This window comes from Lonchura striata, chromosome 13, assembly GCF_050655825.1.
Source record: "Lonchura striata isolate lonStrDom1 chromosome 13, ASM5065582v1, whole genome shotgun sequence".
NCBI lineage: Eukaryota > Metazoa > Chordata > Aves > Passeriformes > Estrildidae > Lonchura > Lonchura striata.
Genome location: NC_140715.1, coordinates 8,613,087 through 8,757,265, shown reverse-complemented (window position 1 = coordinate 8,757,265; position 144,179 = coordinate 8,613,087). Strand labels below are relative to the sequence as shown.

Genomic DNA, 144,179 nt, shown 5'->3' with positions numbered 1-144,179 from the left:
GCTGGTATTAACAGTATTGTGTGGATAAATTCTCTGTTGATATCAGAGACACCAGGCATTACAGATTTTCCTCCCTTTGAAAAGCATTTTCTACCTACTTTATGCCACCATAATGCCTTTGTGTGTGTCTATTAGTTGCCTTCTTATGATCCTGTTAGCTTTTTCAAATAGCAATATAAATCCTAAAGCTAATAACTTCCTCATGATTTACTAAAATAGGTAAGCAGGTAGAGGAGAGAAAATGCTCAAATTTCCTTTCCAAAGGCTGAAATACAAGAAAACTCCTTCCCAAGCACAAAAGTATCTGCATTGACATCAGACAAGAGGAGTGCCTGATACATTGAAAAATTTAAACAGATGCTTTCATTTTATTAGACATCAGAGAGTCGTGTAAGATACAAGGTAACAGAGGCATTGAAAAACAAGTTTCATTTTGCAGAACAACTTGTTTTTTAAAAAGGATGTGAAAACCAAAAGATTTTCCTTAAATGAGATTGAAACACAGCGTGTGTCTTCCCCAAGGAACTGTATCATTCAATCAACCTGTACAATTCACTGAAGTCAATCAGAGCTTGTTGCATCATTCCAGTGAGTCAAGCCTCAGCAAGAACTCAGTTCAGCATGGAAACAAGGCAGCAATGAAGCACCACAGCTGCAGAGGATGTGAAAATTAAGAGCACCAGGAACTGATATCAATAAAGATCTAATACTTTACAAAGATGAAAAGCAGTAGTAGTTCAATCATCATTGCAATTAAAAAGAAATACAAGAATAACAGATACCTTCAGGACCAACTTTAGATATCTTTGTGTTTTGCAGCATTCCATCCTATGTTTTCAGTGAATAACTTCTGTACATTTTCACATCCTTCAGTGATGGAGACAGGCTGCAGGTTTTCTACTGAGATAGATTCAATTTTTAAGCAATTTTCAAAAAATCTCAACAAACTTTTGACAACTTCTTCAGTTTTAAATGTGTCATTTTAGGGCAGCAGACAGACTGGAAATGACAATCCTATGAAAGGGAGCAGCCTCAGCTCTGCTCTCCGCTTTGCAAAAACATCAGTGCTGAACATTGTGTCACTTTTAGCATCTCAGGCTGCATTTTTTTAAACTGCCTTCTGAAATGCAACTCATTTTGAGAAATAAAGAGTTTAGAAAAGAATACTAATGCCTGAGAGTCCAGAGAGGGGCATGTAGAGCACCTCTGATTATCTGCATTAAAAATGAAATTAGATTAGAAGGATTAGAAACAGCAATTCTTTTAATTGCTTCTTATACAAGAATAAGTAAACCAGGAAATTACTGGTATAACTGAAACACCTAAATGCCCACTGTTCTGTAATAAAATCTATAGTATAAAACCTATGTAAACCTATATTTCAAGATAAAATCACCCCTGTAATTTTCTTATTGATTCACTCTCATATTGATAGTGACAAGGATTCCAGTATGCCAGTTCTATGTCAAAGAGCAATGTTTCAATGTGCCCTTTTGACCTTGGTGGCCTTTTTGTCTATCTGAAAATTCATTCAAGTCCAGTTAATTTGAAGAGAGGAGAATTTGTAGTTTCCAGCTGATCTCAACTTTTCCCTCCGAACATGTGCCAAGGGTTGGGCTGCTGCAGGCAGGGGCCACCCAGGGGTGTTGCCTCATCAGCAGGGCTCCTTTTACTCTGCAATGTGCAACTGAGATGAAGGGATTGATTATTTTTCACTTATTTCAGTCTCTCATTTTCTATAGGAAGTATGTGAACAGGAAGCTCTTCTGTAGAGCTACAAAGGCAGAATCATGGGAAGAAATGAAGGGAAGAAGAAACTGAAAGCTCCATCCTCTTGTTTAATAGAGTGAACACAGTTTCTGCAGCCATCTGAGCACTTGGCTAAGGTTCACATTTACAAAATAAGTTATTTAGGAATAGGCAGAAAAATTTCAAGTGTCTGTTTTGAGGTAGAAATTGCTCTTTTATAGTACTGAAGTGGACAGCATATTCCAGTAAAGTTTATCCTGAAATTTCAAACATATTTGCAACTGACTATTTTTCTTAGTTTCTGTTAGGAGAATAATTTCCTTGACTTCAAAAAGTTACTTGAGAAAGAATAAAGCAATATGTGGTTATTCATTTGACAGACTTTACTAGTGTTGACCTTAAACTTTTAAATCAACAAGTTTTATTTTTCTATTTATGGTTTAGACTGATACATAAGCAAAAATGTTGTAAAAATATCTAAATACACACTATAAATAAAATCTTAACATTTTCTTTTCTATGATCTTTTTTAAGAACAAACTTGACATATTTTCCAGTAAGTTAGTGACACAGGATAAAGGTCTCTTATAAGAATGTTGATATTTTTAAATGGATTAAGGTAACCCAACAACTTCCAGTAAATCTAAGATTTTACAAGAATTCTCAGAGTCAAACTGTAAGTTCCAACAGCAACTTATAATGTGTGAGTGCACTATTCATCAAAACCACTCTACATGTCTGGGAGATGCTGATATTGTCAAACTTGGCTGACAGCAAACTCTGAGTTGTGTGAGGTGCCCTTTGGTGTGCCCTGGGGAAAATCCTGCCCCTGCACACACAGGGGAGTGAGCACAGGGTGGGATATGGGGGGAAGGGAACAGCTCAGCACGAGCTACAGCTTCAAACACAGATGCTCTGCTGCTCCTGCTAACGCACTGTGGAAGAGATGTGCCTTGAACCAAGGGAGCTGGGAGCAGCTTGTCAGGTATAATGACAGGAGAATAACTCCACAGGGCAGAAAAAAGAGAGACAAGACCTACTTCAGAAAGAGAAAAGGTGTTTCACTATCTGGAAGTATTACAGCGAAAGGACAGAAAAGACAGATTTATACATTACGCTTCAAGAAGGGTGTTATTTATCCAGACCCCAAGCTTGTCTGTAGGGAGCTGGATCCTGTTTGTATTCAGAAACCTCTGTTTTAACACAAATTACATTCTGGAATGTGGCCCCATTTTCCCTTCCTCTCCACAGATGATAACAAAAATGAGAATGACAGAAATACTAGAAAGGTTTGCGTGCTAAGAAGCTTGAGCTGATCTAATGAAAACCTCACAGGTCTGACAAAAAAAAATGAATCTATTGTTAGAACAGCACAAGCAACAGGACAGGCAATTCAACAATTACACTAAACTATAAGGTTTCTTTGAGCATTGAATTAAAAAGAACATTTGGATGGCTTTTGTTAAAGGAATATAATACGGGAAAGGGAAATATTTTGATGACTAGAAAAAGAAGAGGCTTGTAGCACCTAAAAGAGAAGGAGCTCTTAATTGCATCTAGGTACCAGCTGAATCTAAGTCTCTAAAACATTACTGGAAACATGCTTGACAAGCAGTGAAATATGGCAGTGATGCATTTATCCAGATAGCTGTCCTCATTGAAGCCTTCACCATAGCACTGGCACAGAAAGACACAAGATGGTGCCATATTTTATTGCCAATCCTCAACAAGGAGTGATTGCAATACTTGTGAACAAGATTCGATTTTTATCATCTGTTTTACTCCTGTCACTTGTACAGTCCTTTCTGTTTGATTTTGCTGATATTTATAACTGTGCAAACTGTTCCAAATCCCCACTGTGCTGGCCAAGTTTCTTCAAATTCTCTTTGCAACAGGAGGATTCCAAGATTTAATAGGCTTTTCATGACCATTGCTTTCCGTAGTGACTCCATGAGGGTCATATTCTACAGGGGGAACGGCATGCTTTGAGAAAGGGGGCACAAAAGGTAGAGAAGGAAAGAGTGAAAATGTAATATTTGGAATTGCTGCCCACTGGTCTCTAACTGAAAGCAAAAAAAGCTGGGTGTGAGAGATCCCTTGAGAGTTTGCACATTTGGGTTTTTTTCTGTTTTAAATTCTCATTCACCATCCATGTTTTTGTGTGGACTACACTGCACCCAGTGTCAATAAGCTTATTACCTTTGCTTTAGCACTGTAAAGTCACAGCATGCTCTAGAAAATGCAGGAAGAAAATACATTAATAAGAAGTTCCATCTCTTACCTAAGAATGGTCTTGCCAGGTATTTATTGATTCTTGCTCCAGCTTTATGCTCACTAATCTGTCTTACTTCCTTTTATTCAAAATATCTTATGTCCCTTTTCCATACCCTGTCCCATTATATTAGAATAAGTGTGTCCAGCATGTAAATTTGTAAATGGTTTATGTGCTTATACCTGGAGACATTCTTGGATGTTGCTCACACATACAATTTAAAAGCAATTCTCAAGTGGTGATAATAGCATACACAGAGGTATATATGTCAATGGGAATGCAGGCAAGCAAAGAGATGTATACATGCATATCAGAGACAAAATCAAGAAGTCGTCATCTCATGTTAAAAAAAAAAACAAAAAAAACCCAAAAAAACAAAACATCTACCAAAGCTATTCTACTGCTAGAAGGGGAAGGAGGGGCTGAGGTTCCCCTGCTGCCTCCCAGTGCTCAGCGCCCTGTAAATATATGTGAGATAGAAGAGTGCTTGCTTTCTTAGGAAGGATATGGTAAATCCCTTCTATAAAAATATATTTAGCAGATTAATAAATAATTGAAAAATTTTAGCCTGTCTCAATAATAATTATTCATCTCTCATTCCTTTACACAAAAATGACCACAAATAAACAAATAAAGGAGTGATATGACTTTCAAGTGAATGGCAAGTTCTCAGTTGTCAAACTTTCTAGGAAATATCACACCTTTTTTATACATCAAGATATAAAACTGTTTCTATTAGTACAAAATCTAATACATCAGAAACAATTTACTATCTCTATTAAAAGAGACTAATAATCTTGCTTATATTTATGTTATTATCTGCTGCTTCAAAGCAAATCTAGACTTTGCTAACTCCTAACTGATAGTGAACTCCTAACTGGATTGGTCAAGTGGTAATAAATTTACAAGGTTCACATTTACACTTTGGACCAGCAGAGGTTCAAAACCTACAGTCAGAAAATCATTAGAACTTAATGATATCTTCTCCACAAAACTGTTCTAAGCTATGCATGAGTTGTCCATTTGAGTTGTGCTGAAGCTAAAGGGTTCAGTGGAGTTAGGATTAAATAGCTCTCAAGATCTAGAGAAACCATAAACTTATTAGCTTTTCCTACAACACTGGGGATAGATTAAAGCATAAACCCACCTACCACGTGGCTCCATGTGCCAGTTGCCCAGGATCTTAAATGCTATTTTCATAACTGTCTTGGCCAGCTGGTAATGTTGCTTCCTGGGAAGAAATCTCTGAACAGACATAGGTAGGCTTGCAAGGGAACACTGCCAAAACGTTTGCTATTCCCATTATTCAAATAGTCTTTTTTCCCAAGTACATTATCTTTCATTAGCAAAATCATCCCCTTTGCACTCACATGGTCAGTGCATCTGTCTCATTCTATTTCTGCCTCATTGAGAAAAATCCTCAAATTTTGGTGTTTTGCCAAACAAAGGAAAAAAAATAGAAATAAAAAAGTATAGGAAAATACTAACAAAACCAAGACAATTAATCCCTGTTGGCACTTAACGTATATTTACTTTTATAAGACTACACTGTGTTCTCTGACATAGGGTAGGAGGTTTGAAAAGGAAAAAAATGGCTTTTTCTCAAAGTGAACATTATTTGTGCAATTTTTATAGTTTTTATAAGGATTAAGAGTCCACAAAGCAGATACAACATGGGGGTGTAATCAGTTGCAATATGGAATCTCACAAAGTGTAGGCTTTTATTTACGCAGAATTTCACTTTGTACAAGGGATCCTCCTGCAACCCATATTCACTATGAGCAAACATACACCAGCACTGAGGATTCAGATCATGACAGCAAAGCACAACTGAACTCACATCCTGTCTCTTACAGATTTACTAAATACTGTGACAAAAATAAATTAACCATTGGGTTGACAACACAATGATATCTCCTTTTTCACAGACTGAAATTGGAATCTCTTCAATATCAGTCTTTCAAGCCCATGTTTGTATGATGCTTAATATACTGCCTGCCCTGACCCAGGCAAACCCTCTGGGGTGTAATGTATGTATTGCTTGGAAAGTATTATTATGAAACCACAAATGGGAACATTGGGAAAAAGTATTGATTGCAGTTTTCATGTCTTCTCAAAACCATTTCAATGTGTTTAGCATAGGCCAAGCTAAATACATAAAGCACTTTACAAAATCCACATGATGGTGCTTGAACAGACTCATTGGCAATTAACTTAGAGCTGCACTTCTTTTTCATGGATTCTACAGCATTTTAGCTCCAGATACGAGACTGAACGACATTATGGAGTCACATTTTAATGACTGAGTCAAAATTTCAGGGTGAAAAAATTTCCTTCTACACATTTTCCAGAGCTGCAGTATTTGAACTTGTGTGTCCTTTGCCTTCACGTGTTGCTGCAAGAGCTTTGTGCATTGAGCTGTCACTTCAGCTGACTACAACATACAATTGGCAGGAGGAAACCATGTTGTTCACAATTTAACAAAATCTGAGCTTATATCTGCTATCACCAAAAAAATTTTTACCCTAAAGGTGACAGCTATCCCAAGTAGGATACTGTCCTAACAACTGCCCTCTCACTTCAAATAGGAGTGGCTGAGGCTTATGCAGCAAGGGCCAGAATGAGTGACATGCACAGTGCAGGTGGCCTAAAAAGACATAGTTTTACCCATCTTAACCCATTCTAAATAAAAAGTCTGAGGAGGGACCTTTTCACTTTACAAGTTCTTGAAAGCAAAACTAAGTCACAAGCTTTTAAAGATATCTGACCTTTTTCTAGCATTTTTGTAACTGCTTTGTTACACTTTCCCTTATTTTTCACATGAGGGAAACATACTAATCTCCCTACTGCCTCTTATCCTCAAGGAAAAAAATCTCCATTTACTCATTAATTTGGTAAAGAAATTAATTTCCTGTGCCAAGAAATTAATCTTGTAAACCTACTATGGCTATTTCTGCAAAATCACAAGGCAGCAAAACCAACCAACCAGAGGAAAATAATTTTGCATCATCAAATATTGATTAAGCTAATGAAAACTTTGACAAACAGCCATATGATAGCATGAGATTAACTGCCTTGTGTGTTTTTACTAGATATTTTTCTTTTGTAATTAAGAGTAAGTTTATATGTCACAAAAAATTATATCAAGAAATGAAGTGGAATTAAATTAATTTTACATTACAGTTGAAAATGCAAATGATACTCTTTTGATATAAATTATAGTCTTTTTCCAGGACCACCCTTGGTACTTCAGAAGGAAAATTTAATTAGAATTTTACAGGGGATTCTAATAGACCATTTATTGGTATTATTTATGAAGACAGTAGCTGTAGTACTAGACAAAAATTGAGTGTCTTATTGTTCTTCAGAAAATCTCCCTTATACTTCATATACATGCTCAGATCAAGAGGATTTTAGAACCATCAAAACAAACTGGCACAAAACTGCACCAATAGTGTTAATAAGAACAATATTGTGACAATGAGAACTGTTCTTACAATAAATTTCTTTTTCCCTTTTTCTCAAAAGTTACCACTCCCTCAAGAAATTACAAGGATTTACACTGATCAAAAAGATGAATTCACAGTGTGAAATTCCAGCAATGAAGAAGACCTACAGGTTAGTAAGCAATTATCTGCCAGGTATGTTTGCAAATCGAGGAGCTTAGCACAAAGGGAAAGTGGAGAAATGCACTTTTGTGGGATCTAGTTTCAGACATATTCCCATGGGAAGTCCTGGACTCCTAAAACATTTCCTTATACTCATTCTCCAACATATGGTTTGTGAGCATTCAGAAGAAAACAGCATGACCTGTAAATAAATGCCATTTTTAAGAAGGACCATGTGTGCAATTAGGAGATTCCCCAAAGAGCTAAGTGGGGTTTAAAAGCTACTCCAGTGCCTTTGGGCTGCAAAGCTTGGCACAGATTGAACCAGAAGATTATTTTGATTAACAGTGCCTGGGAAGCAGAAAGAGAGAGAGAGGGAGAGCACTGGTGCTCAGCAGCACTGCTGCCAGGCATCCTGGCCAAGGCCCCACAGCAGACTGAGCTACACTCTGCTTCTACGTGTGACAATATTTCTGCCTGTAACAGCCTGATTATGTACAAGGACTTCAGTTCTTGCTGCCCTCAGTGCTGTTGGGAAAATATTCTGGAACTGCCTGGTTCATAGTAGGTTCTGTCACAATTACTAGAGTTAAGAACACTTGTGGTACCTGTGCAGCACCTTCCATCATTCCCGTCCCCAGTCCTCAGTATCACTACTTGGACGATTGCATGACTAAAGACATGGCAGGAGAAAGATCATTTACAGACATTCTCAATAGAACTACAACAATACCATCTAGAGAACAATAAATCACTTTATAACTCATTCTAATCCAATATAAAACAAATTTTATTGTTTGAGTTAGTCTTTTTTATTACAAGGTAGAAAAAAGTCCAAATACTGTTACTGGTTTCTATTCCATGCAACCTTTTACTTCTTTGCCTAAGATTCAAATACCCACAGGAGACCTTACCCATCTATAACCTTTTTTTTTACCTTATTCCTAAAGGGAGAGAAAAAAATCTGAATTCAGTCCAGAAATGAGTTTTACTGTTTTATATGATATTTCTCCCTCCTTCCAAAGACAGTTCCTCAAGGAAAGTATGACTCCAGCTGCCATCAGCCTAGGCAGTACGTGGTGCTGTTTGCTGTGCACTGTCCCCCTTCCTCTCATGTAGCTCACCCAGTACAGTGAATTCACAGTCCCTGTGAACAACTTTGCAAAGTATTTATGCCAGGACTGGTTTCAGCATACCTGAAGGATGATAACCTGTACATAACCTCTTCCCAGCTGAAAGAACATTTCAGTCTCTATATTCGATCATTTGGGTTTTTTACACTGTGCAGAAAATCTGTCATATGACTATTACCCTTATAGCAGATAATTTCTGTGATGGTTATTTGTCCGCTGAAACTAGATCAATTCACTTATTTAGAAAGTGCATCAGAGTATCAGAATTCTGAGAAAGCCCAGGCAACCCTGACTTGGACTCACAGTGAATGAGAACAAGACATGACAGCCCCATATTCACTGCAATGAATGAATTTTTGAGTATTATTATACCCCTCACTTTTAATGTCTTCAAGTAGCTCAGTGAATACCCAGAAAAAATGACATTCAAGCTTTCAAAAAGGCTTACTTTACTCCAAAACAGACTTTGTGAATATGTCACTGGAGATACACATTTATTCTGGTTCCCTGATTCAGTTATCAAATTTACCCAAGTGAGAGCTGAAATAAATGCTTTTGCTTTTTCCTCTAAATGCCAGTCAGGAGATGACAGATTGTAATCACAATCTGAATTATTTGTCTGTGCAATTTTGTGACAATTGCTGTTGTATGGTCAGCTTTAGGCCTGATTTTGAAAAGAATTTTTAAAGAATCAGAGTAGCACTTCAGCATATGTCTAATTTGAAAGCTATCCCCCTCTCTCCTTAATTCAGTCAGGTTTAAGCATATGATTCAAGTGGCTCTTGCTGAAATTTCTCCTTGATCTCCTTAAAGAAACAGTTCCAAATGCAAAATCTACTTATAGTTCTTCTAGAGTATACTCTTTATTACTTTTTTATTACTTTTAATTACCATTTAATTATTAAATTAATCACATCTTGTGATGGTGTTATACTGGAAATATGTTGTGGTTTGATATTGGTCAAAGGCCAGGCACCCACAAGAGTCATTTGCTTACCCTCTTCTGCTAGAGCTGGGCAGAGGAGAGGGGAAAAAAAGAATTACCAAAGGGTTCATGAGCTAAGATAAGGACTAGGAGGAAAACACTCTATAAGTGTTATAAGTTTTATAAGGACTAGGCAAAACAGGTTTAAATTTAAAAGTATAAAGTAAATTTATTATTAACAAAATCAGAGGAGGATAACGAGAAGTAAAATAAGCCTTTAAAACACCATTTTTCTTCCAAGCCCCTCCCTCTTTCTCACCAACAGCACAGGGAGACAGGGCATGGAAGTTTTAGCCTGTTCATCATCAAGATTTTCTGTTTGCTCAGGGAGTGAAGTCTGTTCTCTGCTATGCTGTGAGTCCCTCCCATGGACAAACAAGTGTTCCCAAACAGTTGTGGCATGGGTCACTTGTCCCCGGGGTGCAGTCCTCTAAGGACGGGCTGCTCTGGTTTGGAAGCGAGGCCCCTCTCTCTGTCTCTGGCAGCAGGAGCCCTCGCTCCATTCGGGGCTTTCTCTGCCATCCTCCCACTCTGCCCTGAGCACTTTCCCCATGGGCTGTGGGTGGGTCTCTGCATCCGCCATGGACTTCCTGCATTACAGGGGGACAGTTTGCTCCATCACAGGCTTCACCACGGCCTCCAACACCTGGAGCGCCTCCTCCCCTCTTTGTTTTGGCATTGACCTTGGTGCTGCCACGTTGTTTTCCCTCACACATCCTCACTTCCTCCTTTCTCTGACTAGAAGAAAAGCTGCTGTTCATAGGTACCATCGCAAACAAGTTCCAGTAATTCAAAGATTGCTGCAGGATCCCGCAGCACTGAGAGGTCGATTTTGTCTCGGTTCCTCTCTGGGGAGTCGCTGGCCACGCTCCCACCCCCGGCCGGGCCCTGCCGCCATGGAGCAGCAGTGGTGGCCGCGGCGCCTCGTCCCTGCAGGGCACGGGGAAGAGAAGCGCTGCTGCCCTGCCCCTCTGCCCGCAGCGTGGCGGGCAGGCGTGGCGGGCAGGCAGGGAAGGCTCACCACGGGCGATGGTGGCAGCCACAGCTGCGTCTCGCCACAGCGACACACTGGCATGGTGGTGCCTGTGGCAATGGGGGCAGCGCCCCACCACCCTGGGGAGAAAACTGCATGTGTGCTGTTTGATTTTTCTCTTTAAACATGTCGTCACACAGGTGTTACCAACCTCTCTATTTGGGCCAGCAGCATGTCCATCTTCAGAGCCAGCAGGGCCCTGTTGCACATGGTGGAAGCTTTTAGCAGCTTCTCACAGAAGCCACCTCTGTGGACCATCTCTACTACCAAAAAATCAGGCCATGACAAATCAACACAAACTACTAGAAGCTCTCATCAAATTTACCTAAAGTAAAAAACAAACAGTATGAAGTCTTTCACATAAATTGAATTTAAAACAACATCCCAACATTCTCAATGAATTTTCCAAAGTGTTTTTCTTTGCTTCCTCAACAATACACTGTCAATTTCTTTTTATAATCCAGAAAAGAATTATGCTCTAGATAAACCTGGAGAGTCTCTAATAAATAAACTTTTAAATATTTTTACAGCACTTCATTATCAGCATTTTCTATGCAAAGAACCACTGTTCTGTTTAATTTTGAAGCTTCAGTGCATAAAACCATTCCCCTAACACAGCCTCACACACCCACACAGCACTCCCTGAAAGCTCATCTCCTACCTTCTTGCAGCTGCTGCCCTTATCACTGAGTCACTGACAAAATGTATCATGGTAAATTGAGTTTTTATCATATTTAATTTAATTCGGAGGAATCTTTTTGGAAGCAAACATTGCCCACATCTTGCTAAAGCATGTCTTCTGCAGACTAGAACTCCTATACTGTACCTCAGACTGACTGCATCCAAAAGCCTTGGGCTTGCTTAAAATACTACATTCAAAGTGCACAGCAAAATGTTACTTTAGCAAAATTTCATATTCCACATTATAATGATTGTCATTTTTATACAAAGCAAACCATTAGCCACATACAGATTAAAGGTATCATATGCCTTCCACAGGAAAAAAGATTTATTTTCGTATACAGGAAGTGATAGCATTTTTCTAACCTGGACAATTGCTAGTCTTGTATGTGCTGCACAGCTCTCCTCCTGATTTGCTCTGCTACCACCCCCAGGTGAGAAAAATTTGTCAGCTCTCAATTACTGCTTTTGGGAGGATAGAAGGAGACACATTAGGCTCATGACATTACTACAAGTAAATGGGAAAAATAAATTAAATTGTCTCTCATTATGATACACCACAAAATATGCCCACTTTAGTCAAGTGCAAAATAGAAAGAACTAAACCTCTTCTTTGGGGAAATGTGATAAAACTGCTCAATGCTTTAACTTCCTTCAGTAATTACAAAGTCTTAACTCCTAAGTAGACCCACTCCCTACTTTTCAGCTCATTAAAATGGTTTTAGAAGAAAATTTATTTGGAAAATAGTTGCAGTTGAGTGGCTTATGGTATGGAAAAAATGTCAATGATCTTCCTGAGTCAAATAGAAATACAATGAACATACGTGGGCAAGGTATTCCTCTGCTTAGGGGGCGAGGTGAGAAAGCTCCTTCCTATGCCTCAGGTGAAGCACCATGGCTTAGAAAATGGCTGAAGGGTTAAAGAGTATGTCAAATGGAAATAATTATCTGGGAAATTAAAATAATGGTTTCAAAGTCTGTAATTATTCCAAACTGACTTCTAACACTGGAGAAGACTGGGGAGAACCATTTTGTGAAAAGAGGAGACTGCCATACAGTCAGAAGCCCCCTGAACATGGACTATCAATGTTCAACCCCTGCCTCCCCCAACTAGTATTCCTGGTATCTAAATCTGCTCCTAACCAAATTTTTGTAGATTTTTTTTTTTTTCCGTACAGAAAAGGATCACAGAAGCTCTTTCTCAAAACTAAAATTTTACTCCTGAGGAAAATACAGCTCCCATTAGAAATAAGGAAACATGTAAAGATTTCAACAAGGTCTCACAACTACAGTTGGATACTAGATTTGATCTCAGGTTGAGTTCATGAGGCTTTAAGAGGAACCCAAGCTGACAAAGTCATGATGTAAAAACAGAATCACAAAATGGTTGAGGTTGGGGTGATCTCTGGAGGTACCCTATACCCCCTGCTCAAGCAGGAGCAGCAGCACACCAGCTGGATTTCAATATCTCCATGGACTCTGTAACCTCTCAAGGGCAAACCCATTCAAAACCAGCCAGAGCTGCCAGTGACCTCAGTTACATGAATTAGGGAGAATTATAGGAACTAAGAGGGTATTATAGCATGGAGATGACTAACTGAACTTATTGTGATCAGCAAAGAGAGAAAATGTAATATGGAAATTATAGCAGGAGAGTACATACACACCATCAGATTATTGTTTGACAAAGTGACTTTTCTCTCCCAAGAGACATTTTATCTATTTATGTAATCAGGGAACAGTCTGCCTGAGACTTGAAAAAAAAAAATATTTCTGCATTGAGAAGGAGGTTGGACATTTCTCTCACTGAATGTAATTATGCAGCAATGAAATAAACATGACTGTTTTTAAAGAAAGTGACATGACATAACATAAAATGTGTATTGTGAACCTTTGCCTATGTCCCAACACATAATCCCCACACAAGTGCAATCATTCCCATTATGTCAGTACTCTGAAAGCAGGGCTAAGGTAGGGACAGGTGTCTCTGTTTATTTCTGATACTCTACTAGCTCCTAAATCACTGACACAGTCTGCTAAGGAAAATTATATATTTGACACTACTGAGTTGCATGACAGGTCACTACAGAATTTACTCCCCACACAATCAGTACTTGCTGCTGAAGACACCTTTACTTTTCTTTGCCAAGTCTATTAAGACGAAGGGTTAGTGTCCTGACATGAGGCAATGATACTACATGGGTATTAAATGTTAAATTAAATGTTACATTGCATTACATCATCTGAAATGACATGTCCTGCTTCTGTCTTAAAAAGCATCTTATTTTGTAAAGTATGGCTCTGCTGAGTAGTTACTTTATAAAACTGGTATCAGGTTGCCACATGACATTGTGATGACTGACTTGTATCATATTTCTCAAACTACAGATAATTTTTTCCCTAAATTTCCACCTTCATTTTAACTGACAGTACAGAAATTTTTTCATGAATATAAGACTCAGGCAGATCTGCCAAGCCCTCACCCCTCACCACCCTTCCACAGCTCGGCCAGGCAAGCCCTTGCTGCAGGTCCACAGCTACAGCTTAAATAACTGGTCCTGAACAGAAGCAATTTAACAGCAATTTAGAAAATTATTTGTAAAAACAGCCTAGTGAATCTGTGAATCTTCCTTAATCCACCAAGCACCCTCACTGCATGTTTCAGTACAGACTTCTGCTTTCATTCACAACTCCACAGACTCTTTGGTCATTGAGGAAGCTGAAGGCAATTTGAGAAATTTGCTTTTTAGAGAGAAAGGGGTTTTCAAACTCTGCTACCTAATGACCATTTCTGTTTGTAATCCCCAAGCCAGATACATCACAAGCATCCATGTGAAACCTACATTCAGAGGTTTGAATGTGCATATGGAAATATTTTATTAAATGTTAGAATATTTTTAGAGATTAGAATCATACACCACTTCAGCTCATGAGTATATGAGTATCCATTTACCAGTAGCAGGAATACACTCAGATTCTGTTATGATCCCATAGATGAATTGGATCAGTATTTTCAGCAGTAAAATTATAGCTCTGCCAGTTGCCTCTCTGCCATGACTCAGAACAGGATCAAAGCCTGACAGTACAATCCTCTTAGAAGATACAGCTGCATGCAATTTTAATTTTGGAATTGTTTTTATTAGTAATGTCTTCCTCAGATTTCACTCTGATCTCTGTAAATCAATGAAACTCAGCTGGATTGAAAGCGTTAAAAGAGTGTTAGACCAATAAAGCAGTTAGTCAAAAATCCCTCACAAACTCCACGTCAGTTTTGACATCCTACCATAAATACATTACCATGTTAATATTCTAAATAAAAATTTGACCTTGTCAAGTCCCATAACTAAATGAAGTCTGGGCTATAGATTAATTGATAGATATACAACTGCTCTTCTACACAAGCTTTTGCATTTTTTGTTGCACACAGAAGACGAGTTTGTAATTGATTAAACAATAATCAAACAGCAGAGGGAGGCCAAACAGGACAGACAGTATTAAAAGAATCCAACAGGCTGTGAATGGATTTTTAAGCATACTGAAACCATGAGGTGAATGGCAAATTAACACACCTTTAATTTCATTTCTGACCTGGAAAAATCAGAAAGAGGAGAAGAACACCAGAGAACATCATATTTTCTGTGTTGTTGGTGGGGTTTTATACTTTTGGGGTAGTTAAGAAGGTTTATTTAATTTAGTTATAAGGTGAAGTTAATACTTTTGGTTTTCTATGCATTTGAGATTTTAATGATTCAATTTAGAGTCAGTTTTATATATTTTTTCAAATACTGTTTTATATGAAAAGTTGGGTGTTTATACATTAGATTCTTCATGAGATCATTTTTTTTAACTTTGGATTTTTCTGGAGTTAATATTTTGTACTGGTTTAATATTTTATTTTATACTGTCTATACAGTTGTTTTTTATATTTTTAAATTTTTCCTATGGTTGAATATTGTTAGACTTTTGTATTTTTTATGTGGCTTATTTTAAAACTTTTGTAAGTTAAATAGTTTTTTTCCTACACTTAATTTGTTTTAATTTAGTAGGGGTATTATATAAGGCAGCTTATTAAAAAATGTCTTTTTTTTACAGTGGTTGTTATGGCAGTCTATCTTTTTAACAGGGTTGGGGTTTTAAATACTTTGTTTACTACATTTTGGCTTTCAAATACAGTTGGGCATTTCTACCTTGGTTGTTTATTGCAGCTGATCACTTTTATACGGTTGGTAATTGGTTTTGTTGGCTTTTGATGTAGTTAGGCTGTAATATAATTGGGTTTTGGCATCCAGTTGTGTTTCTACCACTAGTGTGTTCTATACTTTTGGGGTTTATGCAATTGGTTTTTGGTTGGCCTTCTTTGTAGAGATGGTTCATTATGCTTTGGCTGTTTAATGTGTTTGGTTATTTATGCTTTCATTTTATAATACACTTCATTTTTATACTGTTAGTTTTTCATACAGCTGCTTTTTCATATGGTTGGGCTTCTGTATTATCAGGTTTTATATTTGGAATTTACACAATTGTTTTTAACACAGCGGTTTTTACTACAGTTGGTTTTCTACCCAGCTGGTTTTTGCACATTTGGTTTTAAGAAAGTTGGTTTTTGCAAGCTTTTTTGAAAGTCTGGTTTAATACAGTTGGGGTTGGTATAGCTGGATTTTTACATGGATGGATTTAGATTATTTTTTGGCCCCAGTTTTTTGCCCTTTTTTTCCCGCCTCACTATTGGCTTTTGCACATTTGATTAAAATATGTTTGGCTTCTATAAAGTTGTTTCTAAACCTGTTAGTTTTAATAGAAACTTTTACAGTGTGTTTTTTACATGGATGTTTTTAATAATATGGGTGCTATTTGGTATGGTTAGTTTTTATATTGTTGGTGATTTATGCCCTGGTTTTATATTACATTTGGGTTTTTATATTGTTGGATTTTTATACCATTTGCTTTTATAGGGTTGCATTTTTATATGACTGGGCTTTACAGAATGGACTTTTTACCTTCTTGTGTTTTATATAAATTATTTTTTAAACTCTGATTTACATTACAGTTGAATTTTTTAATGGATATTTTCAATACGGTTGGTTTTTAGTGCTGTGGGGTTGCTTTAGTGCAGTTAAATTTGATTTGGTTGGTTGCTTATTCAGTAGGGGGTTTATTTTCTCTTTCGATTTTTGCTTTTTCTACAATTTATTTATATATATATATTTATATGTATATGTATATATACATGTATATATTTTATGTATTTCTGGTTTAGTTTGAAAGATAGATGTATGTCAAGGAAGGTGGGAGCCCTGCCTGGAAAACATGAATGCCATCCCATTCTGGCACACCAGTGCCATGTCCAGTGGCCATCCCATGTGGGCACACCAGTGCCAACACCCAGTGGCAATCCCAAGCTGGCACACCAGTGCCAACACCCAGTGGCAATCCCAAGCTGGCACACCAGTGCCAGCACCCAGTGGCAATCCCAAGCTGGCACACCAGTGCCAGCACCCAGTGGCAATCCCAAGCTGGCACACCAGTGCCATGGCCTTCTGCACCTCTTGCTGCTGCCCACAGGCACAGTGCTGGGGGGGCAGGTGGGTATTTGTGGCCACTCTCAGCAGGACGGGCTCAGCCACAATTTGGTCAGCAGCTCATCACACTTCCAAGTCCCACCTTGGCCAGATTTCACTTGGAGAGGGGAATTGCTAGGCCATCTCTTGGAAAAAACTGTTGCTTAAAGGGATAATTTTGGCAGTTTGGGATGACTTGGTGACCACAAGCCACAGGCCCGAGCACAAACAGCAGCCCTTTTCCCTGGGAAAGAAAACTCACCAGCCCAGGTTCCTGATGTCAGTTTGTAGGGCTCCCTTGGGACTGTCAGGGCAGCACAAGTTTGAGGTGGGAGCAGCTGGGGTCTGGGACACATCCTTCGCCATTCAGATTTTTTTGCAGTTATCTTTTATTCAGGGCCAGGAAGTGCTGAGTACAAACTCCGGTCCTTTTCCCTGGGAAAGTAAAGTCAAAGACACAGCTGCCCTGACAGTCCCAAGGGAGCCCTACAAACTGACATCAGGAACCTGGACTGGTAAGTTTTCTTTCCCAGGGAAAAGGGCCACTGCTGTTAAATTCTCTCAGTGTCAGTGGTCAGACACCAGCCCTATGCAAGTCGAGTGTTGTGAGCTCCTGTTTTTCTTCCTTCTCCCTCTGGAGGGAAGTGGAAGGCAACTCATCCCCTGCCCTTGCTCAGGAATTGCAGCCTCCTCCAGCTTTGAAAGGACATTTTGACACCCTGGTACAGTTGGGTACATTTATGGCCAAACAGGCAGCTGGAACCTAGTCAGTGTTTCACTTTTCAAGATTTAATGACAAACTTATTGAGATTCCTCTAACCTTCCCATTTAATTGTTTTTCCTTCTTCTTCAAGCTCACATGCATACTGAAATTTTCTTGTCAAAATTACAGAGTACCTTCTCATTAAAAGTTGAGATAATATAGGGATCCATTCATTTGGAATCAAAGAGCAGTGTTACATTTTGCAGTAAAGCTTATTAAAAAATTTAAATGGGAAAAGAAAATCTTGCATTCTGCTCATGGGAAGTGAGAAGAGCAATGATTTTTAAAATGTAGATTTTTGATTACTGAATTAAATGATGTAGAACAAAACTGTCATGTTTAAAGAACAGGAAATTTTGTTTTAAAATACAATCCTCATTTTAAGTTGTTATTGGCACATTTGAGACCCACTGAAAGCTGTTGCAATATCCCTAATTAATAAGCCATATATATTTGAACATCTGTATTTCACTCTTCATTTATTTTCTTGCTCATCCACTTGGAGGAAAAACACTTTAAAATATTTAAATGAACAGCAAATCTGTAGATAAAATCACAGTTGTCTGGTAAAATTGTCTGGTCTGATCACTTATTATTTGTCTGGTTTGCAGCTGAATGACCTTCTGACAACACCTACTTTGTCATCTATGCCATGAGCTCATAAATACAATATGGTTTACATTCCGAGCTATGTAACATTCAGTTGAGCTGCCTCAGAGTGGGAGAACTACTGACTTTGTTCAAATGCTGCCCCTAGGAGATGCTCTGGTTACTGCAAACTATACACTGGGTGAAACAACATTCATTGCTATTGAGCAGGAGACAGCAGCAGGCTTTTCCCGGCAGTCTTTCTCCTCTAGACCAAAGACCCTTTCTTAAAGAAATGCAATTTTTAACAATAATGCATATAATGGCTTCCAGGTTGTTTGCTGGGGTTTTATTTTTCTGTTTTCCCCACTGACTGCAGTTTCTGCATCCTTTTTCAGAGTCACTGAACATAAACAACAGTTTGCAATCTGGCTGGAGATAGATCCTCACACAGTCACATTGCCAAACTCAGTCCCTTACCTCAGTCTCTGCCTCACTGACATTTAAAATGCAGTAAAGAAGGGCTGAAATTTTGCCAGATATCTCCTGGAAATATGAGAAATGCTTACAGATAAATAAAATTAGGCATCATGATAGTATCAACCAGGAGAACAAAGCAGTTTTCCTGATATTGAATAGAATTTTACAATGCCAAACCAAAAATGCATTAGGAGAGGAAATTTAACTGAGTCACTTTTTACAAGCAAATAATCCTGACCTCTATGTTTAACAGTGTGTATGACAGTCTGGCTATCAGGAATGCAGTGCCATACACGAATAGACTTAAAGACCATGAAACAAACATCAAAACAGGCTATTTCACTTTGACTTGGGTAAATTTCCATACTTACTAAATTCAGTAGGCTCATGCATATTTTACATGTCTCAATGAAAGCCTGACATTTTTCATTTAATTTCTTCTAAGCCTACAGTAATGAAATGAGTCTTCTGCCAGAATTTTTCAGTCACTGGGTGACTGAATTGTAATACCACAGAAGTTTGGAAAATAACTACCAAGAGAATTTTCTTAGTTATCTAACAGCTACACAAGAAATGAACAGACTAATCAAAAAACGTGCTGCATGAAGCATCCAAGGGAGAATATTTTTGCTTTTTGCACGAGAAAACAAAATGTTATGGAGTGCTTGAGAAGGGTGAATACACTGGGCACCAACTCAAACCATTCTGCATCACCACATCCCAGGGTGTCAGGTGTTTGCTCTTGTTTCCCTGCTAGAGACATCACAGGCATGGCAACTTAGAGCAGACCATTTCAATGCTTTTCCATAATCCAAAGTACTCCATCCATTTAAAAGTATTCGCTCATGCAAATTTATATTGAAGGCTTAAATATGCTCAATAGATAACAAAAATTAAAGAAGAATCATGTAGTTTTCAACTCAGAAACATTGTCTTGGAGTATTCACCTTAAATATAAGTTAATAAAAAAATTTATATGAGCTCTGTTTCTCAGGAAATAAAAGAATCCTTAAATTTTTCATCTGCCTTGATTTTCAATTACCTATCTTAGTCACATTTGATGGTAAAAGGACAGTGATGTGTCCAGATCATTCCCTGTTCACAACAATCCATCTCATGCAGTTTTTTGCAGTATGGAGAGTTGTGAAAATACAGCTTAGAAAACCACAGAGCTAATATGAAACCTCTCATGGGAGGCTGAGGAAATGAAGAAGATTTAGGAATTAATATACACTGCTTCATTTCAGTCCCATTCTGTCATATCAGTTGTTTCCAGAGATATAGGAAAACCATTCAGCTGTAAACTAGCAGAGCAAATTGACTTTCTAGGCACTGCTCACTAGCACACAGAGCTCTGTATGATCACCTGTGTCAGTGCACACCTAATCTCACCACAGCCAAAATGCAACACCATCATATTTAAAGAAAATTCCTTCTGCTGTGACAGCCACATGGAGTGACAGCATACAGACAAAAAGATTTTGATAAAGAAAACCTTTTTGTAAAAGGTTCTTACAGCTTTTACAGTTCTCACTGATTTTATTTTGCCAAAAAGCAATTCTGAAATAAAACAATCTCACCTATCATCTAAAGAATTGAGAAGAAGGATCAATTACACAGCCTATGGAATAATTCTGGTAGCTATCAGAAACATAGACCTAATACAGATTTTCCAGCAGATCAAAGAGTCACTCTCAAAGTGTCTTATTTCAAACTGTGAACTTTGAAAAATATTTTCATATTACTTCTGCAAGTGTTTAATAAACTGATTGTTCACAATGAATATGTAGGAATAGAAAAATAAGTATTCTATAAATTAATCTTATTTATTTTTTTGACCTGCAGGGAGTAGCCAAGACTGACAAGTTTAAATAAAACACAAGAGCACTTGTGAGATGGAGTTTCTAGAAACAGGAATCAATGTCAACTTTTGACAGAGGCAGAAGTTGTTACTGAACCTCTGTTCATTTTATAGAGAAAATTTTGAGATAGAAATAAATGAACAATACAGGGGACTCTACTGACAGTCTCCAATTCCAAACACTTTTCAGCTGCTGTACCAAGCATTTCAGATATTTGGCAATATTCCAGCAGGGCTCACCTGCTGAAGACATAGTTTGAATGATTTCCCCAGAGTTAAGCAGTAACCCCACATTCTACTCAAGTCACACCGTGATGTGACATAAAATCAACATGTCAGGGTTCTGGCACCATTAATAACACACAACAAAACACAACAACAATGAAACAAAATGAAAAAAACAAAAACCCATAGAAAGTAAGATACAGTTCTAAAAAACAGGATTGTGCTAGTAGCAAGATTCTTGCATTTTAAGTGCTCTCAGGCAAATAAAGTTAAAAAAATTCCATGCTACTTCTCTGGTGTGTTCACTCTGATAGTATTGGGGACCCTAAGTCTCTGAAAGTACAGTACATATTACTTCTTTTGTTTTATCTACAGGAGCTCAATGATATGACAAAGGATTCCTTTCTTTTGTTAGGCTCTTTGGTTTGGATTCTATTTAGCCTTCTTTTATTTCAGCTTTCCTCTTGCAGTGCAATTATCTGTGTCCCTCCTGGATCCTGGTGATGATGGAGCATAGTTCTAGTATTACAAGGTAACTTTAATACTATTTGAGACAAAAATTTTTCATTTTTTCGTTCATTTTCTTTCTGTTTCTAAGAATAAATGACAACTCATATTGTGCGTAGGTTCCAGCTCATGACAGTCCAGGCTGCTAACAGATTGCTAATCTGATAACTGGGCTATTAAAAGATCTTGAGGAGACAATTTCCTCTTGCCTTCCAACTACAATCTGGGAAACTTATTTCCCTGTATTGAATCATTAACAGTATGAATTACTGTCATGGTTCTTAAAAAGATAACGTTCCTTAAAACAGTTCCACACATTCAAAAAGTGCTCAATCTGCTTCCTCACAACCCTGCCAAGGGGGGAAACACGCTGTGTTATCATACAGGGATGGTCTCCTGGAGCAGGGAGCCTTCTGTGGGAGAGGGAACCAAAGCACACCAAGTTATGGTCAAAAGAAGTAAACATGAGCCAGGAAGCTGAGACATGAACACAATATGGCACTGGCAAATCTTCCTGTCTACTGGACATATATTTAGTGTCATATTTTCTAGAGTTACAGATACAGACAGAGGAGCCCCTACAGACACAGCAGCTGCAGATAGGAAAAACACTAAGAAATCAATAATTATCCATTAGTTTAATACTAAAGCGGTATTATTATATTCAGTTTGTATTGTAAAGCATATTATCAGTTCTACAAGGCATAAAAACTTCTAAGCCATTCCAACAGTTATCTTTTTTATATGATCATAGAGAGAAGTTACTTTCACAACAACAAAAAGTAATTATTCCTCAGTGTTGAAAGAGGCTACCACACACTGCCTTCTCATGCAAGGCAGATGGGTTTGGTAATAAAGCCATCTTAGCAAGCCTGGAAAACAGGTGTATTGTTATATTCTAATAGATGCATTATTATATTCTTGTTCTAAGATAATTCTTAGGGTCCCAGGAATGGGGTAGGATGCTTCTGTACAAGGTACTGTAGAAAAAGAAGATCCAGAAAACGTTTTCTTTGCTAAAGCTGTACTGAACTGCCAGCCCATGGGATAAATATAGGATGGCATGACATCTCTTGGAACAAGGCAGTAAAGTAAGCTACTTCTGTCAGGCACTGTTAGGCTGCTGGGGTCCCTTAGATGGAGCTGACAGCACTTGGTAACTGAGCTCTTCTTGCTCCCTCTGATTGTCTGCTGTGTCCTCAGAGGGAAACAGGCTTGCTTGCTTGAGCCACTCAGCTGCAACAAGAGCTAAAGGTCTCTTCTCTTATCCAGTTTCTCCACCAGCATGAAAATTACGTATTTTCTGCCTCTCACTGTAAAACAAGTGCACACCTATGCAGCAGACAGGAGAAGACAACTCTCCTCCAAAATTTCTGTGGCAGAATAGGTTGGGGGTAATCAACCAGAGTATGCATAGATGCCTCTTCAACCAGAGTTGATATTTAAAGTGGAGAGTAGCCCCAGAAATGTGAACAAAACAGAAGTCAAATCCCTCTTACTTTGTAAAGTCCCCTCCTGAAATAAAACCAGTAAATCAAAAACTCACAGCTTTCATTCTAAACATATTTTGAGGAAGGTACATTTACAATGCTTAGAAAGTTAATTAACATAATGAACCAGGATAAGACATGCAGTTTGACTACTGAGTGCTTGTGAGGCAGCTACTTCAATTAAGCAAAGATATCCATGTTAATAACTCACCGACTCTCCCCTCATCAAAAAAAAAATCCCAACTAGTATTACAAAATTCAAATTCTTCACTATTCCAGTCTATTTCTCCATTGGCTGATTCAACTGTGGCCAATTAGATTTTTTGAACACCAAAGTAGTTTTTAACATGTATTAAGGTAGAACAACTTATGTTTATTCTAGCCAATATTAGATCTGTAAGATTTTTTTTATAAAATGCATGAATTGCTGAAATGTCAACATTTCTCTATGTGCTTTTGGTATTCTAAACCAAGCTATACTGCAGCAAGGAAGAAAACATTTTTTATTAACTGCTCCTCTAAAGATGATAACACAGCAAGTAAATCTAAGGAAGTGAACTAATAGACTGTCAAATGCTTTCATGAATAAGAAATGGAGACAAGACAACCAGAAACTGACAGTGACTCAATGGCAATGCTTGGACAAAAAAAAGGTGAATTGGACAGGAGCACGCAACAAAATCTGTGCTGGGATTCTGTGTGACAGATCATTATCTAAGAATAAAAACTGTCTCATTCCATATCAAAGCATTTACAGACTGAAGGGCTATTTTGTGAGCTGCATGAAGCTGTGGGTTTTGAAATTAAAATAAATTCAAAACAGTTACTTTTCAGACAACTATCTGGAGATGGAACTATAAAATACTACGAAAAGACAAAAGAACAAGAAAAAGATGCTACACAAGAAAAGCAACCAACTGTCATCAGGTCATTTTGCTATCCTGAGTCATGTTAACTGATAATTTAGCTTAACTAGACTGAACGAGACAGCATTAATGGGTAAGAGAGCATTCATAGCAAGGTTATCAGAACACAGATAGGGTTGCAGATGTTGAATACAGAAATTTTCTGAGAAACAGACAAGGTATGGGTGAAATCTAGAAGAAGAGGAGTCAGTTTCTGACCAAATCCCACTAAAAATCAATGAAAAGCTTCACACTGACTTTAATGAACTCTATCAAAACTAAATTATCTAATCAAAGGAACGTCTTTTAAAGTGTGTACTTGAGAGTTCATCCAGCATGGGAGAATAACATTCAAAGAGCACAATGGAAAATAAAGAAGACTGCCTAAAGCATGTAGCATCTCCCATCTGGTTGGGTTACCATCCTGTGACTGATGACACACTTTGGACTGTAGGCTATGAACTGAATTTTGTCAAACTAAATGAGACACAGGAGAATTTGAGCAAAGACCTTTAGAACCAAGAGCATGAAGTATTATCTTCTCAGATAAAGCTGTATTGTTATGTAAGCAACAAAAACAACATAGCAGAAAGGTTAGCAGAAAGGTTAATCTTAGTGGAGCAAAAAAAAGAACAAATTTAGAGCACAAACACCACCACATATATACAAAATCCATAGCTGCATCTATGCTACATTTTTAGTTTGACCCAGGAACACACTTCTAAAACAAAAACTCCTGGTTCCTGCAACCCAGCATGCTTTGGTGCGCATTGCAGAGTGCTCTCAGCTAGTACAAACCAGATTTCTTTAGAAGAAAAGTAAATGGGAGAAAATCCAACACTTGCTAGCACACATGCAGTTCATGGCATAGAGGAGACTCAGGTCAAGCGAAGATCCCCAAACACTCACGATGCCACATAGGTGCTCAACACCACTATCAAACCATGCTCCCTGAGATGTTACCCACAGCCCACACATGTATATTTGTGTCTGAAGAATCTACCCAACACAAAAGAATCAGATTTGGATGCAGCAGAACAAAGTGAGGCATCTGTTGAAACAGTAGGAAAAAGAACAATCAAAGCTTCAACCTGAGTTTAGTAGAAAGAATACAAGCAGAAATGCAACCAAAATAACCCTATTGTAAAGTGTAATACTAAAAATTAAACTCTCAGTCTGAAACAAAGGGACAATGTAACTACATGTAATATCTCAAGAGTTAAACACATGTATCTGAGCTAGGCTTTTCCTTCATTCTGTTTCTAAGTTTAGGAACTGGGCAGTTAATTCTTAACACTAGCATAACTGATTTATAGGTAAAAGCTATTTTCCTTGGTCTATATTAAATGGTGTTTACTTGAGAAGGTCAATAAACTGCACTGAGAGAAAACTGAAATATGAAAGAGATTTTTTCATTGTGAAAAACAACCAGATATCATTGGCAGTAATTTGCCCACTTATTGACTATTTCGACCCAAAGGATAAATGAACAAAGGATCATTTAACTGCAGTGAAACTCATATACTTCACACATATGGTCCTGTATTAATCTGTTGGAGTCAAAAGGTCAACAATATGTGAAAGGGAAATGGCTAAGTTGCTCTAAGGTAGCAAGGGAAAATATTTTGGTTTTGCCTTTTGCTTTTTGTTAATTACTCTGATTATAACTCAGAAATTAACACTATTTTAAGCTTTGTCAATAACCACCAGAAATTAATTTAGGTAAAGAGATAATATAGAAAATAACATCACTGATTTCCGATATTTTTCTCCCAGAAATACTGACTTATTTTCATTTCACTGTACTGTTCAACACATCCAATAAGTTTAAAGACTTCACACATCATTTGTACCATATTAAAACCCTAAAAATTATTTTAAACTATCTGAAATGTCTTACTACATCAGTTCATTCCTTAATTAAGTTGGTATTATATGTATTATATTCTCAGTAGACTTTACTCTTGGAAGTAATGTCACTGTAGTTCAGATTTCTTACTTTATTTGGTAAATTCTTATTGCTTTGATTAGAAATTGGAGCTAGAGACATTAAAAGTGGAGATGGTGTAAATTGTTTAAAGTCAAAATGCACCTGATCACACACATCTGATTGGAAGGATGTCCAAATCCCTACAACAGTGAACACCTGTGAGAGGAAAAAAAGAAAAAGTAACTGAAATATAATAGCTAAAATCTGTTACAGATTAATTGATCGTATGGCTATGCCTTTGGTCTATTTTTATACCTCAACTTCATCTGCAATATAGCCATTTTTAAAAGAAATATACAAGTTCCTGTTGCAAAATGTCAGACCATGTCTTCTTTTTGAGATGGCTCAATACTGAAAAACATTGTTTGGAAACAATCCCGTAACATTTGTGGGATTTTCTCTGTGGCAGGTTGCCACAAAGAGTTTGTCATGGGTCCCAACCCTATGGAAGTTCAGCACAGTCGTTGCTGCATCCCCTAGCACACCAAGAGCTTGCAATGGAAATTTTCTTGGGCTTCTTAAGAAGGGAATATTTTGAAAATATCCATGCTCTGAAAAACCTCTTGATTAGGACTATTTTCATTTTGGGAGAGAGGGGACTTCAACTTTTTTTAAGTATTGCTATCAGTCTTCTTCTATATAAAGCATACACTTAAAAACAACCAATTGTGCTTCATACTGTATTGGGTATGAAACATTGGGAAATTTAAGATCATTTCCCAAGGAAATTTTGAACAGAAAAATCATAATGTAACACTGAATATTGTTCTCACTGGACAGTTGCTCAGATGTATTAACCTAGACCTTACAGGAATGACCTTGCTGCATACTGTAGACAGACTGCAACAGTGACTATTGCCTAATTACTGCTATAGCATAATGACACGTTTCTGGGTTGCTTCTGTCCTTCAAACATATACTGGGAGACACAATAAAGATCTGCAGTTAGTCTATGCCAAAGGCATTTTGAAACCTGTATGAAACTCTTCAGGGATGAGTGTTTAGACAGCACTCTTAAGCTGGTTTGTATTTCTAGTCCATTTTATGTCCTGATGCTCTTTATAGGAACAATTTAGCTGATACAATCAAGGAAAAGAGTTACGAAACTGCTGACAACACAATGCTAAGCAGCAATTCAAATAATTTAAGATGACACAGGAAGGATTAGGAGGGACTTAGCCATTGAAAATTACTGAGTGTTTGTTGGCATTCAGTGTAGATGGCTACAAAATTAGCTGAGGCATTTGAAACAGCAGTTGAAGGACAGAGATTTTGGTAAATATCCAGTTAGAAGCTAACTTTTCACAGTAATTGACTGTTACTGGGGAGCTATGTAGGCTAGTACTCTTTTTCTGTATGAAAAAAAATAGCCAAAAAACTGACAAATGAAACAAACCAAAAAAATCAGAAGATGTATGCAATTTTTAGATGGTTTATGACTCTATTCAATGGTATGGATAAAATATTAAGAATGATAGAATACTTAAACAGGGGAAAAAGCAAAAGCAAGAACAAAATCCATGATTGGAAATGCATTAATGATTTGAGGGTTTGCTTTGTTTTTCATTAGAGTTGTGAGAAATGGTAATTCTAATGCAAAGTGACATTTCAAGGAGCACAGCCTCACTGCTAACCCAGTAAAATCTTTTTCTAATGCTGAGATCATTTAGAAAACATTAACTGCAGAAATTAGAATCTCTTACACAGACAAAGGCAATGAGTATCACAAGACTGATCTTTGCCCCTGTTTACTCCCTGGTCTCTAGATTAGAAGTGAGATAAGAAACTAAAATTCTTGATAAAGTGTTAATTTGTTGATTAGAAGTTGAATTTACTGCTCTAGAAGATAACATGTAATGGGCTGATTTGCATCATATGAATATAATTGCAAAAAGCAGAATTTTAGCAATAAAAATCTAAAGCATCCCTGAGGATTTCTGACCAAATATTTGCTTTCTTGGGAAATTAAGCTTTTCTGTTTATTTACAGGCTGACTTGCAGGTCACCATTTTGGAGAGGCTTCTTTGTCCCAGCTGGCAAGTAATTGCTACTGAGTTATGTCCTAACACTCTTAGTCTCTGCAACATAAACCTCCAGCACAGCTATTCCTGAAGAATATCCTAAAACCTGAACTTTCTGTCAAATGCTCAATAGTCCTTTCAACATCTCTATGATAACCTGTAATAGATAGCAATTAAAAAAAAATATATATTTCAGAAGCTGCTAAATATGCCGCATTTTCTGCACCAAGAAAAAGAAGAAAAATTCTGCCATTTGAGATACTAAAGATGCCAATATATTACATAATGAATTTGGATTATTTCTTCAAAGAAATTTCTATAATGGATTATGACTGTGTGTTGTTTTTAGCTGGATGATTTCTGAAGCTCCTATCCTCTTGGATAAGTCAAACAACATAATTCCCATGAAATTCTCTTGTCTCGCAGAATAGTGATTATGGTGTGGTTAAAATCGACATCAGAGCCAAGAATATATTGAGGGCTGATGAATATGGGCATTCATCAGATATCCAAGTGACTTTTTTAGTTCAGAGAGCCATCTTGACAAATCCAAACACACTCTTAACCTGCTCATAACCCAGGAGAGAATGTATTTCTAAGAGGAGCCCAGGGAGGGGGTGTTGAGCACTTTGAGGCATCCTCTCTTCTGTTCCTGCCCAGGAGCTAAACTTGCTCCTTATATGAGACTGATATAGGAGTTTTTACTTCAATACGTGCGTAAAATCCCAATAATCTACAAGTGGAGAGTGCATATGGAGAATTCATATAATAATGACCTTTTAATAAGCTTTTAATAACCCAGCACATTACATGGTAAGGAGCACTTCATCCAATTATGCTTCTTTTCATGACAGAACATAAAGGATTGTGGCTTACTTGGGGATCAGCACCAGCTGCCAAACACATATATTTATCTGAAATTTAAACAAATTCAAGAGTTCCTTAGGGTTAATCAAGCCCAGCCACACACATTCGCAGTGTTGATAGTATTTCTGAAAGAGAAATGGGGCATGGGGAGTCTATCAAAAGACTGTGAAGGAAGCCCTTCCAAAATCCTCTTTTCAATAGTTTTGCTTAAGCTCTGCTGCTATAAACACTGAAAAGGGCATAATGTCCAAAAACATCTGCTAGCTTCAATGCCTTCATGCCAGCAAGTTTAATGCAACCTGAAACATTATATTACAGCAAGAAGTCATACAACTTCCAATCAAATAGACTGGTACAAACTGCATTTTAAAATTAAAGAGAACAGTTCTGAGGACAAGAACAAAATCCTCGTCAAGTTTTCAGTTTGTATAAGAAGCTGAAACTCAATGTGGACAACAAAGGAGCAACAATGATAGGAGATTGCCATCTAACCCTCCTGTTTATAAATTAAGAGGCATAACAGGATGAACAGGCAAAAAGAAGCAATAGGTGACAGATTACTGCCTTCAATCTCTCTTGAACTGATCCCTAAATTATCCTGATCAAGGGATGCTCAGGGGGTATGTGAACTCATACAACTCACAAAACCCTGACAAAGCAGATGTAATAATTACAATTTAAGTGCTTTTAAATGTCCTTTTTTTTTTGTGTGTGTGAAATGATTCTGCTTTCCAAAATACTGGATTTTAAAAGAGACAGTTTTGAGCTATCATAGGGAATCATTATACTGCTACCACATATGAAGATCTCTTTGGACATTTTTGCTGTCTTTTCACTTATCTGCCATACTTTTAAGGAGATTCTGCAGGATAGGATTTATTTCTTCTGCCTTTCAAAGTCTGCACTACCTTAACATGTTCATTGTAATCAATATCCTTATCATAATTCCATTAGGGAAAAGTTTTATATAAGTTTTATATATTTTAATTTCAAAAATTAAATTTTTAGCCACAGAAAGAAGCAGGACAAATTATGTTCAGTCTACTTATAAAACATTCTGGTTTCTCCTCTCTTTTGCAAGAGGAGAATAAGAAATACAGGAAACTGAAAATGCCATTACTATCCATGCTGAAGTTTATATAATTTTAAACAAAAGCACTGTTTATCTTCAAAGAAGACAGCTTTGGATCCAAGCATTTTGAAACAGAAATTACCTAAAAGTATGTGTACTTCTTAGCATACTAATGGCTCTGAATCTGAGCAATTCTGCTTAACTTTTCTACTTGTCCACTGCATACACTTCATACTTAAAACCCCAAAATACATCAGAAGGTGGATTCTAATTATACATTTCATTAACTTTCATAAAAAATAGTATGCACTACTGACTTTTAGGTGCTATAATAAATACTGCTGGGTTCTCCTTCTTCCCCCTGAACTAATTTATTGTGTTTAAGTAAGTCCCTCTCCAGTAAGGGATGAAGATGTTTAGTGAAGAGTGGAAAGCAGGTATATTTATTTTAGACAATTGTTGGAGAATGGCAAATGGACAGTGAATATATTTTAGTTAAGTAACTCTATTCACTTAATATGAACAAGTTTCATCTGAATATTAGAACAACTGCTAAAGAAGATGTTAAAAACCAGCTTTTGAAAGTTCAAGGAAAAAATAAAGGATGAGTTGGGTTTTTTAATGCTTTTTTAAAAACTTGTCACAGTTGGCAGACTTTCCCCTAATACCTACCTCTTGAAAATGCATTGAATCAATTTCAATTAATTTCTTAAATTCTTTCAAGCAGTTACATATACATCTGAAGGAAATATAATATAAAAAGGACTAGAAAAGTAGATTTTCATTTTTCATGCCAAGCTCAGAGGGTCCAAGGCAGATAAATTTTCCTCCTTACTGCCTGTTCCTGACAAGTATCAGGCACCAGTAAAATGGAGGTCTTGTTGCAAGCATCCGTTAAAGACTGTCTCAGGTTCTCCTCTCTTCCACACATCGTTGCCCCACACCTTTTTCCTTCCCCTAAATCAATTAACATTATGATAATTTTGTTCCTGACTCCTGTTTTTGGCTTGATGAAGCTGCCTTTCTAATCAGGAAGGGTAAACTTTAAAGTCAAGTGCAATCAGGGATTATTAAGCAAGAAGTGATTATGAGAAGTATTTAAAGATAACAACTAATGCTGTACTAGTATAAAAAGCAAACACCCTTGAAACAAACCAAATGAATGACTCTGATTTAACACAGCACAAATAACCTAAAAATGGATTGATATGTTCCTATCTTATTCTCATCTTTGAAGAAGAAATATTTTTGAGGGAGATTTAACCACTGAAAATCTTAATGAGATCTGATACTGTTATTTATTTTGACAGCCAACATAGAAAGCAGAGACTGGAAAGAACTAGAAACTTAAGTCCCCAGTAATTTGCTGCGTTTCAGACCAAATGTGGATGTAATTTGGTTGATGAAAAGTGAAGAGCAAACTCTTGGTGTGGTATATGTGCAATGCCCCTGTTCTGTCAATGCTGGTTGTCAGCTTTACAGCAGAACACACCCAGCAGAAAATGACAGAAAATGATGTTCTGAACATCAGGGAGAAGAGCCTTGGTTTTGTACTTGTAAGAAATTCAGACAAAAACTTTTTCAGACAAGGTCACAAAATACTGTGTTTATAATATGTTCAGAAGCATCTTTCCATTACACATGGAAATGGAACAAGGAAGTCAGATGCATCTTCTGCTGCTTCCAAAATCTCTAAAAATCACTCAAATCCACAGTTTTTTTGGTTGATGTTGTTTTTTTGGTTTTTTTTTTTGTTTTTTCCTTTGTTTTTTTTTTTTTTCCTAAAATGAAAATTACTGGATATGGATCTGTGGGAAATTTAATTTTGGTATTGTTAGTCCCCTCTCACCTTAGAGATTGGACACACTAGTTCCAGTACAATTGCCATGATCTCCTACGGGATTTCAACCATAAGAGAATATAAACACATCATGGGTTATATACAGATGTATAAATAGCTCCTCAAGAAAAATCTGGATCTCACAAGACCTGGAAGTACAAGCTTTACTAGGTGCCTACAGGAACTTTACAGAAACCCATAAAATTAAGTTATTATGTGATTTATGAGAATATGATCATATTCTCTAGTGAAATAGAGCATTCCACTGAATTTGAACCATTCCACAGAAATTCACCTGTTCAAAAAAAAAGACTCATATGAAAATGCTTTAGTGGAGAGAGAAGCTTCACTAAAAAATGTTCACATTATCATCACTTGGAAATTCCTTAAAGCCTCTGTTTAAAAATTCACTAAGAACTAGTTCCACCACTAGGACATCAACAGAAGTAAAAGATGAGGCAAGTTTGCTTGTTCAGGCCTTTGGGAAGGAACACTGTTTTCAGACACAACGTGTTAAATTGTGTGGCAGAGTTCAATTTCCATCTTCTCCGTAGGTGCTGACTGCACATAAACTTGTGACAAACAAGTCGACAAAATGACAGCACTTCAGAGTATTTAAAGAATGATTTCTATGTCCTTCCAGTACTCAGCTTGGTAGCTCTGAGTCCCTGGACAAAACACCTGGATCACCGTGTCATTGTGGTGGCAGGTGACAGGAGTGAGTTGCTAAGTGCTGCAGGAGATGTGCTCTCACAAATGCAGAAGGAGTCTGTTTAGATACAGCCCTACAGCACACGAATGACCATTTCTGGTTTCCTGGTTCCCTCTCTGCTAGGGCCAGGGCAGCAAGGCTGTGCTGGTGCCACCTGCTCCTGCCAGGGCCCGTGGGCACCACGCTGCCCTCCTCACCCCACGGCGCCTCTGCCCAGCCCTGGGCACCAGCAGGAGCTTTCAACAAGGGAACACCTGCAAGGAGCTGCTCCCTGCTGAGAAGAAAGCAAGACGTGCACTATTTCTGACAGACACAGAGCTGAGATTAATTTGAGTTTGTGAAGGCAGGTGCTCAGACATCAAGAGCTGCCTCCATGCCCTAGTGCTTGGAACTGACTTCAGATTATTCTGCATTTTCACGTTTACTTCTGATACACTTCCATTAAGTATTTTTTTTCATAAAACACCCACAAAGAGAAAACCAACTAGAACTTGTTTTTAGGATTAGCTATTGTTCTAAGTGGTAACACAGAGTAAAAAATGTAAAAATTCTAAAAACCTATCAGTACATTAACAGAGATTGATCATTGCTTTGTATCTTAGCAACAATACCTGTTTGCAAATCAAGCAATATAGACCATATAAAAAACTGCAGAAGTCCATACTTTCCACTTGAAACAAATAAAATAAAATTAAACAATTTGTAAAATTACTGCTTCCCATATGTAATAATTAAATCAAAAGTCTAAAGATTTTTCCTGTTCTATTTCTGAATCAGTTTACAAGCCTCAGCATCCTAAGTATGTGTCATATGGTTCAAAAAATTCAGTGTAAATCTAAGATCTCGGAAAAGTAATTTTAAGTGTCTTTTAAAGTTTCAGATGCTCCTGTTAAAATATTCTATCTAGGAAATTATAAAAACATGAATGGAAAAATACTGATCATTTTGACTGGCGTTATACTTTACACTATATAATACCAGACAAATAATTAACAACCAATGACATCTAAAAACAGGGCTAAAATCATACATCAACATGATATAACATGATATATATGTTGATATAACATTGATATAACAATGCTATATCAACATATAACTTTGAATCTGAGTAATTGCATTTGTTATGGGCCCTGTGGGGAATCAGTATGACAAGCTCTTCCTCCTCATTTCAATTACAGATATAACACAAGTAAATTAAGCCAAGTCAATATTCTCAGAAGTCAATTTTATATATGCCAATGTCTGCTCAGAAGTTTTAAATAATAATTTATACAGAGCAGGGAACACTTGGGATTTGGTTTTGATCTGCTGCTCTTTATGGTTTTCTTTTTTTTTTATCCAGTGGGGTTTTTGCCACACCAATTTAAATAGATTAACATTGATTTAAAAGAATCTTATACTCTACTATCATTCCATGTTTACCTCATTTTCAGAATCTTTCCTTTTTGTTCCCGTACTTACACAATATATTTATTTCTTTCAAGCATTGAGACATTTTGCAAACTGAGAAATATAAACCACCTTGGAACCATTAATGTTTTATGATAGTGAGACTGGAATCTCTGTGCTACCTTATCCTCCATTACTTCCTTTATATGTAGTCATAAGACAAAAAAAAACTAAAGGCAATTGCCATGGCTTCGTGACAAAAACAGACACTCAAGAATTTAATTATGCCAGATATGTGAATACAAGCAGAAAAGATGAAGCAATGATCAGCAATGCTTTTAGCAGCACAAGGAGATAGGGCAAGGTCCATGCTTAGTGTGTCTAATGTCCTTTAAGGGCCTTGGGGATTTTATATGGATGTCTGCTGAAGTCTAGCACAAAGAGCATAGCAAAATTTCCTTCTCTAAGGTTTTGTTTCCTTATTTTTGGATTCTTGAATTTTTGATGATTTAACAAAGCTGTTACCACTCAGTAGAGCTAGCAATGAAATAAAGGGACAAGGGTGTGAGTTATAAAGCTTGTTTGCTGCACACTCCAGCTCTTTCAGTTATGGTTTGATATTTTTTTACTTTTTTGTTAGAAACAAAACAAAACAAAACAAAAAAATCTTGCAGATACTTGCAGCTGTTTATCCTCTTTCCAGTATAGATTTCTTGAATTGCACCATTATAACACAATTTGAGTAAAATAATTGTCCTATCAAGGCCTTTCCTTGCATCTAGCCCATCCTCAGAGGAGTTACCCCCCATAATTTTAAGAGGGGCTGAGACTTCCCCTGGCATTGTAGCAGCAGGAAGCTCCCACTGTTCCCTGCAGTTTAATCTTCCCAGACAAATCAGCAACAACATCCAATAATTAAAGCTGCATTTTAAGATTTCAGTGACTGAGACCCCCAAGTGCAAGTACTCCATCTCATCTACCCGAATTTTACCCCCAGGAAAAAAGCCATGGGAATTTCTCTCCATTACTGCCATGCTCTCTGTGCCACTGCTATTGTGGCTTTCTGTCCCTGCAGGAGAAGCCCTCACTGTTACAGACCTCTATAGTATTCCCTTTCTGGAAGAAGAATTAGTATATTAATATCTTACAATGTCACCTCTCCTTTAATTTTTAAGTGTATATATAATCACACAAAATAGTAATTCATCTCTACAGCAAAACCATCCCTTTTGGATGTTAATCTTAGGAAAATTCTAATAGATTGCAATCTAGAAAACAACAGTTTTCACATCTTCCCAGAGGAATAAATTAATTTCTTGTAAATCATTAAGTTGCAGCTCTCCAATGATCAAGGCTGTCAGACTAATGTGATTTTAAACAATTAGGATTTGTTCTTTTGTTCATTCATACCAGTAACAATAACATGAGCACAGTAAGAATTTATATTAAAATATTAGCTTTCATTTGAAAGAGAAGGATTGCAGAGTTCTCTACTTCAGGTACCATTTCTCAGCAGCTGCAGCATATGGACTGTTAAGTTAAAGGAGTTCATTTTAAACACAGCTGGCAAGCTGTGACTGATGTACCTGACTGGCAATGATCTGTATCTAAAAACCTATAGTAGTTTTTTAACTTCTCCTCCACTCAATCTGTATCTTTAAGATTGTTTCATTTCTCTGGTGATGTCTTATTTTATATCACACAATATCTTTTGTATCAAAGCTGTCAGGCATTGTGTTTTCTACATTCTAGGCCAACAGAACATCTACAGTCACATAATACAACAACGCTGAATTATAGCCACAAATTTAAATTTATATTCACATTCACTTTTTCTGCAGTAGTTTGTGATTCTTTAAACGGACACAATTAAGTGCTTGGATTTTCCACAGATGTTTCTAATATTCATCCCCCCCAAGCAATTTCATACAGATGATTGAAGACCGAGTGGGCCTAGTGATCTTCACCAGCTAGACTGAGGAACTTGACAAAATAATCAAGTTTTTATTAATTTCCTTCTTCTCTTTACCTTTAGAACCTGTAGGAAACTTAAACTGGCTTGAACATTCACCTGATTTCTTCCACTGTTCAGTCCCACAATTGGCTTGCAGCCAAGCTTAATTCTTAATTTTTTTCAAAACCTACCAAGAAAAATTAGTTGAAAAGTAGATGTGACATTTATTTTAAACACTATCATAACAAGCCAGATGATACATTCACCTGCTGCTCGTGCATGGCAACAGTGAATTAGGCAAAGATACAGATTTGTTAATGAACATTTAATTGCCATGGGACTGAAGGTGTCTTGGTTTTTATGCTGCAATATTTCTAAGGCTGTACCCACTAAATGCAAATGAGTAAGAAAGCAGTCTTGTTAGATAGAGCAGGAAAAATTATGCATGTTTTATGTCCTTATTGAATTTCAATACTATTTGAGGTCTGACCCTTTCTCTGCCCTGGGTCCATGTCTGTGATGCCTGCTTAATTTTCAGCCTGTTTCTTGAGAACTGCTGTTCAGCACCTTTTCCCAGTGGCTGGGGATGGGGATTCCTCCTGAGCCATCCCCAGGCTCTCCCCTCAACATTGTCTTTGAGCCATTTTCTATGCATATGATTTTTTTCCAACACAGAAGAAAATATAAAAAAAGAAGCCCAAACCTAAAAACCTTCTTGAATTACTCAGGGCACACATGTGCTCACTATGAACACTTATGGTAATTTAATGATAAACCTAATGAAGAAGGATAAATACCTGATCCTTACCCTGCTGTTTTAGAGGAGGACAAGCTGAGATTAAAGAGAGTTAAATAGTTTGACAAAGGCACCCAGCAACACACACGTGTTCCAGTCTCCTGCTCCAGGGCTCTCTATGTAACCAGTCCTACCCATTAATCAGAGCTGGTTATCACTCTGGGTTCTAAAGGAAGAGAAAGAAAACAAAATAACTTTTAATCTAAACTTGTTTTCATCCCATCTTTCTGAAGAAGGAAGATGTGTCTGAAGAGAGAGCCCTTCTATGACTAGCTGAGCTGTCACAATGAAGAAGGCACTCCCAAAACCTTTCTTAATTAATAAGTATATTAATTGAGGGAAGACTTCAGGCTGAGAGTTACCACTGAAACAATGACTGACTGACTGTAAACCAACAGGACAAGTTCCTCAGACACTAAAATCACAGTAGCACCATCTGGCATCTGGCACTCACTGAGTCCTTGTGGAATTGAACTGCCTGGCTGAAAAAAGGGAAACTGCACACTCCTGTCCACTACTTGTTAAAACCTTGTTTCTCATAATAACTTTAAAAACTGCATTAAATTTTTGATTTTTCATTCCTCAGCTATTTTGAGAGCATTTATCTAAACATAAATGTAGTGGCATTTTTTAGTTGGCTTATCCTTATGAGTATTTTATTCTTCTCAGAAGCACACAGAGACAAACATACTGGAGAAAACTGGTAATCTAACATCAGCGAAATAATGACAGCTGGAATCATTGACAAGAAATGCTTTGGAGCATGAGGAGAAAAATTATTCATTTTCATTTTTATATTAGACACAAACCTTTCAGTGGCAGCAAATAGGAATAAAATCTTAGAACAGCTCCCTGCCAGGTTGGAAGAATGACCAGCATTTAAAGTTTTTGGACTTCATTACCAAAGATTCTGACTGCTACTGCCAAAACTTTTGTAAGGACACCCTGCTGATATATTTTGATACTGACAGATTAAAATCATGGTCATGCAAAGACATGGACACAAAATCAAATATTTTGCCATGTTAATCACAACTATCATTCCAGTTCCCTCTCAAACCACCCATACCAGAGGAACTAAAAGCATATTTGTGCCCCCATTTTGAACCAGAACATAGTACCATTCTTAGAAAAACCCTTTGAGGACCTCTTTCAAACTTATTTAGCCATTAACAATGCTTGTTTACTAGAATCTACTTGACATTTCTAAGGGTGTTCTTCTCCTCCAAATTAACACCAGAATGGAGGCTGATAGAACTCTTTCTTAGGCAAACAAGTATCTGGCAAATAAGACATAAATCTGTGCTATTAAATATGTCAATAGATAACATTTTATATCTGAATTTCATGACTTGGCCTATGTGTTGTTCCCTTCCATACCCAGAGTCAGATAAATAATATTTTATGATTCTGTGCAAATAAAAATGTAATATAGTTTTGATTTATTGCTAATAAAACCACCAACATCTTTATCTTCAGGCAAAAGAAAGTTTGTGCTCCAGATCATAATTCCTGTTCTTAGAAAGGGTTGTATCTATTTTACAAAGAAAAACATTGTATTAGCAGCCATACTTGCAGGAGAGTTTGTGACCTGCAAAGGTGAGAGTATACACATATACAAGATATATATATTTCATACTATGTACTGTATCATTTAAATATATATAATATATGCCCATATAAAAGAAGACAAACATGTATCCTGCAGGATTCTTCAGTGAGTTGACTTTCTCATTATTGCAGCTGGTTCAGTGCTAGATGAAGCATAATTACACTTTTCTTCCAGCCATGTGCCTTAAGATTTCGTACTTTTCCACAAAGGCTCCATCACTCTCTAGGTTTATGTTCTTAAGCTTCCAGATCAGATGATGCTTGAATTCACCTGACTGAATTCAAGTGTCATCTTTTGTTGCTTTGAGTGCTATATTTTTCTAGTTTTCCATGACAGAAGATCCGCACCTAATATTAACTCTCAGATGAAAATCCTTACTCAGTCTTCAGTTTACTCATATACAATTCCCTAAACTCTTCTTGCCTTTAACTCAGCAACCCACACCAGCTTCTGTCATATATTCTGACAAATATTCCCAGCAGTTTACAGTACCAATATAACCTAAAGATCTCTCTTCTGTCTCAAAATAAAGGAATGTTTTGCCAGAATCATCACAGGAGCAAAATGGAGTTATTCTCCCAAAACATCTTGAGTACTACTAGCAAAGTTCATTCTATTCTTGACCAAAAAAAAAAAAAAAAAAAAAAACAAAAACACTAACCACTTTTGATCCATAGGCCTTCACCGCCCTGCTAGTGGTACAGAAACAAGTTCATTTTGAACAAGAATAATCTTATTGACATAGCCTAAATTTCTACCTACGAGTCAGCAGCTACTCTGGAAACTATTCAAGGGCCTACAAAGGAAGTTGAGGGAACAGTGATTTAGCTCAAATAAATTATAGATTGGCTACGGTTCAGAAGCTAGCACATGAAATTTAAATATCTCATACAGAAAGGCAGACTAATTGATTCAAATTGCTTTTGGTAGCTTACCAGCTGTGAGTAAAAGTAGCACTACCCCAATTACAGAAAGGCAGAAATCTTGTTCAGACAGAGACAGCATTTATGAATGAGTGAGATTTACACTCTATTGCTTGTGGGAAAGAAGTGTGACTTCACATCCTCCTTCTTCAATTATTTGCTTTTGAACTGCTACAGGACTGCTGCTTTTACATAATAATATAAATTCTTGATGAAAATTTCAAAGAACTGAGGTCATCATCTTTTGTAAAGAAACAGATAATTTGTTAAGTTTTGTTCATGCAGTGCCTGGCAGAGCACAGCTTCTGTCTCAATTGGGCATTCGAGGCATGGGTGCCATACAAGGACTTTAAGCTATCACACACATCTGCATCTTTGCAGGCTCTGGTGTTTTCCTTGGCAACAGAACTTTATAAAGCAGAATTCTATTTTGTGTCAAAATGTTGCATTTACTGGCACAAAATCATAATCTTTTGGTTTCGTTTTCTTCCTGTTCATTTTCATAGCAGCTCATTTACCATGTTATTTATAACCTTTTCAGAGTCTAATTATATTGCATTAGATATCCTGAGGTATTTCTGGATGGGCATTTTCTACACAAAAACTTCCTGCTTATTTTTGTTATTACCCTTGCAGCTATGCATCTCCAGCACACCACCAAGATTAATTAAGAAGCCAAAATATTGCTGAAATCTCCTCTGTTTTGCTCTGTCTATCATCACTGAGATTTCTACAACCAGCAAAAGACCTTCTAAAGAAATGTGTGACTAATGCTGAAACAATCCAGTTTAATGAGACCTCCTGGGAAACCACTTCTCCTTAAGTGATCAAAAGAGGAACTTGAATCCATCTTTGTTCAAATGGAAAGAGTAAAAGGCTGCATAAATATATACAGAAGCTATCTGTGCTGACCTGTTGAGTGGCCCAATAGCTTTATATTACTTTATTTGACTTCACACTCAAATATAAATCTTGTTCATAAGGCTTACTGTAGGCTCTGCATCTATAGAGCACAATTCTGCTGTCAACTACCTAGAAGAATTTACTTCCTAATTGCCTGACTAGTAATTCAGTTTTATAATGTGAATTTATTAAATTCTGGTAAGCTCAAAAAACCCTGTGCTGCTTGATAACTGCAATGTATATATACCAATGCAATGATTACCTGTGTTCACAAGAATATAACAGCACCAAAATTCATAGAGATGGTCAGAAAAGCAAAGCACCAACAGCTATGCTGAGATTACAGGATCTCTCCATCCTACCTACCCAACCAGAGGCTCTGAGTCTTTATGGATCCTTATATATGAAACAGAGAGGAAAAAGTTCCTGCTGTGAGTTGTCCTCTGAAAAAGCATCTGTATTCATGGAATACCAGAGATGTGTAGGCAGCTCTGCCTCTAATTTTTCTAATTGACTGCCCATGATGCCCTGTAAGGTTCCTTGTCACCCAATTCTAACCTTTCCTTTCTTGGGAGGCAAAAGGCATCAAAGCAGTTTTTGCCCTGAGATCTCAGCACAGTTCACTTCCCTTTATGTCCTGATCTGCTCAGCTCACATCATTTTTATGCTCTCCTGCTGCCCTCCTTGGCTGGAGTCCACTGTAGCTGCTGCTTTGAGGTGCCCTTGTCCATCATGTGTCAACACTTGTATAAACTACAACCCAAAAGTACTTAACCTCCAAAGCATGAGGAAAAGAGGCCACCAACAGAAATGAAAAGGGTTTTTAAAAGCAAGTCAAACCTTGTATCAAAAATCAGAGAAAGAAATGTATTCAAACAGCAGCACCCACTGTATTATCTTTTCCTCTCCCTCTTTCTTTACCTGACTGGTTTTCTTTTCCTGGAGGATGGAACATCTTCCATTTCTGCAAGTTACATATTCTCCCACCCTTAATTTGTTTTCAATTAAGTTATTGTTGGGCAGAGAGTCTTCAATTTCAGCCAATTTTGACCAAGCTCAAATTACATTTTAATTTAAAATGTGAAAGAAAAAAAAGTACTTCATACAGAATGCTTCTGTCTCATAATTTGGAAAATGCATATTTTAGTTTAGAAGACATCTTCATTAGCATATTTTAAATAAGGTTGTATAATAAAACCTCTTCCCATTTAATGTGGCATTGCAGGGAAAATTGAGAGAATCCCACTGAATTTTACTAACATATTTTAAGACTTTTAGCATTAATTAAAAAATGTTTGCTCACAGAGAGAAAAATGCAGCAAATTTCACAGAAAACCAGAGCTTAAAGGGTTTAAGTTAAGTACAGGTATAAAAGGAATGAGTTCCTCAGGGCCATACATTATTGTGAAGAAAATACAGCTGAACAAGTTAAATAGAGTGGGAGATGTCAAGAGGGAAGCTGGAAGCTTTTAAATGCCAGGGTACAGCACGGAATGAGTGACAGCCCTTGCAGCTCTAAAAGGGACCCAATGTGACTGGAATGGTCAAGGTTTTTTGGTACAGGAATATGAATCTCTTGGGTGTGATTTTCTTTTTTTTTTTTTTTTTTTTTTTGTTTTGTTTTGTTTTTAATCACAAACAGCATAAACTCTACACAGGAGAATAAAATAGAAAATATAGTCAAGGAATTGATAGGGAAATTATATCAGCTATTTGTTTTCTCTGAACCAATATTATTGTAGATTTGTTGACCATAAAAAGCTGGGAAGAGGTGCAAAGCAGCCAAGTATGGACCATTCCAGGATGTTTGCATTATTTCATTTCTCTTCCCTTTTCTTTAAAATACACACAAAGGTAAAGAGAGGTATAAGTTGTTCTGTGCTGATATTACTATTCTCTTCTAGTGGAGGCCTGAACCTACAGAATTCCATTAATGCCAGTGGATCCTGACAGATCTAATATAAAAAGCTGCTCCAAGGAAATGAATGTATATTTTTCACAGAATCACAGAATAATGACGTTGAAAGAGACCTCTAAGATCATCAAGTCCAACCTATGCCCTAACACCACAACTAGACTATAGCACCAAGTGCCAAATCCAGTCTTTTTGTAAACATATCCAGAGATGGTGATTCCACCACCTCCCTAGGAAGACAATTCCAGTATTTTATTATTCTTTCAGTTAAATTTTTTTCCTAATATCCGATCTAAACCTTTTTTCATGTAGCTGAGGCTGTGTCCTCTTGTTCTGCCAGGTGCTGCCTGGTGGAAGAGATTGACCCTCACCTGTCTACAACCTCCCTTCAGGAAGTTGTAGAGAGTGGTAGGGTCACCTCTGAGCCTCCTCCAGGCTAAACAACCCCAACTCCCTCAAACGTTCCTCGTAGGGCTTGTGTTCCAAGCCCCTCACCAGGCTTGTTGCCTCCTCTGGACGCTCTCCTGTTGAATGACCACAACCTTGTATGGTGACGTTTTTAAGAGAATATTCTAAAAATCAAGAACCAACCTGGTAAAGCTGCTAGGAAACAGTATAGGCATACCCTGTCCCTCTGCCCCAATACTGATTACTGGTTCAAGTGTTGAGTAAGCATGGAATAGTGAGGAGGAAGGGAGATGGTGGGGCTTGGACACCTCAGAAGGAGAGTGGATGTAAGGCTATGTGCTACAGCAGGAAGGTCAGGAACTAACATGACCAACCTGTTGTGCACCAAGGCAGGTGACAGCTGCTTCTCTCTGGATCTCTAAGTCAGTGAGTCTTGCTCCTGAGGCATCCTGGTGGCATCCAAGATTTTTTGTTCCCCAAAGCTGAAGAAGCGTAAGAATTTCAGCTTCAGCAAACTCAGAAGTGCTTTTTCCATATGAGAGCTTTTTCCAGTTAAGCAATCACTGACAATTCCAGCAAACGACCATTGCTGTTTCCCTATCACTTGGCCTTCCTCTTCCTGCCCTTCTGTTTTCACTCAGACCTCTCTGAGTACAGCCTGAGAGGCTGCTGCAGGTGTAAAGAAGAACAAACACTGACAGCTCTGTGTAGCTGCCATGGTCACTGGGGTAGCTCACATCACTACTACATTGGGGTAGCACTACATCACATCATTTAGTAAGAAAATCATAGACCCTAAAGTCCTCAACCATCTCATTCACCACAAGATCAGTTTGGTTGCACAGGACCCTCTTGAAGTCATCTAGATCAATCCTCAAATCCTTTTTCACCATTATGAGGTGATCAATGTCTGTGATTATTGGTTTTAGGCATTCTCACTTAAAGGGATAAAGCCACAGCTGTGCAGTTTTCTTCTGACCTTAAATATGAGACTTAAGCTTCAAAACTGGATGTCAACATTGCAGTGTATCTTCTATGTACACTCCAGAATAAAATTAAAAAGTGACTAACACTTTATTTAGTGACACACACTGTATGTCACCCTGATTATGCTGCCTAGTCCATGCTTGCACTAAGACTTTTTCCGTGTTGGAAAAGTATAAAATCAAGTGTTGTTTGTCAGTAGGCAAAACTTTTAACCATGATAACTTGTGTCTTTCTGCCATCTTAATAATGATTTGTATCAGTATTGTGGAAATGAGAATTGAATTTTGTTCTGTGCAACCAAAGGACACTGGGGCCCCTTTTTGAGGGTCTGAGTGACTCCAGCTGTAGGGCTCAGAATGGGATCAATCAGAAAATGTAGAAAGTGCCATGACCCAAACATTGCTTCTGCTTTGAAACTGAACTTCAGCTGTGCTGCCTAAAAGATTTTTCAACAATAATCCCTAAGAAAGTGAGCAAAATTGAAGGGGTTCATCACTGCCCTTGTTTATTTTCTCACTGAGCAGCTTCTCTTAACCAAATAATCCACCAGGATCCAGCAGCTCGCTGGCTTCCAGTGCCCATTTCCAGCTGCTCAGGCATTGCTCCAGCAGCTGCAGCACAGACACAACCTGAGCGTGGTGACTCAGCCAACATCTAAAAGGGGACTCAAACCCTTTCAAGTCTTTTGTTGGGTTTAAATGCTTCTAACTGAAAAGACAGTACATGCTAGAGATTAATGTATATACATGAATGTATTGATGCATGACTGGCCATTAGTTCATCAACAACAGGTTAATACACAGAATTGATTTATAAAGCTAGAGGGTTTGTGATTGTTCATAACATTAGTTGAAGATATAACCAGTAAATTTAAAGGATTTGAGATGCTTCTTCACTTACTTAGTGCTGATTTAATAGAGAAAATTAGCATAGTAATCAAGGTTCATACTAATATGTTATATAGTATGAGCATAGTAATCACGGTTCATACTAATATGATATATATATCTGTGAAAAAAGGACTGACAATGATAATCATTACTATTGAAGATGATTTTGATTAAATTATGATTAAGTAATTAAACATAATTATTTAAAATCTTTCCATTTCCATCTTAGCATGTTTGATTAAAATGTCACATAAAATAACAAGGTCCTGTATTAAATAAAGCATTATTTCAATATTACAATCAAAGCTTGTCTACAGAACAAAGAGTAAGGACAGGCTTATTTCATTACATTCTATTTTAGTGTGTTAGTTATAGGTGATAATTTCTTTGAAGTAACTTTGAACTGGGGAGGAGCTGCTGCGTGTTGTTTCTTTTCTTCTCACACCATTCAGCAGATATTCGCAGAATCACAGAATAAGTGGAGTTGGATCATCAAGTCCAGCTGCTGGCCCTGCACAGCACCATCCCCAAGAGTCACACCGAGACTCCTGTGTCCAAGAGCCTTGTCCAAAGGCCTCTTCAGCTCTGCCAGGCTGGTGCTGGGACCACTTCCCTGGGAGCCTGTTCAGTGCCCAGCCACCCTCTGGTGAAGAGCCTTTTGCTGATACCCAACATAAACCTCCCCTGACACAGCTTCAGGCCAATCCCCCAGTCCTGGGCAGTGGGCAGAGCAAACACCATCTCCAAGGTGCAGAAGCAAATTGCTGCCCCTCTGCAGCAAAGGAGAGATAGGCTGAAGACATGGAAAGACGTTTGAATTGCTTTCCTACATTTAGACATCTAAATTTAGTTGTATGCAATCTGCTACTGAAAGATACCATGAGGGATTCATGTGCTCTATGCACTAGTTGCCATGATTCATCTGAACTATTTTAGATCTCCATGTCAGGATGGGATAAATTCAGGCCTAGAAACACTGGTTTTCTTTTGTGCTTTTGCACTAAAAAGGAGTCTTCATTTTGACAAATAAGAGTCAATCTTGCAACTTAAAATTATATTAAATGAATGTTGAATAAAATATTACATATATATGTGTGTGTGTGTATATATATATTAGAAATTTCTATAGGCATAATTACTGCCAACCTCCAGTCACTTCAATACATTTGCCATTGACAGGACAGAGAGAAAGAAATCTGTTTGATAGTTTTGGTCTAAATGCTTCAAGATTGAGCAAAATGCTTCAACTTAGCAAAATCTTTTCCTCTAAGTGATCAGCATTCTATCTCTTCACTTTCCCTGCCTCATAGTCATCAAAAATTTTCTTAGCAGGTGTAAGGAACTAGAAAAGACCATAGAAAAGTTTATTATTGTTTGAATTAGCACCTTAGAATACTGAAAGATCCACTTTGAACAGAAGACTAAAATTCCAGTTGTAAAAATAAATCTATCAACCATATGGAAAGGGAAGCTGAAATCTTACTGGTATATCTTAGAGAGTTTCTACTGGGGCACTTACAGAACTGCAGCACCTTTATAAAGGAGGGGAACAAGAAACTAATGCAGACAAATATAACTGGTCTGATGCTCACAGATAGGAAAGAAAACAGAAATTATATTTCAGATTTTTTTTTTTTTGCAAAAAAATAATAATGAAATCTTAAAACTTTAAGATAGCATCTCCAGTACAAAGAAGGAGCTGGAGGTAACAGTAAAGGGACCAACCCAGAGCAAAGATGACTACCTGGGGTGATGCAACATTTAGGCTACAACAGGGCCATTCTAAAAGTGAGTTTCCCCATTTCCAGTTCATGGCTGTGACAGAGCACAGTATTGAAAACTGAGAGGTGGTTGTGGTCACAACATTTGGAGCTCTTCCAGAGTAACCTTCAGAGGTTTTAGAAATGAGCACAATAATTTCTGTAAGTGCTTATTCATTTTTCATATGCCCAGTCTGTCTTCCATTCTGCATTTAAATGTATTACACTTGCACTTCCACTTTTAATGGATATCTAAGATTTTAATGGAATTTCAGTGAACTGCACTTTGTATTTCCCCCAAAAAGGAATGATTCATTGGGATCTGAAGCCAGGCTCCTTTATTTTCTGGCTAGTGAGAAGACAGCCTGGAGGTATATTGTATTAATTCCTAATAGAAATGAAGTTAGATGACTGCAGAACATAATGGTTATTTATGCTGAATAAGAAAGAAGACATAGCAAAGAAAATGTGAAATGGAAAGGGACAGAACATTTCTGAAAACTAGGCAATGAAGTAAGAGATACAAAGTTACAGAAAGATTACATACAGAAATACATTCAAACTATGAGCACTATTTTCTTTCAGATACCATAAGCAGAATAGGACTTCCTATCATATTAATAACAGTTTTATAAATGCAGCAGAAAAAAACATACAGGTGAATGATGACCTGTAGCTAACAAATAAAATAAAAGTTTTAGGTACATTGTTTAATTTGCCAATTCCAGTAATATTCCTTGCAGGAGCTGTCTGATATTCCCTACTTGGAATAAATATATTTGACTTTAGAAAGAAATGTATTTCAGAGTGTATTTCTTCAGCTTTTTGGTAAAGCAGACTTAATAACAGATGTGTGCATGCCATGGTAGATGAGCATGCAGAACTTTAATTACAGCTATGTCAATTTTAGGCCCCAAATGTTGTTAAAAATACCATTACATTGGAAAAGCTTGATTGCATCAACTGTGTAGCTATCCTTTACAGTTTGGAATACTTTACATTTTGGAATGCAATTGTTAAAGATGACACCATATATCTCAATTTTCTAGTTCACCAACATGTCCCAGAACTTTTTTTTACTAACCTCTAATGTTTAGCATTTTATTTAAAATCCTAATTAAAGATATACTTTGTGTCAGCAAGGAAATGACAAAGCAATAGCTTTCATATGTAACCATCAGGAAAACAGGTAAAAATCTCCATTAAATGACTGCACAGGACATTCACTCAGGAAGGTAAGGAAGCTTTCTGTTTCCTACCATGCCCAGGTTAGTGAGCCAACAGCACTTGCCTGTGTAAAGGACATCAGAAATAGAGCCCATTGACTTCAGTAATTTTCCTAAGCAATTTTACAATGTCAACCACACTAATTCTGCAGTTTCTACAATAAGCACTGATTACCTTCAAGGAAACTAAGGGACAATAAATCAGAAAGAGATGGCACAACTTCAAGTTATTGAACAGTTTGATCATTGAAGCTGAAAATAGAAAACAGCTCCATTTTCAGGTTTGCTAAAGTGTAAGAAATAAGGGCAGGACAGTTTAAACCTTTTTACTGTCACTCAGCAAGATCAACAATTAGGAAAGCAAACACATGGCCTGAACTGTCCAAAGATTCCCACTCAGGGATGTGAGTTAATCATCTTTCCTAGGAACATCAGGAAATAGAACCACTGTGATGCCTGAATAGAAGCTGCTGCTCAAAGAAGGCAGGATTAGCCTGAGGTATGTGGCCAACTCTTACAAGTAAAGTGGGCAACACACAAGTCACTCCAATCACTTTGCCAGCACAGAATTTGCATGACATTGTTGTACCCCATTATTGTAAATGCAGGCAAACCCAATGGGAAGAAATGACAATATCTGGCTTAATTCAGAAGGCTGAATTATTTATTTATTATAACTATGCTAAAATGCATTAATATACTATATAAAAGGAAGATACTAAAACTACATACTACTTTCTCTGACTCTAACACAACTCGTGACCCTCTCTGGAGAGTCCAGCCCCAGGTGGGTTGGATTGGCCATCAGGCTCAAACAATCCTCACCAGAATCCAATCAAGCAATCACCCCAGGTAAACAATTCCCCAAACACATTCCACATAGGAAAAACAAGGAGCAGAAATAGAAATTGTTTTCTCTTTCATTTCTCTCTGTGCACCTCTATGAAAAATCCTGAGAGGGAGAGAAATGTGCTTGCCACACCCCATGATTAATACATCCTTTAGCCTGTGTCTAAGACCAAATTTCCTTTCCATCTACAACATGGAATGTCTACAATGTCCCCTAGGAATTATGCAGAGTGTGAGAGAGTATCCATACATGCTCTAAGGATGGGTAGTCACCTCCAGAATATCCCATCAATCCTTAGGAAAAATTGCTTGGATACTGTGAAACAGACAAAGTGACCAAACTACAAGAGAACTAATGCCATGTGCCACCAAGTTAAATGGAACAGATTACCCTGAAAGGAATAGACAGGATACAGTGTCCTGCTCCATAGGTCTGAAATGCTGGAATTGTTTTGGTGTTTCCTTGTCTTATTACATTATGCTCTTTATGAACTCATTGTCTTCCTTCTATAGTACCCATTTTCCTTTTTCTTCTCACAAATAACCCCTTTTTTGCAGAAATACTTAGTAGAGATGCACATTGTTGTATATAGTTCTCTGAGAGTCTCAACCAGAGACTTCTCACTGACTTCACTAAAGGTTGGACCAAGCCATATGAATAGATCTGAGACCAGCTCTTTCAGAGGTGTTTTTACTTCACAAGTTGCTTCTCATTCACAAAATGGAATGATTCAATACTGAGAATTTGTAATTGCTTTCCAGAGGAATTATTACATTTGTGCTCAAGATAATTCCAAGAAAGTAACTGTTTTATATACTGCCCATGATAATTGAACTGTGTGCTGCTGATAACTATGCTGGAAAAAAAAAAAAAAAAAGGAATTGCAGAATTTCCTCTTTTGCAGCAAATAGTTTGAAAGCTCTGGATTTTACATCATAACCATGAAACTTCTGTCACTCACAAGCTTGTGAAGAAGAGTGACTCACTGAAAAAACAATTCTTTTTTACTTATCAAGCACAAACATATGTTTCATAGGTATTATTTTTTCCTACTGGGGACTCTTTCTCACACTACATGATACTCCTAAGCAAATTTTTGCACCTTTTACTCACTGCCAGCCTTGCTTTTTAGCAGTCTGAAATAAATATCTTATACAATATATTTGTAGTCAGACAGAATCATGAAAGAAAAAAAAAAATTGATTCATCAGTTAAAAATGTAAACATATAAATATACCACAAAGAACATACAAATTGTTATTAAAAGAACTGTCAGTAAATGTTATTATTAAACAATATTATAACTATTAAATTTATTATTGTTATTATTAAACAATATTGTTAACAGTATTTTCACTGTAAACAGAAACAAACTCCCTGCTGCAGAAGTGGTGGCTCCCATTCGTATCTCCATACATTTTCAGGAAATCTGGTTATTGTCCTGTTGTGCTCTGCAATACTCTGAACCCACTTCTCTGAAATCTGCCATTTATTTATTCAGATGAACACGTGTCTCCTATCAGAAGTCGTAACTGTTTCTCAAAAATTCTATTACCTATTACTTGACTAAAGACTTCTTGATGCATTTATGATGGTGGGTAAAAGAATGGGTGATAGACTGACCCCTCTTCAGCCACCAGTTCCACAGAGACCCGAGTCAGAGGGCTGGAGCCACCAGCCTTTGCAGCTCTTCATCCACCACCTCCCACTGCTGCAGATACTCTACTTCCTTCCTTCCTTCCCAGCTTCAGTACAAGAATGCCATTACAAAAAAATCCCAAATTTATGAAAAAGGTATAAGGAACCTCCCAACCTACCCACCTCAGCACAAGGAATAGCTCAGAAGAACCATTTTAACATAATGATATGTTCACTAGGTTTTAGCCACCACTACCTTTCAGACCCCTTTCAAACAGGGTAATTCCTGTTTAACTGTTCCCATTACACACTGCAATGTGTAACAGATATTACACAGATCTGTGACCATTGATACTGACAATACTTGAGCCACTCAACTTTGTTCTTTGTCCTCAGCTTTGCACTTTGTCCAAGATGCTGTGTCTGTGAGGTTTTCTTTCAGGACTGTACATACAAGCTGTAGTGATACTCATTGTGCATAATAATAGGATTTCTGCAAAACCAGAGCCAAAGGCTTGTGAGAGACACATACACAGATGTTTGTTTACCAGCCCATCCCTGATTGATCAGACAAGAATTCATGGACAGAAGGGCTATATGGCAGGAACCACAGTGAATGAAATAGGGAGGAGCAGTAGTGAATGAAATAATGCAGGAATACATTGGCAGCAGTGATGGAGAATCTTCTTCTACCTGAGAAACACAACTAATAAGCACATATTTTCAGACCAGAAAGGCTTTAGAACACAGTTTCAGAGGCAGGAGTCCACTAATCTGGCAGTTTAAGAGGGAAATATTTTCATTGGCCACTGAATTAATCTATACATCATAAAAACATCAGGAAAACAGCTCTCCATTAAGGAGACATCTGCATAGACATAATATGACTTGCCTGTTCACCTATATTTCTTTCCCAGATCTCATGTTGCAAAACACTTGCCTCTATTTCTCTCCTCAGCAACTTCCATGAAGGCTTTTATTTTCTGGTACACAGATTCCTGAAAGAATAACCTTGAGGGGATGTATGCAATGAAAGAATAAGCCCTAAAAAAATGCCAAACCAAACTGTAGGGAGAAAACAAGTCTTTCCAGAGCAAGTAATTTGATATTCCATGATTAATAATACATACAACAAAACATGTCCAGGTGCACACAGAGTATTAGACTCTTTCTGAGAAGGTGCTAGTTCATGCAAGAATACATTTACTTATGAAACTAGAAAAACTTGAAAGTCTCTTACCATGCCAAGAACTTCTCACCCCTAGCACTAACTGCTAATTAATCAAACCATCAGTTAATTGCCTATCTTTAGATTTGTTCCAAAATGCATAAATACTAGCTTAAATATTACGCAGAAAGATATTTCTACAAAAAAAGAATGCCATAATGAGAATAAAGCAACCTGTCACTTGAACTCTCTTTAAATTTTTCTTGTCACAAAAGGAGGCATTCCAAATTTGCCAAATGAACCAGGCAGCTCTGCCAATTTCTAAGCATTAATCCTAACATACCTCCCATGAAGTATTAATCTTATCAGAGACTACGGCTTAATGGTGCTTTATCTTGTACTTCATTTATAACAGTTAGATTTTTTGAGTGGTCTGCTCCAGAATGAAGATTCTTGAGAAAAAACCTCTAATAGAACAGCCTCAGGCTTGGGGTTTCATTTTCTCCTGCATTTTCTTTAGATACTGCTTTAACATAGCAATTACTCCTTACATATCACCATCTGATATACTGAGGCCAGCATTATTTTTCATCTGCAAATGCTTCAGAGGCAGATCCTTGTTCTGCAGATGTGTTTATGGGGCTACCTGTCCCACCCAGTGACCAGCATCAACTGTGTCACCCAGGGGAGCCCAGACATCCCTTTCACAGCGCCTAATCCTGCACTTGGAGGCTGGGGAGCCACAATTCTCTCTCCTGTGGATCATTTCCAGAAATACTCACTTTGGTATGCAGCTGACATGAGCAGGAAGGCTGGACATGCCAGGCTGCAGCTGGCCTTTCTTCCTGTCAAGGCCATTGCACTCATTTTGATGGATGTTCTTTGTACACAGGGTAGAGATCGTGCTGCTTTTACTGCAAAGGCAAAAGGATTCACTAATTATTTCAGTCATTCATTATCCTGCTGAGACAAATGAAATGAAGAACAAAACACAGAATGTTAATCTGGTGTGAGTTTTGAGTATTACTCAGGGAATTTAAGCACTATGAAAAGATCTTGTGGAATCAGAAATGCCGCCTGATAATACAAATAGAAGAAGGGACTTGTCCTCTAATTACCAGACATGAATTTGAGAAATTTGTCTTCCAAGGCACCATGACTTTGCAGTTCATTACATTCTCAATGGCTCATATAATTAATATGTCCTTTTAATTGCTCTGTGTTGTCTTGAACCTTATATTAAGTGGATCATCCATTCCTTCAAAGATAATGGTTACCCTTGTGCTCAGAGTACTGCCTTAATCTAAGTGGACTTGCTGCATCCAAATTCTGGCAACTAATGACAATCCAGATGAAGAGCACAGCTACAGAAACTGGGGAATAATCCAGAGTGGGAGAGAGAATCTTTTCAAAGTACAGAAGAGAGCTGACAAAAGAACAAATTAAAAGAGATGTACATGAGCACCAGAGGGTTAGAGCTTTCAATTTTTGTATTAAATTGGTATCACAGATCTAGTGTCATATAGTGGGGTCCTCATATAGATATACCTGTAATAAACTGCACCGACTCTGCTTCCCATGAGAAGGTATTAGAATCTGTAAAACGAGCAGTCCTTTACCACTTTTCACTAGAATTACACATAGAACAATGCACAAGTTAACACATGAAATGTATTATAGAGGTACTAACAGGAGGGCTTTAAGTATGTTTGGAATATGGTATGAATATCTTCAAAATAGTTAGCAATAAACACTCAGTTTAGTGGTATGAATATCTTCAAAATAGTTAGCAATAAACACTCAGTTTAGACATGCAAATTTTGTGCTCTCTGAGACTTTAAAAATTCCACATCAGCTAATTTTCATAGTTAGATCATTATCAGTGTGGGTTGAATCAGTAGTATCATCTTCTGCTTAAAAGCTGCAACAAACCACTGATTCATACAAACATTTTGAATTCTCAGTATAATGGAAAATCATTTATGTATATGTTGAATGGGTCAAATTTTATTGACTTGAAGGCATTAATAGTCTGCATTGACCTTGAATTAACACAGTCAATCAAAATCTGAGATAAAGCATGTTACCATGTCAGCTCACTGCTTTGTGCTGGTTTCTTTTAGCACTGGTTTCTCTAGCTCATCTTAGGTTAAAACGTCAAAAAGTTCTGACTGCTAAAGAACTTTGAGGAAGCTTCTCACTCTGTTAGGGAAAATGTTAAAAAGTTCAAAGCAAAAGAGAACATGAACTTATGGAAGAGTAGCCACTAGCAAGCCTAAAATATCAGAGTTAATCATAAAAGGAGAGTAAAGGAAGACTTTTTGTAGTTCTGAGAGACATGTTAAATCTTACCTAATTAGCATTATCCAAGAATAACAGCGTCTGGTCTTTTTGCTTAGCATCACTTTCCCTAAAAAAGTCCTTTTCACATAGACCCTGGAGAGGTCATAGCACATGTATTCAGCCCTATGGTTTTGTTTGGTTTTTTATATCAAGAAGGTAGGCAGAAAACTTACTAGTATTTAATCTCTTAGCTTCTGATAACTTTCTGACTTGCCAACACTAAACTAATAAAGTCCTGCTAAAGTTTGAGCTCTCTGAATACAGTTTTTTCTAGGACAGAGGACATAATGGGAGTTTTATATGTTTCACTGTCAACTCAAACCATTGCATAGAGACTGAAATAGCAAATTATGAAATGGATTGTCTTATGAAATCTCATAAACTGTAATAAAAAACACAAGTACTACACTTTAAAATGGAACTTTCTCATCTTTTACAAGTGTAACTATCTAGAGGTATACACGATGTGCACTGATTGTAACACCAGGACAACAACACAAAGTCCACCAAGAGTCAAAACAATTTGGTTTTACACAAAAGATGATTTATATAAAATTTTGACTCTCAGGGATTAAAAGTATTCAAGCATAGTAATTAATGCTAGCACTGATTCATCAACATTGCCATAAGAGGGTGTGCTAAGATTTATGATCTTCTCCCATATTAGCCAGCAAATAATTTTTCCAAAAGGCAGTTTTACACAACTCCACAAAACAAATGAAAAAACAATTTGCTTGTGATTATATTGAATTTTTTCACTGACTGTTAATGAATTTTAAATTGTCATCACTGATTCTACTTTTCAATTATAGCACGATATGAATTTACTGGAGCTGATTAAAAACTGAGTCACCCATTTTTTAGTGAAAGGCCTAGACCCAAATTCCTAAATAAGAATGGGCTTATTTAAAGTGCAATTTTAACATTAAAGTGAGAAAGAATAAAGAGTAATTTTGTATAATTTTAAATTTTCAAGTAGTTCTTAGTATTTTTGAATGGTATATGAATACAAGTAAAAGAGAATGGTCTTTCACTAAGAATTCTGATTATATAACATTTTGATTTTGGTTCTGGGGCTACATATTTCATCAACAAATCAGTGTGGTACTGCCAACATAATATTTCTTCAAATATTAGTGTTTTGAAGCTGAGCTTCCAAGAAAAACAGAAAACATCCATATGGAGTTTATTTCTGGTTATGTATGTCTCTACTGAAACAGAGTGGCCACACAGAGGAAATCCTTATTACAGGAAGTACAGATCAACAGGCTTGCAAAGTGTAGCTCTGGTGGGAGAAACCAAAGCATAAAGAAGCAACCACTTCTGTCAAGTATTTTGAGATAGAGACAGATATATATTGATAAATATGTTTATTTATTTATTTAATTTTCTACTGATGCTGATTTACAAACCATGAAAGCAAGGAACTCGAAGAATGATAATTCTGCAACTAGTCCACACTGTGGTACAAATATTAACATCACACTATGTACAAAGCCTAAGCAAAAAAAAAAAAAAATCATTGAATGAGAAACTTGTATTTTAACCTCACTGAAAAGAAGCACTAGCAGTTACATAAAAAGAATTAATTTAGTAACCTACAGAAATAACTCAGAAATTCCTCACTGTGGGAAACACTACATCCTTTTATTAGGCAACCTGTGCAAGAGAAACAGATACTAAAACTCAGCATTGAGATAAGCCCTGAGCTCACTCCAGCCCAGTCTGAGGCTGGGGACACAGGTTCCTGTAAATGGGTCACCCACAACAAGGGTTGTATTTCTGCCTCAATACCATAAAATGCCAGGGCAGAAAGTCACCTTAAGCAGGAGTTAGAGATGAACCAAGCAGTCTTTATTTTCTGCTTTTCCTCATAGGTTTGCCCCAGAACTGTGCAGTGGTTATTCCCTTCTCAAAGCCCAAAGTTAATTACAAATCACACTTCATACATGTTTCTTTCTACAATACACATCTGTACCACTGGTGTCACAGGGAAGTGCTGCTGCACATATCTTTACACACTATTTTTTCTCCACTGAGGTCAAATATTCAACTTTCAGCTACTGCTGTGCATTGTTTTTATACACAGCATAATGAAGAAACCCTCATTGGGGGTCTATCACTCCTTTGAGACTGAGCTTTCTAAAGAAAATACCCTAGGTATTTTTGAGGGACTTCTCTGAAAATATATTAATCAAATAATTTATACTTGAAATGCACAGACATTTAATGCCACGGCTTTCCTGCACATATAGAAGTCAGCCTTCAGAATATCAGATTTATGCTACCCCTTGGCAAACAGCTGACACAGACATCAGGACAAGACACTTGTGCAAAAAACCCTCCAGTGAAAAGAGTATAACACTATGAGTTTGAATAATAATGCTCTACATTATTTATCCTGCTTCCAAGTGCCAGATTGTGTTCACCTTCATAAAATAAATTTTACTATCCTTGAAAGCAGAGGAAATATATGTATCTATGTATATATAGGGAGTTGTGATCAATTTTGCTTGTTGGTGGTATGATATGAGTAGATGTAAAATAAAATTAGAATTTTATATCCATTTTATTTCAGTATCCACAAGACTGAATGTTCAAGAAATTGTCATAAATCTCAGCATTTAAAATTTTGGGTAGTCAGTTATAGTTTCTGTTCATAATACAGGGTTCCTTCTGTTCTGTGGAGGACACTTAGCAGGCAGCCAATTTGGTTTTTGTTTGCTTGACCACATAAATTCCAAGAGATAGGTGTTTTTGAGAGATTAATTCTATTCATAATCACTACTCAAATGCCCTCTCGTAAGTGGCATATAAACACATGGGTAGTCACCAGGATGCTTCCTGCTGTGGTGAGTTTTCTCTGTTCATATTGGATGGTGTCTTTATATCAGGCCAAATATGTTACCAACATTTTACATTTATGAGCACTTTTTTTTTTTTTAATTCAGGCTTTTGGAGAAACTGACCATTCAAAATTTCTTAGAGCTGTCCCAAAACACTTAAAACATGTTGTTTAATTTATGTGGACTTCAGAGCATCTGTCAGAAATTACATTTCTCTATCTGCATGTCGATAAAGTCTCCTGACTGCAATTTACAAATGGTCCATCTACAAAGGAATTTCTACCAAAACCTTTGCAAGAAATGTCTCTTTGGTGACTGTGGTACAGTGATATGGGAGTTAACTATCCAGCCAAGGCTCATGTGTACATCTATACCTGCATCTATAAACATACACAGATTCACACATGAACACACACACACGTGTATATATATATATATATATATATATATATATATATATATATACATATATATATATATATGTATGTGTATATGTATATATATATATATATATATGTATGTGTATATGTATATATATACACACACGCATGGATTATTTTGTAGACCACTGGCCAGCAGAGTGGAATTTGGAAATGGGAAAGAATCAATGTGAACATGAATCTGTGGATTCACCACAGGTTTTTTATTACTCTTATATTATTATTTAGAGTTTATTCGAGAAAGTTTCCAAAAACACCTATGGAATTATGCATCCATTGTACTCACTTGACATTCATTAGGGTTTAAGGGATTAAGTCCATCAAGCTCCATGGAAAAATCCCTCTGCCAGGATTCATACAAGGCTGCTCTTCTAAAGCAATCCCAGTGGAGAACTTAATAATGTCTTGGCCAAGGGGTAAATCTCTTCAAAGTTCCACTACAGCTCATGCATACCAATGGGACTAAAGCATGATATAGGGTCTGGTTTTCAGTGAACACTAGAGACAGCTCCACAAATTTAAAAATATCATTAAATCAGCTTTTCATATACTTTGGCATATTCTTTTTGTATAGTTAGCTAATGGAAAACAATCATGAGAGCAACTTGCACATTTATTAATTATACATTTCACTGAAAAAAATTTATTTTAATACTGTGCCAATTGAAACCCAGTTAGGATTTGAAATCTTAAGAGATATAATGATATACTGGAACAATCTTGATTACAGAGTTAATTAGAGAGCAAGTAGTTTATTTTTTTATTAAAAATTAATAATTTATGCAACTTAATTGTTAGATAATGGCAATTTTGTCAGCTATATTTGCTTAAAATTATAAAACCTTCATGATTTCTAGCTATGATTTCAAGTATTTATTTACTTAAAATACATGTCAAAGGGTTGCTGTTAAAGTAGCTGTCAAAAATCTAATGCAAATGAAAATATTGCTCATCCAGAACAAAAAACAAACATAAATCTAATAAGTCTGAGTTGCCAAGGCTTCTATTTCTTGCTTTATCATGGAAAGCCACAAAGAATTTTCTGGAGTTAATAGTCAGAATAAACCAGGACCATAAGCAGTCAAGAAATTCAGTCAGGCCTGTACTCTCACTGAAGCTGAATGCTCGACAGGAGCTCATGAGCTTCCTTCAGATTTAATTCTATATGTTCTTTTCTTCATGCACATGTGAATAAATGGGAAAATTATTTCTGTTAACTAAATATCCTATTTAAGCAGAAATACAATCTGTGTAACACTGTTTGCACACTCTCTAACTCAGTTTTCTCAGTACTATTTAGACGTGTTCAGTGCTCAAACCTGATAGAAAGAAAGGTTGTTGTTATCTACAAACCATATCAACTTGTGTGCCTGTATTTTTCTGATTTTAAATTCCCAAGAAAATAAATTAATTTATGAATTTAAGTTTATGACAAAGAGCACTCACTTTCAGAACACCTTTTCCCCTTTTCTCCCTTATTTCACTCATACCAGTCACAGCAGTTGTTATCTGGGAAGAATTTTTGACAAAGGCCTCTCTGTGCTGCATGAGTAGAACTCCATATGACTTTAACACTGCCTGCTGAGTTTACAGTACATATTAAGACAAAAGCTGTGCACTGAAATTACCAGGGAACATCACAGTCCCTCCTGAATGAGAATTAAATGGCAATAAGGCAGATATGCTGACCATGAATACCCAGCAGCATCATAATCAGGATCGTGGTGTCATGTTTGGACATATTACATCCCATACTGTCTGAATAGGATCAGCACTAGAAACAATGCAGAATCTATCTACTGAGAAGGAGTTAATGGAATTTCCAATAGGAATCATAGAATAATTTGGGTGGGAAGGACCTTTGAAGGTCAACTAGTACAACTTCCCTGGAAAGAGGGGTTCTTAACCAGATCAGGTTGCTCAGAGCAATATCCAGCCTGACCTTCAGTGTTTCCAGGGATGGGGCATTCACCACCTGTCTGGTCATCCTGTTCCAGTGTTTTGCTATCTTCATTGTACAAAATCTTTTTCATATATCAGTATCAAGTGATAGGACAACAGAAAAAGCACACAAATGGAAATGCAAAAAAATCTAGTTAAACATAATGAAGGGTCTTACTGCAAAACTGATCAGATACCACAAACATCCATAGAACAGGCTGCCCAGGGAGGCTGTGGCTTCTCTGCCACTGGTGATGTTCCCAACCCAACTGGACACAGTCATGGGCAACCTGCTTAGTTGATTCTGCTTTGGGCAGGGATTTCAAGATAATCTCCAGGGGTCCCTTCCAAACTCAGCCCTCTTGGATTCTATGGTCATAAGTGTTTCTCTCACCTCTGTAACTCCAGCCAGCCTTTTGGTTCTCACCCTTCCTTGGGGCATGAATATTTAGGCACATAATTCAGTTGAGGTTTATGCTGTAACTTCAAAATTACAGAATTTTCCTTGCTGTTCATACTCTACATTTTCTAAGATGCTCAATGTCTTTGTTAAAAAAGTCAAGCAATATTGCATTTGTCACACTGCCATGCACTAAGTAACTATTTTAAATTGGTGATATTCACTGCAGAAAGTGCTAAGATGACTACTTTTTTGGGACTGGAACAGAAAAGAAAAGCACATATTTGCAAGATAAAAAACATGTTAATAGAGACCTGTTTATGACAACACATAGTATAACTGATGATTAAATAAGCTTGCACATACGGTAAATGAAAATTATACACAAAATCAAGATTCATGCCTGTATCTGTAAAGATAAATTGAGCTCTGTGTAAGTCTAGGGATGTTTTTCCTTTCCTTTGGAAAATGTCTACTTTGCTTTGAATAATAACATAATGTAACTAAAACCAGCGCTAAAAGCAGTGCTGTTCTGAAAGACCAAGGAGGCAGGAATAAACTTAATGCAGCAGTCTAAAAACCATGACTAAAAGCTTCCTCTTCCCTCCCACCACTACCATTGAAATTCAGTTAATGCAGGGTGTAGTCTCACATCATGTAATGCTGTTATGCATGAGCAGTCTCTCCCTCTTTTTTGTTTCAATAAATACTGAACATGCTTCTGAGCACTGTCCTTTGCTAGTGAGGTCAGAAGTCAAGGCAGCAAATAGATTTATGACAATATTCTTTACATTGGGATCAATAACTTCTTGCAGAGACTTGAATCACAAGTTTTCTCAAATTATATTTGGTTACCAGTTCTAGGTTGTGAAAATGAAGAGAAAAACACTTAGAAGCATAAAATAAAACAGCTTGGACATGCTGTATAAAGGAAATGAGTCAAATGATGGCTCAACCTACCCAATGCTTGGGAAACTTATACATTAATGCAAGAAGTGTGGGGTGAAACAAGAGAAGCTGAAGAGAAATACTTAAAATGAGCATTTAATGATTAGCAGTACAGAACTGTAGAAAAGTAGACATATTACTGCAACAGAAAAGGCCACCATGTTCATGCATGACACTTGAGATCCCGATTTGGGAAATTATCCTTGCTGAAAGTCTGGAAATGTGTTAGTGACCATTGCAGATGACTAAATCATGAAAATGCAGTGGAAAGAACTTTTTTGAGCAAATACCACAACTACCAAGGCACAATACAAGGTATAACTTACACTACCCAGAAAACCTTTAAAACCAGAATGAATACAGTACAATTTGTATTAATCTGTAAATCATGGTGCTGATAGGTTTTAGAGATACACATGCACATCCAGAAGGCAGAAAAAAATCTGTGCAAAGACTGTTGTATACTTAATCAACAAGAATGGAAGAGAAATAGTTTGGATGAAAATGACCATGGTATGATAAGAGCTAATGAAACTTGGGAAACAAAGGGGGCTGGATAGCAGACTAGGAACTGATATACTTCAAGAAAAGAAAATTCAATAGATTCAGCAAATCCTTTAGGAAAGCAAGGAATGACTGGAAAAAAAATGTAAAGAGTTGCAGTTCCACAAAAATTAACTATCCCAATATAGAAGTTGAAAATAACTACATCAGAAGCTCATCACCAGTGTCAAGCCAAAGTAGAAGGCACAAAAAAAGTGGAAATAGGTTATTCTAAAAATATAGGAGGAGTATGTAAAAGAAAATTAGAAATATCAAAGCTAAGATGGAAAGAAGCCAGCAAAGGATTCAAAGACAACAAGAAATCATTTCTGATGTTAGCAGTAAGAGAATTATGTGACAGTCTAGTACTGACTGTAGAAGGAAAGCTATCAGAATGCCAGGACACCTCACATGCTGAATGGTATTATTGCTTTAAAATGTTAACTGCAAGCAGGTGGGGAGAACAAGTAACACCAGAGAAAAGAGTCTGGAATAAAGAAAAACAGATTAAAACCAGCTCCTCATACCAACTGATGAACTCACTGAACTAGCTGCAACAAATCAGACCTTTTAAAACTTATTAGATATCTCTGATAATCTGTCAAGCTAAAAATGTAAATTGCAGTATCTGTCATTAAAGGGAATGTAGGAACCATAAACCACAGGTTTGGAAGTATACATGAATTACTAAATTTCCCTTCACCCCCAAATTGATCACAAATAAGAACATATCTGAAAAAACATGGTTATGCCCAAGAGCTGGTACGTCTTGGTCCAGGACCTATCATGTCAGACTAATTTTCTAATTTTCTTCTCTGACAGGGCAACAAGTCATTTAAATGAGGAAGAAATAATGTGTATATCAATTTTTGTAAAGCTTATGACACAACATATTCTATTAGGTGAACCAGGGAAGTACAATCATCAGAAAAGTAATGAAGAATAAGTACAAAAATATTTGGTATAACCAGGCTTATGGAATTATTAATAATGGTTTACTATGAAATGGTAAAATTCACTCACCAAAGTTGCAGAGGCTGATTCATAGGTGAGTTCTATTCAATATTTTTGTTATTAACCTAAATAAAGGAAGAAAGAGTACATTTATTAAATATGCACCCCCCTCCAAAATAAGAAATGCCCCATGTACATTGGGGGAGAGGTCTAGAATTCACAGTGGTCTTGGCAAACTGAAAAAAAACCCTGACACTAAATTGGTAAAGATTAAAAGCAGACTCAAATTCCTTCCTAAGTGAAGCACAAACAAAACAACAAAATGTTATAAATACTTGTGCCCATTTAGTAAACATATAATATAAAAACATACAAACTACAGTGCTCATGCATACAAGCATACATACACCCAATAAATAACGAGAAAAATCCTTGTCACAATGGTTCTCTAGTCACCTTGGGCGAGGCTTCAGCAAGTATTGCCTCTGTGAAACAAATGAAGCTGTCAACTGTGCCTTAGCAAAGACATGGACAAACTGAGGTAGATAATCAGAGATTTAGGAAGCATAACAAAAGAAAGAGCAAAAGAGCAGGAAATGCTTCAATTTGATAGTTACAGTAGATAAGTGAAAGATCAAAGGTCTTAAACTACATGAACACACCAGTTTAGAGACTGAGAAAAATCTCTGGTACTAAGGAAGAAACAGTAAAATTAATTGCCTGGGGTAGCCATGGCATAGTTATCACTGGAGGATTTTATAAACAATTATATAAACATTTGTCAGGAGGTACACAGCTGTAATTTATTCTGCCCTGAGGGTCTCCTTGATTTCTTTTTCCAAGATTCTGCCATCCAGAATAGCCATTAATTTAACAGATAACGTACTCACACAAAATAAAGGTGTTCTGGTACCAAGCTTCTAGTCCTACCTAGACAAGTAAATATTTAACAAGTGCTTTGACCCCTGACTTGAATGCTGATCATCTCATCTGACAGATGCTCCAGCTCCTGAATTACCATTGCACTGGGAATCCCAGGTGTTCTCTAATTTGCTTACCTACAGGAAAATTCTGCATCTAAAAACAGAAGACTGATATGAATTTTGTGCACATTCTTATAGTTAATGATTTTTTCCACTGTTTAAACTATTTAGGCTGTGATTCTTTCCTATTTGACTTTATGCAGTTTCCTGCATTTGTCTGAATCTCTTGGGATGAGGCAAATGTTTTAGTTGGTAAGTCCAGAGTTCTGTCAATTTTCTTGGACTTGCCACACTAACTTTGATATAGCTACACATAGGTGGGACAAATCCCCAAATTCAAAACTGCTTACCTACACTAGCTTGCAAAATTAGAAGTGTCACAGCCTGACCTTTAACCTTTCTAGCTTCCATTTCAGCTCCCATCCAACAGAGATGATAGCTTGACACCTTAAAGTTATTTTATGCATATTCTGATTGTATTAACTATTTTTAGCTGCCTTTTTTAACTGAAGTGCATGAGTAAGCACATTTTGCCAAACTACAAAGTTCAGCAATGCTTTTAAAGGCATAAGCTCCTTTGAGGTTTAATGCAGTCTTTTCACAAGTAATATGATTTCAATCCAAACTCCAAAATATCATCATTTCACTTTGTCTTCTCAAGGCAACAAAGCAGATAAAAAAAAAAATTAAAAAAACCCAAAAAACACAAAAAAACCCCAAAACTTAACCCCAAGCCCCTCATTACTTCAAACAAGCTTCCTCTATTATTAATGTGATGTTACATTTTTCCCCATTCTGAGCATACCTAGCAATGACATTCCATCCTTTAGCTAAGAGCATATGGCTTTGGCTGGAAACAACTTAGAGGCTTCTATTATTTTAAGTTCTCTGGGAATGACAGCATTGTAATGTAACATTTGCTGTGTGCAGGCCAGGCCTTGCTGTTGTGCAGAAATGGCAGGGCTGGATCCTGCAGATGAATTCCTGAGCCCAAACTCTGCAAATGCCAGAGCAGGCTGCTCCTCTTCCCTGCTGCAAAGTGCAGCATGAACAGGCCTGCTGAGCATATGGAGGGAGGAGAATGAGATTGTTCCAAAGTGATGAGGAAAGGCAAATCCAGCACATATAGTGACTGGTGCTAATGAAACCACTAAAATGTAATTGCTGCCTGGGCAGGGGTTTCAGTAAGGAATGATGAAGGGAACAACTCGTGGCAGTGCCAGATCAGTGGTAATTTGGGAACCAAATGTCAACCCACCAAAAATCCTGTGCTATAGAATGTTACTAGAGTAATTCTACATGAGAAAAATGATAAAGTGAATACAGAGAAAACTTCACTAATTTTTTAAAACTGATTTTTTAAAGAAGAATTTAGACAGATTCAAATAAGAAAACAAAGGAAATTTTATTTTGAGATCCTCTGTTTGGCAGTCTAAGTCAGAAAATTAATGGCAGTCTTGCAAGACTGGTTCTGCAGTTCAACCAGTCCCAAGATAAACTTTTAACTATAACTAAGATATAGGACAATCTTCCTTGAAAATATTAAGCAAAGTAAAATTCCCTTCTTCTGTAGAACTATAAACATTGTAAAGATATTACAGGATGATTTATTTTCATATTTCATATTATGATGAAAACAATCATAAAAACTTGAGGTAGTTTTCAAAGTAACTCCTTACTGATTAATCTTACAAATATACTGTCATCTATATATGCTGCAAATAGCTACAGCCACCAGAAAGAATGCTATTTTACAATACATATAACTCAAAGGAGCATCCTAATTAGGTATTTCTTTTCACCATATATACAATCAGAATTTAAAATTATATGCTTTGTATTTTTTATCTAAAATTTGATAATGGTAAAATATATAATATAGAAAATATAAAATTTATGCATGCATGCAACACAATGACAATTAGAAACACCCTAGTTTGATTTCACACAGCATAATTTTGACTCCCTAGGCAGTGATTACTTTTTAGTGGTTTCATTAATTTCAGTCATAAGAGTTGATTATGATTTTTTAGATTATTCTCCTAAAAATAAATTTCTCTTAAGCAGAAGTACTTTTTTATTTCTCTTCACACCTCTGTGTTTTTAAACATTTCATTCTTCCTTAGTTATATTATTTTTTACCTCCAAAAGCATTTTTCACTGCTTTGCCTGATCAGTGACATGGGTGATGTGAACAGGCAGTGGCAGCAGCCACTGGGGCAGTTCTGTTGTGCTGCAGCAGCACTGTGACACTGTGAGCGTTCTCCAGGCTCTGGCTTTATGCCTGTGTACAACTTCTTGTGGAAATGTGGTAAAATGTCATAATTCCAGCCTCGGCTCAGTCATCTTCTATCCCTGCACACAGAGCAGCCAAACCCAAACCAGACTGGCAGGACCCGTCTGTGCTCACTGGCCTTCCACAGACACTGAAATTCCTCATGGTGTTTTCTGGTAAATAGAATGGTGTTTCCAATAGCCATGCTACTCCAACAGTATTTGAAGTTATAAATCAAAGAATCTGAATATATCCTACAACATTAACACAAAGAGAAAGGCCTTATTTGCTGTAATGACACACCTCTGATCAGCATTTTAACATCTCACGGCTGTGAATTCCTTTACATAAAAGTAAAAAGGAATCATTTCAAGCAAGCGTGTGCAGAAAGCTCTTAAATTTATGTTACTGTCTGCAAAAATTTAGAAAAATTCTTCATCTTTCTGGACATTCTTCATGACATTATTCTTTAATGATCTTAGATGTAAACATTAAGGAAAGGACTAATTAATTAGAAAGCCTTTTGCGCTAGACAACTGATATCTAGAAAAATTAATATTTGTTCTTTAGAAGATCTGGGAACTGATGAAAGAAGTAATTTGAATTAGTTGCAGATACTTCACATTAGTGGATAATTAATTTTCTTCATATTTTGTCCTAGATTTCATTAGGCAACAGTTGTAAACATGTCTATGCTTGTGAAAGAATGCCAGAATTCAGTTTAGATTACGACTCCTCAGGAAAAAAAACAATGCAACAGCAAGCATAATCAGCAAGCAAAACCAGAAAGAAGAAATTTATTGAGAATTCAAAGCATTATTTTGTATCTGTTTAAATAACTTCTATTAGAAGTTAAGGGAATACGATCCTCTCTGAAGGTAGTCTAAGACCTATGGGAGTTCCAAAGAGCAAAGGCAATATTCTGGTAATTTAACCTGATAGCCATGATAATGAAATAACAGGAGTAATAGTCTTAAACCACAAGATAGCACTACATTTTCTTTATTTATGTATTTTTACTTTTAGTGTTTAATGTAAGAATTTATATTACCAAGACATTTCTGCACCTGAGGAGATTTTTTTTTTTACATTGTCTTATTTATGTGCAGAGAGTAAAATTTTTGTCTAATAAAAAATACTTAATATTGCATAGAATATTTGTAATAAACATGCTTAACTTTTATCTTGAAGACAGGCACTATGAGAGATACATTCTGATTGTGACAAAAACTGAAAATGGGGTTGCCACAACATATCTTGTGGGAAAAATGTGATTAACGTGTATCCTATCCAAGCATCATTTCAATGAGTGATAGTTGGGATGTAGCACTACTGACAACCCAGATTTAATTCCAAATTATCTAGGTGCTGACAATATTAGCAACAGCACCTGCCCTCATTTAGCTGCTATCCTCAGAAATCACCTTAATGTGTAAATTAGAGAGATGAAACCCTGCACTGTGCAAGTTTGTTTAACTGATTGTCATGTGTGGAGATGGGGAAGAAGGACAAAGGAAGAGTTGTATTTTTGCTTACACCAATGAGGAGCTAAAGCAAGAAGTGGTAAAGCATTTACTGATCAAGCATTGTATAAAACTTAAGTGCTATAAAATTTTCTTGGGATGAATGCAAAGGATTTGCTTTTTTTGCTAAAGTCACTGGGTTAGGCTTAGGTTTATATTCAAAGATTTTCTGGCTCAAGGCTTCCCAGTCATTTTTATGGATGCCTTGGGCCTCCAAATCCTGAAGAAGAGTTTTTTTACAGCTTACCTTGTCTCACACCAGCCATCCAAACAAACACTATGGCTCGTGTTATTCAGTACAGTATTGGCTGGACTCAGTTTCAGACTTGGAATTCTGCTTCTTGTTGGTTTGAAAGAATTGTGTTCAAAAAGTCTCAGACATCTACTACATATGAAAACATCCACAGCTGCAAAACAGAATTTGCTTAAAAGCAGCTCATTCATTAACAATTGCATTAGGAAAGCAAACTTTTTCTACCAAGAGAAAATAGACTAACCCAAAGAAAGATAAGCAAGAAGACTTACTTTGAAAGGAGATTATTCTTGCAAATCTGAAGGACAGAGGAAGTTCTGCAGATTCCTGCAGATATATGGAAATTATTTTAAAAGAACTACAATGTCTTCTTGAAGGATAATTATGCTGACATTGGAACAGCAAGTGTAGCTTTCTGTGCCTACACAACATCTGTCTCAGGCACTGAAATAACCATATTGAAAACAACAGAATGCATCTGCCTTCAGAATTAAAATCAAAACCAAACTATTTACAATATTGCCTATTTTATCTAATCAAATTCAAATAAAAATGTGAATTCAAGTTAATTGATCTTCATTTGACTGTGGTTTCAATAAAATTGTGCAGGCCTTATATTCTAATGAAATAAACCACTTAACAGCTGTTGATGCTGACACTTCAGTTTTCTCAGCACACCATATTAAAAACCCAAAAAGATAGAAAAGGTAATTAGGGTGATTTATTAGAAAACCAATTTTAGTGAAAATAGAGATATTTTTTAAATGCCAACATAATTTATTATGCCAAGTAAGTAACATGACACTACAATGAAATCTCGTATCAGACTTTCACAGCCTTTATTAAGTCAGCTTTAAGCCACAGAAGGTGGACTACCAGAAGATTAAATCAGATATAAATGCACCCTTACAGTTTGCAAGAAGACAGTGGGAGAAACTGAGCTGCAAAGCCACACTATTGCTATGAATCATTTTGACCTGGTCTAGGGGAAAATAAATCTCTCACTCAATGAAAAACTTTGACACAACTCTTGAAACTTAGATAAACCTCCCCCAAACTTCAGCCAGTCATATTATGCCAACAAAAAGGAGAAAGTTATCAGATTTGTATGCTTGTTTTAATGATGCTCCTGTGATTTAAACCTGATATGAATTGGTTTAATTTTTCTTGAGCAGAACCTTAAGAAGGACAGTACAAATTCTTTTGTGGGGAAGGACAAATTCTTCAGAATTAAATTAATCCTCTTATTTAAATATTTTGCAAATATTTAAGGAAAATACATTGCTGTCTTTTCAGGCAGGGGATAGAAAATGTGTTGATGGCAAATATGTTTTCCACTCTGCAGTTCATTTTTTGATTTCTCCTGTAGACCACAGTTTCTGCCTAATTGGCTTCAAGATAATTGACAACAACTCTACAAGATTTAAAGGGTAAGCCTCTAACAGATGCATACATACATATATATTAATAACATGTATATAGAGATAGATAAAATTATTTCCATAACTTTTTAAGTGATTTGGATTTTTTAAAAAAGGATATTTGGCCTGGAAAAACAAAATATTCAAATTGTCAAAGTTTTTGATCATATTTTTCAGAATACATGAGGTTTTCACATCAAAATAAATATTTTTGGATTAAATATATTTTGCATATTTTCCTTTAATTTTTAACAAGCTGTGCATTTATCATAGCTGACTTTGGCATTAGTTATCCTTTTTAAAATCATACTACTTTTATTTGGCATATTTGTCATTATTACTTTAGATATTTTTTCAGCTTTCAGAATATTTTGTTCACATCATTCCATGAAATGCAAATTATTTTTATGTCTTTGTCTTTGCATCAGTATTGACTTCTGATACATACTGACTTTCATCAATATAAGATGTTATTTTTTAATAAGAGATGAAGAATTTTCATGATGATGCCGCCTCAGGTTTTAACTTTTATATTTTTCAGATTCTATTCTGCTTTAGTATATAAGTCTAGGCTTCACATTAGGGGATGGTAAGCTCTCTTCACAGAGTAGGGAGACAAAACAATTCCTTCTCTGGCTGGGGACCAAGGACAAATGATCCAAATCTCAGGCCCAAGAGCACAAACGATGTGGACTCAAAAGAGAAAAACAAGAAGGATGGGACTGCATGGGATAAAGCTGGAATTGGATGATTAACTCTAATATGCAAATGGAGCAGAACTTATAAAAGTGAGAGACCTCGTCACCAGTTGTCCATTTTGTGACCATTTTGGGTTCACCTGTGATGTAGCCCTGGCTGGGCTCTTGTGCTGCCCAGGTGGATCTATTGAGGCCTCCTAATAAATCCATACTTTATTCTTCAACTCTGTCTAGTTTCTATTCTTGGTCAATCTTCACAAGGCATCAATAATTCTAATCCTTCACCCATCATTCTTTTGTAGGCCATAAACATTTTTTCTTCATGATGCAATTTCATTTTCTCTGTTTATAAGCATTGATGTTGAGATCCAATTGAGAATGAAAATATTATATAGTTAATTCCAGTGAGTTACTTTTGATTAAATTTTGTACTTCATCACAAGCAATAAGAAAATGAACTGCACTTCAGCTGGGACTTCAAGATGAACTCAAAGGGATTAGTTACTCAGATATTACTCAATTTTATGACTCTCTTGTCACCACAGTGTCTTATCTCTGTACTTTGAGCCTCACCCAGATGATGTTGAGATGACCTGTAAAGACCTGCAGAGATTTCAGTCAGCCATGAGGGGTTCAGAGCCACTGCTGCAGCTCCGTGCCTCATTGGCAGGGCTGGCACAGCTCTGCCGCGCTCCTCCGCTCCCAGCAGAGCCAGAGCTGCCCGGCAGGACCAGCTCCCGCGCTGGCAGCTGGGGAGGCACCACAGCAGGCAAGGCTTGACCTCTCAAAACCACCAGCAAAGTCTCCAGCCAGATAAAGCTGACTGCAGAGCATGCCCGGGTTTCCTTATGCTGCTGGCTGAGCGATGTCTCCGCGGTCGCAGAGCAGCGCATTGATCAACGAGCGAGCGCCTTGCGCTGCAGAGATGCCTCTCAAACTGCAGCCCAGTTGCTATGGCTACAGCAAGCTCCCAAAGGATGGCTGCATTTAGCTGGCACATCCCAAACACCCAGAATACTAATGAAATGGAAGAGTCCATCTATCTGCACTGCAATTCAAAGGTGCGCTTTGCAAACCGAAAATATTTGCGCTTGGTAAACTGCAAATACAACTATTTTCTCAAATATATATAGAAAGACCAACAAAACAACCTGTCTTTACAGAAATCTCTTCTCTCTCTTTGTCCCATAACTATGATTCTAAAAGGGTTTAAAAATCATGGGGATTTAGGGTTAAAAGGAAAATTAAGCTTAGTAGGCCCTGAAAAGAAAATAAATACCCTAAGTACAGGAAGACTTTGTACCTTAGTAGAACTGCACCTGTGGAGCTAGTACATGATAAATGATATAATTGTTAGATGCGATGATTGTTTAGTAATTAAATATAATTACTGTTTAATCATAAGAATAATAATGAGAAACTGTGGTCAGGGACCTAAGAAACATCATGAGAAACTCATGTCAATGTATACAATAGAACAATATAAGTTTAATAATTAATATGTAAGTTATATAACAATAGAATATAAAATATGTTCAGCTCAAAAGCCATGTTGGAGTCAGATTTGGGTCTGTACCCCTGATTCCCAGAGCTCTCAATAACAGCACCTGCATATAATCATATCCTGTGATTATGTGTGTTCCTGAACGCAAACAACTAGATATCATTTTTATGCAATTTACAAAAAACAAAAACAGAGTTTAAGTTTCGTGGCTTAATAAGTATCCATTTTCCTAAAATTATAATTATTCAAACAAAGGTAATAAGGATTTCACATTACCTATATGCCAATTTCCTGTAGGGTCAGAAAATACAAAACTGGATTCAAACTGACTTTTCCTCTTTTGGCTAAAGTATCACTGGCCTTTGCAATACAGTTTAGAGAATCTGATGTTGTGAAATTGTGTCAATAATTCTGTAACAGCAAAAGGTCTTCCCCTGTGATTTAATTCTGATCTTAGGCCATAAAGGAGAAACTGCCAGTGCGTACACTGTCTTCACATATGTAATGCAGGACTAATTGAATCCTGCTCCATTTCCATGAGACGGCACACGAACCAATTCTCATAATAGGTACCCTTTCTGTTAAAGGAGCCCTTAAGTTCACAAAACATCCATAGACAGGTGAGATTCATGAACATTGGGATGATTAAATCACCTTACCAGTAAATCCAAAAAGTCTGCAAGATTTACATTAAATTATGGAAGTGATCTAGTACCCATTCTCATGCCAGAGTTTTTTGATGCATATTCACAGACATTTCTCTTTTACTTGGTTTTCACACATGTAGAAATCATTGCAGCATTTCCCACAGTTTATATATTAGGACTGCAGTGGAAAACATAATCTGAAAACATAGTTTTTACCATATAAAATTTTAAATACCTCCTGTTCACATATATAACCCATCACTGGAAGAGAAGCTCCCATCACTTTCCATTCACTTAACATTGGATCAGATTTTCAACCACTGATATCAACACACGCATAACTTCTTAGTTATACATGGAAAAAAGGATCTCCCCATCACAACAGAGATATTGTTGACAGAAAGATGAATCTTAGTCTCTTGTGGGTTTTTTAAAACACCACATGCATAAGGAAGACTTCAGCAAACTTGTGCAACATCTTGAGCAACATCCATTTACATTTACAGTCTGTATTGATTAATATGTACTGATAGAAACCATGCACCGTGTAAAGAGGAGTATCTGGAGAAGGCAGGAGTTATGTTTTGAAGCATTTTCTACTCTCTTTTCATGAAGAGTTGAGTGAATTGATTATACTGAATTGTTGAGGCAAGCAGAAAAATACAGAACAAGAAAAAATGGTGTCCTGTAAATAATCTATTACATAGGCAGCTTCTGAAGAAAGAGGCTTTACAGTTTGATATTTGTCAAAACCCACTGTGCAAAGATTATTAAAGTGCATAATCCTAAAATCTCTCAGTGACTAACAAGGCAGAATGTTCAGGAAAGTTAATATCATCCCCAAATCCTACAAATACTGTGTGGAGGATATATTCAATATAACAAATAATGCTTAAACATAGCCAAAGACATCAACGCAGTTATATAACAAGAAGCCCTGGTCAGTGGACTCTGTCTTGAGCTATAAGAAGTTGTGGTGAGGTGGAGGGATGGACATGCAGAAGGTGAAGAAAACTCCTGGTAGATATGCAGAATCTTCTGAATGCGTTAAGAATTTTTCACAGCCTGACTTCACAGACCTCAACAAGGAATGGAATATTTGACTTTTCTTACCAAGGTGCACATATAGTAAAACTAAGGGAAGCCTTCCTCTAAATTCAGTGAAGAGCAGACATCTGTTTTAAAGCTAATAGTTTTTTAAACACCTGTCCATTTTAACAAAACATTTGTATTAATTCCTTTTTTATTTTATCTGAACTGATAAGTGCCATGAAACAATAATCTGACTTCCAACCACACAAACAGTCTCTGGTGCAGTGACAGCTGCTATGGTATTTTCCTGGTAGCACTGCAGATGCCTTTAGTTTGGTAAACTAAACCAAAGTAGTAATATAATGCAGACCCTTACCAACAAGCACCTCTGCACAAAAAGCCGATATTATTGCACTGCCCTGTACCTTAGAAATAGCAAACAGACTCTAAATATACATTCAAAGTTGTGCACACACATAATACTTACTTGGGAGAGAGAGGGGACTACTAACCTCACAAAAAAAAAAAAAAAAAAAAAAAAAAAAACACAGATATACACAAAAAATAATCCAACTGGTAAGAATAGTAAAAATATGCATATTAGAGCACACCAAAAAGTAAATTCAAAATTAAAAAAAAAAAAGCTAGTAAATAGAAAGGCAAAGAAAGCAATAAAATGTAAAGTAATTATAAACAAATTTCCCTTAAAGGTAAGCCAGAAAATAATAATACTAACCAAAAAGTACCTATAACAAAAAAAGATAAACTATAAGCTACCATTGAAAAAGAGATAAAAATCCCTTCCCATATGTGTGGTCACAAGTAAGAGAAAAGCACCAAAAAATACACTAAAGCCTAACTACTTAAAAGCTTTTATAAAATGTAGCTCCTTTCCCAAAGTAACCAAGGCACCAGTGTTACAGAGTACATCAGAAGTAAGTAATAGTTTACATAAACTTTTATAACACATTTCTAATTTTAAGAATCACAATCATTGGCAAGAGCTTATATGACAAGTAAACTAATAGAGTAATCCTTACCTGCAAACTAACCCCAAAAACACCCCAAACAAAACTTAGTCAGATTGGGAGGGGCCATAGATCTAGACAGCAGTAATAAATTAACTTTTCAAAACCCCCATGGAAATGGGGGTGTCAATATTTATAAGTATTAGCAAATACATTTTCAAAGTAGCCAAAAACATTTCCCACCAAAACTGTCAAAATAACCGGAGTAAATATTAGTAGTTTTAAAGTTCCAGTCACAATATTACATGTAGCTATAACTCAAAACTGACCCAATTTGTTTCTACAAGTTTTGACTGTATAAAAGATCTGAAAAATCTAGTAAAACCATGTGTCATGGAAAGATTCTCTCTGCACACCCAGGATATGTGTAAATTAGACAATTTCTGTGTTATGTCCCGGCCAGAACAACATCCTGGCCAGATAATTAAGCAATACCTTGACTTTCTAACTTTAAAAATGTTGTTGGAGAGTTTTTGTTTTTCCAGCAGTTTTAGTGACATAAGGGAAGAAATTTTTAAAAAAGGCCTTAAGTCCTGCATGATGGAAAATTCAGGAGAAAAGACTTATATACTTCTCTATCCCTTTTTTCCTTTTCTTAGAGAAAATTCATGTAAGTCTAATTATGTCTATTCATGTATTAATGGTTATGAGGTTTACCTCAGAATGTGAATCTGAACCAGTTCACTTAAAGTACCTACTATTTTCCTTTATCTTTAGGACCTGAGAAAAGGAAAACAGAAAAGTTGATCAGGTATTTTTTATAAGCTTCTACACACACTATAATTAAATTAGAAAGAAAAATAAATTAATACTTAGCATTATTCCTGAGTAACACATGTATTTGACTTAATTAAACAGAGAAAAGTTATCCTTTCAGTTAACAACCAAAAGAATATTCTGTACGAGGGATTTTCTTGAACAACTCTTCAAACATTAATTGATAGACTGTGGCTTACTTGTTGTAATTGTCTGTTTCAAGAATTACATATGTGACTCCTGAGAGTGGTTTATTGGAGGTTATCCAAAACTAGCATCTGTCTACAGCACTGGAAAAATTGGACTTCCCTATTTGTGCCAGACATTTCACCATATTTCACACAGAAGAGGGAAAATCCCATTCATATTGCCAAGAATTTCTCCATGATATTGTTTTCAGCAAAGGAATAAAGAATTCTGTTTGAGTGTTCCAAAACTCATGCTCTGTCCAAAAGCACCCAAAACACTGTTCCTGTTGTTCAGTTTCAAAATCACCATATAAAATGGAAAAAATTCAGGGGCTCAGCTGATACCAAATGGAGTAGCTGATTTATATGTAAAATTCTGAAAGCAAATAAAAGAGAGCTGGAAAAGTTTTTTTGATGTGTTTTCTTGCAACCAGAGTTTATTTGTGCTAATCTTGAGCAAAGTAAACTACTTGCTAGAAAGATTATTCCCAAATGTCATAATTTTAACAAGCAATTTCATTTGCTTGAGGGTTGGCTACATTGCAGAAATGAGGGGAAGTGTCTCCAGAACGTGCATGAAAATTTTAAGCAAAGTAGCCTCCTGCCAGATCCAAGGTACTGGGCAGTTTGAAGTTTGCCAGGGTGTGGACACATCAAGGGACACTGAAGATGGTGGCTTGGGGTTTTCTATTCCCTTGTGGTCTGCTCTATGCCCAGAGATGGTTGCTGTACTTTGAGGTGGGTCTGGTGCTCCTTTTTCAAACCTCATTCCGTGGCTGGGTGCTGACCAGACTGGGCTCTCTGTTGCTTGGGTAGTGTGGGGTTTTGCTGGCTTAGCAAGAAGTTTTTCTCCTTTTCCCTGGTCCTGGAGACTGTGGCAGCAATCCTTTGAGGCCTCTGTTTATTTCCTGAACTGTTTGATTTGGTCCACAGCCAGAGAGAAAAATCCACGGGAGAAGAGGGGACCAGTGGGAAGCTGAGCAGCTGCTCCATCCCAGTCCCAGACCTCAGAAAAGCCAACCCAGTGAAAGAAAGGACCTTAAATCCACAGCTTAATCTGCTGTGATGAGGAGACCAATATCAGAGATTCACCATGTTCCCATCTGTTTTTTTCCCAAGGTGATGAGCAAACCTTTGTTTTTTTAATTACCTGAGACAAAAGCCTTTGCCATCTTTCATTTTTTTCCCCCTCTCCCTGCCATGTAGTCAGCTGTGTTATTTTTTTTTCTTCCCCTGTTTTTTTATTTGTTTTGTTGTTGTTTGGGGGGTTAGTTTGTTGGTTTTTTGTTTGTTTGTTTGTTTGTTTGTTTGGGGGGGGTGAAGTTGTTACAATTCAATATCTAGCATTTATTAATTTTTTTCTCCATCCCATATGGGCAGTTTTGCAATAAATGGTTGGGTATTTTTCACTTTCATCCAGTAGTATCAATTTTCTCATTAGCAGAAAGGGATTGTTGAAACCCCCGTTTTGTTTTTTTTTTTATTTTTTAGAGGAAACACTCATTCCAAAGTGTTCCTCTCCTAAACTTGTCTCTAAACTGAGACAGTGGGCATTAGCACAAGATTAATTTCACCAGGTTCAGTCTTTAGAAATGCCTGATCTTCATCTTCTCTAGAACCTGGAGTCCCTAGATACTCTGCTACTCTTTTAAAAAATAAAATGGTTCTGACCTTGAATATTTTATTAAAAAAAAACCAACAAACACTTGAATCATACTCTGGTTAGCAACCACTTCCTTCCCTCTGCCCCCCAGCTGTGCACTTTATTGTTGAAATTATAACCTGAAGGTCTGTTAAATATACAGCAGTGTACAAATGCCTGCTAAGTAGTGGGATGTAATATTCTGGGGAATTAAGGTAGCTACCAATAATAAGTTAAACAAACAGTGTTCAATCATGGTTGTCCCTTGTGTTCCTAAGTTATAGGGCAGGTACAGTTATTAGTGCAGCACAGCACAGGGAATTCTCAGCTAATAAAAATTCACAAAGGCCTTAGGTGAAGTTTGTGGAAACATGACTGAATTTGCACTGCTGCCCCAGCTGAAGGTGATACAGCTAAGCGCCTGCTAATACATTGCTGAAAAACTAATTTAAATATACAAGGACTTTTTCATATTTTTTACTTTTTAAATATACAGGCATCTTTTCAATGCCTTTATCATTTTTCTTGCCCATCAGCTGCCTCTTTTTTCCTACTCCAATTGCTGTACCTCCAAGTATTCAAGAGAAACATAGGCCAAACTCATTAATATTCATCAGCTCACATTTTCTCCCATTCTTCACAAGTTCAAAGGGTACTGGAACAACCAAGTGAAGGCTATACCCAGAGGCTAATATCTCTATTAATGTTCATGTTTTATCGGAAGATAGACACAAAATGAATAATACTTTGTCCTCAGTCAGAAACTTTCATAAACTGGGGTAATTAAAACCTTTGAATTTTCTTGATGTTTAGAAGATGTTCAGACTTGGTTTAAAAAAGAGTCAAAGCAGCCACCTCAGTGGGAGGCCTCAGAAGCCTTTAATTCCTCCTTTGCAGCACCTCTAAGGTTCTTATGAGCCACACAAATTATCAGGCATATGACACTTCCAGGTGTGACACTTCCACAGTTATTCACTTTAAAGATGCTGCAGCTCTCGAGGTCCTGACTTTGTGGTTCATTCTTGAAAATGCAATTCACTAACCTCATCCATAGCTAAGAAAACAGACAACTGTGATCCTTCTCTTCCCCCAAGATTTACAAATAAAGTGACTGAGAAGTCCTACAAAGTTGCTGCAAGCAAAATTAAGAACATTATCTAGGTCACTAACATGACAGGGCCAACTCTTATACATTCAGCTCTCGATGTCTTTCAGCTCACCAGAGGACTAATAACAGGGAATTTTGCTGGAAGCTGTAAGCTCATCAATTGCAGATGTCACAAAGAAACCTGGGCATATTAGTCACCAGTCACAGGATGAGCCACCAATGGGATAAAATTGTGAAAAAAAGTAAATGAGCAGTTAGAGACAATCGAAACAGGCATTTCCAGGATAGACTGAAAAGCATTAATCTTTGTCATTATTCTGTTATTCATACTTTTAAAAGTTAAGTGAGACTGAAACATGCAAAATAAAAAAGCTACTGGCAGAAGAATGAAGAGACTATTACATGAGAAGAAAGACCAGCTCATCAGAGGATATGACTGTTCTCTATAAATGTGCTTCAGGATAAAGATCAGGTATTTAAAAGAATAATTTAAGCTAAAGGTTAAAGTAGGTAGATTAAGAAATGCATATAAACTGAATTCTCTCAGACTGGAAACTAGAAGGTTTCTACCCTTCAGAACAATGACATTCCTGATTAGTTTCCCAAGCACAGCAGCTAAGACAAAAATCTTAAGTAATGTAAAATTTGATTTGAAATTTATGAAACAGCAATACCAGCATGATTTGTTGATCCATGAAGCTTTTTCCAACCCTTCTTTCCTAATATGCTTCTTCCAGAAGCACAGATACAGTGCTAGGAGGCTTAATACCTACCATGTATTTGTTGCATCACAAACACATCATTTGACAGTCCCTAGAGAATACAGCCACATCTTTCATGCAGAAATAACACTGCCAATGCAAATCAAACATTGCTGCAGCTGCTGGGTTCAGACCTCTCTCACCTAATAAAAGTAGGAAAAAAAAATGATAGTCCAGTTTTGTCTAATATATTCAGATTACAGTTGATACTTTAATATATATTTTATTGAGGTCAGCATGCCTAAAGCAGCCTTTTTAGACTAGGCTAGATTTTAGATATTATTTCCAGAAGGTTATAGATATAATTATTTTCTGAATTCAGAGTTAGATGGTGTTTCTGTAGACTCAAAAAAGGGCTGAGCTAGTGTTAGTAAACCAATATTTCCAGCAATTAGTCCTATTCTCATCCTCAGATATAGTTAAAACAACAGTCAAAATCCCTCTGTGTTTTTATTTTTGTATTCAGCTAAATGGCCTGAGATGTCCTTTACTACCAGCTTCATGGTAAGCTTTGTACTAATGCTCACCCAGAACAGAAAGCTTAGGGTAGAACCTAATCCTGAGTCGCCTTATTTATAAACTCTCGATCTCCACAAGGGTTTATTTACCTTCTTGCACGTGGGGAATACAGCACAGCACAGAAACCTCAATATAACTCAAAGCCAAGATAGTTAACAGCTCTAAAACACGTTAGCACTATGCAGCAAGCAAAAAGCCCTGAAGGATTTTTCTAATAAGCTTTGAATAAGCTTAACCAATAGAAAACATCTTGAAAAACTAAAAAGCCAGATAAGGGAGATCATTATCTTTATATCTGCCATGGTCTTTATTTTTGTCTAACCATGGACCCATTCTGCTCCTACACCATGTCTTCCAACTCAGCCACCAGATAGTCCAAATTCCAGGTTGGTAAAATAATTGTTCTCAAAATTTTCTAAGCTCATGTTAAATCCCACCTCTTTGCAAGGCTAGCAACAAGGAGAAAAAAATTCAGCAAGCTCCTAGTGCAATGACTCAAAGTGCAATTCCAGCCTCCTATCACCTCTGAAATCCCCCAGCTTCCTCTCATGATTCCTTTTTATTCCTTCTATATGGAATACTAGTAATTTTCCTAATTGCAAATATCTCCTCCTTCTGGGCAGAAGATTAGAAGAGTCTGCACATGCTTAGCACATGCAACTGTGCTGGGGTAAATTCTCAGCAGGATGCAGAAGGTTTCTGATCAGTAATTCAAATGGGGAATGAGTGCCCCCATTTTAGGAGACCTTGAGCTCAGAAGCTTCCTGACTCTGTAACAGTTTGAAGATAAGTTTGACAGGTTAAATAGCACAGTTCTAGTCTGTCCTCACCCTGAATGTTCTTTTACTGTATGCTAAAAGACTGCTACTTAAAAAAAAACAGACCAAAAATCCCACACAAATACAAAACCCCAGGACAAGTGCTTGCAAACTCCAGTCTGCAAGCATATCAAGAGTATTATGCACAAAGAGATAGGTCAGTACTTAGTTCCCACAAGCAGAAGCACAGGCTTGCATTAAAAGGCTAAGGAGTGAACACAACCACTGAGGTATATTTCTGTATACAGCACTGCAGAATACTGTATCCCACTTTCCAGGTAAATAGCTGACATTTCTCTACAACTTTTTACACAAGACCCTATTCTTGTACTGGTTCATCAGCTTTCTACTCAGGTGAATCAGCCTGTGAAAATTTGAAACTCAGACAAAACCAAGGTTGATCTGTCAATCCTGTCTACTTTTCTTACACAAGAAGGCTCCAAACAGAACTACCAGGGTGGAAATTGTGAGCTAATCATATCTCCAGGGAATTGCAATTCTTGAAGGCACTTCACATTTCCTGAGCTTCAACTTCAACAGCTGTAATTAGTTTGCAATAATTAGACCTTGGCAGTGCTTATTTCTTAAATGTCTGCCATATCTAAACATGCCAAAACCAGAAGTCATTTAGCACTTGAGCCACAGGATATTAATATCTGTCCCAATATTGTTTACCTCTTCTGCAGTAACAGCATTGGGTTTTGACTTCATAACAGTTCAGACTGTTCAAACCCCAAAGGACTGGATTTAGAACCTTCATGTGAAATAGAAGAAGCCTTTTCTTCTCTTGGGCCCCTTGAAATATGAAGGTTTTGGGGTTTTTTTTGTTCTTGTTAACCTCTGGACTAAAGCAGTTTTAATTGCTGCACACAGTAACAACTGTCTACATGATGAAACGTGTGCTCCCCAATACTCCTCCTTCCCTCAGAACACTGCCTGCAGCTAGCTCTCATTAGCACACCACAACCATCAAAAAGCAAAAGCTCAACAAAGCAAAGATCTACTTAAAGAGACATTCATAAAGACTGGTTAACTGAACACCTACAAGAGAATAGTCTTTAATTATTTGTGCTATTAGCTGGTGCCTTCTGTCTGAACTAAACATTCCACTCCAGTTCTTCCTCCTTGTAGTAGAGGTAAAATATTTTTTGTCTCTGCAAATGTTTGCCTTCTCTATGTTTTCTTTAGAAAACAAACAGTGCATTAAAACCAGTAGATTATAATTATTTAATTCCTTTTGAAAAAGATGCCCATATATAGTCAGAAACAGTGCTGAAAGATTTCTCTCTTCATGGACAAACAGCCTCTCCCTTCCATTTGACATTTTATTGTGTCCAAAAATAGTCCTTTCTTAACAACGTAAATTCTTGCTTGCTTACACACTGCTTTCATCCACCTGTGTGAATTTTAAATTATTGATCTATATTAAGACATCATGATGGCCTGGCAGACAAGTGAGGAAAGTTAGATCCAGATGAACAACTTGCATACTGGCATAAAGAATGTAGTTTCAAAATAGCCCAGATGATGACCAATGGCTCTCAAAATCAGCCAGGTTTTAACTGCTGGATTAAAGGCCCAAATTTCCTATTCTCACATGTTCAGTTAGAGACCAGAATCTTGGGATGCCACAAGACAGACAGGATGAAGAACCCAAGATCTCAACCACAGCATATTTTCAGTTCTCAAATACATCTACTTTTTTCCAGCTTTGGAAAGACATTTATTTCATACCTGCCATAGAGATTAAAATGCCCTTTGTATTCATCTTAATTATTTATGTAACCAAATTCTGTGCTGCTCACTGCACAAGTCTTGCTGGGTTTTAAACTCCATATACTACTCTAAAGGTTACCATATATAATATAAGAAATATTTCCAAACACTTAACCTCTTGCTTTTCTCTGTGAACTGCATTACAGAAGTATGAAATATCATCAAGTAAAAACTGATGGTTGGATTTCCATCACAAAATCAAATTCCTTGCCCGAGACTTCAGTTTCATCATTTTCAAGAGAGCCTAAAAAAATAATTGCACATATATTTGCAAACAAAGTACAAGCTAAAATGTAACATAAGTAACTTGTCAGATTATTCAAGAAAAACAGGGGGAAAAAAAGAAAAAAGAGAATAAACACTGATCAGCTTTTTCTTAGTAGATTTAATTTGAACTCCTCAAGAACCTCAGACTTTCTGGGCCCCTGGAAAAACAGCTCTTGTTGCAAGAGCTCTCCAGTTACTAAGCAAGGAAGATTCTAATGGACTTTTGATGAAATCTTAATGAAGATTTAACATGAGAACAATACAGAAAGACATCTTTTCTTAGTATATTTTGTGCTCTAGTAGCTTTGGCCAAGCAGGAGCAGTCTTTGAATTAAATATGCACATTGATGTACTGCATGGTTTCTTATTTTGTTTTGCTTTTAAGAAACTAAACAAAGGCTAGACAAGAAGAAATAATCACTGGGTCACACTTCTGAAAGCAGAAAAAAATGAAATGAGCTATAAACTGATTTTAACTGAAATTCAACACAGTTACAGATAGACATTTCTCTATAAGAATAACTCACTATTTCATCAGTCAACAATCTCTCATGATGAAGTACAAACAAGATTGTTTTCATATTTCAGTACTGTGGAACAACATGAAATTGCAAGACGTTACAGCCTCTAGCTGGGTAAATATGAACATGTTCTATCTCAGTTAAATGTTATCTCAGTTTTTCATTGTCTCTGATGAGAAACACATTAAATTGAGCTTATTCATGTCCAATATAACAAAACCCTTTGTTTTTATTAACACCATATGTTAAGACAACCACAACCAGTCACAGGTGATCTCTCTTCAAGCCTTTCCAGGCTCCATTTGGTCGCCCTACTCCCTGCAGTGACAGCAGCTCTGCCTGAGCGGGCACAGGAGCTTAAGCACTGCAGCCTCCTACCAATTCCTTCACTTGGATCAGCACAGCCCTCAGCCCCCTGTGCTTCATGGAAAAAGTGCCGTGACTCAGTTGTAGTGTGTCTGAAAGGCAACATACAAACTTCCTTTGTGTCACCCAGAGCCTGGAGGATTTTTTGTCTCAGCACTGGAAAAAGCCTCCAGCTGCCTGGGTAAGGCCTCTTCCAGAGGGCACAGCAACACCCACAATGCTGAGAGCCTGACTCCGTGTTTAGAATTTTTCTTCCATAAAATACTTGTGATTTTGCACTGCAAGTGTTACTCCAAGTGCTGAACATCAGGCTCTCCCTCCATGCAAAAACAGGGAGAACCCCATGGTGTGGCAAGCCAGGGCTTCCCTCTGGCTGCCCTGGCAGGGGTCAGGAACTCCCCTGGACAGAGCCCCAGAGACACTGGCTGTGATCTCTCCATGGAAAAGAGTTTTCAGTCTTACAGGATGAATTACAAGCTCTGTGTTTGATATAAATAATAATTAAGTGTGGCATGGGTGCAAAAGTAAAATTTTAGGATTCTAGATTAGGGGTCCAAAGGGGACAAGATGGAGGAAATTGGGTGTGCCTTGTCCTTTTTCTCCTTCATGCCCTCCATGTTTCACTGTGGTGTTGGCATTTTTCTGTTGGTTCAGGCTAGGGACACACTGTCCAACGTAGGTGACAGATATTGGCACATTATTGTAAATCCAGCCCAGGGAGTTTCTGGTATTTAATGTTTGTAACATCCCACTGAGGGCAGAGCCCCACACGCTGCCCTGCAGGACAGAGCTGGGCAGGGCAGCAGAACATGTGAGAGATAAACAGAATAAACAACCTTGGAACCAGTACAGACCAATTCTGGCTTCTGCTTTGGCAGCGGGGCAGAAAAACAGAGACTTTCCACAATCTCAGGATTATCAATACCTCAGATTCTGAGACCATGGGCCTGCCCAGCTCCCTGCACGGCGCCTGTGCAGAGCTGTGCCTGCAGCCCCAGCTACTGTAGTGCAGTGCAGGATAAACCAACACATGTGGTGAATAATAATGCTGTATTTTGTAACCTATGGGTCAGAAACAAGCACTGCTACAAACCAGAGAGCTTTTGGACAGATGTTGCTGTGCACTGTTACACAAGATGAAATGGTTTAAGAATAAAGGTGATGAGTACTGAATTCTGCTAAAATATCAGAAGGAAATCAGAAGTAATAATTTTAAACAGAACTTAGAAAATATACTGGCACTAAAGCCTTAACTTTTACAAAATTGGAAAGGGGAGAACACAGGTAGTGTCACTGTGTACGAGGAAAGAAAATTGTGTCTAATTTATGTCTTGTTTCTGTAATGAAAACTGTAAGAGCAGAAGAGTTCTCTATTTCATTGTGCCATGTACAGATAATTTTTCTAACACAAAAAGGATGTAAAAAGCTGCTGAATGGGAACAACTTGACCCAGACTTTGCCAAGGAACACTGCACCATACAAAGGAGAAAAAAAACAGGGGTTTGAAAAAGACATTTAACTGATCCCAACAGTTTGAGCAGTCACTTTCAACTACCATGGAGTAGTCCAAGAACACATTCCACTTGGCAGTGCTCTTCATCTCTCAATCATCACTGAATTTGATGAAAATATTTCAATCACTTGTGGTGATTGGTGCTATTGTATTCTGTGTAACTACATATAACCTAATTACATGAATATTTATTATCTTAAGTGTGACCTTTATGTAGTTTATTTCAGGCAGAGTCATCTTGAATAGCTGCTGGCACTTTCCAGGTATTTCATTATTAACAGAATGTTCTTATACCTACAACTAGCCTGGGACCAAATCTAGAAGACAGCTAAATGTAAAGGTTTTTGGGTTTTTTTCTAACTGAGCATACGAATGAACAAAGTAATATCTTCAGGTTACTTATATGCAAAGAAACAGCTAAAAATTCAAGAACCTCAGAAGGCTACTGTATTTCTCCCCATAAAACAAATGGGGAAAACAAAGCTTAATTATTACAATTGTCATTTTAGGTATACATTCTGTACAGTATAACTAATAGACAGCCATTTAGCTTTGAAATTTAGGAAACAAACAAAATCAGAGTCTCAAATGATTATTCTACATATATTCCTAACAAATGAAGCACAATTTTAGAAGTACTCCAAAATTGCTTATTTCAAAACTTTTAAACTCTCCCTAAAGTAACGGTAAGGTCATTACCCCCAAAATAATATAATCTGTGATTAAAATTATAATTCTAGTGCATCAGAAAAAGGTAAAAAAACAACAGAGAAAAACATATATAATTTCCTTGACTACTGAGAATGAATAATAATGCAAATAATAAAATATTAGTAGATCATTTTCTGATTATGTGTATTTGGTAAAGAGCTGCATCAGGCCAGTTGGAATTGGGCAGAAACTGATTCCAAAAACATCACCTTTGAATGGAAAACCAAAAGAAAGAAACAAACAAGAAATCCAACTCGGCAGTAATGAACACCACTGTACCACTGGAGACACACAACAGGGATTCAGGCTTACTGATATGAACAAGAAATTTTCACATGAAGAAGTACAACATACCACTTCTATCTGGAACTGAAAACAAATGCTTAAAAAGGACAAGATCATTTTAATGTTTCCATAACATAAGCCTAATCACATCAGCTGTATCACAAAAAAGAGAGAAGTGGAAAGGAGGAAGGTGAGGTGAACAAAGGCTTGCTTTGACTTTGTGATGTACATAAAATAATTAAATTTCTATGTCAAAGCATTTGTGTATACATTCCACAGTCAGAAAGACAAAAGTGATAAACAAAGGTGAATTCTCTTCCTTTAGAAAGCACCAGTTTTGGGAGAGTAAGGTCTGCAAATCACAAAGCATCTGTAACTGAGACATCTCTGCACCTCAGTGCACAGAACGACAGAGTCATCTATTTGTAAAAGCTGCATCCACAGCTGATGACATGTTTCCTGTCTAAATAGGCAGAAAGATAAAGCAAAGAAAATCACATAATATAGTAATTTCAAATTTGCAAATGTTCTACACCAACTAATTATTGCAGTTAGAGACCTGGACACAGGAGAAAAGATGGATCATATTCACAGAACAAATGAAGGCACTAACTCAATTTTTTCCTTCGGCAGAATTACTGGATACAATTACTGAAGTACATAGTGGGATGCATTAATAGGTTGTTATCATCTCTGGATGATAATGCATTGCAAACTCTCCCACAGGTACAGAGAGAACAAATTGAGCATTTCTGAAAACCTGTGAAGTCCATTCCAGTGTAAGCTCAATAAAAACACAAAGAAAGGGGGAAGCGGAGCAGCAGCACCTCTAGTCAAACTCCTTCCACAGCTATGGCCTGTCCTAAGAAGCAGAACAACTCCCTGAGCATCAGATTCTGCAGGAAACGAGCCTTCTGAGGAAACCTACTGCAGGGCTTTTTCTCTTTCCAGTGTTTCAGACTGAGCTGACCCACAGGTATGTGGAGCAGACACATATTTAATGCAGATGTCCTGATGGCCCTTACAGGAACAGGGAAATGCAAGAGGTGCAGTGTGAGAAGGATGAGGCCTGCGTGCTGCCAAGCTCACAATTTCATGACTGTTCAGCAGCTGAACAGTCAACCTCTCTCCAAGCACTCATTTTTCACTGCTCTGATGCCACCCCAGTCAGACTGTGGCAAATTCTGTGAAGGCAATTTTTCCTGCCTCTTTAATGGGACTAGGTGACAGATTAAAGCAGAATTCCTGCATGTCCTCCCTTCCCTTACCCCCAGGTGCACACACACCCAGGATTGCATGGCCTGATTCATGTGGGTGAAAGTAGGAAGGAGTGGGAGCTTATTAGAGACTTCCCTTCTTTCCTTTGCACCTTTTTTTGGACCTTTCCATGGTCTTCTCAACTTTTTCCTCTTTCAGCCTTTTAATAAAGGCATTCAGCAATGGGACACAGCTTCTTCCAGATGATGAGTAGACACACTCAGGACTAAAGATTTTTTCAGTCAAAAGCCATATCCCAGTATGAATTCTGAATAATGTTCTTTTGGCACAGATTGAAAGGATCCTAATAACAACCCCCTGAGAAGTTGCTATCTTTACATTTTCCTTTGTCATGACACAGACATGATGTAAATTTCAAGTCCCTTTTGGTATTCTCTGTCTGCTGGGCACATTCAGACTGTCTGGGCTATGACCCTTCAGCAAAGTGACTCACAGCTTAAAAGGTAGAATGCAATTTTATTATTTTTGGTGCTGAGAGTAAAAATGCACAGAATTCAGCAAAAGATATTCAGATGCACACTGCAAGTCAACAAAAGCTTTGTCCTCTGTCCAACCAACTGAGCTTTGACATCTTTGGTCTTTTAGACCCTTTGCCACAACTCATTTCCTGAGCCTTTTCCTTATTTCCTTGTCCAGTTGAGAGTGATTTGTTTCCCACTCTTCCTTGTAGCAGTGCAAGACAGATGTAAACTGACCAGCACCCGATCCCCTCTATTCAGTGTCTTTATATTCTTCAGTTCTTTTAACTCCCCATCACACTTATTTTCTTTATTTGTTTTCTCCTCTTTACACAGGCAGTAGTGTTTATTTTGCTTGCTTATATAACTGATTTCCTCAGCTATGCAAACAGGACCAAGACTGTGATATTCTTCATCAGACAGACATTTTGCCAGTCAGTATCTATAATGACATTTTCAGTCTCTATTCTCCTTGTTTTTGTAACACTCACTGATGATGGATTGGTTGCTCTCTTTCCTTTTGTTACTGCAGTAGCTCTTTACCGTGATTTTTTTTTGGCCATGATAATTAATATGCTAATAAGACACAGAGTACCATGAACACTTTGTGCAACTACTCCTATTAACTTTAATTTCTGATTTGCTTGAGATGGTAGCTCCCTATAGTAAAAAATTAGCTAAGATTATAGCTCCAAGATCCAGAGGAAATGTTAAATTCTTTCCAATAACAGTGTGACACTGGTGTGATATTAATGTGGTATTAACACATGTGGGAAACTAGCACGAGTTGTCACCCAGCCCCAAGTGCAACAGAAACAGCCAGACCCTGGCCAGCAGCTTGTAACTAATTCCCTGCATTTATTACCCAGCACATACACAAAGGATTAGGCTCCTTTGAGCATCTGAAGAGCAGTTTATGCCACTATCACCCACCTGATTACACTTCAGTGACTGCAAGGAGAGAAGCTGCAGTGGCATTGGTAAGACCCAAACCAAGATACTAAGTTTGCTCTTCTTCAGTCTAACCCTTGTGGGTTCAAAGGTAATGTATATTGTAAACCCTTTAAGAAGAGATATCGCAGAAAGGCTTTATAGAATGTAATTTTGTAATCCTTTTTTTATTCTTCCAGTCTCAGTTTATGCCTTACTTTTGTAAGGCCAGGTACGGCTCTTCCATCCTAAAGTTCATGTTAGGCCTGTCTTACCTGTATTCCTGTATTTGTAATTGATTCTGCAGAAAATGGGGTATTTTTTTCTCTGGCACAGCAAGGGATTCTCTAAGACCATGGATTGCAACTTCTGTGCTGAAGCAGAGTAAATTTACCTTGGAGAGCATCTGCCTCAGCTCAGTGGCTAACAAAATGCATGGGGTCCCTATGTGACAGAGCAGGACCAGGTGAAACAATGGCTGCCAAAAAGCAAAAATAAGAACTCACTATTTTAAAAACTGTCAGTTTGATAGCCCTGGCACCATCGAATGAACAGCACGTCCAGTTTCCTCCTACTCTCACTAGCACATGCACTTGTGAGCATTTCAAAGGTAGCTGCATTCCAGCCTCCTCACAGCCTCAGTGCCTTGGCCCCCTGCCCACACTATTCTCAAGACAGTCACTAGGGATCTTTGGACAGAAATGAAATGACTAATTACAAATTGCTTATCTTAGCAAGACTGAAAAATCCTTATTGTAGATTGAAGTCTTTCCATTTGCTACAATTGTCAGCAGGGCTCTGCATTTGGGTTTTAGTTAACAATAAGGTTATTCAGAAAAGAAATACCAAACCTCTTTCCATTTGGTCTCAGACCTTTATTTTGTGTGACTCTGGGCAGCAGTCCGTGTGTCCCCCCAGGGTTACAAAACTCTTCTTGTATTTGGCCTTGACATCTTGAGAAGTGATAGGAGAAAAACTACAGGAACAGCATCAAACAAACCTCCTCAGAAAGGAAAAATAATTTGTAAAGAAAAAAGAAAGAAAAGAAAGGAAAACCATGCAGAATGCAAAGCTGACAAAACCCTTGTATAAACATATAAATAAATTAAATAGCACTAAGGGATGAGAGACAGAAAGACAATAGCTTATCAGCCTCAGTTGCATCAAGAAGTACCAATTTCACAGTCTGACACCTTACATTTCTGAAAAGAAAGATATAGACTTGTGCATTAATCAGAAAAAAAGTTAAACATAAATGTTTCCCCCCATTCCTGTCTGCAATTTGTTATTTAGAAAAATATAATGAGAACAGTAGAAACTGGCATTAAAATAGAGATACAATGACATCTACTGGCTGCTAGAACCAGCTGAAAATGCTAAAAATGTTTTGGATTACAAAGGCTAGCCTTTTGTAGCTAGCCTTTCTTTAAAATATTCAAACTGAGACTCTTATTACTAGTCAGAGTTTAGATACTGAACAGGGAATGGAGAATAGCTCAGGAAATTCCCCAAATAAAGGTCTTCTCTGGCCAAATTTTAACCACCTACATAGACAGCTTAATATGCTTCACAACTTTAATATTAATTAAAGAGATTCTCTGCTCCAGAACTACCAGAAACTGGGGAAAAAAAAAAAAAACAGAAACACTGCAATTTTGCAGTGGATGAAGGTCTCCATTGCACATTTTACAACACTGATAAACAGAATTAAGTCTCTTATCAAAAAAATTACTTAAGCAGCTGAATTTTACAGTACAGCATCACTTTGTAAAATGATAATCATTACCTTTTTTTCTTGAATTTATTTAGTGCATTTTTGTTCATTTTTTTGCTTAAATTTCTCAGCACCCTTTTTTAGTGATTTTATAAATTTCATATGAACAAGACATTCTATTCCAGAGTTTTTTTACTCCTACTCTTTTTTTTTAAACCATCCTAGAACAATTACCTGTGATATAAAAATCTCAGAATGTCTTGAGATTTTGTTAAAGGTCACAGAAACATCTCATTCCTAAGAGAACACTGTTCTTTGTGCTATACCTATATATATGTCTCCTGGATCTGTGAGTGAGGCCCTTTTCCCTGTTCACAGCTCACTCTGTGGGTGATACTGCCAGTACAAACAAATCGATCTTGCTCACTTTCTATCTACCACAAGATATATTTTCTCCTCCTGCAATTTCTCCACACTAGTTAATTAAACTCCTCTCTAGTCTGTATTTGGTGGTCTCCTCACCAAGAAATATCTATCTAGCTCTCACACATCTAAAAAGAACCAGAAATTACTCTGAGCTTTTGGTGATTCTTTCCTAATATATTCAGCTGGGAAAAAAGAAAAAATTCTGAGGAGATTACAGTGTTATTCCAACTGATGTTTATATAGCATATATTTATACAATATACTTCAGAGAGGCAAAAGTAAGCCTCAATTCTGGCCTTGAGCCATGGCCAAAATAGACAAATATGAACAACGAGATAGCATGCAAACAAAGGTGGGGGGAAAAACTGAGGGTGAACAAAAACAAGAGATATTTGCAAGAGCAGACTGGGGGATTTAAGAGTATCTTTCAAAAAATTTCAGTGGCTTCTCCAGTGCAGGAATGGATAGCAGGGACAGCAGAGCTGTGCAGCTGCACTGAGCAGTGCTGCCTATTGCCCAGGCTCGGGCTCAGAGCAGGGATGCTGGGTCAGGCTGTGGCTCTGGAAGCCACTCTGGCATCCCTGGTGCTCCTTCCTGCAGCAGCTGCCCTTTGGTCCATGGGTCTGGCACACAGAGCCCTGAACCTGAGGGAAGCTGTAGGGCTGCATGAGTTACCACTGCCAGAGCAGGGCAATTCAGAATCGTCTTTCATCACTCATGTGACTTTTTATTTCATATGCCAATGTGCTTTGAAGTTGACAAAATGTTTCCAGGTATTCCTTTAGAGATATTGTGGATATATTTATGCTACTACTTTTTGTCCAAATCCTATTATCTTAAACTAGTTAGCAATACACTAAACTGAAATTGATACATTGATCTTGATAACTTTTTACTCCATAAACTATCATACAAAATTTACTGAAGTGAATAATTCAGAACTTAAACTAAAATCATACTCAAATACAAAGAAAAAAAACCCAGATATATTATCTTGGATTGTCCCAATGCGTCCATAGAAAGAAATATGGTATCATAGTAGTCCATGCTCCATAAATTTTAACCACAAAATACTCCAATATGAGTTATTCATTAAAGCTACCACTACAGATTCCAGCAGTTAGCCCACTTGGGAAGTTCTAGTTCAAACAACAAGAGAGCAGCAGGTTGCTTTAACTCAACTTGTTCATCAAACAATTCCCACAGGAAACAGCACAAAATATCTGTACTTCCTAGGGAGCAAAATCTGTCATTTCACCCAGCTCAGAATGTTACAAAAGTCACCTAATCTTTTTGTTAGAAAACCCACAAAATAGTTCTATGAATCGCTCTCTAGAAGAGCCTCTTTCTCCTCATCAAGTTCAAAAGAAATCTAGCTAAGGTGCAGATATCTGTATGGCAGAAGTCTGAAGCTGGGGGAGATTCAATCTCAGCCTATAGATTAGAAGCAATATTCTCCTTGTATTCAAGCTCCCAGCAGTCTTCAGGACTGAATTTTGCCCTGTTATTTCACTGCTCTGAGGGGCTGGAGGACTTGAAGTGCAGCCTCTTACATTCTGTGCAGAGCTGTGCCTTCTGCAGACCCTGGGAACTTCAGCTTTGTGCTTCTGGATGCAGCTGAGGCTCCAGGTCTGCCCTGCTGAAATGGGTCACGCAGTGGGAGTGACCTCCAGTCCCAGCAATAGGAACTATACATTCAGTTTATATCACAGCTGACTATTTGCTCTTGGGGAGTACAGCTTGCCAAGATTCTGTTTTAGAGTTTTTCCCACTTAAATTTTTCTTTCCTATTTCTACATATACATATTTTATGGCCCTGATTTGGTGTCATGACTTCAAGGCATTTACAGACAGCTCTCCAAGTTGTGTATTAAACTGAAAAAGAATTTTTTTTTTTTTCCTGTGATATTGAGATCATCATAAAATTCTTTTTGCACAGCTGTCTTTTTTTTCCAATGTCTTTATTCACAGGTCCATGTAAAAACATGGATCTTTTATTATGTAAATAAAGTCTACAGGAAGAAAATGAGGAGGGCTGAAGCTATGTCTGACTTCATACATCACAATGATTGATTTTTGCTATCATTAAATAGCTATTTCTAATGTGTATTTTGCAATGGTAAAATGCAATAGATTTACAGCAACCTAATATAACATAATATGGTGTTTCTTCCATTTTTAGTGAATTGATGTAATTATAACTGATGCTATTATGGAAACACAGTAATAACAAAAACCAGATTTATTGAAAAGTTACCTTGCACTTTATATTTCATAAACTTATCTCTTCCAGTAGCCTGCCTACCATTTTCTCACAAAATTGCATTCTAGATTCCAAAAAAACCTTGATGTTTTGGAATAGCTCCCATGTGGCTGTTCACTGGCTGCTAAAATAAATTTGTCATGAAAAGTTTCATTTGGTTAAAGGTAGGAATATTTTAGTGGTTTGGCCATTTTATGGGCTTCAGACAGGCACAATGATTTTATATAGAACTGCATAAAAGTCTAAAAATGAAGCTTGTTATTTCAGTGAATCCATGCTGGCTTCTGTAAGAGTGCACTGATGAAGGATCAAGTCCCTTTTCAGCCCTAAATAAACCAGAGATTTTCCTCTCAGCTTAAGTCATAAACACAAACAAAATCCCCGTGTTAGAGCTGGGCCATTGCTTGGCTTTCCAGACCTGTCTACATTTAGAAGTGTGAACTGCAGCTGGTGCAGCAAAGACCAAATTTTGGTTATACCCATTCACCATCTCTGTAAATCACCACTGAGACTGTAGCACCCTTCTCCTATGGAGTGTCTACGGCCTTTATCCCACCATGCTTTTATTCTTTAGCATAAGCTAAACATAGAAAAAGGATAAAAAAACATAAAGGCACTTCAGCTCTTACCTTGACTGGGCAAGACATTCTGAGCAGGCTTCCAGAGGTCATTTCAATCCTTGGCACAATGGCTGCAGCCAGCACCATGAGCCTGGTGTTCAGAAATATCTACAAAATAAAGCACAATAAAATTACCTAATTTCCTATGATGCAGGTATCAAAATATATGAGTAAAATGTTTATAATGCTTTTTTCATTAAAATTGTACATTTCAAACATAATTTTCCACTTGATTTATGTATTTGCTTATCCTCTTCCAGTTTAGAGATGACTTTCAAAGGTCCCTTCCAATACAAATTACTGCAAGATTCTGTGACAACTGCATCAAATGATTTGTAAAGATAAATTGCTTTATAGAAATGACATCCTAAAGTAAAAGATTAAATTCAATCATATTAGAAAGCTCAGGTTATTATGAAGAAAAAACACAGGCTTTCTCAGTGGACTCTTCATAAGCAATTTTCATTACATGATTTTCAATAGGGAAACAACATCAACTCAACTCCTAATGCATTTCATGGCTTAAAGAGCCAATGTCAGACTAACAGTGCCACATTAACCCTTGCAGTTTAGAGCACTTTAGGGTTTCCTGCAGTTTTTAGAAATAAATACAAATTCATACCAGTTTAGTTAACTCTGATTTCCAGTATGTAAAATGCATGCAAGTCTCAGAATGAACTAAAGTCATGACATCACAAAACTGGGGAGGTATTTTTTGAGATCCTTTTCTGCTGAACACAGCAAAGCTTTTTGCAGACTCCCTCAGTGTCCCCACAAATGTGAATTCTTTGCCACTACATTCCCCTACAGCCCTTCTAAAACCCTCATTCCTACTCAAAGCTCATTGGAGCTCCCTACAGTTCAGTAACCCTTTTCAAGATTTATTCCACAATTAGTATGTATGATCACAACACATACTCCAGAGAAGCAAAGTTTCTCAAGCACAGTGAATACTTGAGATTAGCTCTCTTACAGGTGAAAAAAAAATACCTGTGAAATTATTTTTGCTGAGAGCAAACTTTGCAACTTACATTTTTCTACACTGAGTCTTATCAGTTGTAACAAATGCATTATATCTTCCTCTTTCTATTTTAAATTAAGAAGTGCTTTCATCATTATAATTTTAGATTGAAAAAGAAAATGCTTGCAGAATAAACCATTGTTCCATAACAATGGCTAACCAACCCTGTAGCAGCCAAGGGGAGATTTATCAGTATTGCTCATAAACATTGATACAGACAGAATGAAATTATTATCATTGTGGCCTTTATTGATTATTATATCACACAATGTGATTTCAAGTGTGAGACAAAATACCTTGAAAAGCATTTCACCTCCAAGTGTTTATGCCAATAGCTAGGAGAAAAATTCTTTTTCTTGACCTTTTACCACAGGCAAATCTTCCACATATTACATATTGATTTTGTGTATTTCAGAACATCTTGAAAGATGAAAGCTTAAATGAGCTGTGATCAAAGGTTGCTTTCTTTTGATAAAAAAGGATTATCTAAAAAAACTTCTATTAAAAAAAAGTACAATCATCAAAAAAAAGAGGAATCCTACAGTAGCATACACAGTCCATCCACACAATCTAAAGTGTGTATGAAGATATGGGAAAAGTTACCAGACTCATATCCCAGATGTAGAACTATTCATTTTACTGCTTCTGCTTCATTAATGTAGTTGTAAAATGAGAGGGGAAATATTTTTACAGCATGCAAAATCACCTTTGCCACAAAGGGCACACTCTTTCATGCTGGATATCCAGGTTTTGTCTTACTGCATCAGTGGGTCAAACCTGCCCAAAAGCACGTTTAATTTTAGTAACATCCCCTCATTTTAGGTAATGGGAGTGAAGTTTAATTTGCCCTACTTCTCTAGGAGCTTTTTGTAGCTATTGAACTACTCCTTTGTCTGGGTTGTACATACAAACTAATAATCTATTTGGCATCAGCAGAAATGTAGGTTTATACTCTTGAAAGTAAAAAAGAGAAAGCAATATACACACATTATACATATAAAAGAATAAAAATCAGGAAACTAATTTCTGATAGAACCTCCAGAAAATATGACTATAATTTCACAGTGTGTCCTAGTTTCATCCAGCCAGGACAATCCCCTTGTCCTTCAGCTTCCAGGTCTTTATTGCACCCACACTGATGAAACTTTCATCTCCTCTCCTGCAAAAAAACTTTTTTTAAAATTTTTCTGTTTAAATTATCATCCATCATGAGTCTTGTAAAAAGATGGTTCTCATAAACCTACAGAGAAGACATTGGTCTCGGGTTCTGTGGTCCAGACTTTGTTACGTCTGCCATTCCCTTCCTTCTGTATTTTAGAATTTTTCAAGTTTTTGTCAAGAAGTTAGTGATGTGCTCTTTAGACACTGTTAGAATACAGCATCCATTCTGCCTGACATGCAGAGGGATGTACTGAAAACACATCCTCTCTTCAGATATTCCCATTGTTCAAGCCGAAGATCCCATCACCAGCATATCTCTGGTGATCTCTCACCAGCTGTACTGGTTACTGGGTTTGTGGCATCTCCAATGTAACAGATTATCTATTTTTATTTTTTCATAAAAACTGGCCATGTGGATTGAAACAAGAAATTGGGCTTGCCCTATGAAATAGGAGCTTTGCCTGAGCTCTAGCCAACGGAAAAATCAAAAGGGAAACTGTGAAGCAACTAAGACTTCCCCCAGCAATATTTTGCACAAGTGCCTCCAAAATTTTAATTTTCATCTAACACAAGTGCAAACTCCAAAAAAAGTAAAAAAGTCAAGGTGAACTGCTGGGAGAAAGAAGGGCATTTTAAAAAGTCTGAATTTTTACAATCTGGGACATTTTTATCCTTCTTGGACAGTAAACTTGCAACTTGCAGTTTCAGTGAGGATCCCAAGAAAACACCTGCCAGATTTCTCTTTGTGTGCCATAAAAATGCACCGTGTTTGGTAACTGTTCCTGAAAGTGATTTCATCCCAGCTCCTGCTGCAGAGTGCTCAGTGCTGAGCTGTTGCCATTGGAAGCACAGTCTAGACAAAGATAAAATTAGAAACAAGCACTGTCCTTTTTGGAAAGCACAAAACAATATCTAATCTCATCTCATCTCAGCAGACTTGTTCTGTCTTGTTTACGTTATCTAGTGACATTATAAAACAGTGGACAGAACCCTCTTTTCTTCAATTGAGGAGCAATCTAGTAAGTGCAGTCCCAAGAACAGATATGATGAAACACTTATCAGAAGAAAAAGAAAAATCTGACAAGTACAGTATTCATCACTATTCAACAAAATCTTTCCATTTTCCCCAGCAATGTAGACTACATGTCAGATTTAGCAACAATAATTATTAGCTGAGCTGACTCCAGGGGAAAATAAACATGCAATTCTACTGTACTTCAGATACAAGCAGGAACCTGTGTTACTTTGAAAGGTTTTTTAATTCACTTTCTGCACAGCCTTGACCCCAATATTTTTCAGCATCCATTTTAAAAATGCAGGATTAAATTAGATTTTTTTTCCCCTGATTTTGGATAATGGCAAATTACTCACCACATCCTTCAGTAAATTGTTCCCAGCCTACTTGTTGTACAACCATCTTGTACTTAAGTAGGCTAAGTTAACTGCTGACAGAGCTATGAATGTGTTTCTGGATTTCATTCCCAGTATGTCTGTTGTCACAGTGATTGCCAGAACATTTTATGTTCATTTTATGATCATTTTATGATCATTTTTTCAACTAGATTGAAAAATCATAAACTACTAGAATATTATTCCCCTTGTATGTGTTATCCTTAACTAAAATTCATTTCACTTGGATATGCAAATAAATTCATTTCATTAAATCTTTCACAAGTCAGTTATTTTTTCAGTTGCTTCTCCTGAATCCCTCCTAATCACTTTCAGTGCTATTAGTAGGAAAGCAAAAATGTGAGCAGCATTACCCTGTAAGGACAGAGGCTGTGACTTTTTCATGTAGCAAAGCTTCCATAAGCCTGCACCAGGTACCTGTGGGCACTCACAGCGAGCAGTAGCACTCAAATGTGTCTGTTATGTTTGGCCAACCCCAGCTTTGTGTGATGAAGACAAACGTGACAGCACACAAGTACAATGTTGGTGACTGACAAAGCATTATATTAATGACAAATGCTCAGAGCACAGAAAAATATCATCCAGTTCACTCCCAAACTTTCCTGCTATAAGACTACTGATTTCAGATGAGTTCATCCTTATTTATACCACAGAAATATCAGAAATAACACTTATACCAAATGTTTTGTCCCAGAGTTCCCCAATTTACCCATTAGGAAAGCTGTGGGGGACTATAATTTCCAGCTGTACAACCCCACCACCATGCCTATGCTGTTTCTTCCAAGCATTACTGATATGCATTGTAAGCCTCCTATTGTCACCAACGTAAACATGCATTCATTTAAAAATAACATTCTGATTAAGCTCTCATAAACTGCATTTCTTTCTCATCCACTAGATTTTGATGGTATTTCCCAGTAGTATGGAAAGAGTTTGTTGGTCAGATAGGATTTCTCTGAACTCTGAAGATCCCAGTTTTGGCAACTTTCAAAAACCCAATTGTGTGCTTTTACATACTAGATATTATATTTGGATTAAACATGCAGAGTTAAAGATCTGCAGCATTTTCCAAGCAACTTACATGCAGCTTCAATATACATATCACAAGAGACACAGATATAATGTATTACCAAAACAAATATTGTTGTTTAAGGCACAGAAATACAGCAGTAAGATAAACTTCAACTGTTTCAGGTCTATGCTGCTCAAGAACACTATTGTAAATTAAACTTAATGAGACTCAAAAAGTGGCCCAAAAGAAGAAATTATAAACTGTATAGTTAAAGAAACAAGGATTTGCATATTTCAAACCAACATCCAATTTTAAAGTAACTGTTTCCATTGCAGTTAAGCTATTTCAGAGATGACACAACAGATTAGGAAGTGCCTATGTTTTAGCTTTGCTTTTTCTCATTTTCCTAAAAAAAAATCAATCAGTAAATATCACACTCTGTTTGTCCATCTTCATTTGTCAGTCCTTCATTCTCCCTGCAACCACTTTTCAATTCACTGGACCATTTTAACCAAATTTGATGAGGTTAAGGTTTTGCAAATTTAGCTTTCAACTTTGTGAACTCTAATGACTGACTAGAGAACTGCATCCAATTAGTGCCCTGACAGAGGAGAGCAGGGAGAATTCAAATTTTAGCTGCTCTGCTCATTTCACTCATCAGCTAAAGGGCAATAATCAGATGATCAGTCAACCATGAGAGTTCCAAAGCTACCACGGCATGTGCTGCTTGTTGACAGCCAAAAGCACAAAGAAAAAGCATTTAGGGGATTAGTGAGAGACCAGACAGATTTTAAGGAAAGTTTCAAGACATAAAACTGTAGGCAACCAGTCATTAATCCTTATGGAAGGATTTTCAACTTATTTTTAGTTGTTTTATTGTTAGTTGCTTTGATTTTCTTTGAGGTTTTTTAATAAGTAACTACAATCTGGTTTTTGTATGTGGAAAAACAAATCACAAAAAAAAATTTCTCATTCACATGCAGATTTTCTTCCTGTTTCTCTCCCACTTAAGGAAAGCTGCCACATTTTAGGAAAATGAAACACAGTGATTTTTAACTGCCTTTAACTCATTTGTTTGGACATGCTAGTCAAGTTGACCAGGCAAAACAACAATTATATACTCACACATGTAACTCTCAGTTAACAGCAGTCATCTCTCCATGACTGCCCTTTTCAGACATTCTGGGTGGGGTTTTTTTTCTTGACTTTTTTAATCCAGGAAGTATTATTCTGTTTGTTACCCTTTTTTGTTCCATCTTATAATCAATAGAACATAGATACTTCCTATTATAAACTTATTTTTCTTCCTGAAGAAATACATAATTGTCACCAAACTGGATAAACAGAAGTAGCTTTTGCCATGTGTTACATCAGAGCTGTTCATTGACTGGCTTTATACAAAACCCATAGAACTGTCTATTCCCAGACTATTCAGTATAGGAAAAGCTTATCTAAGGAAGGGGGAAAAAAAAAATCAGTGCTACATGACACTGCTCTTGTTTTTGTTCATATTTCAAAAGAAAAAGGCCCTTCCATTCTTCTCTCCTCCCTCTTATCATTTTGGAATTCATTGGCATTTGATCGAGCCCAAGAACACCAAAGAAAATTGGTTTCCTCTGATAATCAATTGCCAGGAATAGAGGAGAAAGAAAAACTAGTGCTTGAAGGAAGGAGGGTTGGGAAAACTCATCAGCTGCAGTTTGACACAATCCAGATAACCATTCAGGAGGCACAGATACAGACTGAAAGCACACTGGAGACACAGCTACATGCTTTATGTAGTGAGAAGAAAAAATCCTATCTCACAAAACTTAAAGTTCTTCAAGAAAATCAACAAACAGGAATGAATAAAGAAGGGAGATGCAAGTTTCTGCACACAGCTCTGCAGGATATTAAGTAACCCTGAGATAAGAGACAAGGCATTTACCCTGGGATATGTACACACAGATTTGAAACAGAAGTAAACAATTTTTGCAGCACAAAAGTCACCAGTGAAGTTTCACAATCTAAATTAAAACCACACTGTTTCTGCACATTGGCAAGTAGGGGGGTGACTCTGGCCAGCCATCACTGCCCCTCCTCAACAGGACAGAGGGAAAAAAAATTAAAAACTTGTGGGCCAAAACAGACTTAACAATTGCCAAAAAAAAAAAAAAAAAAACAAAAAACAATTGCTAAAAAAAATATTAAATTTGGGGAATATTGATTTAATTCAATGGCAATTAAAAGAGATGAAAAAAAAAAAAAAACAAATCCAAATTTCTCATACTTAATGATCCAGACTGTCCATACTATTGCATGAATAAGAGTTTGGAACTTTTGATCACAAAGACATCAGCTGACAAAAGCATTAGCTGACTGCCTAAAAAACTCAGTGAGCAGGGAAAGAGATCAGGAAGCAGTACAAAAACAAGACAACTTGTGCCATTACATAACTCCAGGGTGTGATATGGAAAAAGGCAAAGCACAGTCAGCTCAAACAAAGAGAGAGAGCCACAGAGAGATGTGTAAGCCATGGGTAACCTGAACAAGAATCACTCTGAGATGCCACTGGCTGGGGTGAGGTCAGCACCAGGCAGATGGCACGGGACAGAAAGGTGGTGGCAGCTCTGGAGGGACAGAAAGGTGGTGGCAGCTCTGGAGGGACAGAAAGGTGGTGGCAGCTCTGGACACGGGCACTTAGTGTGTGAACCCTCCTGCCACAGCCCTCCAAGAGCTCACACGGACCCAGGAGGAGACAGAGTGGGTCAATGAAGGCAAACACATCAAACTTCCAACTACACAGCCACCCCACCTCCCTCTGAGCTACAGAGTGCTCAGCTCCCATTCTGCACCACAGGTATTTGGGTCTGGTCACTGTCACAGACAGGGTACTGGACCCAATAAACCTGGGGCTGGACCACACAGTACAAATTTTATATCTTTGATGTGCGTTCATGCTCTTCAGATCTGGGTGAACTGAGACTATTAATTACCCTTTTTCCTTTTCTTTTTTTGTCCGGTTCTACACATATTAGTATGCCTGAACTGTCTTAATTCCCATGAAATATTCTATCTTATTATTTTCTACAGAACAGAACTAAATTAACAGGGAAAGCACAGAAAATGACATCTGCACTCATTACTGAGTGTGCTAGCTGTAGATGTCAGTTATCTCACGTTTGTTCAAAGGATGCATTTGTTCTTTGTAGGTTTTTCAGAGAAATGAGAAAAATAATCATCTTTCTATCCAGATGGTGATGACAGTAGAACAATTTAGCATCATATCTTTCTGTTTCTCTAGAAGATTATGTGATTTTATGCAACAATATATTTGGAAGAAGCTTAACCACAGGTAATTCTTAACTGAAACACAATAAAAACAGATGTGTTTTCAGCCAAGTACACAGAAACATCATAAAGGGGTTTTTGAAGTCTTAAGAAGTTTACCAGTAGTAATTGGCGAATGAGTTGAAATTTTGTATGTGTATTTGTCCATGCATGTAAACTCAAACAAGGGCCACAGAAACATACCAGAAATAAAGAGGTAAAAAACAGGCAAGTTTTCCATACAAATAAATAACACAGAAAGATTAATAATTTTCTGGAAATCCATAATTGCCTTAACAGCAGTTCTGCACATCTGTGCATCTTTGTATAAGAATCACTAAAACCCTACATCATAATACTTATGTAATGATATAGCTCTGACTATATTTTTATTGTCTCCTTTAGACATCACATATACATATATTTTCAGTGATTTCATCAGAATTTTGACTGCAACCATACAATTTGTTTATGCCATACAGATCTGAATTCATCCTAAATAATTGCCTCCTGAGCCATATTTTTCTTGCTCTCAATTTGTAGTTTCTAATATATTAATACAAAGATAATAGCTAGTTTAAAAAAACTAAAGATTTTGCAAATAAATTATATATTGCCATCTTCAGCAACTCACACAGGGTTGTGAGAGCACAAAAGAAATCTATTTTTTATTCAGTTTATGAGGTCTGCAGTAGAAAACTATATAGCCATCTCCAAGGAAGTTCCTGCAAGTTCATATAGTGCTTCAATAGAATATTCCACAGCATTTAATAGAATATTCCACAGCATATAGGTTCAGTGACATGTTTCAGCAGACACTTGGACCCACTGTAACCACCCAGAAAAATTATCCAAGAAGAGCAGTTGCATTCTGCACAGTTGTAACACCATGCAGCTCATATCCTCTTTTTTCTCATTAACATAGCTCTGAACAGCTGAGGATCCAACTTGGGCTGTAGCACACTAATAAATATTTGATTTAAACTTATGCACCTTCAGATAGAAAGCCAGGAATTGTAAGTGCAACTTCTTTAAACTAACTAATGCTTAAAAAAAATCCAGCAGCCCTCATTTCCTTTTCCACTAAGCCTTCTATTTTGTTAATACTAACATAACCAAAGATGTCAATTAGTAGCAAAATAAAAAACCAAAAAAACCCACAACAAACCATGTGATAGGTTTCTGTTTCTGTCAGAACACTGAAGGAGTGGTACCCATATTTACTGTTATGTATTTAAGCTCTCCAGACTAGTCAGCACAGCTCCATTTTGATGTGAGTGGGCTTTTTTCCATGACAAATGTACCTACATTCAGCATCTTCCCCTAGTAACCTGTCTTGCTATAAAGAATTGCTGAGCTAAGCTTGTACATTCAGAACATATAAAAAAGCCAATTGAAAAAAGAAAACCACAAATGAGAAGCATGAGGAAAAAAGGTCATAAATAATGAAATAGATTACTTAAGAAGTCATTCTCCTTCATAATACTCCACTCATAAAAACCAGGATTTAAAACACTACTAGCGACACTATTAATGGGTAAGGATAAAAATGTTATATCCAAAGCATTCCTTTTCCTGTGACTCAGGTTTATTGAGAAATAAAGTCTAATCATCTCTTTCATTAACTCCTTTCTGTATCACATTTTTAAATACTGTTGAAAATGAAAACTGTAACTGTCAGCTCTAGTGACCAAAGTGACATTGTGCAGCTGAAGACAGACATCAAATTTGGATTTTGAATCAGGGTTTTGAATGCTGTGGAGTACTATGGCAAAAAGAAGCATGAGCTTGCTGCATGCACCGCTCGGGGTAAGTGCCTGAAAACAAGAGATCTGTGGTTATCTGAGCATCAGGACAGCAGGCAGCAGTAATAAGGTACAAGATGTTATCCTGAAGGGAGTGATCAAAACATCACTGTTCAGGGCCAGTGTAATTCCTTGTGACATCTGTGCTAAAATTACATTTCCATGCACAATATACACTAGATCTGATTTAATACTTTCAAATGCATTTCACATAAGAGAGGCTCAAAGTCTCAGAGAGACAATTTTGCCTGGCGCTGCCAAGGTCCCTTTTTGAGGGACCAGAGCAATTGGGAGAATGATTCCCTTCATTAAGTTCTGCTCTATTTCCTTAGAAAAGCTAAATGCCAACAACAAAAATAGTGGCATATGGTAACAACATTTTAATCTGCATATTTTTGTTCTCTGCTCTTGATCTCTTGCTTTCTATTTTATTATCTACATACTCCCAGTGTAGAGTGATTCATCAGCACTGCTCTAAAATGGTGAAATGACACTAAGAGTTACCTAAGATTAAATCAGAACAGTTCCTCATCCATTTCTTTGTTACCTCCTTGTCTTACCAGCAGTGCAGTTAGACAAACATAAAGATGTATATGGAAATCAAAATAAAAATCACTTATCAAAATATTAAGCCACAGGATGGCAGCTGACAAGAGAAACCATTAAATCGTACCCATACTACATTATTCATCAATTTCAAAATGCATGTACCCAGCCATCCTTCAAATACTTCTACACTAAAACTTACACTTCTTTCTCCACCATGAATCCAGGAGACATTCACAAGACAATGTCACAGCACATGGCACAGTCAGCTCTCCAGCTTAGCCATAGCCTAAAACAAGGCCATTTCACCACTTTTCCTGCTGAGAGCACAAAAATTATGTTCATCATATTTGCTAAGGCTTTATTTGAATGTTAAAAAATCATGAAGATTTCCACAAACATAATTTTTCTCCAAAAGGAAATAATGTTTTTCCATTAAATAATTTTATTTTTTTAAGTCCATTTCAGCAATAGATACATCAGCTGATGAAAATACAAAAGAAAATTCCCATTTTGACACCTACTAAGGACACCACACTGGCAGAACAGGAGGAAAGCAGCAGTTACCCAGTGGGGACATTCTCAGGCAGTACATGGAATGTGTCAGACCACTGAGAATGCCTCCAACTGGTGCAAACCACCCCTTCCCTTGGTGCTCACCCTAAACACGCCCTTCTGAGGCACCTGGCATCCAACACTCTCTGTGCCCTTATCAGTGCAGAAACAGCAAGAGCAGCCACACTTAGAGCTGCTTAAACAAGCAGATTTTGTAGTCCTGTCCATCTTTGTAAGCTGCTAAAACAGAATTGTAAATAGAATTATTAACTTAAAAAATACGCATACAACACAAAGCCAAGCACATGAAAAGCACACACATGAACAAGAAAAGTAACAATACCAAAGATACTGAAAAATATAACCTAACTTTTGCATATTTCCAATAAGCCTGTCTGGTAGTTTATTGCATTTCCTCTCTCGGTAATTAGTGTCCTATAGGGATATGTTTCACAACAAAAAAATTGAATAAACCATGAAAAGATTAAATGTAATTATCATTATTTCCATTTCTGGGGCAAGGCCTTTTCATAAATTATTATGTCGCAGTGTAAAACTGGAGGCTTTATACAGTTGCCCTATCATTCATAATGAGTAGGATAATAAGCCACAAGCCAAATCTTCACGTTCTCATTAGATAGAGAAGATTAATTAGGACTTTAACCAGAAATGCCACTAACCATGATGCTTACTTAGGTAATTAAAGCACTGAGGATATTGAGGCTTATGTTGTCTTCCAAATCTGAAAATAGCATGATACTGACAAATTTACATTGTATAAAACCATATGGTCTTCAAATAAAGTTAGAAGAATTTATCTGTGTGTGTCAGACCTTCATAATAAAATCACTTTAGTGTCAAAAAACCAGATTTTCTTCTCACCCTTTTTTCAACTAATGTTGTGGAATTCAGGGCGGTACCTTCAATGTAAAACTACTTTGCCCAAGACCTCTGCCAATGGGACAAAGACTCAATTCTACAGGAAAGGCAGAGAGACCTTTGCCCTCAGCTGGGTGAGGTTAATGAATTGACTGAGTGCCAAGATGCTGACTCAGAGCAGCCAATGCACCAACTCCTATCTCCTATTCATTACATTTTCAGAAGGATTAATTTTGGGTGGAATGGTCTTTTCCTGTATTTTATCCTTGAAGGAGTTGCCTGCAAATACCTGACAGCCTGTTTTTGCCATATCTCCCTTTGGAAAGCTGCTTTTTGTTCTAGCCTCCCCACAAGCAATAAACACACCAGGCTGAGCAGCTGGTGTGCTGAGAATATCATTTTCCATACTGACAAAATTATACCAGTCTCCCCATTTTCCTTTGTCCACCTGCTGACTCTCCTCATCTTTTTCAACCTAAAGGCCATATGAAATGTCTCCTGCTCTAGTTCTAATTCTGCATAAAATATAGGCCATGCCTACAGCTCATGGCTACCACTCATTATGAAAATAATGTACATTACTAATAATAAAGTCATGGCTGAGGTCAAATCTCTTTATCTTAAGACTATTTCACTGATGTGGGAAGAAAAATGTTTATGACTATTTTGTTGAAGAACAAAAACAGAAGTGTTCTCTCATCTAATGGTTCACAAGAGCAAGTAGTAATTTAGGAATCTATATTCAAGAACCCCTACTAAAACACTCCTAATTTCAGCTTAATGATTGTTTAAGAACTGAAAAGCTTAAGTCTACCCAGTAAAAATCGTTTTTTTTTTTTTTTTTAAGATGGACTGTTTATTTTCCAAATATATTCTTTCCTCAGACTAAATAACTAATGAAAAACACAATAAAAAAACCCCAAACAATTAAACATCCCTTTTGGTAGACAAATTCCCCATTATCACAACATTCTCTATAGACGTTAGCAAGCACATTCTGAGTTATATATAGAACAAGGTTCAACATAAAAAAAAGATGTCTTAGAAGACACTTTAAAGCACTTTAAGCTTCAGTTTTACTTTGCATTCTGGATGATTTGTCCAATTTTGCTGAAATGCAAGCAGGAGTCAAAAAGGTACTGGCTTTTGTTTGTTTTAACATATTGACAAAACACTACATCTACCAAAATATATCACCAAAAAAATGGAAAAAAAATGAAAAGAAGCCCAAATCTCTTTCTGGTTGAGAATATGGAAGGTTCTCAACCATGAGACACAGAACTAGAAGTAAATTGCAATTGCATCATCCTAAACAGCCCATTAAATTATATTTCATGAGATGTAACAAAAGGGTTTTAGAACTATTCCACATTTGTGTTCAAGGTAAAATTCACCAAGAGTGAAAATGATCTTGTGTGATTTATTCTAGCAGAGGAGAATATTGCTACCATTCTTTTTCAAGATGCTTCTGGGAACTTCTTTTAAAAGATAACTTTTTTTGACAGCAACACGCTCTGCAAGAGCAGTGGAGGTGAAGAGGCTCTGTCTCTGAGAAGAGAGCAACTCAAATTCTGTCCTTCCTTTCACAACTGAATTAAGTTTTCCAAGAGAGATAATGATTTAAATCAACAGATTTCTTGGTACAGAGATTCCAAGTAGTCAAGCAAAGTTCTCTGCAGCTGTGGCAGCAATGCTCTCTGTGGAAACTTGGCCACATGTAGGTCCAGAGTAAGGAATGGAGCAAAGATCACAAGTAAACGTGAGCAGAGCAAGAGGCACCAGACAAAAACTAAAACAGATGGATCTCTATTTGTCACAAGAATAGCTGACACAGGACATTCTCTTCCTAAGAAGAGAATTCTCTTCCTCAAATCTGAGTTTGGCAGGACTTCAATAAGGGTGCTGAACTGAGAAAATATTCTAGACTAGATTAGAACCCCCAGTTTTTTAAAGAATTGGAATCCCTTTGTAGGATCCAGCTGTGATTCTCATACCATGGGTCATTTTTGTATCTGATTGATCAATTAACCTAATCCTTTTACACTTGTTTTTATCTCTAGTCTTTGTTTGAAGAGAATTATCTAGGTAGGTTCTCACTCCTCTTTATATTGCCATTTTATTAGTTTTAGCAGGATAGAATTTCTGCCTTAAAATGTGTAATAACAGTGGGCATTCCAGACAGGTGTGGGAAACCAATAAAACCAATTGTCAGGCAGGAAAGATTAAGGAGAAGACAATTAAAGATCAGTTACTGTCTTGTAAATTCTATTTCCTGGATAAGAGTCAACAGGAACTGGATATTCTTGTGACTTTCAAACTAAATTCAGGGTAGCACCCTCCAGCTCTGGGCACAGGGATCAATAGTTCTGGCTTTGTCACTGTGCTGTGAGCACAGATTTAGACAGCAGCAGCTCAACAAATCTCTGATGGGAAAAAGATAATTTAAAAGTTATGAAATCTGCAGTCCTAATTACCACAAAGCAACAAATGTAATTTTGTTTTTTTAAAAAGATTCCTAGTTTAAATAATGTTGTCCACTAATGTTCCTTGTTCACCCTGCTATGCTTTGTAATTTAGTAAACTGGCACCAGTGTCATATCTTAAGTGTATTTCACATGCCGTTAGGCATAATAATGCATATGGTATGCTTCATTTAAACAATCAGATACACCTATTACTACTCATTTATTTTCCTTTTTGTTATTGATTGCTTTTTATTTCACTGGATGAGATAAATTAATCCTGCTGACAACTTTCTTGTAAGATCATCAATTAGAAATTTTCAGTCAAGCAGCACATATTGGATGCTTTTTACTGGAAGAGCACTTCCAGTAAAATGATTTGCTATTCTATAAAATGGCCACCCAGTATCACAGATTCTCAGACAGAGTTGTGCTAAACTCAGAGAAGTTAGAGCTGAATGTCCTAAAGCAGTAAGAGAACAATTCCTGTTCTCTTCATTTCACATGCTTCCTTGACATTTATATCACCTCTAGACTCTTCACCTATTTCCTGTTTTCTTGCTTTTCTTCTTAGTCCAGTCACCATTATAGAATTTTAGAAGAGGAGGATGTTAAGACCTTATGCTTGTTAATACAAGCTAATTAACGCATGAGCATTAATTAGCTTCACACTAAAAAACACTAACTGCAATTGCATTCTTGAAAAACAGAAAATGGTCCTTGTCTGTAGTCCCATCATGTGCAAAACTTGCTAAATTTCTATTTCATTAAATACAGAGTTTGGTTTCAATCACTGCATTGGAGAGACACTACTTAAATGTGACTAAACATCTGACTCCTATTTTGGTCACATGAGGACAGCACTCAGGAAGCCTGTACTTGCTCTATCTCCCATGGATTAATAATTCCACCAGACAGCCCAAAACAACAAGTTCTAAGTCAAAACTGATAGTAGTGGCAAACTTCAGATCCAGCACTGTGTCATAGTGCTGATGGTGGAGGCCTGAAGTCAGTGTGACAATTAACAGCTACTCCTCTTTAATGGAGAAGTACTCGTATTTTCTTAAATCTGAATATGTATATGCAAATCTGCAAGAATATGACTATGGGAGTTTTGCCTCCAACAGAAAAAAATATTTTTACCTCTCAATAAATAACAAAGATACATTATTTCAGAAAAATGTTTAATTCTGTCAATAGTCCATGTCATAAGTCTATAAAATCTTTCATCTATTATAAACTTGCTTAATAATCTTGTCATCTACTTCACTGCTTATTAATTGAATGGAAACGTCTCTGAGCTACAGGGCACATGAGATATCTGATTTCTGCATGCATTATGCATATGCAGAAGCAGCTGAGAGCTGTGAATTTTCCTATTAGGGGACTCTAATGGGCTATTTAAAGAGAAGCAGTTAGGGCTGACTTGTAAAATGGAATTACAGCTGCCTTAGAAAGGGTTCCACATGTTAAGGTACATCAGCCCAGCTTCCAAAGTGCATGCTTTAAACACACATTACCAGAATTCCTAATATAGAGTGAGATGAAAGCAAATTACATTTATATGTGGACTCACAGATTTATTTGGTTTTCAAGGTGTTGAAAAAAACAAAAGAGAGCAATAGTATGTTTTGGGTTTGCATTTCCTGTTTAGTTCAGATCAACATTCAAAGGTCACAAAGGAATGAAAAGAGACAGCATAAAAGTGAGCAGAATGAGGAACATGAATTTTGAAAACTCCCTGAAAAGATGAGTAAAGCCTTTCATTTGAAAGCACTGAATCAAAACCATACATAATAGCCCTATTGATAGAGTATTGCACTGGGACAACAACAGAGACAACATCAATGAAAATATATAGTAGCTCATATCCAAAGTGTCTGTGCAATTAGGCCAAAAATCCTGTACTCACCAAGGGTGGACAGATCTTAATACAGCCACAACATCATCTCTGTAATCACCCCAAGCAGATTATCCTTTAACAAGGATATTTGAATATTAAAAATTCTGTTGAAACATTAAAAATTCTACCTATGAACAAATGAGAAAATAATAAATATAAATAAAATTGGCTTAATAAAATTAAGACAATACCTAATTAAATACAAGATAAGATTTAATGGGGGAGGAGGAGTGAGAAGAGAGGAAATTACAAGCTTGTAGAGGAAAGAAAATGAGGACTAGAGAGGGTTGACCATTTTTATTTAAAGCATTTTCAGAGTGTTTCCTAATATTTCTTATTAATATAGATAACTGTAAGGAATTGAATTCAGCATAAGATTTTTAAGATAATACGTTTAGCACATGGACAAAAGAAAATTAACACTGTTTAGCACCAGTGGAGTGCTCTGCCAAAATGCAAAGACTAAGCCGTTTAATATAAATATAGATGAAAGTGAAAATCCAATCCAATTCAATCCAAATACAAAATCTGTTTGGACTCCACTGCTGAAGTAGAAAGACAAACATGACAATAAGGCAAAAGCTGGCACTTGGGTTCAGAATTCAGGATCTGTACATCAGTTTCTTCTGAAGTCCTGCAGTTGAGCGAGTTCATCCATAGTCACAAAAGTAATCAACATAGAAGGAAGTTAGGATGCAATTTATCAGTTCTTGTGACAAGTACTGCAAAGAAAATACTCATTTATTACTAGCCTACTGTTTAAATAACTTCCTTAATAACCAACCAGCCACATTAATCATGGATACTTAAGAGTAATGTGTAATAAAAGCACATACAAACTGAATTCAGACCTATTTATACAAAGGTATTTTCGAAACACCACATGACAAACTTTGTTTCTAGGTTTCAATGTCAGAATGATGCTTCTGGTGTATACTCTAGATTTCTTAATGAGTATTCCTAGAAAAACCAAAAAGGAGGGACAGAGATATAACACCCACTTTATTTGCCACTTTTAAGGCAAAATTATTCAATAACATTAGACAGCATCAGATTGGAAATGAGTTTAATAAGCCAGAAAGGACAAGGTCATTTTTGAGAAAGAAAAACAAGCTGGATTAGTTTATAAAAGAAAATTATGCATGTTACATGAAAAATACACATATATACCTTTATGGTGGGTAAGACATTTAGTTAGGGGGTTTTTTTTAATATTTTCTTTATATTCTAAACTCCATTACAAAGGCTGAAAGATCTAGCTCAATAGTGCACCAAAACTATTCCTAATTATCTGCAAGTGTTGCCTTCAAACTTTCCTTTGTTACCAGGCACAAGCCACAAACACATGATTGAACTCCCTCATCCGCATGGTGTTTGAAAGCAAGAACCTGTCTGCTTTCATAGCTGACATTTTTATTATTGTTGCTCTTTCTGGAGCAAAAATGGCCATTTATTTAGTCTTGTCCCTATCTGACCTTTCAAAATTTTAAGAGAAAAATTGAGTTCAGGACATGAAGCACTATTTTTGTGGTAATGCTGAACATTTTGAACCAGATTTATTCTACACAGTGTACAGACAGCAGGAACACTCAGTTTTGCTTACCTTTTCCAGCTACTGCATAATAATAACGCAATTTTCTGATCTGGATCCTGCAGGATTTTTTTTTTTTTTTCCTTTAAACTACTTCTCTAAGTCTCTGGATGACTCATCATATAATGTATCTCAGAGGCCTGTCTGTCTTCTCAAATTAAGTTGAAAGGTTACTGAAGAGAGATGAATGGCAAAACTAGTATTTTCCACTTGCATAATAATTCAGGTTGTAATATATATTTACCATCCAAACCTTTCCAATTTTTACCACTAAGTCACTTTTCCAAAGAATAGATGTATTGTCTTCTATAACTTTCTTCTCATATACAGACCTGTTAAATGAGTATCTAAGAAACAGATCCTGTTAATCCTAAAAGAGCTGACATTACTCTTAATAATAATTTGGTTGTAGATCCTCACATAGGCTAAAGCTCCAGAAGAGTAAGACTTTGAATTCAAAGAACTACAGGAGACAGCCTTTGCCCTAACAAAAGGTCAGGAGAGCAGATGAAAAATAAAGCACCTCTGAAAGCTGTTTGCTCAAGGATACAAGATCAGGAACGTGACCAGCATAAAAATCAAGTTCTGTGTCTTCAGAGGATGGTAAGGAAGCAAGAATTGCTTTGGATTTTTTTGGGTAGTGCACCTGCAGAGGAACAATCACAACAGAACAGCCTCAGAAAAATGAATTCAGCATTTTGCTGTTGTTTCTACATTTATTTCCTATCTCTTTGCTGCCCCTTGAACAATCAGGAGACAAGTTTCAAGGAACTGCTCTTGCCAGAAAAATAGAGGCAATTTGTAAGCAGAGTTCCAGGGTTTTTTTTCCATTTTTTCATGTTGTACACTCCCAAAGAAAGAGTTACCCTTATGCTTGTATCCTTATGCAAATCTCTCTTCTTCCATCACCGTTACAGCTCCATATTCAGACCCAGCAACAAGAGGTGGCTTGTGCCAGCTTCAACCTCCCAGCTCCTCCATTTCGGCTGTTCTGATGACAGCTTTGCTCCACACACAGGAACTTTTTCACAGAATACTCATCCTCCATGTCCCAGGACAAAAATAACAACATTGACCACACCAGGTTTTCTGCCATGGGCTAAATCAAACCACAGGTCATTTTTACCCTTTGTGCCTCCTTTACCAGCTGTGCTGGCAGGTACCAAATCCACTGCCATGAGCTGGGTCCCCTCCTCTCGGAAAAGATGCTGTGAGTGCAAGTGAGTCCTAAAGAGCCCCAGCTCAGCAGGTTTTAGGGGTTTTGGTTTTTGTTTTTTTTTTGTGTTGGGGTTTTGTTGTTGTTGTTGAGGATTTTGGGGTTTTTTGTTTTGGTTTGGTTTTTTGGTTTTTTTTTTGTTATTGTTGGGAGAGGGGTGTTTTTCTCCCTTTTCCCCTTGTTTCGCTTTTAACTATGTATTAACATAGCTCAAGTTCAAGATCTGAGCTATATATCCCCAAAAAAGAGAGCTTTTCTATAAAAAAGAGAAGTTATCATCTCTGGAGAAGTCTAGGAGTATAATTTAATTAATGAAATCCATACTAAACAGTATGGATTTTTTTATTGGTAAAGTGAACCACATGACAGAATCACGCTGTCAATAGAAAGACTCAGGGTATTTATACATAAAACTGACTGATAATAAATACTGCTTCAGCTTCATGTTCAGGGGCCAGCAGTGAGAGCTCTAATTCCAAATGCTTATATCCTGAATTCCCTATTTCAATGCATATTAGCTGATGCCATTTTTCATTGTACTCTTAACTTCCATTCCACAGAACTCTCCTAATTTTCAGTATTTCGTTGATGCAATTTTGCTCAAGCATTCCAAATTTTAGAATTCACATAAATAACAGAGCAAGATATGTGCTTACATATTTTTTCTTAAAATATACTCCAAAAGAGAATACTGGGTACTTTGAAGTATCTTGTAAAGTTCACTGAGTGGATGAATATCTCACTAAGAAGCTTAAACTGAGAGTACATTTAGAAACTGAAACATTTTCTTGAAAGCAAGAGTAAAATACATGCCGTTGATATCTAGGTTTCAGACTCAGACCTAAGGCTGAAAAGCTGCAAGAAGGGGTGATGGAAAATGCATTGAGCAAAGGAGTGAAATGACCACATTTGAAAAGCCATCTCCACACCAGCCTTGGCTACTCACTCATGCAAGGCACGTGCTTGTCTCAAAAGGACAAGTCTCACTGACACAGAATGATTCACAGCTTGAACCCAACACCAGTCAGGTGTTGGACATAAAAAATTTAAAAAGTTATGAGACCTTGCTGGAATTATTAAAGGAATTAGAACACACTCTTTTCAGTTGCAGCTTACTGGAAAGATGTAGTTTTAACCTACAGAACCTCCATTTTAGTGCTCCAATATGCAGAATCTTCCTGCAATGACATGCAGCAGGCTCCAGTGACAGAACACACTCAGAAATCTTCCCTTCACCACAATATGCTTGCTTAACCATCTCAAAAGGGAATAAAACAACCCTTGGTAGATATGAAATTGTTCAGTTTTCGATTTAAAGCAATATCTGGGAAACATCAGGAGGTCATGTATTCCATTCGTAATATATAAAGTTTTACATCTTCCCAGAGGCACTGGAGAGCATGCATAATTCACAAGGAAGATATATTCAATAAAATGTTCAAAACATTTTGCAAACGGCATACAGCACAGCAAATAACACTTTATTTGCTCCTTTTGTGTTATGCTCTCTTTCCCCTTGAAAATACTCTTCTCTGTATAATTTTTGATCCAATATTTCTGAGGTGTTATTGTTGTTCTGCTACCTTCCCTAAGTAAATTACATATAAAGAATATCAGAGGATGCTTACTTACAGCTACAATCTCAGCAAGAAATATATGCAACAAATTCACTGCTGAGAGATTTGTGTGATTCTAATCAGAAAATGCCATAATAAAATGTTTACAATGGAAAATGAAAAATCTTAGGCTTTTCGGGGCTGCAGGATGGGACATTTGCCACTTGGCATAGCAAAATTTTTATGAATGTTTATGAATTATTCTACTGGAAAATGAATTATAGGCTATAAAAATTTTTGTGTATATGTCACTATTCCCAGACACCCTATGATGGAACTATTCATGTATAACAGTTAATACAGCAGAGCTGGAGCTTTTCCTGCCTCAGTAGATGCTGGAGGTTTCAGAGCCAGACATTTGTTAATGCTCATTGGTATGCATCTGAATCTAGACATTGTCCAGCTTCAGGGAGACAGACCAGACAGAAAATGGAGTTTAGAAAGAAATACATTAGCTGTCTGAAACAAAACAAAAACCAACCAACCAAACCCTCCCCTCTCACCAAAAAAAAAAAAAAAAACCAACAAAAAAACCCCAACAACTAAAGTCGAGTTTAAGACATCTCCATACAGCTCATTGCTCATGCATTGCAGCTTGCACAGACACAGCCCCATTATACATTCCACAACAGCCTGGGAGGGCACCTTCAAAACACAGAGGGTGGCAAATCAAAAACTTAAACAAAACAGAAGAAGAAGAAAGTCAGTTCTGTGCTGCCTCCTCTTGCAGCCCCTAGGAGAGCAGAGTGGGGCTGGAGCAGGCGTGGCCCCAGGGGAGAGGAGAAGGGAGCACAGCAGCACTCACATGTTGGAGGAGTTTCTGCTCCAGAGTGCTTTGCCTGAGCTGTGACTCAAAATTCCTCCAGAGCCACTGGCTGCCATGGCCCTTACTAAACCTCTCTTCTGCTGGCTCATTAAGCCATGGATAGCCTGCTGTTCCCTAAGATACAGGGAGCCCATTTTTTTTCCCTTTCTTTTCTCTAACTCCAGAGAGAGAAACTAACTACAGCATGCAGTGCAACCAAGGTTCCTTAGCAGAAACTTTTAAAGAGGAAGTTAAGAAATACAATGAATAAAAACACTTATTTGTACAGCAGACTGTATTTGCTGGCAAAAGAAATTGTTCCTGTACTGAGCTTTCCAAGACAGAGATCAGAGTTCCCATTACAGATAGCAGTCTATTAAAGAGTTGTGTAGATGACAATTTTCCTTCCTGTTGGTCCTTTGGAAAGGCAAGTTGTTGCCAGAAAGTTGTTCTGTTTGTTATGTAATAGCTCATCAGAACTTCCTTTGGTTGCACCAAATCCAAACTAACTTGTATTATTCCACTGTCATTATTTTCCTTCCATATTTGCTAAGTTAGCAGCTAACAGTGTTCATGGAATACTGCAAGGTCTGTCTGAAACTCACCCATTTCCTCTTGGTTTTACTAAACACGAACAACTTGGGGATTAATTAGAAAACAAAATCAAGAATAGTATCATACCTGGCAGACATATCCTGAGACACAGCTGCGTGTGCCATGCTAAAACTTGAGTTTAAAAAAAAAAAAAAAAAAGCCAGACAAAACATTTTCCTTTTCCAACACAGGTAACACCTGGATTTGTCAGACCCTCAGCCTGTAAGTAGCTCCTCTATTTATCATCCAGCAACTTCAGTGAACACTACTGGATGTTTCTTCTTAATGTTTAAATACTTCTGTAATGAAATGTAGCTCAAAAGATATGTCTGAAAAATTAAGGCCATGACATGGTTGGAATTTCAAAGGAAAGTCTGTGTATGTGTTTATTTGAAGAAATATTTATGCAAACAGGGTTCTCTAATTATACACACGTGATAACACTGAATCAACAGCACTGGTACAACTTTGACATTAGTTAGTTTTATACCCTTTAATATGACAGTAATTAAAATTAATTCATGCAGATTTTCCTTTAAATATACTCTATTAGCAAAGAGCGTTTGTCAAATCTACCTCCAGCATACAATGCCTAATGATATCCCTAAATATTAAAAGCCCTAATCTTGTAATTTATAGCTCAAAGCAGTTTACACATATTAGTATAATAAACTCCAAGCAGTGAATTAACAGATGCCTGCTTGTATATGGAATAATTCATGCACATTTAGTAACAGTTTGGTATGGATAACTACAGTGGACCCAGTGACAGGGGAACTAATGCTGATGAAGACAAAAGTGCTTTGAATACTCTCAATCTCAATGGTTGTCTTAGGATGTACCACTCTCATGCATAGTTTATGACATGCATCTAATTAGAAAACTTAATAGGCTCTATAGCAGAATGGAAAATCTGCAGACATGGAGAACTGTAGTATTTACTACCCCAGTATTATTCAGTCTATTTATTCAATAAAACATAGCACTACCTATTAGGCCCGTTGCCATTTAAAGTTACTAAAAAAATCATTGAGACCATAAACAAATTCCAATTCTCACATCAATTAGACTGTTAAAATAAAGAAATGCAGGTACAGATATAAGTAAGTCCAGGCTTATACATAAGATTATCAGGCCAATATTTATGTTAAATACCTTGACTCAGTGGGCCATTTTGATTTATATCCTTGATATGCTAAAGTATCCTTGCTACTGTAAAGGTCCAAAGTAATTCTCAAGGATGACTACATAAGCAGCACTGAAAATTAAGAAAATTCATAGCCTTTGATAGATAAAATCCTAAAATATTGTAATGCAGAATTTATAAATATTTCACAAACAACTGCTAATTCCTGTCCTCAAGACAGCGGCAACTTGGACAAATACATGACAGGAAAAAGTGAAGCAACAACAATCACAATCCAGAAATTAGCAGCTCTTAAAATTTTTCAAGGTGACTGAAAAGGCACAGCAGACAATCTGGTTGGCATTATGCTGTTGGATCTTATTAAAAGGGTCTCCCTGTTTATACCCTTTGAATCCTCACAGTTCCTTGTGTTTAACTAAAATACAAAACTGAAGTGTCTGACTTGGTAATTAAGGAAAATGTCAGAGATACAGTTTTGTTATCAAGAACTTCAGGATCTGAGGTTTTGAATCAGGAATTGTGGCAACCAGTCAGATCTCAGTAAATCTGAATTAGCAATGGCTTTTAAGCACTTATAGGTCAATCAAGGTTAAAATTGATTGGCCCAAATCATAAAAGCCCAAAGGGATTTTCTGTAGCATCACCTACAGGTTCCTGGACTTGGTTTTATCCTGCACAATACAAAAAAAGGAGAGAATTGGTTGACCACTCCTGTTATTGAAGTCATGACACTCTGTGATATGTCCTTGACAACTAGATAAATGGTTAAGATCTGATAGTACATAAATAATATCATGCATTCAACTCCTGCTTCTTCAATAAAAATGTTTTACACTAGTAAATGAGATTTTCCTCTCACTTTTACCAATGGGAATTTGAAAATAAATTATATTAAGAAAGAACCAAGCCAAGTAGATTTCCATCTCCTCCCTCTATGTGATTGTTTTATAAGTGAATTGATTACTGCAGTGTCCAGCACTTCTCATTTCTAACTGGTTCTGATAGTTCAATACAGGAAGCTACAAGAAGTTGTACTAAACATGGCTACAGAGCAAGGAGCAGTCTTTTCAGGTTAATAGCTCCTGCAAGACAGAATCATCTGTAACCTCTTCCAATTTATCAGCTGCACAAAAACAAAACAAAACAAAAAAATCTATGGTTGCAAACCTGTACAGTTCTTTCTCCCCTGATCAGGATAAACATTCTGGTCTGTTGTATTTCTCATGTTCTTTATTTTATTTAGAATCACCCTGGCAAATTTGAAACATTGCCCAACGCCCTGTCCAATATGAAACATTGGACTGCATGATTAAAGGTACTTGAAAATAGGCCTTCACAGGACTGGGATTTTAATCATGTACTGATTATATAATGATTAGATTTACCATGTTCGTTTTGGAAATAACTCTAAAGTGCTATAAATGTTATACCATTTTTTAAATCACAAACAGTTAAGAAATACAGAAGGCTATTAGCTTCATTGCAACCCCTTAAACTGCTGTGAAATGAGCTCTAAATGTGCTATAAAGCAATTTCAACAATTTATAAGCCTCCCCTGATTAGCCTTGAGCAAGATATAAATGTTAGAGAAAACGATTGTTGCAGACGAGATATTCACTTTGGAGATGGATGATCATCCTTTAGTAGTTTGCACTGAAAATTCAACAATAAAGGTTTGCAGCTTTGGTGTTCATTTCCAGCTAATTTCTACACAGACTCCAGAATTTGCAGCTCACCTTAGAGTTTCAGGAGAGGTATTTTATCTTTATTCTGAAAGTCCCTTCCCTGAGATCTAATACCATCTTTGAGCCATCTTCTGAGCAGCACCCTTCTCCCTTACTCCTACTGCCACCATTTTATTCCAACATACTTAAATGAAATTACTCTCACATTTGAACATCTTATAATATTCACAACAAGAACTACCACCCCTTTTGGAAGTACAATATCCCAAAATGTGATCAATGTACTGAAGCTGTCAATGTACTGCATTTCTGAAGTATCTCCTTACAGAGAGAATTAAAGTTCTGAGCACTGAAGTGTCCATACTGCAAGCAGCTTATGGAGAAAACACTCCCTGGAAGTGTCCAAGGCCAGGCTGGATGGGGCTTGGAGAAACCTGGTGTGGTGGAAGGTGCCCTGGCCCATGGCAGGGGATGGAAATAGATGACCTTTAAAGTTCCTTCCAACCCAAGCCATCGTCATCTGATATTCCATAACAGAAAAACAACATAAACACAATCTACTTTTTCTTAGCAAATGCACACATCATGGCCAAGAGAAGCATGAATTTTTATTCTTAATTTTTTGATGTAATTTGCTTTTATGCCTTTAAAACACATGTGAGAATGTAAAGGTATATTTTCCTGGTAGTCTGGACATGAAAGGAATCATTTATAGAAACTCAAAGTTGTTTTTTCCAGCATTATTTATGAAAGCTATTTATTAGAGCCCTGGCTGACTGCCCTGACCTGCTGTTCCCAGTTCAAACCACTCATTTCTCTCACAGTATAACAAGACACTGATCAATACCTGGGATCTTCTCTGAATAAAAGTTAACTTTTTCCACATCAGTAAGCAATATTCCCCTCCCTCCCTGAAACACAGCAGAGCCAGTCAATTCTCAGTGTCTGCTTCATCTGTTTGCATTTTATGAAGTGCTTCCGAGGAGGGAGGAGGACTTCTGCATGACAAGCTGTAACCCAGCACATTTCCATTGGGAAGCCAGACTACAAATGATTTGCCTGGAACTACATCTTGTATCCACTTGGAGCTAGGGCTGCATGGGAGATAAATCACACAGGAATATCAACCATTCCATGTTCAACACTGGGTATGGAAAGCTGCAGAATTCAGCTGCAGTGCATTTTATACCAACCTATGCACAAATGCTGTATTACCCAAGAGAGTAAAGGAGAGCTGTTTGTGCATGATGAAGTTCCTCTACCAGACAAAACTAAATTACTTTTATGCAGGATTCTGAAGATTGTTTTTCAGGCATTTCAAGTGGTTCTGTTTTGCTCTGATTTAACTCTTTTTTTTTTCTTTTTTTTTTTCCTTTTTTTTTTAATCTAAACATACCCTTCTTTGTACTTTGTACCCCAGGCAGGAGCAGGAGGAGTACAGTTGTGGTATGACAGAAATATTGACCCAAACTAGAAGTGCCAGAATCCTCAAGAGAAACATTTCTAAGATTTGAAGTCCAAGTCTGCCATTTCAAAATGTGTGTATGCCCTGAATAAGCTTGTAAACTTTTGGATACACACACAAACTAAATTAATCCCTGAACCTTTTGTGATACATTTGTTGTAGTTATGATGGGAATTGTTACAAGAATTTAAAGCAGTACAGTTCATAAATTCTATTAACCTCTTAATCAAAGATCACTTTGAAAATGCCACTGGATCTGTTACAGCTTTTTTTTTATGTTCCCTGCCTGCCAAAATGTCTATTTTCTGCACAGCTAATAGTGCTTGAAAGATCTGTTCATATGATTCCCAAAAAGAATTTGAAATGTTATGCTCTACAAAGTATAGAAAGAAGATTTTGATTACTAACTTTTGTTTACATTTCTTTATAAAACAGCTGAATTTAAAAGTACATAAACATTAAATTATTCTAATTAAATTAATAATATGAGACCAATTATTAGTATCTGCAAGGAACAGGAGTAAAGATAAAACATCCAGACTGAATGGGATTGGACATTTGAACTTCACTGGAGTCTCACATAACTTCTGCTCTTAGGTAACTCCTTGCTTGTGACATAAAGATGTTAAAAGACTTGAGCTTTCTGTGGGAAGGATAGCTCCACAGTTTATATCCCAGTGCAAAAGCATGAACTTAAATATTAAAATAAATAATCCACAATCATAATTAATTTCCAGTTTTAACTTTTTTCAAGTTACACACAAGCTTGGCAGGGCTGGTTCTGGAGCCACGATCTCTCTCACCTTTGAGCACTTCCTTTGCTCTCTAACCATCCCTGCAGGACTCTCAGTGAAAGCTGCTGCACTGCAACCATCAACAAGGAGGAAACCTCAGCTGAGGATTAAGAAATAAAAATTACAACTTAAAGAAGCTAATCCTTGCACAGAGTGTGCAATGATTCTTGGAGATGGACAGGTTTGTGATCATCTGTCAGACCCTGGCTTCAGTCTTTTCAGACCTCACACAATTGGGGAGTTTTCCTGACCCTCAATTCCCTACCTGGATAATAGGAATAACAACATAGTCAACAGTTTGAGAAGGGAAGCATGTAAATGTTGGCTGAAAATTTCTATAAATCAATACAGGCAAGTAGAAATATTTTATGAGACTTAAGTTAAATGAGAGACTTTTAATAGCTAAAACACAAAAAAAGCTTTGAAAAAGCTCAGTGTGATACAAAATGGATCATTAAAAGCAAGTTTTAATTTATTGTGTCATTACTGCCTCAAGAAAACTATTCAGAACCTCCTTGTGGTATATAACTGTGAAAATGAAAACCAGAAGATGGAGAAAAAGGCCCTATCCAAGAGTGGTTGAGGGCAGTGAAGATGATTGTTTTGTAGAAATACTTCTATAATCAGATTTATTCCAGTAATACAGGGCTTCAGTCAGGCCCAGCAGGGCATATGGACAGTAATTAAATTACTCTCTTTGGCAATAAAAGAGACCACTGAGTCCTTCCAGCCAATCTGAGTCTCTAATTATGTATGGAGGCTTTCCCAGTGCAGTTTGACATTCGGTGTCTTTGAAGTCAACCAGGAATTAAACACGACCTTGCACAGCCCAAGTTTGCTTTCAAAACTTCTCTTTTTGGAGAGTCTTCTCTGTAGCCTTCCTGAGCTGACAGATTTTGAAAGACACAAAGATATCTTTACTCTTTTTTAGATAAACCAAATACACAGAATTCAGGGATGATTAGGCTAGTCTTCACATTTTTCTGAATCTCTGGAAGTTTGTTGAAATTACTCTGATTTTACACTTCAAAATTAATTTATTCCCTTAACTCCTATCCCTGCATTTGCTCTGCATATTACAGCTGTCATGGAAATAGCCTCTGAATCCAGACAGATCTCCCAAATACACTAATTTTCACCTCACTTGTGTCATGGTTTAACCCCAGCCAGCAACTGTGCACAGCTACTTACTCACTGTCCCCTCCAGTGGGTCAGGAGAAAGAATCAGAACAAAAGAGGGAAAACTCATAGATTGATATCAAGGCAGTTCTACAGGTAAAGCAAAAGCTGCACACCCAGGCCAAGGCAAACACCCATTCACCACTTCCCATGGGCAGGCAGGTCCTCAGCATCCCCAGGACATCAGGGCTCCCTCACATGGAGCAGTGACTTGGGAAGAGAAATGCCATCAAACAGAAATCCCCTCCCTTCCTCCTCCCCCCCCACAGTTTATATACTGACATTGCACACAGTCTGGAGCATTCCTGGGGTCACTGGGGGTCAGTTTTCCCAGCCCTTCCCAGCTCCTTGTGCAGCCCCAGGCCAGCAGCTGGGGAGGAGCAGAAAAGGGCCCGGGAGTGTGAGCCCAGCTCAGCAGCATCCCTGCCCCATCACCTGCTTCCAGCACAAACCCAAACACAGCCCCCACCAGCTCTACAGATTATTCATCACTGATTATATATTATATTTCTGCCCTGCCATTTCCATTCTTGCCATGCCTGTGTTTTAGCCTTGTGTGTGTTTCTTGTCAGAAGAGCTGCTGTTAGTGCATAAATTGAAGTTGGGCTGTCCATTACTGTAATAGCAACAGTATACAAGACAAATATCTCAATACAATCCATTTTCAAGTTATTCTCCATCTCTCACAGCAAGAAAAAGCTAATTCAAATATAGCTCTGTTGCAAGTCACTGCTTGCCTAGGAGAAAAAAATGCAAATGCTTGAGAACTATCTATAAACTGCTACTAAGGAAGGAGATAAATCCAAACAAAACCAAATATTCCTCTGTTACTCTGTGAATTGAAAATGCAACATAAACCTTCTTTCATGCTGCAGCAATACTTGATAGATTAGACAGCCAAACATGGTTTGATTATATGCTAGTCAGAAACACCTGAAAATAATCTTATTCAAAACCTAAATGGGTCCTGCACAACTTACCTCGGGTTTCAAGGACTCAACTCATTAGCACTGAATTTCATTATCATTCACTGCTGCTACAAAACTCTTCCAGAAGTACAGATTTAGATTCATAGCTGGATTAGAAGTGGGGGAAGCTGTTCCACTTACCTAGGTGAAATTTAGCAATTCACAGGACAAGAGATAAGAAATAGCACATTGAAACAGAAAATGGAAGATTTGGACACCATTGCTTCTGTATCTGTGCTTTTTGTTTTTTCAATTTCTTCTTCCATGTGACTTACAATATGAAAGGCAGGGTGTGTGTGAGCACATCCATCTCATACATAGCCTCTTCATGATAATTGATCCAAATAAGTAATAGTATTAATTGAATTTCTGTGTTCTAATACAAAAATTATGTTAAATACCAAATTCCTTACAAAGACCTGGAAGATGTGCTCATTTCTAGGTCCTGATCAGGAATTTTCAGCTCGCTTCTAATTTGGAGTACTCAGCATGGTTGTCATTTGTAAAATCAGAAAATAAATCCATTCAAACCTTTTAACAAGTAACATATCAAAAGTTACCATGACTGTCAACTACTTTTAGCAAGCTAAAAGATGTTTGAGATATATAAAAATAAAATTGGGAAATCATTAATAGAAAAATATGGAGAGGTAACAAAATGGTCTTGACTATAGTTATGCTATTTAAAACTTTTCTTTAGTTCAGAAATCCCTGCCCAGCTAATTTCTGTATAGGTTTCCCGATACATTTAAGATAGTTATTGATAGCACACACATTTGTACTTCCACGTATCTGTATGTATACATGTTTTGATACAGAATTATTTTAAAGGCCCTACCTAAACAGGAAAAATAGTTACTTAGGCTGCCTACACTATTTCTGTGCCAAAACCACAATACACCAAGAAAAAATTTGCTTTAAAACCAGCTTTTCATGTATCGATCTCCATCTCTCTTCAGGGAAGCAGTGACATATGGCAGGGAAGATCCTGGTCCTGGGAGTTTCATTCATAAACTCTCATTGCTCCAGGCTCTAGATTAAATGAACAGTTTGACAAATGCTCATGAAGATGTGTCTAACAGGAATATGATTCAGCATTCCTTTCTTCTGTGGGTAGAAACCTTCATCTTCAGGAGTTTTTCAGAAAAAAGAGACCATGGTACTGTATCTGCTCTTCAAAAACTGAAAACAGTCCCCATAAATAAGATCCAGCCTCAGAAGACATATGGAATAGAAGGCAGAGAGGAATCATAAGCACAAAGGTACAAAGATTAAGTGAAAGCTCAAGAGAGGGCTGAAAGGTTTTTCGTTGAAGTATTTATTGGCAGATTAAGAATTCCTTTCTGCAGTTCCTCGCACACTAAGTTGGTTTTGTAAATAGTTTGCACTTTGTCAGATTCCTGGGATTTCTGCAGCCCTGCTCCCTTCCTCCTGCATCAAATTACAACCCAGAGATGACTGGAGAGACAAAAGCTAAGACCTGCTTGAGGCAGCACAAGGTGACAGAGAGAGCACAGGGATATGAAGAGAACATCACTTAGTGCACAGAGCTCCCATTATGGACTAAAACCTCCCAGGAACTCCCAGATCCATCTCTAGTAAACCCTGAAAGAGATCCAGGTGTACCACAGCCACCCTGGAGTGGCTTCTGAGACAATTTTAGAGTAACATAGTCTCTTCATTTTATAGCTGCTAATGTGAGGATGAAGGAACCTTAATACATACACCTTGACAGAAAAAAACCCAAACAAACAAAAATAACCCCAAACGGAAAAAAAACCACAAAAATAACAACAACAACAAAAAAAAAAAAAACCACCAACAAACTTTTTATTTGCTTCTGTGTTTTTGAGGCTGGAAATACTTTAAAAACATATATAAAAGGAATTCCAGTCCCAAATATAATGAAATTCAACAGAAGTCAGAGAAAGCAAGAAGAGAGTGGTTACAGGAAGTCACAAGGAAGAGAAAATGTAAAGAGAAGACTGATTGCAATAGCTAAAATCAAAGTCTGACGTGTATACATCACTACAGTGAAAACTTAACCCAGCATCTGTGGGCATAACACTCCATGACAGATGCTCCAAGAAAGTTTCTCTGGAAGTACTGACCCCCTGCTGTTGGAAGGGTGTGCTTGGGGATTTTTTCACTTGGAGGGGGAGGATTTTAGGATAGCATGACATTAACAAGCCTGCACATCTTTTAGGACTTAATTAAAATGTATTTTAAGAGCAGGTAAAAGTGGTTAAAAATTGTTAACTACAAAGCGTCAGCTGTTTTGCTATTAAATTTGAGTGCTGTTGGCAGTTTCTTATGCAGCTGAGAGCTGGAAAAGGAGTGCTAAGTTTTGAAAAGCAGAGGATAAGAGAAGCTCTGTGGTAAAATACAAATGTTTCCTGACATTAATCATGGAATATCTTTAATAGAAAAGTTGCAGAGAGTGGATTTTATTGCCTCCTTTACTCTTTGATTTACTGAAAGAACTGATTTAAGGAATGTAGGGCTCACAGGAAGCATACACTGTACATGACCCAGACCTGAGGAAAATTAAAGCTGCCAGACTCTGCAGTGCTGACTCTACAATTGCTAATTAGGAGGAAAAGAAAGAACATTCTGCCAGTATTGGCCATTAGACTGGGACTCCACTTGTAACTAGGAGCTCTCATCCTCTTTCCATTTCCATCTTTCCAAGGCAGACTCAGCTACTTCGAGTGAGAACAAGTTTCCAGCTGACCCTGTGGGCTTTTGGCTGTGGCAAATTAACAAAATTAACATTTTGACAAACTGAGGACAAATGCTGTCGGAGTTTTGGTGGCACCACCTCTATATAAATCTTCAGCAAACCAAAGGGAGAATTCTCCTCTTGTCCTCTTGCAGCATATGAATCATTCCTTTCAGCCATACAATTTTAAACCCCATTTTTACAAGTCCAGTTGGCATTTCTAGGTTGTGTTTTTTTTTTTTTTTTTTTAATTTAAAGAAGTTTCTTCCTGTGACAATAAAATTTCGATATTCTGAGCAAAGTTTTATATTACTTGTACCAAAATATTTTTCCTTTTGCCTTTGGAAAATCTGATTGAAATAAATTTTTAGGCTTTTGATATAAGGAGACATTAGGAATTGTAAAGAAAATCACATCCACCTATTATATTCAAGAATAGTGACTTTTACAGCCCTCAGGGCAGCTACCACTACCTCTCACTGATACCAAGAATGTGTGTGATTACCAAAGTCAGAAACTTTAATAAACACTTGCTAGAATTCAGAGGCAGCTGCACAAGTTGATGTTCCAGTAGTTATTCAGCTGTGAAAGCTTTATTTGCTTGATTCTTTCTGCTCAGTCCTGCAATATCCAATATTACAGAACAACAGCAGTTCAGAAGTACTGTCCCTGCTCCTGTACTTGCTCTTGTGAGAAAAGTTCTTCATGGGACTCTCCTTAATGAGAATTTATTCTGGATTATTATTGTTTTCTTGTCTTGATGTATTATGATTATCAATGCTATTTCATTTTTTTCCCCTATTGATACATAAATATTTATTTAACAAGACTATTAGTATTAAAAAAAAATAAATCCCGAAGCCTGTTCCATAATGTACCCTACCATTTCTTTGCAGAACTGCTATTTCATGTTAAACTGAGTTTCAATTTCTCGGCTGTAGTGCTCATTCAAATGAGGGAAGTGATTTTATGATCCTAGTAAATAAACTCATGGAAAAATAACATGAAACAACACCCTAGCATTAAAGCATTATTACTTCAGATAAACTTCAATGAAAAATATTCTGTATTTCATCTAAATATATAGCTTTAATACAGAGTGGCAAAGAACTTTTGTACTGTTCTGTGACACACTGAAGAAGCTGCTCATGTAGTGAGTTTGATATCTCTGAGCAGCTGAACAATATAGTTTAAATGAGCTTAGTGATATCCTTTTCCACCAAGCCACTTTATTTCCATTTTGCTAAATTATGTACTGGGAAGGAGTGAAAAAGATTACACTGAAGTGTCAGGGAGAGGTTAATTCAACACTATAGGACATAGCTGAAGGATTTGCAGACTATTTTTTCTAGAAAAGAAAACTGAATTTCTAAATTGTATGTTCACATCACAGGTAGTGAAGAATTTGCTTTACATGGTAAGAAACAATAGATTTTCTGGATCTTGTCAGCCCTGACTAAGAGAAGGCAACATTCAACATGTTTCTATTCACAATGTCAAGTGAAACAGGTCAAAATAAGTGTAAGTTCTGCACAGAAACCTGAGGCAACTCTTGCTGAACTGCTACCAATGCAGTGTGCGAGATGTTTACAGAGAAGTGAGTTTTCACAGGGGAGCAAAGGAATACAACTAATTTTGAGCTACAAAGAACCCAGTCATGCCATCTTACAAATGAGACATTAAAAAAAGCATTTAACATTAAAAACAATAAATAAAAAGGCTATAGAACTTGTTAAAAGTTTTAGCATTTTGCCTCAGTACATCTGAGATAATGAGACAAATTACTGAAAGATGCTGCCTAAATTTTCACCTCTTATTCATCTTTATCCTCCAACCCAGATGGATTCCCAGACAATTTATAGAAATTTGTTTTCTTTTCCTTTCACCTTGAACTGCTCTCCCCATGTTCAGTTTTCCTTCCCTTCACACACTCATAGAGGTCAGGTCATAAGATTTTCCTCATCAGAAATATTCTTCTAACTCTACTTGACACCAAATACTAAAAACCACATTTTGAGGCAATCATTAATCAAAATACAAATGAGCAGCAATAATTTTATTAGGCAGTGTGCCCTTTTTCTTAGATCAGATGCATTTTCATTATTATATCTGAAAATATGCCAAACACAAGGTAAGCTTAAAGATAAAATAAATAGTTTTATGTAAACACAGTATTTCTTATCTTGTAGTGTGAAGGATTAATTCTCAGGTTGAACATCTTTCATTTTGGCAAGCTTGAACATCTATCAAAACAGCCACTTGCTCTTTTCCAATACTTGGAAACTATTACTTTTCACACCATTTTCTCCTTCAATTCAGAAGTGTTAAATAGTGTCCATGACATTCAAGTACATTCTCTTTGAATCCAGTACAGCAAAGATTTTAGTTAATCATCCCAGAAAAAGAAGATACTTAGAGTGAGAAAAAGAAACCTGCTGCACTGCTCCTCTGGAGACTAACAGGGAAAGAGCCATGGAAATCAAGTGTGAAAACTGTCTGAACCTCAAGGAAAAAGTTTGGCTGAGGACTGCCCTTGGGTGCTCAGCACCATGGCCATCAATTAATCTGCCATTAATATTTTGATGAATTGTCCTTGTGACAACAGTTACATGGTTACACAGCCTCATGTCAAATGTGCAGATCAATATAAATATTACAAAGAAATTGAATGTTTTGAATAAGATAATGATCACATCTCAGCTGCAGAATGGAAGAAGAGACAGTCAAGAGAACTTTTGAGCTGTGAGGAAAAAAAAACCAAACCCTCTTTGTGATTCAAGCAGAATCCCCACAATTCTTAGGCATTTTTAAGTTCACTATAACACCCATGTACTTAGGTTTAAGTCAACATAGAATCATAAAAGTAAAACATTCAGAAAGAAAGAAAACAAGTCTGAACACACATGCCACAAAGCTCCCGAGTCTCTGTTTTCAAGCTGAATTTGAGTTTTTCCCACCTGGTCTATCCCATCACAAGCCCATCCTCAGAGCTGCAGGTTTTGCACCGTAACATTTTTGCAATGCAGTGCTGCACTACACCTAAACTGCATTGCTTCTCATCAAGGAAAGGGGAAAAAAGTCTTTCTAACAAAACAGCTTTGCTAAGCACTTCAAGATATTAATTGATTCCCCTCTTGTTTTTCTTGTAATAGGTTTTTGAGACTTCTGTGCTGCGTCCTTGGAGTTTCCCAGGTCTGCAAGCCCAGACTTTCAGAACTTCCTTGTAAGAATTAATAAAAAGCTGCTACTGCCCAACCCCTCATATGTCTGAACTTTTATAGAGGTTTCTGGACATGAATTACACTGACATGTTCAGGTCTTCAATAAACAGAGATGTGAAGGAAAAAGAGTTGCTACAGCAATATACCCAACCCAAGAGTGAGTATATAAAGACATTGTGTGCTAAAAGCTCTCCAATGCTGCATAGATTTTCTCTGGAGGGGTGTAGGAAAAAGAGAATATTTCACTACTTTTGACTCCCAGAACCAACTTTCAGTACCACAGAATTAATATCACACCTGTCCCATAACTGAGTCTACTTCTTAGAGCCACACAGCACAAGGTGGAGTGAACCTTCCCTCTCACAAGTGACATGTCTTCCACAGTGGACAATAACTATTATTTAAAAGGGAAAATTTGCTTTGTACTCTATTCTTGGAAGTGGCACCAATTAAAAAAGTTTCCCATTTTAAAACTGAATTAATAAGGAGCATTTCGTTTGGAGATTTTTATTTCTATTGAAAGAGAAACTCATGAGACAACACTGGATTGCCATCTAGGTATTTCAGGATAATAATTTCAAGGATGCTCCAGGCTTCTTCCCTACTTTCCATCCCCTTGTTTTGACATTTAAATTAGAACCCAATAAATGTCACGTTTTCCATATTTAATGTTAATACAGTCAACACTGACTTATTTTACATCTCTATTGCTCTCTTTGTAATTCTAATATGTGAAATAAAACTTTTTAAATCCTAATTATCTAGTGCAAACATACCTACTGTAGAAATAATTTCCAACAAGCTGAATTCAAAGAATCAACACCATAGATCATTGCAAAAGCTAGAAACTGCAATTTTCAAATCATTGGGTTTGGCTTTTTCAAGTCAAGAGAGTTAGAATATACCAACTAATTAATCAACAGACAGCCTTTAATGATAACAGAATGCTTCTTGGCATTTCACATTTTGGCAGAAAAATGGTAAAACGATGAGTACGAAAAACTTTCTTCTGTCCCTTATATTGAGGCAAGTGACATTGAAAGTCAAGGGAGCTCCCAGCCATGCATTAGCAACCCTCAAATCCCCATCTGAAATACTTACATGTCAATACTTGCCTATGCAAGGAGACTCAATTAGTTCTGTATGATCCAGACAGTACAAATTCAGTCAAATCCACTGAAGGTATGGCACTTTACAACACCCAAATATTCTGCTCAGCTGTTGCCCTGCTTTAAATGCATTAGTCTTTATCTATTATTTTACAAATGTTAGTGAATATTTTACATATGTGCTTGTTTATGCCTGAATTAATATACTCATACACACAAAAGGAAACCTTAAAAATGTATTTGTATCACTGAGAATTTGTAAAATATCAGCATTCTAATGCTAGAAATATATTTTTAAAATACCTGCTTGACTATAACTCCAACAAACTTGTATGATAACAGAGTAATGTCTTCCATAAATCACAGCAATTTAAAGCAAGCTATGGCATATTATTGTCTAAGTCTTACCCAGCACTTTTACAGCTAAGCAGTAAGCACAAATGTTACAGACATAAATTCCATGCCCTGCAGCTAGGAATGCTAGAATGAAAGAAGAAGACTCAAAGGCTGCCATTTTCATGTATTTTCCATTTCCCTGTATTTTCCATTTCCCCAAAAAGAGAAAGAATTCACTACCAGCTGTTCTCCAGGGGATGCCAATGGTAATGACTAGATATTTTATTATTCTATCATCTACCTGCCTTTGGAGGTGAAATAATAAACACTTAAGATGGCTGAGGCATGGCTTGACATAAGGAACTCCAAGAAGTGCATATGAAAGCAAACTCTTGCACATAAACATAACCAAATCTCTTGAAAACTTTCCAGTCCTGATAATGCAGCTTGAAACACCATTTTCCTATTTCACAAGGCAGCTCCCTATCTGTTGTACTTTTGATGTAACCTCAAAGCCTAGGACATCATCTTCCCTCCTTTCAATGGCACTATCTTTTATATTTATGCTTCAAAATCTTCTGCACAAAATGAAGTTGCTGTTAACTTTGGGAAGCTACAGAGCACTTTTTAATAAAGTGCACAGATAAGGAATTTGATGTTCCCTCAACTGAAGCAATAATTTAAATTCATAATTCTTAAAACAAGAAGTGAAAACTCAGTTTTACACTAAATCTTCCAACCCAATTCACATTTTGTGGTGGTTTTGCTGCTTATATATGCTCTCACTAATTGTTATTTTCCTATTCTGTAACTCCAAGTACCTGTCAGCCATTCAGAGCTGCCCCCCAACACCCAAGCTGCCTGACTTCAGTTGCACAGCCCTTCATGATTCACATCCATTCCAGTTATAATTATTCATTTATTGCTGAAAAATAAACCCTCCCCTCCCATCTGCCCTTATAGCAGCACTTTGACCCACCAGTTCAGCAAGTACCTCTCTGATTTCTCCAAACCTTGCTCCCACTTTGGAGGAACCCCTCCAGAATCTCTTTCACTGTCTGCTATTACCTCCCACATAGAACCCTTATTTGCTGTGATTCTACAAAAACACTGCAGCAGCTTTGCTGTTGTTCACTGCCTCCCACTCTGCCTCACCTTACCTGACACTTCTCTCCACATCTCTGGCATCACCACTTTCATACAGTGAGGATATCACAGAATACTATGGAAAATCTCCCACCATTTTCATTTAATTCATTTTAATATTACAGCTGTGGTTTTTATCAGCCTCACCAGAAGAAAGCAGCAAGTCAAGCACAGCAAAGATGAACTCTTTTACCTGCATTTTCAGTCTCCTGGGATATGCAGCAAATCTGCATTCCCTCTAGGATATATCCGAATCTTGAACTTTGACTTAGCATTATGATAATAAAATTTAAAAGTAATTATATAGTAGCTATTCAAGCAGCACCCTCTAGCTGTCCAAAAATTAAAGCTTGGATTGTGGGTATATAGTAAGGTGTAGATCTCTATGTTTAATATAAAGAAGCATTTCTGACAGAGAAACACACATTTCCCTAGTTCTTGGATGGGGAGGGTGCAGCACATTATCTAATAGAACCAGAAAAAATGAACAAGGAGATGAAAGCAGCAGCCTTCCTTTGCCCTGCCTGTAACCAGCACTGCCAGAGTGGTTAATCTTCATTTACTTTCCCTCTAAACACCACATTCCAATCCTCCCCTGTAAGGCATCTTCTGAGTCTGTGGTTCATAGCCACACTGTCTTGGGAGCCAATACACAAACACATCTTTGATTACCACTAATCAAAGCACAGACTTTCCAAACCTCCTGGAAAGCACCACAGTGCACCAACCATATCTTGTTTGCACCTAAGCAATGCTGCCTCATTAATATACAACTCTGTGTCTCCAGCCACCATCATTATTAATTTCTAATGTCTATTAGTATCTGTCTCAAAATACCACATATTGTAAGAGATTTCACATGTTCAAAATTGGGTTAAACGTTCAAAATTAGCAAATTTGAAGAGATATTAGCACAGCAGAAAGCACAGAATTCTTCATTTACAAGGGTGATTGGATTTTTAGAAGAGATTATATCTAACTTGTTTGTCAAAGCGCAATACAGACCTAGCCAGAAATAAATGACCTCAATAAACATAACTACAACTAAGAAAATGAAGGATCCTGCAGAGTTTTGTGACTTTGCTCTTTTCAGCATTGCAGTCATGAGACAGTGTGAGTTTTGTCCCCTTTCCAAGGGGGGGGAAAAAAAAGTTGCTAGTCAGAATGAGAATAAGATGAGCACTTCCCCTATATGCTGCATTGAGCAGCCTTAGTCAAGGTGACATTTGGTTTCAGTTGAATATTATTCTTTTTTTAAAATGCATCACTTTTTCAAAATGAGGTTTACAAAGCTAATTTCTCTATTACAGTGTCATAAGGATACAGCACAAATAATGCATTTAAAACACCTTTAACCATCCTGAAAAAAGCAAAAAAGGAAAAGGGCTTGTTCACATCAGGCTCTGCTTTACTTTGTAATTATTTAAGATTACTATTTCTTAAGTTCACTGGGTTACATATTCATTTGTTTTAACAGAAGTTTCCTTTTACAAGTGGTCCATGCTACCTACATGATAACATTAAAAATTGAATATCTAATATATCACTGTGACCTTGAAACCTGGAAAGTGGAATACATTTGAATAATTTAATTATACATAGCATCTGAAGTGATTATTACACACCTTGCATCTTGAAAATGCTGATATAATGCAAAAACTGATTATATTTTGGTATATAAATCCTGCCTACTTCCACATAATAGTCCATTGACTGCTGTTTTTTTCAATTAGAAAGTATTACACCAGAAATATAAATATATGCACATAATATGCATACACTGCCATTCTAATATGCATATCTTTCTGTGTTCAGACACAAAAATTTCACTTCCATTATTCACTCCAAATTACTGAATTATAGTAATTCATTTGGCTTGATCTATTATTTCCAAACTCTGAGGATTTAAAAGTCCTTGAAAAGAAATTCCAGCTAAAACTGTCATGAAGTTTCTGCTCACCACAGAAGGAAGTAGCCACTACAAGGAAAAATAACTGCAGATTCTCTTTGTAAAGTATAAGAAATATGCATTTTTACATTAAATAGCCCATTGTACTGAACCACTGCTAAGATTGTTCATTTTTTCCAGCAGCATTTACTGCCTAGAAGCTTCCTGGAAAGGCTTATAGCCATGTGAATTTTCAGCACCAGCCCCTAACATACTCCAAATGACAGCTTATGTCACAGAACACCTGCCCCATCACCTCCACCCTCCTAAAGCACCTCCTATCCCCCTGCTTGCAGCTCCAACGTTTCATTCTAAGCCACACAGAGGACAGAGAAGCCCAGGCTGGAAGGGATTTCGGGGAGCCATCTAGTCCAGCTCCCTCTTCAAACCAGGTCCCATGAGAAAACTGGTGTTTTTTCTTTTCCTTTTTTTATGGTTTCAACTTGTATGAGAGACTGGACTGAACAGCAAATAATGTAACAAGATGAATAACACAGACAAAGAGTTTTTAGCAATATTAAAAAACCCTGGTATCTTGCTTGGGCTTTTTTTTTTTTTCCTTCCTTATGAAGTGAAAAGTACCACTTCAACAGCAGTGACAAAAAATAAACTATTTGATTGGTCACCATTATCAGAAGCTGCTGAACAATTACTTTTTCTAATAGCTAGGGGAAGAGTACAGCATGAGAGCAATGTGGTGATGCCATGGACAAAAAGATGACAAAACTTGCTTCTAAGTTTGATATAGACCAAAAACAATCAGAAAACAAAGAAACCAGAGAATGGCAACACTGCACTGCATATTTCTCCTGCATATTTAATATTACAACTAAATTGTCACATCAGTATAATAACTCCTCATGTAAAAGTCCTCTTCCTGCCAGAGGAGAGGTTCACTGGCAGCCCTGAAAGCAAGAGATAAATCCTTGAGTGAGGTGCTGTGTGAGTACTGATGGTGGCACAGATGGTGTGAAGAGTCTTGGGGCATGTGGGAACTTATGCAATTGTAGATAATTACTAGTTTAACATGCAAAATAAAAGATTTAATTATTTGTCCCTGAAATAAAACAAAACTGATGTATTCTCCAATGAGGTGTGTTTTTCAACATGTTTTGAGCACATTCCTTTTAATATATAGATACATTCTTAACTTCTGGATCTCTTATTTTGACAATTTGTTTTTCTAACTTGCCAGAAATTAGGCACATGCTTTTTAAAAAAAATTAAAAAAAAAAAGCAAAAGGTTTTTTCATGACAATGTTTTGTTTCTTAAAACTGTACAATGTTTAATGTTTAATAACAGCTTCATTGACAGACAATATCTTCTTCAACTGCCACAAACTGAGACGTGACAAGCAGCAGAAATTATCTTATTTCTTCCTGGAAGATCACTCTTGTACCCTAAATAATTCCTATTTCTTCCATTCCCCCATCACTTGAACATTAATTCCAGGAGGGAAGTATCAATAGAATAATTTCAGTTTTCAAAGCTGACCTCCCAATGAGTCTGTGACTTCAGCAGGTCCACGGAAAAAGGCTCCAAAGACACAGCAGCTAATAAAGAGAATGCCAGTGCCAACATTACCTCATTCACAGCACCTTGTGAGCCTGATGTTCAGTTGTTCAGTGCCCTGTCCCACACAGCAACCAAGCCATGAGCAGGAAGATGTGGCTCAGCCTTGAGGCCAGATCACATCCAGTGACCCAGGCATTTTTGCATTGATCCAGCAGACTAAATTTACTACTGATCTATGCCAGTTTTTATCTAATTTAGGATGAATCATTTTGCTCTGAACAGCTTACACTTACTCAGGATATTTCACTTGGCACATACAGGCACACCTTTGTGCCAGTGGAAATGATTTGAGCATATTCATTAACACAGGATACAATTTTATCCCCCAAAAAATCAATTCACAGTAAGGTGACATAACCTTATTGACCTCAAGAGTAGTTTGCTGGGGCAACAAACAATTTTGCATGAGAAGAGGCTCCAGAAAATCTCTTCATTTTGGCCAAATTGATGTGTCTTCATACATAGCCAAAAAAGAAAAACAAACAAAACCCCAATGGTCAGGCCTGTTTTGTTCCTGCTGGCACACACAGATGAGCAGCCTTTCCAAAGGTGATTTTCCTTATCCTAGGGGACCCTCCAGACTGCCACAGCTGTCTTGATGTTCTTAATAAATGATGATCCTGGCTGCAGCCAGGGAATGCATTTGGGAGCAAAAAGCCAAGTGAAACATCCAAGTTCAGCCTCTGCAACAAATCTTTTTTATTTGTCCCTATCCAGCTGTTGATGTGGAGGTGACTCTTCCCCTGAAATTCATCTTGTTTACTGCATACAGAGATGCTGTCCCAGGACAATTTGAGACAAAACTGAATGACCCCTGATCAGTGGGCAACAGGGAAGCTTTGTGAGACAAAGTGGCAGTAACCATTTCTGAGTAACCACTCCAGCACTTCCCAGTGCTGTCAGGCACATTGCAGTGACTGGAGGAAGGGAAATGTGAAAACTCCCCATGCTGAGAGCAGTCATAAGTTTTAATGGACAACAGATCTATTCCAGCATTAGCATAATGTACAGATTGTGCCACTGTATTCTACCCTTCACCTTGCAGACTATCTCAATTAAAAAAAAAACACAACAAAAAAACCAAACAAACAGAAAAACACCCCCCAAAAAGCCCCCTACATTAAATAAGCAAGGTCCCTGAAAAATAATGCTTTTTAAAAAATTCAACACCACAATGATCTGTCATCTTCTCAACAAAAGGATCCAAATAAATCAAAACCACCTGTTGCCTTTGGTCTTAGACTGCAAAAATGATAGGTTTTCACTTCTGTGGAATATTCCACAGGAAGGCAAATTGTCCTTCCCATTCATTTCTTTAGGCACTCAGCCAGTTCCAGGCTATCAGGCACACAGCTTACACAGATTGTGAATTTACCAACAAACACCATCTCCTTTCATTCTATGTAAATACAGATTTATTGCTTTTATGCATTGGCTGCAGGTTTTTAAGCCACTGTCAGTTTTAATTTATGAAAGACAAACAAACATGCTCTGTGGGTTCATTGCCTTTGTCACTGACTACCAATCACTCCTGAGGATGCCTCTGCAGGGCTCACCTTTGCCATTCACAGCAGAAAATCTACAGATATAAAGTTTTGCAACAATGCTTGGAAATTTTGTTCATTTTTAAGAGTCATATAAGCAAGGCGAGTAGTACTTAAAGCCATTGATTGATAGAAGCTCTCATTCCAAGCTGAAACAGTGCACTGTAGGAACTTGACACATACCACTTTTTAGCAATTTTAGTAGAAGACAGACTTTGTTGCCAGGATTCAAGACTTCCGATATAAAAAATAAAAAGCAGCAATGTAAATACTATTCGAAGGATAGGATTGGGATGAAAACACAGCAATTTGTGTTATAACAGGATAAAAATACTTGAATGGGTGATTTTTTCAGAATTATGAATGCATTTGCAAGTAGGTAGGAAATAAGATGAGGGTAATCATATACCTGACATTCAGTGCAGTGAATCATAAAGAAGCAATTTAGTTATGCTGGTGCACTGAGGAACAATGGCTTAGAACTAAAGAACAATTGACCTGCTAAGAAAAATAATTGTAAGTTAATTCAACATACTGTGCACTTTCTATTAGCAAATAACACTTCATGTGCATGTAAAGATTTTTCTTCTTTTTTCCAGATCATAAATCCTGTGTTATATAGATTATACAATGTCTTCATTTCCCTCAATGCCAACTGTCTACAATGTATCAGTACAAATAATGCACTCTGTGTAATTATGCAGTTAAATAAAACACTGTATTTGGCCAAATGGCCTAATGTCATGCAGCTACATCAGGACAGATATTATCACTAGCACTTAATGGATCTTGATTAACATAATGAAAGTAGGATATTAAATTGAAACAGTGTGCTGGGTTCCAGGAGGTTGTGCTAAAACAGCTGGTGAGGTTATGGTTTGGTTCCTCTGCATTATGATCACCACTTCATTTATGATAACAACACCACACATTAATGTACACATTTTTTGTGGTACCTTAAAGATCGATCTATCTATCTATCTATCTATCTATATATATATATATATATCTAGGCATGACAACACTACAGTTCCAGTCAGAGATTACAGAGATTAATAGGATTCAAGAATTCAAGTTCTTTACAGCACACAGCATTTGCCTTCCAAGCCACCCTGCAACCTGTAACTCCTGAACTGAATTAAAAAACTTAAATGCAAAAAAAAAAACCCAAAAAAACAGAGCCTTAGTGTAGGCACACAGAATACTCAAGTTAAATTATTTCATTCAAACAAAGTTTTTAAATGAAACATGTTCTTCCAACTAGATGTCTTCCACACAATTATCAATTACACTTTAAACCACAGGGGTATAAGAAAGATCTTCCCTCATCTGCTTCCCCTGAGCCTGCCCATCCTGAGCTGCACCAGGATCTGCTGTGACCTAGCCTGCTCACCTGGAACAGGAACGCTCCTGCCTGGCTAAATTTGAGATAAAATAGTAAAGTAGAACATGTACAGTGAGCCAAGAGCAGTGGAAATTTTCCAGGAGAAGAGTAAGAATGTAAATAGGGTTGAGAGGCCAGCAAGCAGAGGGGGCTGAATTAAGACCTGGTCAAGTGCAGTTGGAGACCTCAGGGTCAGGGTTTCTCCTTGGAAGCTTTCCCCAAGCTCCATCACCTGTCTGTTGCCTTAATCAAAGCAGAAGGAGCAGCTCCCTGTACTCTTGACAGCATCTCATTACTTAAACATAAACTCAGTTTTACTCATGTGGGAAATAACAACGCAAAATTAAAGATCTTGGCAACACTCCTGGTGAACTCTGCATGGAACCTGGGGAGATACACACATTTCCACATGGAAGTGTTTGGCATCTGCAGGCAGTTTACATATCCATGGTCAAGGACCAGTGCTCCAATTGCAACTGGCAGTTGCATATCTGTGGCCAAGTTCTTTTAACAAACAGAATTGTAGTTTCTTAATCAGAGATATTTTTTTTCCTATCATGACTTGGTGTTTGTATATCAAAAGCTGTGTGTTTGGTCTCACAATACACAGGGGTATGCCATAAAAGAGGGAAACAACAGTGCCCACTGAATTCCAGGTACTTGGTCAGCTGCACTTCTTATCTTAAGGACTTGTATAGGCAGATTTCCAGGAGAGGATTTTAGTAATCAGGACATCCTCAGAGAGATCACCTGGAACCCAACCACATTATGCCAAATACTTCTGGTGGACATTAACATCATTTGTACAAGTATTTGAAAGCTGAACACAAAGAAACCTAAGCAATGCTATAAAGCACTTGGCACACCTAAAAAAATGCTCACTTGAAAAAAGACAGCACCATACATGCAGGAGTAAAAGAAAAATGCACTGATTGATATCACTAAAAACAATTGGTTGATTTTGCACCTATTTTTTAATCCTTGCTTTTACCAGAGATCATTAATCTCTCACACATTTCAAAGCATCACTCACTATCATACAAGCTTCCAGAGAAATCAAGGAACTAATCAAAGCAGATTAAATGGTGTTGCTTAAAATTGCTCTACATTTTAAATTAAGCCACAGTTATGGTGTAGTTTTTCAAGATGTCTAAAACTGTGAAAAGAAACTAAACAAGACACAACCACCCTAATTTAATTCCTCTAATTTCAGAGAGTTATTTTCTTGGCATGTGTGTCATCTCCCCCTCTTCCCTCCACCCCTCTCTGGATAATCAACCTGCATTTTTTTGTTGGGGCTGTCATTAAAAACTATTTTAAATAAAGGTATTAGAACAGTTTTAATGCAGCTGAAGAATTTGTGCCCAGCTTGTACAGGAAGTCACATATCATTAACCAGTCTTACCAAAATTAGTGGCCCCAGCACTGATCACTTCATTCTGGCAGGCTGGCTCAAATGGGTGGGAGCCACAGGACCAGAATGGGACTAGGTTTTGCTGATTTTTTTTTTTTTTTCTCTTGCCAAGATAGTGAATCATGACCCAGATTATAATGAGAATGATTTATTAAAAAAATATGGATATTGATCTAGTACTCATGTCCAACTGTGACGGACAAAAACTCTCTAACAGTTTAAAGTCAGAAAGTGTGTGTTTATTGTGTGTGGGATCACTCCCAAATCCACACCGTGCCTTCCAAGTGATTACAGAGTTGTTTTATCCATACAAGTATTGAATACTCAAAATATAAATCCATATTCATAATCTTGGTACATCCCAGTCCCAGCTTCATATGCTAATCACTCCAAAAGCTATTAAGCATGTGTAGTTTGTCCCTTGAAATGGTATCCCTTTCATCGGTGTCCCTTTCATGGGGAGGGGTCCCAAAATGAGGAAGTCAATGAAGTCTTCCTTGTTCTGACCTTTCTAACTTTTCAATGCAAATATGACAAATGAACTCTTGGTAGAACTCCCATTCCTTGTCTTCAATTGGTTTCAGAACAGAGGAGGCCCTCAATTGTCTTATGTTCCTAAAAGCTATTTTTCAGTTTCTATATTCTTCATTATAAACCCAGCTAACTAAACATTGTGCTGAAAAGCAATCAATTATTAGTTAACTACTAACTCCTAACTTCATCAAGTCCTACTCATTTATTTTAATTAACTCTAGTAAGGCTTATTTCTAACTAAAATCTTACTTCCTCTAAAATCGCTAAATTCCTTAAAATTTATGTTTCAAGAACACATCCAGATCATAAAATTTCATTGATTTCATCTAAGGTTTCTAGTGATATTTAATAGTCTCCATCTGCCTTGCTCATTGAAAAGAATAAAAAAAAGTTTGTTTCTTTATGGCAAGTACCACCACAGCACGGCCAAGCCAAAATAATGGAAGAAGCTTGACTGTCTTCTGCCATATCTTAAATTGAAATCATGAAGGGAAAATCTAACAGAACAACAAAACCCTTCAACGAGCAAAACTGCAGTGTTTATGACTGCTGAAATATATTACTTCATTCTATAATTACTTAAGACAGCTAATTGAAATAACTCCATAAGCCAGCTTTCAGTGGACTACTTGCAAGTGAAATTACTTATGAATGCATAATTGAAATCTAAATTACGGTTTGATTTTAAACTGTTTAGTTTTTCACTTGACTTATGTGAAGATTTCAATATTGTGTCTGAAAGCAGCAAAGTACTGATTATACTGGTTTTCTTAACATGTTTGTATATTTATGTAGGAGTGTGTATGTGTACAAACTCACATCCTTCATAGATATACAACCCCTTGAAAACTCAGGAAAACTAAAAAAACACTCAAGTGAAATGTTATTCAATGGTCACAAGCTCAGTTGAAGAATTATTGAACTTATAAGAGTCTAAATGGATGTGAAAAAGAACACCAAGGTCTGTTGTCCTCTTTCAGACTTTTTGCTTTCTTATTCAACACTGTGAACTTCACATTCCTAACAGCTCTGATTTTCCTTATGGGGAAAACTTCAAAATAGCATTATCACCAGCAAAGCTGCCGGTCAAAGAGATGAAACAGATGTCCTCTTGTGGTACTTCACAGAAATCCTTTAATCCATGCCCCTAGAATATATGAAAGGGACATATTTCTACTTGAGCAGTTGATGCCCATGGAGAATAAAAACACTGAAAATGTTATTTCAGGTTCTGCTGTGGATTCTCAGAATTCAGCCTAAGCAGCAGTCAGTCTCCTACAGAACAGTTTATTTATATGTATATACTGAGATGCTCTGAGCTGCAGAAGGGAAGTAAAAATGTCTTTCTGTGTGTACCCCAGAGTCAAACTGTAGCTGGTGGAACAGAGCAAGCACATCTTTGATTCAACACAACTCAATCTATTTGTAAGCCAATATGAAAAGAAGAAATGAAAAGAAACTTTATAAGAAACACACCTGTGCAATCTCCAGAATAAGCATGAAAGAAATAATAAACTGGGCTTTGACTCAGAAAACAAATAGATTTCTAAACAATAAGGGGTTTAATTGGAGGAAACATTTCATTTCCTCAACAAAGGAAGGAATTTGCGAAAGATGTCTAAGCAAGACCTCAGCAGCTGAATCAGAAAGGGCTTCATTATTTGCATTTCACATCTTGTCAGACTTGTATTTTACATTTTTAAGTCCTGCACCTGCAACAATCTTACAATCAGTGAAGTGATTAGTCCAGCTGTATTTACATTTCATGTAAAGTTCATTTTACTTCTCATTCCTTCTTTACATTCCAGCCTTAACAGTAAATTTACTTTGAGGAATATGACTGGGATTGGATTTGAGGCCTTCTGTTAAAACTGAACTACTAAAAAAACACATTCAGAAAAAGCTGAATTTGGAAATGAGGCATGTTAAGAACTGGCCTTGGGAATCCTCCCCTTACAAGGACGGCAATGAAGAAATTGGCAAATCTATGAAGGATGGAGTGCAGGAGATTGTAGAAAGCAGAGTCTAGGAAACGTTAAAGTCTACATCAGGAATAATTTTCACATTTTGAAATTCCTAGCAAAAAGAAAAAATCCATGTAGGAACTCTTAGTCACTATTCTACTACACAGGAAAAATAATTTTGAGCTATGTAGCTCCAGTCTTTCTTAAGGTACCAAATTGGTACCAAAAAAAAATATTTCTAATAGCAACCACTTGCTATCTCCTCCAAGACCAAGAGAGATGTGTCAATGCAATGTAATTCCCTGCAGGTTCACTTGAGTCTCCTGATCATCTAATTTTTTTGGTAACTCTTATTTCTGACCTTGCTGAAAAGGGTGATGCTTTGGCCAAACAACTGCACAGTATTTTTGCATATTTGTACTGAAAATATATTATTAAATCTTTCAGTACATCATTCTTCATCCTCATAAGTCAATAGCACCAATAACAAGGATCTGGACAAGGCTTCTGCCTTCAACTGTATGCCCTGCTTAAATTAATCATCCCTGCTAATTTTCATATGAAACTAACATTGCAATAATTTTTAACTGGCTAGAATTGTTCATGCAGAAAGAGTAAATATCAGGAACTGGAAGGGCTAATTGATCTCTTAAAATGCCCCTAAAAGCAAATACTTGAGGCCAACCTTCAACAGAATAGAAGGAACTTTTTCAACATCAGACTTAGACTCAGCTATTTTTCCACTTTATTTCCTGTTCTTCTCTTGCCTTCACAATTCATCTCTTCTGTAATTTGTCTCAGAATTACTGTCTACAATTGTTGGTGATATTAAAAATGAAAAATGGCAAAATAACAAACTTCTGGCACATCACACTCTTCCTTTTCCCCTGTAGAAGAGAGAATAACCACACTTAATATCAATATAGGCTAATTTCAGACTAAGTAAAAAGCAGCATAATGCCCAATTCTTTATCCAGCTAAAGCAGAGTCTGTCATGACAGCAAAGTGATAAACCTGGGAATCAAATTTGTCATGATAAGACTTCAGTCCAGTGTTGATTGGAGAAGACAGATCAAAAACTTGAAGAAAACTTCTATTTAAAGAAAACTGGGTAAGCCACTACCAATCCATAAAAAATGGAAAAAATAAATCTGTCCAGATACTAGTGCACTGGAAAATACAGTGAATGCCTTTTTTATCATTATTATTATTAAAAATTTGTTGTAGATGGAAGATGGAAATCGTTAGCTCCTTTGAAGAACTCGCTTATGGCACGAGAACCTGTGATGAGCCCAGCAGGGCTCTTTGAGGCCCCTAAACAGCACAACCCATCCAGAACTTCTACCCAGAACTCTGTCCTGCTACAGATTTCCTGTGTGACTTCAGAAACCTCATTAAGACACAGGCTGAAGCACTTAGGCAACTTCCCTAAGTGTCTTTGGGGATCCACAAAATCCTCTCCCAGCTGTTTCAGTGGCTCCAGCTCCCAGCCTTCACCCAGAGCCATTCACATGCAGAGGTTGTTCCCAAAGGGAGCTCTGGTGACCATCTGGATCTGTGCACATTCTTTTGTGTCAGGCAAGACATCAATCCATGGCACATGTCCCTGCTGGTAAAATGCTTCTGTCTTCACTCAGGCTCCTCATTCCTTAGGTCAATAAAACCCAGAGCAAAGAGCCTTGGCCATACAGAACAGCTGTAATGAGCAACAGGCTGCTAGGGAGGAAGTCCCTTATTCTAACACAGCAACAAAAAGAAGAATACTGCTTGCAAGTCAAGTCTAAACCAGATTTCACTCCAACACAGTCATCTGTCACAGCCACTTTTCCCGATCATTCTCATGTGAAAAGCTGCTGGTGAGGACAGATTATCCTGGAAAGCAGTCACAGAACTTTGAAGCCAAGCCAATGATACAGCACATACCTCAACTGCCTCCTTCTCTCTGGCAGCTCTTCAAACACACAACTAGGCTTCTTAAAGCTCCACATGGACAGTTTGCTCTGCCAGTGCTCCTCCAACGATTTCCATTGAAATATTTCAAAAAACAGGGATCATGTGCCCTCAAGTGTCCCTAACCAAGTACATTCATGGGGCACGAGGCAGCACTTAAACAGCTTGAAAACGCATTCCTTGAAAACATATACCTTAGTATAAACATGTATTTCTCATGTTGTAGGCTTTATGTGCCTACAGTGAGGTTTGTACCTAGTGTATTTTTTCTCTCCTGTAATTCAGCATTAATTTACATTCAGAATTGTTCAGGGACATCTACTTCAGGCAAAGTCATTACACAGAAACAATGATCTGTGGAGACTAAATTTATTTTTTTATAAAATTATTCTAAAAGCAAGATGAAACATTAACCAAGAACACGTCAAGCAAGACACTTCGGTATTGCCTCTTCTCAAAGGATACATCTGGATCTCATGACTAGTAGCATTACCTGAGTGCTCTTCAGAGACCTGCACTTCCTACTTTACTCTAAATAACTCCTTATCTTATTCAAAGCTGCTGAATCAAGGGGAAAAATCTTCAGGTTCCTGCCCAGGGAGATTTTCAATCAAGATCTACTTGAGGAAATTCACTCTCTTCTGCTACTGCAAAACCTGTCTGCTACTCTCCAAGGAATCTGTACAACAAAATCCCCATTAACTGCATGTGTCAATACTCACAGGTACTAAAATTCACTTAGCAGTTCTCCACAGTTAGTAGCTACAGTCTGCCTAAGCCAATCTGTAATTTTATTTCAAATGGTATTTCAGTAGGTGCAAAGTTCTCACCAATTGTGCATTTTGGTCCCCCAAAGCCCTTATGATCACAACCCTCAGCACACACTTTCACGAGTTAAGTTTCCCATCTTTAAGTAGCCAAGGGAAACTAAATCCTGGGGTGACACAAACCATTTTCCAGGAGAAATGTGGCGTGACAGCTGCCCGTGCCCTGCTGTGCATCTCATCCGTGGGCTGGGCAGGGAAATGCCTGCCAGCAGCATAAGGGTGGCACTGCCCTGGCACCCTCTCTGCCAGCACTGGGGCCACGTGTGCTGTGCCCAGCACTGCTCCTGATCTCAGCCAGCCCCACACGAGTCCTGCAGGCCCCTGAGCAGCTTCTCAGGTCAGCAGAGCTCAGATGGTGACAGGGCTGCTTGGCCCAGGCAGTGGCAGCACGAGGCAGGCTGTGTGCCCAGCACAGCACCAGGGGCTGGGGTGTGAAGGTGTCACCTACCATAAAACACCACTCAGGGCAGGGCAAGCCAAACTTGGCAAGCTCGTGTTTCTGCTGCCTGACCCAGGCAGACTTGTCCCATCAAGCACAATCCAGGGTGGAAGTACCAGCCCTGGAGGGGACCAACATTTAGGAAGGCAAAGGAAGAGAGCCAGACTGAGGGCAGAGCTCCCAGGCAGGCTTTGGTACTCCATGCCTCTGGTTTAAGGGACCAAACGCTGCATGACAGGACAGTCCACAGCACTGCTATTTCTACAGCTGTGAGCACTAGGACTCTGCAAATGGGTATTTTAGAAAACACACTCCCGGCCCAGCTGGCAGGAGACCAATTAAAAAACACAGCAAGAAAAGAGATGTAAAACCCTGATGATGTTTGAAATCATGCCAGAAGGAAACATATCTACCATTTCCAAGGCTTGCATTTGGGGGCAGGGAAGATGTTTGGACAGATCATCAAAATTAAAGAAAATTTTAAAAAATAACACCAGAAGTTTTAAACACAAGATAGCTGTAGAATGCAAAAAGGAGTTTGGAGAGGAAGGGGTATTTTGTGGGTCTGGAGATTTGGAGGATTTGGTTTGTCTGTTTTTTTGTTGTTTGGTTGGGTTTTTTTTTATGTCTTAGCTGTTGTGAGGTTTTTTCAAAAACAGAACCACAAGGCTTCTAGAATAGATAAACAACGAAAAACATACTTATCATTGATTTTTTTTAAATTATGTTACCAATAATTAGAAAACCTTGTTTTCTGGATTATGTGTTAAACAATTACACTAGTACTCCTCAAGGTATTTCCATCATTTCAATATAAATAAACTATAATAAAGACTAATCTAAAGGATTACTCATTTTGTTCTCAATTTCCAAGCATTTATATTTAGTGGCTGACAGTGTATAAGACCACTGACCAGTCAGAGAAACTTAGATTGCCTTTTTTGCTCATCTCTGGATTTTGCCCAGCTCCAGCAGAGCCCAGAGATGCTCGGGCCGAGGGAGCAGCACCACTGGCTGCACAGAGCAGTTCTTTTTCCAGCACAGCTCCAGGACAGTTGCACTGGCACAACAAACAGGCAGCAACAGGCAAATGAGGACAAGTGGTCCAGGCAAGGAAAACATTTCTTCACGGAGTGCTGTACCCAGCTACATTTCCTCAAGTGGCACCCACAAGCTGCAGTGATATTGTCAGCTTAATGTTTGTGCTGAATTCAAAGGACAATCCTGTCATATCCCAGTCCTTGGACAGTCTGTCTCCCCTGCCTCATGCCAGCTCTCACATTTACCAGGACAGGGAGCTTAAGCAGCCAAAATAAGCCAAGCTAAAACACAGAATGAAACCCGTACTCATTTTCAAAACCTCACTTTTATGTCACACAAGCTCTTGTCTCAACACAATAGGAGGGATGGGAACAAACATGCAAGGACACACACAGGAGAATTATCTCCTGCCCCACTCTCCAGACATATCAGAGCTGCCA

General features: G+C 37.2%; 1 long non-coding RNA gene across 1 annotated transcript; it reads right to left on the bottom strand.

Moving 5' to 3' along the window:
• Positions 1–42,218: 42,218 nt before the first annotated feature.
• Positions 42,219–103,534, bottom strand: LOC146766163 (uncharacterized). Its single transcript, XR_014958290.1, has 4 exons — positions 95,015–103,534; positions 91,471–91,569; positions 61,247–61,302; positions 42,219–51,676 (listed from the first exon to the last, which is right to left on the bottom strand). It is a non-coding gene; the product is annotated as an uncharacterized LOC146766163 (long non-coding RNA).
• Positions 103,535–144,179: the final 40,645 nt, after the last annotated feature.